The following is a 144,179-nucleotide window of genomic DNA, read 5'->3' on the forward strand; positions in this document are numbered from 1 at the left end:
TATCTGTATTCAGATAGATGACTGGAAGTGGGCATGGTTTATTCAATAAGTCACATTAAATTGGGAAAATGTCATATTTCAAATCTAATATTTATTAGCAATGCAATTTCTGTGACCAGAAAGCACCAAAGCCCCAAACTGATAGAGACAAATAATTAATTATGAAATATATTTCCACATCCTCATACTGTCCTGACAATCATGACTTGTTTTCCCTGAATAATAACGAGCAATTTCAGGTCAAAGAAATATCTGTTTCCATCACATTGTTTGTACTGCTCTGAATAACATATGTGGATTTGGGTACCTCTAAAACGCAGCATCAGGAGTGAACTTCATTTGAACTTAATTAGCATTAACGCTTGTAATCAGACAAGGTGCTGCCACCACTGAGCAAACTAATTTACAGGCAAGTACACATCTAAACAAGCACCAGCAGTAATTTGCATTCAAACATGGCTCGAGACAAGTATTGACCACCCGCCAAGTGTGAGTGAGTCAGTCGGTGCAACACCATGGAGAAAAAAAATACCAGAGGTACTCCAGGTGAGCTTCAAGTTTTTAACTTGACTTTTCTTGTTCAAATTAACTGCAGAGGTCTTAAGTCATCTACATTCCTTTGGTCACTTTTGCACATTTAATCATCATTTATATGCAGTTTGAGTCCCCATCCTTCACACAGGTGGGATCTAATTAGCACTCAACCAGGTGTAATTTACTCCGTCGAGGACACATACCGCGCGCCTTTTACCGCCTGGAAAACGTGCAACGTGTTGGTCCGGTGCTGGGAGCACTGCTACTCTTGTGCTGACTTTCAAGGGCGTGAAGGCAGATTGTGCCTGACATTGTTAAATGACCATAACCAACTAGCTGCAAAAAACACACACTTGTAGACAACATAAAATACCTACTTTCCAGAAATCTTAAATTCGGAGGTTATGTTTTTCCAGAAGTGTTTTTCCAGAAGTGTTTTTGAAGTGCGTATAAAGCTAGAATGATGCTCAAAGAGCTCAGACCTTGGCTTAAGCAAATGGTGTATTTCAGTGGTGGGCCGTTAGGGCCAGCAAGGCCTTCTCTGCTGGCCTAACATAACCAGAAATCATGATCATAATTATGATAAAGGTTAATTTAATTTTTACTTTTCTTTCCCTAAATATCTAAAAGTATTCATATTCTCTTCATGTCATATTATGCTCCTTCCAGTGCTGTTGTTTTTAGGTTAGAGTTTTTATCCAATCAGAATTCAGCTATCTCATGTTGCCAGGCTGTATGAAATCTGCCCGGGCCTTCAGAATCAACAATGCGGGCGTCTGTGCACTGTAAGTGAACGGGCAAATACAGTTGATAGATAGTTGCGATAGCCAATCAGATCACGAGTTGTGTCAGTAAGGCCCTCTAGCTGGCCTCACGTTGAATGTGACATTTACGCGTCCTGTGATTGGATATGGATACAACTAGTTTGAGCCACGGCAGTGCTATGCAGATCAACAGAGTCACACCCGGCCGGGTATGTAAATAATCTGGCGCATTGGCGCAGCTGTGTGGTTGTACTCAAAGCAACAGGTCACAGAAAGTCGTGATACGTCACGTTTTGACATGAAAAAGTTTTTTCACAAAGAGGCTTGTTTATTGTGTCGCTGTCGCCAAAGTATGGCCGTCTTGTTAGTGTCTTTCTGATATTAAACTGCGATTTTGCAATGTATTGTACAATCTTGTTAAAGCTTGCATATTCTTTGTGGACTCATTTAATAAAACTTTTTGGAAAGATAATTTTAAAGACCCTTTTATTTTTAATTTTTGACAGTAGCATACCAGATATGTTTTAATTGCTTGTACACAACTGAGGTGATGCAATGCCTAGTAGTGCTTAAGTGTGTTTCTAACTACTCTCCAGTCCTGGTGTTATAAATGCTGGCATAATGAAAGGTATTTATTGACTAAGTTGGACATCACTGAAGGCCTAAGTGTGAAATGCACCGCCCGCCACTGGTGTATTTACATGCTCCATGGATGGCCGTATTTTTCCAACTTTAGTGTGTTAATTTAATTTTTTAATGTTGGAACATGAGCGCTACAAAAAGGTGTGTTGTATTTTCTCTGTTTAAACAACACACTGATAGCTATTTCCAGTACTTGCATGACACAGAAGAGCAGAGGAATCAGGTGAGCCATAAAATATGAATGGTATACAAATTTTTCAGATTATTCAGACACCAAGTAAATGCAGCACAAAGGCCCTATCTCGCACTGTTAACAAAAGTGAAAACGAATCAGTGAGCTAGCAATTCAAATCCACTCAAAAATGTAATGGGTTCTTTTTTGGCCAATGCTACATCCCTCCACCAATTGGTATGAAAATCAGGCCTCCAGTTTGTCAGAACAGGAGTCAGAATACTGTTATGTTATATTATTTTTCATCAAAATTGTTAATATGCTATAAGATTTGAGATCTGACTTACATATCTTTTGCATGATTTTTGACAATGTAATGCTTTTATTTAGTACGTTTTTTCACTAGTCTCTGATAGATAGATGAACTTAAATACACATATTTAATAAATAAATATACTAGCAATACACTATACACCAGTAAAAACATACAGCAACAAGCAAATGGACTGGAACCAGCAGCAGCAGGTGAACACATTTAAATACTAAGGTGTTCATCCTACACTGAGATTTTTGGACCTGTAATTATTATTTCAATCATCTATATAAATTCTACAACAAAATACAAATTCAGTGCTTTTACTTTAAATAGCAGTTTTTCATGTAGTGCATTACTTAGTGATTGTTTGTCATTATGTGTCCTCAGTTTTGTATGTAAATTGAATCATTCGTTCCAAGTAATATTCACTAAACCAGTTCATTGGCTTAATTAGTTGATATTTCCAAGTAAAATGTAATTGAGGGACACCAGTGAATCTGCAATTTACTTGTGTATTTTCATAAAAAATAAGTGGTTCTATTAAATAAATATTACTTAGAAACATCCTAAGTAAAGATTACAAAAACTTTCTGTGTGGAAAAACTTTCCTAGCTTTTTTTTTAGTAAATGTCACTCCAATTTTTTCAGTGTAAAATGTCATCAAGGTGTCTTTGTGGCTTACCAACCACCTTCCCTGCAGTCTTAACAATTGTGGAAAGCTTGTTCTTGTCCATCACACACAAATTACCAAACCAAGCAGTTATATCACTGTAGAATACTTTCAACCAGTCCCTTGTAAGCCATCTCAAGAATTTGTTGGCTTACACCAAAGCCTCTCAGCTTCCCGATTAAAAACAGTCGCTGGTTGGCTCTCTTAAAAATACTCAGAATTTTCATGAAAACTTAGAGTTTGATCTAAAATCTTGCCCAGGCACTTAAAATGCTCCACTACTTCAACAGGCTGGTTGTTAAGTACAACCGGGGCCATGTTACTGACACCCCTTGGTTTAGTTTTTACCTTATTCACACAAGACATTTTGGTTTGTCACAGTAAGAAACAAAAGTCCATGTAGAGTTTATATCACATTGTTCCCTACCTGAGCTGTCATTATTAATTTGTTGCCATCAACAGCGTTTAAACACTGTCAAGGTCAGTTGACCATATCTAAATCGAGGATAAATCAATTTAGTGAAGTGTGCTGAAGAGGTAAACTGCATTTTTTTGTCAGTCCTTACACAAAAATAAGTTGAGAATTCCTTCATGCCACTTGCCTTGAATGTTTGTTATGCTATTGTCAGTCACTGTAGCTTCTAGAAACCCAGATGTTGATTATGTACTATCTTATTTCAGGCTTCCAGACATTTCTTCTTTTTCTTTTATTCTTTCTTTGTTATTCTTTCTTCTGCTTTTGAGAATAAGCAAGGAACTCTACAAAAGGTTGGATGTCATATTTTGGCAGACAATTGTGTTGCAAATGTTAATGGCTGTTACTCATCAAACTACTTAGGGAGGAAGACAAATCCACAGACTTAATAATACGTTGAATAACTTACTTAGAACTTGTAGGAAATAACCTGTGACTGTCCTTGTCCTTGTTTTTTTGTTTTTTTTTGTTTTTATGATTAAGATACAAAGAGTTCATAATCAATTTTGCCTTTATTTCCTTTGGCTGATCCATCTTAGCCTCAATAAGGTTATTAACTCTTACAGTTCCGGGTGTTTTGAATGTTGGTTCAAGTATAGACAATCCCAGTCTCAGTAAACATATTTACCATGTGTTCCTCCATGTTCACTAACCAGCAGCTATTTGGCCGGAGCTAATTAAATACATTTCATATCAACCAAAAAGGATTTTGCAGTGTTGCCCCATATGTATTCTGCGACGGTGCGAAAAAAAAAAAAAAGTGATTTGTAACAAGAGGTAAACTGCATTTTTTTTGTCAGTCCTTACACAAAAATAAATTGAGAATTCCTTTATGCCACTTGCCTTCAATATTTGTTATGCTATTGTCAGGAACTGTAGCTTCTAGAAACCTTTCAGATGTTGAGTATGTATTTACTTAGTTCAGGCTTCCAGACATTTATTGTTCTTCTTTTTTTCTTCTGTCTTTGTTACTCCGCCATATTTTTGTCAGACAATTGTGTTGCAAATGTTAATCGCTGTTACTCATCAAACTACTTAGGGAGGAAGACAAATCTACAGACTTATTAATACGTCGAAGAACTTACTTAGAACTTGTAGGAAATAACCTGTGACTGTCCTTGTCTTTCAATATGATTTGACACTTGTGTTCATTGGCTCATTTATCAAGTTAGAATTAAACAATTCAATAGATAAAGCAGACATTTTATCTAACTCTTTACTTGTGTATGACAGTATTTGAACAATACGAATTGTTATTTGGTTTTGTAATTTCCGTTTTTCCATCTTTCATAATGCTGTACCAGGACTTCATAACTATGTGGAACATCTGCAATGATTCATTTCCTTCCGATTGTCAGTAGTAAATACATTTTTGCACGTATTTCTGTCACACTGCCTATTGTTACTTCAAGTGACGACAAGTGTTCAGCAGCATCTGATCCATGATTCATGAAACACCTCCTGATATAAATGACTGTAATGTTTCCTGTAACTAAGCCACATTTTGGAACTAAGCTATAGGCCTGATTGCGCTTTTAGCCGGCGAAGAAATAATTTAACTGGACGGAAAAATGCTTCTTGCTTAAGGCCCCAAAAAGTTGAACGCCAGCTCTGTCCGTGGGCATTTATCATTATGAAAAACCCCTCTCTGGGCTATGTTCTGTCACTTCAGGATTTGTGAGTCAAATCCTTCAATACATATTACCTTTTCCCGAATGAAATATGACATGCATCTATTGGACAGGAAGAAAGTGCGGTGTGATTGGGCACAGCGTGTCTCTCCTCGTCCGCCGTGAAGCTATTCAAAGTTGTTATAATGACAGCTCAAACAGGGAGCCTTTTCTGGGAATAAAGATAAGTCAGAGCAAGTGTATGTGTGTGTTGGGATACAACGAGGGGTAACAGGAGAACGGGCAGTAAAGCGAGGAGGAAAGACAGATGGACAGAGAGGAGAGAAAGAGACAGATGGAGAGAGGAGGAGGAGAGACAGAGAGAGATTGCATAATAGCACAGAAATGGCCATGATTGCTCACTGCAGCATAATTTAAAGCATGGCACCCATCACAATTTTTCTATTGCCCCTTCTCTCTTTCATTAAACTTTCCTCTCATTTCCTGTCTGTTCTTCCTGTTTTTGTAACGAAGAAAATCACATTTATTTTCAGGAGGATTTAGAGAAAAGTGTCACAATGTGTTCTCTGCAGAACATAATGCAAATTGTAAAAGGTGGCAACCAAAAAGGTCAAACCATTGCTCACCATTAAATGGAACAAATAGACATAATAAAAAGCATCATGCAGAACAGCTGTTTCACCAAACAGGCAGCCACATTTGCAGCAGCATCTGACTCAACACATGCGGTGAAGACGTGTGGTGAGGTGAGAGAGAACACTGTGAGCTTGAAGATGTTGCATTTGCAAATAGTCTATAATTGATCAAAGCACACATTATGCACCAGGTTACCGTCTTTGAGTTGTGGGAACAAATTGTGGTGTGCGGTGTGCTTGAAGAACATTACAGTGGAAGCTATCGGTTTGATTGGACAGATATAAACCACATCAAAAAGGTAAATATCAGAACATGGGTGGAGCAGAGGCAGAGCAGGTCGGGTACAACACATGGGATGAAAAATCAATGCTAAAGATTTACCACATGCAACATTTTCTAGCTCCTTTTGTTGGTTATGTAAAAGTAAACTTTCCGTTTAAGCAACTGATTTATTAAGAGCTTGCATTCAAATTAAAGGAATAGTTAGATATTTTTGGATATACTGGATTGTCATGAAAATTACAATATCGACTTGTCGTATATTGTATATGCCAAGGTTATAATAGTTTTAGATTTTTCATTAGTTTTAGTTTTAATTTCGTTGTGAATTTTTTTTTCAAATTCAGTTAGTTTTAATTAGTTTTAAGAGTGAGTTTGCTAGTTTTTGTTTAGTTTTTATTAGTTTTAGTGTTAGTTTTTTTGTAATGGGCTATGTTTTGGGTGCGAGATTCAAAGAGGTCATAAGAAATTTAGCCTTTATTTCCTTTGGCTGATCCATCTTAGCCCCAATAAGGTTATTAACTCCTACAGTTCCGGGTGTTTTGAATTTTGGTTTATGCAGTGTTGCCCCTATATGTATTCTGTGGCGGTGCGCAAAAAAAAAGAGAAGTGATTTGTAACATGGCCAAATTCAAGACTTTCACTTACACACAGTGACAGCCAGGCGGCAACCTCCGGGTCTGAAGAGGGAGGCAAACCAGGAAGTGCCTTAACCCTTCATTCTACCAAAAATTCCAGCAGGGGGCGCTAAGTGTGGCTGCAAAAAACATTTCTGTCCATTAATTTCGATGCAAAATGAGAAAACTTCTCACTTGATTTATTACCTCAGATTTTTTTTTACACTACGGTCTCAATTGCTAGTGAAAAAATCTTCAAGACAATTTGATGTTAATAGTTCAAATAATGGCCCCATTTAGAAGAAAATAGAAGGTAAAGAATCGTATGATTTGGGGCGTGGCTAACTTTGATTGACAGGTCACTAAAAAGGCGAGCCGTCATCAGGAGAGAAGCAGAACAATGCAAATCTATGGCAACGTGTCAATAAAGTTATATATAACGTAATATAGATATAAAAAAGGACGTTCACCGGTTTGGTCTCATAACTTTGACCCTTTCACTGTATTTTCACTTAATGACAGTTTATTTGGACGTTTTGTTCATTAAAAATGTCTTGTTCAGCGTTTGGTTGGACTAACAGACACTCCAAGGAGTTGCTGTTCAGTTTTCTGTGGTAAGTAACATAAGTTTTGTTTTTATTCTTTGCTAGCCAAAACTAACATCCCAGTTAATGCTCACATGAATTAGCAGCGGCTTCTCTCAGTCAGGTTGAGATGTAGAGAGGCGTGTAGTCAGTGTTGTCAAATCCCGACACAAGATGGCGACGAGGGTAACGCTAAACTTGATGCTTCCAACAGGCCACAAACCAATGGTTGACGTCACAGTCACTACGTCCATTATTTATATTCAGTCTATGTTGACAGCACAACATCTATGTTTGCGCAAGCGCACTTCGGATTACCATAATAAGTGAACGGTTTACGCTATCGGAAAAAATCGAATGTTTTCCGAAAGCTGAGAAGTTTATCTGCCAATATGATGTCTTTACGCTAATTTCCTCTCCCGGAAGCCCACAAAGCAGGAATACACACACTCAGCGTGGGAGAAATGGAAACATTGGATTATGTATGAAAAAAGTTGACAAAGACGAAAACGAAAGACATTTTCACTAGAATTTTAGTCAGTTTGTAACCACACAATACAGTTGCAGTTTGTTATCGGAAAAACTAAATTCAGGTCATTTCATTTAACAAAAATGTTTTTTTAATTCTCGTTTTCGTTACATGGTGGAAGCAACACAGTCTTTTGACCGTGCGTCAGACTTGTAATTTACTTTGTTGTTTTGAAGTAAATATTTTAAAAGACAAAGAAGTTGTCATGTCTCGTCGCTCGCGTGGAAAAAGAGTGTTTTTGTCGACTGACTCTAGAAGTGGTGCAGTAAAAAAGGAAGACCAAACGGAGTGCCGCTACAACCTCCATGGCGGAGGTAATTAACTTTATTCATGAAACTGCAACAAGGAGTCTTATTGTTTAATATTGTATTATGGCAGTGATAATAATGTTTGCCTAAAACACTGCAAAACCAAACACACATCACTTTGTCAACCAAGTGTTAAAGATCTGTTAAAGATCTCTCGACCTCTGAGTAGAATTACAGCAGCAGAAATACAACTAAATAGTCTAAATGAAGTCTAGATGAGACGGTGGACTCGCTCTGTGAAAATACATAGAGAATTTACCACCAGCTCTTCCATGATCCTCCTCCTCGCTTTGTATTCTTGAACCAAGTGTCTTGACTGGCCAGTACTTCATCCTTTAGTGGGAAGAATTATTCTGTAGTGAAAAGCTCCAGCTGGTCTCAGGCGGGGAGAGGCTTATGCGAGGCCTGGTGCTGTTTGGTTGGGGCAGGGGCTGGGGCTGGACCTATACGTGGATATTATAATTCATGCAGCTTTGCACACTGGCCAGGGATAAGCTCACCTCAAGGTCAGGGAGCTGTGAGTGGAATACTCATTGGGAAGTCTGGGCTTATTTTCACATCTCTGCACATCCTTCTCCATCTCCTCGCAAATGAGGAGAGATTCTGCGATGTGTGGCAGGGCCAGTGTGTTAGAGCACTTGCCAAGAATGAAAACTCTGGCAATAGAAACCCTATTGCTGTTTTAGCGGTGCTGTTTATCTTTCCCTCTAACTGAAGGTGTGGTAAATTGCCACAATAAACCACAGTATCTTTTCCTACTGACTTCAATCTCTTCAGTTTAACTGCAATCGAAAACATCTTGCGGTTTTACATCTAATGTATACAAAGATATTGTTATTATCCTTTAGCCATGTAGATTTTAATGCAAATTTTTGTGATTTCAAGGATATGCTTTCTGCACAAGTGCACAATTCCAAACAGAAAAAAAGTGCAAGTGTGGGAGTCTCACATTCACTTTTCATTCTACATGTATATTCAAAAGATATCACCATGCATATGTAATGTGCACACTGTAAACCCATCACCCCCATGCTTACCCAAATGCACAGAAAGTAAAAAGAAAATAAATCCTACACCACTGCACACACACGCAAACACACAAATGAAAGGATATCCCAGGGAACACTGACAAGTGTGCTTACCATAGCCCGAGGTAAAACAGAAACAAAACAGAAACAGTCTGCTCTCCAGCAGATCCATGACAATAACAAATTGAGGGAGTTTACTTCTCATATATTATTTATATTATTTGATAGGGTTGTAGGCGATCTACATGGGAGAGAAATTCTGGAGAGAATACAGAACATCTTGGAAGTTTGGATGAAAGCAGCTGCTTCCTCCAAGGCTTGTTGGATGTATGTTTTCATCTGTCACATTTAAATGCGAATAAGAGATACTTGTTCCTATCCTCTCCAGCGCTGCGGCGCTCATCGAGACACACAGGCATTATGACGCACTAAATCACTGATGTCAGTCAAAGGAAGAGGAAGTTGTAGCACACAAATATGTACAGTGTTGTCTAGTAAACAACTGTAGCTGGAGTATTTGAATCCCACATGTTTTAATTATAGGAAACAAAGAACATGTGTGTGTTGTGTACCAGAAGTAGACTAGATTATTATTTGAATGCGAACACGATCATAACCTAAACGGCAGAATACTAATTTGTCAATACCACCCATAACAACATATATGAATGTTTCGCGGTACAGCGGAGCGTTCTAAAAATAATGCACACATCATTGTACATACACGTATGATTTGTGGTTGTAATAAAAAGGCTGCTGTTTTGTTGAATTTAGGCTACAAAACCACTGATCTAGGTTTAGGTAAAAAAAAAAAAACTCACGGCAGTTTAAATAAAGTGTAAGTAAATGTTGGAAGCTAAGTAAGTACTAGGGCAACGTGACCAGCGGAAGTGACATAAATACGTAAAAACGTGATGCACTACATGTGAAGTTTAAATCACACAGTTTACTTTTGTTTTCACATGGGACACAAACTCTGTTCTCCCTGGTGAAAGTCAGACATCTGTTCGACCCATACACCCGCCCCAAGCGCGAATTCAGTCATTAAGACTCTGCATCGTCGTCAATCATAATTACTACCGCCGCTGGAGGGCTGTGGAGGACAGTCTAAAACGTGAATATGGATAATATTTTGGTCGGTTTTTCAGACCAGTATCGATATGCAACCACAATTCCAAAACTGTTGGGATTCTGTGTTAAAACAGAATGCATCAAATTCGGGATTCAGTCTTTATTATTATTATTATTATTATATATTATTATTGTTATTTATTATTATCAGTCTTTATTATTATTATTATTTTTTTTTTTTTTTTTTTATTTTTTTTTATATATACATATATATTTTAAACAATATTTTATACAATATATATATATATATATATATATTATAAACAATATTTTTTATTAGTTTTCAAGTTTTACAATAAAATTCGAACAAACAAAATTACATGATAACTTACATAATAGATAGATAGACAGACAGACAGACAGACAGACAGACTTTATTTATCCCAAGCTGGGAAATTACAGTGCAGCAGCAGCATTACACACAGAGACAATGACAACACAATTAAATAAAAAGAAAAACCAACAATTAAACAAAACTTACAAGACACTACGGGAGCTGCGGCTACAGGCTGCCACCTGGAGCGGCGCCAGAGACGAATGTAGAATGTAGAATGCAGAGCAGAACCCAAACCTTCATACACACACCCATTCACACCAGGTAGATTTGCACAAAATGACATAATGTATACATACACGCACACATACATATATTCTTATAAACACACCCACATACAAACTTATACATATATACATGTAGACATATACACATGATAATAATAAAGATAATTTAAATTTCATGACCCTATTTTCCAGATGGTATAATGTTTACATATGGTTCCCACAATTGTACAAATTCCTTCAGCTTTCCTTTGGTAATGTAAGTCAGTCTTTCCAATCCGAAAACTCTGATAGCTCTTTTTTCCATTGTTTTATAGAGGGAGCCACCATGCTCTTCCAATTCAAGGCAATAGGTCTCCTGGCATGCAAAAGTCAGAATTCAGAAGAAAAGGGGAACATAAAGAAGTTTGCATGTTGCCATTACTGAAATTACAAGCTACTTTAGAGGAATATTGAAATACATTTTGAATGTTAAGGATGAGCAAACATGCTACTATCTGTATCTGCACTTGGAGTTTAAACCCAAAGTTGATATTTTAAGCCTGGAATTATTATTGCTTGATCAAGCTGCTATATTATGTATTAGAAAACTATTTACAGACAGATTTGAATTGAACAGAATTGAGTTTGAGATCAACATTTTTGATCACGAGAAGAAGTGAACTATTTACAGAACACCCAATGAGTATTTTCCTTCACCACAAGTGCGTATATTGACACATTTCATCTGTACTAAACTAATTTCATCCAAGTATTTAGCTCAACCTTTTTGAAAACATTGCATTTCATCAAGAAAATATGAAACAAAAACTGAAATAAAGAAGTTAAAGAAGAGTCTTTCCACATTCATCTGAGTGTTTCTCTTATTGACCGTGCCTTTCTACAGTATAACCCACAGTAACTTCTTTGGGCTTGAAAGCTTCATCCTATTTCTGGTTCCTAAAGTAATGCTATAGCTTATGGTTGCTTTGCCGCAGGCAGTCATGTACATCTGTGTGTGGGTTACAAAGATAGTGGCGAGAGCTTCACACCCTCAAGTAAGTGAGTTGTGTTTGTGTTGTGGTGTAAAGAAGTGCAGATCACGTTGCCTTTACTTTTTAAGCCTTGAAATACACCTGACTGCATGAATATACTAACATAATTAGTAAGTAAATTTAAATTATGTCAGATGAATCACCATGTTAGCTTTCCATATTCTGTGCTGTGCTGTCCCAACACCTTCACATGTAATGCGTAGTCTGTGACACGTGAATAAAGACACTTTCTGTCTGTACACGAGCGTGATACGTAAAACGTGTTGGTCCACCGCATGTCTGATTCTTCCTTGTGTAATTATTCACAGCAGGAAAAGCGTTTTAGGGATTCTTTGTGTTCAGGGAATCAAATCTTGATTACTTGCTGCTATATCATGTACGCATGCGATTTTCTGTGAGTGTGTTTGAGTGAGCGGGAGACCACCTGCTGTTGTTATAGCTACCTATTTTGTTTAAGGAAGTCATTTGGCCTTAATCCACTGCCTTAATATCTTACCCCACTGATTGGTTGTAATTCCCCTCCTACAGTTTTACTCTGGAGAGGTGGCTGATGTGTATATAAAGCCTGAGCTGGAAGACTTTAATTCCTCTTCTTTTTTTTATTATTTGAGTTGGAGGGTTTGCATGGAAAGTGTGAAAATAGTGTGGCTCACAGTTTCCCCTTTGCAATTATTATTTTTTTTTTTAGTATTTATTTATGAAATTAAACTTAGGGAACAGATGGGCTTCAATGAAGTATTTCAGAATAAATTAGATACATTTCATGACATGACATCAGTACAAGTAAGCAGAAGGAAAAAGAGAAAATGTGAACGTTATTTAATTCTGTAGATTGAAATAACTCACATATTTTCTACAGAAAAGATCTGTCAAATCTGAAGATTTTGTGAAGAATATGTATGTGATTGCTGGTAGCTGAGAGAGCATGGATGCTGGGATAAGTGGAACGTGCCAAAAAAGGCAGTAAAAAGGGGGGAAAGCTGGGAAGAGAAGTTTGATAGTAAGAATAAAGAAGCAGTAAGTTTTCTTTAAATGCTGTTAATGTATGCATGTGGCTTTATAGGCTGTAAATGCTGCTGTAAAATTCTCTCTTAGCATTTGTTGTCTCGGTTTGGATGTTTGTACCATTTTTAAACATGGAGAAAAACAGCCATTTTAAAGATCTGCATGCATTGAAAGATTCCAGCCTTCAATTACAATGGTGGTGAGTAGGAAAATGAGAGTGGTCAGAGCTGCTAAAGTGCAACTCCTGTGGTTTATAATTTTTTACTATTTTAGAGCGAGTGATGCTTATGTGAACATTTTATACTTGTATCGACTATGGGACTAAGAGCAATTTCAGATGTTTTCTTCTTGCTTTGAAAACACGGCTCCTCGTTCTCTTCATTACACCATCCACTAACAGACCAGATACACAAACATTATAAGTTCTGAAAACGTCTGAAAACATCTGAAATCTTTGAAAATCTGCGAGAGAATTCAAAGAGCCTATTTGGAGTTAGAAAGAGGTTTTATAGCTGAAAGTATGATGTGGATGAGTAAAAACTGGGTGAGTTGTTCAAAGATAAATTACTTGAAGTATTCACTTTACTAAAGCCGTAATATCTGCTTTTGGGACAATGTGGCATTAAAATAAAGTTCTGATATTTAAAACGGGAAATTGACATCTGAAAAGATTTTGGATAATTTCTATGCCTTCTGACTCCATACGTCATGAGTCACTTTATTATTTGCACATGAACGACTGTCCAGATGGCCAGCATGCAGCAGTACTGTGGCTTAGTAGAGTCTCCAGTGCACTTGGAGAGAAATTATTATGCCATCAAAGTCTTATTTTAGGACAGTATCTGTAATTGCTGTAAAGGTGGTTTCCAATTAGCTTTGCTTAGAGAAATATTTAGTGGAAACAACTTGACCTCCGTAGATTGATGACATTGTTATGAGAGCTGAGAGAGAGAGATTAAACAGAATTAGTAGTCAACTGAGCTGCGTCAGCTCTCACACGGAGAATAATTAGATGTAGGGTTCAGATGAGCTGGATCAAAATATTCATCAGAATCATTATAATAAACATGAAATCAGACTCTCTAAATTATCACTCATCTACACTACAGAGTATATCTCACTAATTCTCCTTGAATGCAGCAACATACTACTATTATACAATATACAGTACTGAAAAAGCAGCTCACACACTGTAACAAAACATATTTGGATACATTTCTGCCAGACATGCAGTATTTATAAGCAAATGGAGGAAAAACCTAAAAGAAATGCAGAAAAAGATCCATCTTAAGATTTACTGTGGCCAGAGCTTTCATCAACTATCTGCTGTCCATACATTGACTTTGTTAATTTAAACAAATGGACTGCCTAAATCTCACCCTATACACTGTAAATCAATACGTATTTCTGTTAAAGTCTCACGTAGAAGGTGTTGTGCAGCAACTGGTGGAATGACAATTAAGATTGCTGTCAGGCAAAGCAGCAATAAATAAATAATGAATAGAAACAAATTGCGGCATTAGTGTACAGTTCTCACTTAGACGGAGTTTCCCAAGTGGTTTAGTTCATTAACATAAGATTTGGTCTAATGGATAGTATTTTAAGGCTCACCAATGGTGGTGTTATTTGGCAACATACCACCTAGGAACCTCAGGAGTCATTGACTATTAGAGAGCAAGTGAGGCGACTTCCATCATACTCTTTCTGCTAATTAAATATTCCATAAGCAAGCCTTAACGACCTCAGGTGTTTTTTTCTCAAATAATGATTTGCTTATGTCCCGATCTATAGCGCATGGTCTAAAGTGCATGGTGCAAATACATTTAGGGCATGTCCGACACCACTTTTGCTAGAACACACAAAATCTGGATGCAAAGTAAGACCCAAGAACCAAACAATCAGACTTTCTCCCTTTCCCTTTTTAATAAACAAACCTTTTGCAGCAGCAAAATTGCTGCAAAGCAACTGCTGTTTGCAATAACAATTTCCTCTCAACATAGTTTTTAGTGACACAGAGCTGCGGTGATGGTTGGTGAGGACAGTTAACTTGTTCCCCACAAAACACAGAAGACATGTGTCCCTGGATACCCAGTGGATGTGGCTATGTTGCATTCTGATTGGCTGTGTCATGTCTCCATCATGGTTCCAAACTCCACTGGAGGTGTTTCCGAAATGGAGCCATTTTACGGCACGGTCACACCTTCCAAATTGGCGAATATTCCCTTTCATTTCCATTCTGTGCGAGACAATGGGGTGAATAAAGCATTCACTAGTGGTGGCAAAGCAACATCGCGTCTACAAATCTTCTTCAACCTTGGTGGACTATACAGGTGAAATTGCAGCCTCAACAAATTGCAGGGTGTTGTTGACCCCACTTGGCTGTCAAACACACTTCAAACCAGCAAACTGATTTCTTTGTGTGTTGCACCGTGCACTGCACACATTCAGCACGAATGTTGCCTTGGGAGGCGATGGCCTCTCGTCTGCATTCATGTGAATGTCATTAAGCTGGCAACCTTTTAAGTAGTCAACTATTCTTCTAATGTTGCTTTGATTGTGTTTTTGTTCTCATGTGAGCTGGTTCTGCGAAAATAGAGGAGGAGAATAAAGATGGAGAGAAAACAGTGTTGTGTGAGTGGTCAGTGAGATGCTTGGATAACGTCTCCAGTGGAGCTGGAAAGCGACACAGCTGCATCTAACAGACAACTTGCAACAACCTGTACTGCTGCGTTGATCTCATCCACACGTTGCCATTTTTTTTTTTAGATTGATTCTCGCTCTGGCACAGGATGAAATCTCCATTCTAAATCCTGCCTACAAGGCTGTGATGACTTTTTTTTCTAGCCACCAGTGAGAACAACAGCAGATGTATCTGATACTATTGCTGAAAATAAAATCAGACATGAGTGACAATTCAGAAGCCTCCAGATCCGTATCAGTGACATGAGAAAGAATGTTAATCCGACATTCAAAACAAGATGTTTTACCCTGATCAACAGATTTAAGTAATTTCTGTGCTATGAAACACTTCATTAACACCATTTTCTTCAGTTTGTTGCTATACATTGCCATTGAATGAGCAAAAATTAGATCCAAACAAGAACCTTTTTGAAATGTTTTGCTTTTTGTAAGCAACACTGCAATGTCATTCCCTCCTACATACCTCTATGGTCTGATTACATACTATGTCAACTCTCCTCAACCTCTAAATTCACTGACGTTATTATGCCTGGCCCTTTTATTCTTTCATCATTCAGTAGTGATTTATACAGTGTAGGATTTTCCATAAACACATGTCAAGTACTGAATGGATGACAAATCCCACTGCAAAGTAAATTGTTAGATTGTACAGACATATAACACATGGATGTGAATGTGCGCGGGCTGCAGTAAATTATGTGTCTTTATCTAGTGCGTGCACAGAGAATGTGCAGAGATGATTTGGCTCACACCTGCTCTTCAACGTCCCACTGACTGGAGGAGAAAATGACCCGTGATGTCCACTAGGGGACACTAGGTTTGCTCTGTTGAACTGAAGCTCATCAAGTCTCTGTCTCTCCCTCAAGGTCTCTCTCTTGCGACCCTCTCACAGTAAGGACATTCCCAGAAGCCCAAAAGGACTGGCTGTTTGGAAAATTCATATTGCAATTGCATTACAAATTTATGCAGGCTGAGATTGCAAAAAACAAAACCAATTTAATTGTAGCATTGTATTGCTTTACATCTGCAGGGATTCCCATTGTCTGAATTCAGAGAAACAAAAGACCAAGACACTTATTATTATTCCGTTCTGACACTAATTTATACTTTTGTTGTACTTGCTACATGTACTCCTCACAATAGAAATCACAACAAGTTTGAGGAGAAATTCAACATTTTTGTCCTCCTTTTTGCCTCTAATGATGACTTCATGTTGAGCACAAACACAGAGAAAGACTTCATCTCATGTGTAGGCTCTGGGCTGACTGACTGCATAGTAGAGTTTTTTAAATAGGGAACTCTCCCCTCATTATGGGGCTAAAGGTATGGCTGCAGGAAAATACAGGACACTGTGTATTTTATGGGCAAAGAATACAAATGTTTTGTATATTAATAAGACACACTACTTTTTCCTCTTATTTTGACTCATTTCTATACACATGTTGCATACTGTTCCCTCTTGATATTATCCCTATATATGAAACTTTTGTATGCTCAATTGAATCATTTAAAAAGTGCACAATTTAAAGTATGAGAAACCAGAGAAACAAGAAGTAATCTTTGGCGTTAAAGTTGGATGTTTTGCTGACCCCTCCATACACCACCTCCTCCACTATGTAAACTTTGTTGCTCTTATATTGAACAAATTCAAGTTTGTTTGTTTTTTAGTTATCTTTTTGACCTTTTTTGACTTTTAGTGGCTTATAGTGGCAGAGATGCGGAGTGAAAGGGGGAGACAGAGGGGAAAGCATGCAGGAAAGAGCTCTGAGCCGGATTCGAACCTGGCCCGCTGTGTTGCGAGGTCTCAGCTGTAATGGTATGCGCTCTACCATCTCATCCACCAGGTCGCCCACTAACCTACACCTTTGCTCCTGACGGACAATACTCTACTTGACAGCTTTGTCACTTGAACCTAAAGCATTTCTTTCTGGCCATTTGCTGAAATGACTGGCGCTGTTGTTTTTTCTTGGGAGGATAGTCTCCCTATGCTTAAGTTTGTCCTGTGTATGATAATTGTATCAACAGCGTTTGAGACTTTAACACCAGAGACAGCTGTACCAATCGACACTTTGAGATTTGGGGATTAGCAAAAAAGAAAACAGTGTACTGACTTAGTGTGTTCTGCAGAGACCTTGCCCTTTATATTTAGACTGACACACACACACACACACACACACACACACACACACACACACACACAGTCGCAGGTAATCACCAAATGAAGCTCTGCATTCACACAACATTTGTCCAGACATGATCTTTCTGCACATTGTGTTTATTTGTGCTTTCAGAATAGGGTTGCAAAATTCCAGGAATTTTCAAAGTTGGAAACTTTCCATGGGAATTAACAGGAATTAATGAGAATAAACAGCGATAAACAGGGCATTTTCAAAATTAAAGGATGGCCCTTAATGGATGGGAACTTAAACATAGTTGAGGAAAATGTATATTTTAGCATGCTATTGACTAAACCAACAAGATTTCATGCAAGTACACTTGAATATCTATGCTATTTCTCAGTCACATGCACACAGCACACCGCTTACTGCAGAGCTACTGAGCCCCCCCCCCCCTACATGCATTGTTCATTCCTCCATCACATGTTCAATTCAGTCTTTACATGTTGAATGTGATGTTGAATCATAATTATACCTTTAACAACACCTGCGGCGCAGTAAAAATGGAGAAATATATATACATACTCAAAATCAGCGTGTTCCTCTACTTTGCACTCTTGTTGCTTATTTCTTTCATCAGGCCTTGTGTTATCCTGCTTCACCTGTTTCCTGTCTCATTATCGTGTGTATATTCAAACCCCCGTCTTGTCTGTCACCGTTGTTCTCTTCTGCTGCTTTGAGCTCGTGACACTAATTTTCCGTAAAGCATTTCGCCCTGTACACTTCACCCTCATTCTTTTTGCCAGGTGTCTACATTTGGGTCTTACTATCCAGCTGTGACATGAATTCACTTCATTGTGCTAATTTATTTCATTAATTAGGGCGATGTTTTTGACTAACAATATATTTGATTCAATGAGTCTCCTGACAAGGAGTAATAGATTTATTAATTAAGTTATACTGAAGGTAACATAATGAGATGCATTATCAATGGATTACCTGTTGCTGTTGAATGCTTTATTACTCAGAAACAACAGACGGGGATAGAGAATAATTGCATTTTTATTTAGTATATTGAAATCTGTTTAAATTGTCAAACACTACTTTATATTGCATTTGTAGCAATCTGGACATGTGATGACTAAACTATGTGTGAAACATGGTGACAGCATATTTATTTATACTTGCCATCCTGGAAACAAATGTACAGGTGTGAAACTACTAGATTTTTTTTATTGATTATGTCTCCATGCAAAAACATAATTTAAAGAACAGATTACTAACATTTGCCAGATTGAGGGTCACATTTGGAAAATTAATGTGCAATTAAGTCATTATGCAGGCCTGAGGTTGCCTGACCAATGTGGAATAGAAAATGATCACATCATTAATGGGCTTTTCAATTCTCTTTACACTCTTTCTAAAAGACTACAGGCATTAAGTAATTAAAGTGAATGATAAATCATACTCTGTTTTAAAGCAGAGGCATTTAAATATTGGTGGCCACCAGCACAGTAATGCAAACACATAAGCCCCCCTTGCTGCAAAACCTTATTGGGCCTATGGGCCTGCAGCACAGAGCAGGCAACGTTTTAACATCTTTCATAGTGAGGATGGCTATTTTTTCACCATCCCGTATAGACCAGGATACTTTTTCGACTCCTCCTTATTACTCATTGTCGCAAAGTTATTGTGGAAAAGTCCACCATCCCACTCAAATCAGATGGATACACTGTGAAAATAGATAGAGCAAACTTTTCGCATCCGTAATATCTACAGGGAAATCCGCCCTGTCACAGTTTCAAGGGCTGATTCAAAGCTAATTTAGGTTCAAAATCTGAGGCTTCTTCCTGCTGCTGTCTGAAAGTTTGGCTGGCTGATTGGTTTCATCGTCTTCTCTCTCTCTCATCTGATACCAACACTACTGAGCTGTCTCCCTCATCTGTAGGCTAATGTATTCTTCCTGTCGATAATATGCTCCCATGTAGGCCTAATTTTTGTCTAAATAAAAAAAAATGTTTTTCATTGTAATGACAGCAGTTGTTGACAGGCGGGGGTAGGGCACATGATGATGAGCAATCCAGAAACTACAAATGACATATGATTATTATTTGTAGTTTGTCGATGGCTCACAGTCGCAGGTATATGCAGCTTTGATTTACAATTCAGTCGATTCATTTGTTGTGTGAGATGGACACATTTACAAGCTTCTCTTTCTGTCTCCCTCTTCGCACATCACACTATCTCTCTGTATCTCTCTCTCTCTCTCTCTCTCTCTCTCTGTAAATTGTGCAGAGCTTGTCAAGGGGAAGCTGGGATTAGGGAGGCTTTAGCATCAGATCTGACAAAGGAAATACCAGTAATTAGTATTCACTAGAAGAGTATGAAAAGATGTACATGATCAAAGACTGTGCCAAAGAATTTTACGCAGGTGAATACACTTGTGAGTCAACAAAGGGAATTTCTCTGTAGTTTAAAATAGTTTAAAATGGCCCGTGTGTTCAGTTAGACAGATGATTTACAGACCCACAAAGCTGTCATGTAAAGTGCCCAAACGACGTGAGGAAAATAAATGTACAACCTTTTTGGTAACTTCTGACGTTTTTCTTCACATTGTGAAACAATTTGAGAAGTGTTATAATTCATACTTAACCTAATTTATGCAACAAAGGTGTGGACTTTGACTGATATTTTCATTATTAGGAACATTACAGGCGATGGCTAATTTAGAGACATTATAAAATCTTTGCAAAGCAGGAGAGTAATCAAAATGAATTTCATATTTAACCGAATGTGGTAAGCCATTAGTCTTCATTATTGTCTCATTTTGTTACATTAACTGAAAACAATTGCAGGAATGGATTGGACTCGATTTTAGCAGGCTCGTCTGGCACCACATGCATTCTCATACTGGCCAAACCAACCCATGTTAGTTATATAGAGACAGTCTTTTGAGCTTTAAAATAGAGGATCGTTTGAAATGTACAATAATAAAAAACATGAAAAAGCTAAAGGGAATGAATTAGCAAGGCGAATTATAGAATAACAGAATGAGAGCTGCATCCCAATTTATTTTTTGCATCAAATGAGATCAAGTGTGTGTTTCAAAGCATTAGTGGCAGAATTTTATTGAGTCGAATATACGGCCAAAACCCTCATTTGTTAATCCTGTGTTTAGAGGTGTGATTCAACAACGCCACTTTGATTTTCAAGGCCACATTTCCAGGGCCATTTATGTTGATTTGTCGCACAAGTGCTGCAATTAAGGGACGCCCTTCATTGGCAGGTTGACTTACATCCACTTAACTGCAGTATCTGCTCTTCTGTCGCCCCTCTGTTGCTTTACATTTGTCAAAGCAGGGCCATCAGTGCCAGGGAGAAGGAGAAGGATAAGGGAACAAGACCTGGGAATTTAGAGTGTAATCATCAATATCCAGGAGCAGTGCCTCACCCTGAGCTGCACAGCTATAGTGCCTTCCCTCTATTGAATTTTATTTGAACAACAAGCCATTGTTCCCCGGGTGGGCAGCCTCATGTCTTTCTGACCAAGAATGACATAAAACAGCACCTATCTGGTTGTAGTACACCGGCAAACACACTGCTTGCTTGTGTAGAGTGGGCAAGAACAATCCTTTTTCATTCAAAGATTTGTGAGATGTAAGCCGCCTTAAAACCTACCGAACTTATTCTGTTATCACCTGGTTGTGTTGTGTTTGAGCGCAAATACATCAGAGAGCATCTTGTTATAAAGTACATATACTTGCTTATCAAATGTGTTGAAATAAAACCAACTTAGATGCCAAAATACTTGTTGGCATCATACTGCATTATAGTGTGCAAAGCACTGATATGTTAAATCTTGCCATTTCTGAGCCTCTACAACCCAATTTTATTCCTTACTCATGACCCACTGGATCACCATTTTAGGGTGGCAACCTTTCGGTCTGAGCAGGGAGGCAAACCAGGAAGTGCCCTAAGCTGCATTCTACCGAAAAATCCAACAAGGGGCGCTGATTAAGGTTGCAAAAGCATTTGAGTCCATCCATTTCAATACAAAATGAGGAAACTTCTCAATTGATTTATTACCTCAGAAATCTTTTTTAGGACAACACTATAGTCTCAATCGCTAGTAAAAAATCTTCTTCAAGACAAAATGATGTTAATAGTGTAAATAAAGATCCCATTTAGAAGAAAATAGAAGATAAAGAATCATATGATTTGTGGCTACCTTTGATTGACAGGTCAGTAATAAGGCGAGCTGTCATCAGGAGAGAAGCAGAACAATGCGTATCTTTGGCAACGTGTCAATATAGTTAAAAATTTCTTGTTTAGCGTTTGGTTGGACTAATAGACAGTCCAAGGAGTCGCCGTTCCTTTTTCTTAGGTAAGTAACGTACATTTTGTTTTTGTTTTTTTTCTAGCCAAAATTAACATCCCAGTTAATGCTCCAGTTAATTCTAACATGAATTAGCAGCGGCTTCGCTCAGTCAGGTTGCCGGCGTGTACTGCAGTGTCGTCATATCCCTCTCGCTCCTCCACAGTCCAAATATGGTTCTCTCCGAAAACATGATGGTGACGAGTGTAACACTGAACTCGATGCCTCAAATTGGTGTCGTCACGATGACTACGTCTATTATTTATACAGTCTATGGGCTAACGCTGCAAATTAAAATGTAAAATAGTGTGGGTTAAAAAAAACACACAACTACCATTGACTGACGAAATAAACAGCTAATTTAAATGTAACTGGGGGAACTTAACAGCCATGCTGCATTTCAGACAACTCAAAACCTGAACATTTCAGACCTCTTACTTGGCAACATGTATCTGGAACGTTTGGAGGTCAGAAGTTGGAGATTTCAACCGGGAATTTCCGACCTCCGACTTTGACTGGAACACAGCAGTGGGTCAAGTTGATGCACTAGATGCCAGTAAGACTTGGCATGTAGCAAGACGCCTTTTTCAACATTGATAAATACAAGTGCATTGGAGTAAATACATTTCTAAGATCTCCAACTGTACAGGCAGCCAACTGAACAAGTACAAAAGACACAAGAATGAAAAAGGGAAACAAAAACAATAATTTAAAATGAGCTCAACACTGGACCTGACAGGACATGTGAGGTTATTCTCTTGCAATTAACCAAAGACTATGATTAGACTAACTGTACAAAAAATTGTACGGTTTACAGGGATAAAAATGTGGCTCATTAGATAATAAAATGACATTCTTTTTTTTAAATTTCCTGGCAAAATACAAATGACTTATCACTCGAAAGTAATTAAAAACTTAAAATTAAATTAAGACGTTTACTAGAAATATTCCATGTCTGGTTAAATGGAATGAAATGATACATGCATACAGAAGAAAATAATGAAAATTAGACACTATTTAATATCAGCTTTTATAATGTTAACAATGTTGAATAAATGAACTCAAGATCACAGTGGAAGTCCTCATGACGAGGTGGTGTCTATGTTAATACCTCTGTCGTGCTGTTTAACATTTCCCTTACTAATGCAACACTGCGAGCCTCGTCAGCCCCTGTTGGGCAGCCTGCTGAGGTCAGCATCCACAACACGACAGGTGCTGCTGCCCATCTCCTTTTGGGGCACGACATTACCATATAAACTTTGTTAATGACCTTGTCATTTACACAACTTAATTACAGGAGTTGTGTCCCCTGAACATCTTCTCGTATGAATTATACATCAGGAAGGCAGCTTCAGATGAAAAGCTGGAGGGAGGTTTGGTATAGATATGTTATAGATATGCCAGCTCAAGTCTCCTATGTCTACCATGTAAGCAAAATAAATGAACAACCAATTGGGAACAAATGTTTTAAGAGAGTTTGGGGTAGCTATTTATTTAAAATAAAAAAAACTACCTAATATATACATGGTTCCATAAAGTTGGAATATTTTTTACCTCTTTCCATGAATTGATTGTGGCAATGTGATCTTATTCTTGACAGATAAAGTGTATATCTTCTCAAAACTTTATAAATCAATCTCTTCCAAACATATTACAATGAAAATGAAACCACAAATAACAGAGGATTGTGTCTGAAAACAAAATTATTGAAACTTTTTCGGCGAGCGTGTATTTAATGAGGAAAACATCCAGAAGTCATTTTTTTGTAGGAGTTGGCAAAAAGTGGAAGATCTCAATTACTCTCAGAAAACAAATGTTAAACTCACCATTATGTGGAGTAGGTGGTGTGTTCATTTCATTTATCATCATTTAGGTAGGAATATAGCCAGACCTTTCTCTAGAGCGCTGAGTCAGCACTGGAGATAATGCAGTGCTACTGTAGTAGCATTATTGTCTTGTCAGATTGGTTTGCCTAATTTAGATTATTAAAGGGACAGTTCACCTCAAACTCAAAAATACACATTTTCCTCCTACTAGTTTGTTTGGTTGTGTGTTAGAGATCTCAGCTGTAGAGATGTCTACGCTCTCTTGAATATAATGGAACTGTATCACATCTAAAATTGTGTTGGGAAAAAAATCATTACTTTGTTCTGAGTAGATTTGTGTTTTCGTTTATTTCTAGTATAGTTTTCTATTTGGAGTCAAGTGTCACTAAAGTATTTGCTGCTACTCTGGTGAAGTATAGGCATGAATGTAGCAAGAGAGGCTGTTTTTGTTCCCTTTTCATTGGTCAAAAAAGTCAACATTACTATTTTGAGGAAACTAACCATCTATATTGTGACCTTTTATGTCAACAACACAACCTACACAACCGCCTCCAATAGTTATGTATGAAAGTTGTAGTTATTAGTAGTAATTGTGACTCTACAACCATTTCACAGAATTACATAGAATGGTCATAATTATGACAGTACGTTGAAGAAATCTGGTCAGTATGCTTCAAATAAAGTGTGATGTTGGAATCTGGTGGGCTGCATCAGGCAATTATTGTAACCTTCCAGCACTCACTTCTTTCTCACATTTGCCAGATTTGCAAATGTGAGAAAGAACAAAGCGCTTCAACTTTTTCTTCACAGACCAACTACCATCACTTTTGTGTTTACAACAAAGTACAATACTATGAATGCTTTTAAGATACTATCATTGTAGGTTTGCTGCAATTGACTGATGGCAGATTTGAATGAGACCATTAAAAGAATGACATTTTTTGGCAAAACTTTGGATGAATGGCTCCTTTTAGGCATGCAGAAACTTTCATGCTTGCTAGTCTTGGTGGATGTTACTGGAGTAGGGAGACATGAATAGACATTGATGTGCAGTTTGGCTGCACATCATGAAAGAATGCACGAAATAACAAGACTTTAACTTTGTAGCGGAGTAATTTAAACTGGGTTCATCAGTCTGTGTACAGTGACTACTGGAAGTGAGATAGTCACAAAGAAACGTGATGCACGGAAGTTAAGTGATGTTTTAATTACATTGTTTACTTTTGTTTTCACATGAGACACGAACGCTGTTCCAGCCTAAGTGCAACTTCTGTGCTTTATACGCCAACTCAGCATCATTCATAATTGCTATGGCTGCAAGATGACGCCACTAACTCCAATGTAAACTTGGGGGAAGGATTGGAGTATCATATGCACGCAATATTGGATTTTGGCATATCCATTGCACGTAAAGTAATTTGAAGGTGTAAAGTTGTGTTATTTGTACGCAGATTGAAGAGGCAGGACTGGTAATTAGATTACTTTTATCTTTTCATCACTTTCATGAAAAGTGTTTTTTTTCTTTTAGCAGCTTCTCTGCAACATGACAAAAACATTGCGGCACAGCAGAGACAATCTGAGCATACGTTGTTGTGTGTCTCAAAGAGTGAGAATGTGAGATAAAAAGAACAGGAAAAAAAAAATAACATCACTTGAGAAATTGTTTGTTGTCTTAGTAGAAAATAAAAGTTTTAAAAGCTGATGGGTATTGTGGCTCCTAAAATATTTTATACAAATTTCTACCTCCACATGATAATACTCATGGTTGAGAGGATGTTGGTGTCTGGTCAGTAGATATGTACATTATATGGTAGCATCTCTGTTCCTCCGAGTGTAAATATCTGTCATATGGTTTAGATTTATGGCTTTAAACAGTCTAATAATTGTCAGATATCAATTAAACAGTTGAGCAGAGTGAACAATGCATTTGACATCCATGAGTGCTGTCACTGTCTTAAGCCCAAGGTCTCATGTTTTTGTTTGAATAATGAAATGACCTGATTTAATGGTTTCAAGTAATGAGGGGAAAAAGCTGGAGCCAATATGTTTTTTTAATGAGCTATAACTAAACAGTAATCCCTGGGAAGAATTAAAAGGTTTTGTGTTTTATTCAGCAATCACAAGGGCTGCTAATGTGCTGCAGAGAGGTTCACTGTCACATACACACACACACACACACACACACACACACACACACACACACAAATGTCAAATGTCTGCGAACCAGCTTTGTTTGTTATCAAGTTAAACGAAAAGATGAACTAACTGACTATTACCAGTTTGTATAACATTACATATATTCTGTCTAATCAAAGGGATATTGTTGCCTGCAGATTACCAAAATTCTACATAAAAAAACCATCAGATAGGTTTATTTGCAGAAGTTTTTTAGGTCTCCACTGATGAAACTTGACCTGCTGTTCCAGTACATCGACAATGAATGACATTTTCATTCCAATGTCAAAAGCTTCAATGGAAAAACGGCAAAAGCAGAGGCCAGATTCAACTATTATTAGGGGTGTTTTTCAAACTGTATCTGGACAAATTTACATGAATCCTTCAACACCTGAATGTTAGTTTTGATATTCATCACCTGTTTAATTCAGTTTGCGCTAACTGACTGCACACAGAAGATTTCTTGCACAGACACACACAGAGACAAAAAAGCTGTATTGTTTCTTCTGCTGTGTTAAAAGCATCAGTGGAGACACTACAATCACAGAGGCAAGATTCAACTATTATTAGGGGGATTTTGAACATTCTATCTGGGTGAATTTACATGAATCCTGTAACACCCGTATGTTGCTTTTAATCTTGGTCACCTGTTTAATTCAGTTTGCTCTGACCGACTGCACACAGAAGATTTCTTGCACAGTCACACACAGGGAGAAAAAGCCGGATTGTTTTTTTTTTTTCCCTTTGTTGTGCAATTAGTGCGGCCCACCTTCTGCTCGCTGGCTCTGTGTTCTCACATTATATGACTGGCTGATTGAAGCTGTTGACTGAGACCCTCATGCCCTCCCTGGTTTTCTTGAAAGAGCAAGTATAAGTACAAATTGAGATGTTATTACTGCTAAATTGAACACAATATAAGAGCTGTGGTCATTCATTTGTTAGTTGATTTATTTGTTGGTTCAATTCCTTGTGATATTTTTGAAGGTCTCTCAGTTAGTGAATAAATCACTCCACAGCAGCAGATTTGAATTGCACTTATTTCTGATTTGTTTTTTGTGTTGCTGTTTTATTAACACTTGGAGAGGTACATTGTATGATTATGTGTATCGTATTATGGTGCATAGAGAATCTCCCACACAAGTGTAGGTTAACTTTAAACCCACTATTAATCATGATTCTATTTACACGCACACTTAAAAAAACAGGCCTTAATATTGTAAAAATGTTCTCATATTGCATTCATCCACACCTGCAGGGATTCTGGACATTTTTCACCCACCAGTTTTGTTATTCATACAGTTAACCACTCAAAAACTCCTACTCAACACCTCACAACATGGACATTGTCTATTTTTCTGCCCCCTGTCTATATCTGCATCCCAAATGGCATTACTGACATGAGAGCTGGCTGCATTTTCTGTCTGGTCACCTCTACCACGTTTGTGCTTTTCCCCCTCACATGAACTGGTATTCATAAAGGAAGCATGTGTCATGGGAATTTGTCTGCACCTCAGGCATACTGTACTTCAGACCAGGTATGAGATCGCTGCAGGTGATTTGAGGGGAAGATTGAATATTAGTTTAGAGATGGGTAAGATTGCTTAAGGTTCTTTGGCAGAATGAGTAATTGTGTTATTATTTTTGCAGTCAGCATAGCGTGGTTAAGGTTCATTTATATACTTAATTTTAATTATTAATTAGTGATACATTTCATTTTCCTTTTTATTTCCATATGAGCCTTGACCTTTTGATATTATCCTGAATTGCTAAACACTCACGCTCATTTTCAACATGAGCGCTATGAATGCATCATTGATCATCCTTTTGATGTTTAATAATTATGGTGGTTGGCTACACTGATGGTTTATAGGTACATGTGATGAATTAGTGGATCGTAAGCTACAAATAGCGAGAGCCTTGCTTAGTGGCAGCTGTTCTGGCACCGCTGGAGAACCTTGATGATGCGACAGTCGATGAAATTGCACTTTCTTTGCCGTATTTCTCCTTGACAGGTCTAATGAGTGGTGGAGCGGGCACAAGTTATCAAACAAATTTTCAAGGGCGTTTCTGCGTCCATTTATGGGTAACCGTAGGTGTGGAAATGAGGTGTGTGCGTGTGTTCCCAGGTCCACAATGATGGAGATTTATACAAAATAGAATCAGGTGTACATGTAGCTTTATAAACATGATGAAAAGAATGTCTAGCCCTATGCGTATATCTGTCTTTCTGCGAAAGTTTTAGTCGTGATTCTAGACAGGCTTTTATGCATGTGGCTCCTGGAATTTACTACTCTCTCGTGATCCACTGCAAAAATAGACTTCTTTCATATGTTGGTCAGTCATTTGGCAGCACTAACCACATGGGAAGTGTCAGAGCTTTGAAGCCTGTGAATTTACAGTTGCAAAGATGTTACTCTGCAGACAGCACATCATTATAACACAGTGTGGTCACTACAGTATAACTATATTATGAGCTCAGGGATAGGGTAAATGAAGAGACTAGACTGTCCTCAGCAACTCTTACTTCTTTTAACCGTTATTGTGGCTCTAAGAATTGGGGTTTAAAGAGGGCAGGAGAGGTGTTGGTCCTGTGACACCGTTGTAGAGAGACAAAGTCCGTGTAAGCAGGAAGTCAAGGAGAATGCAGGGGTCAACAAGAGACTGAACTTTAAAAAGTGAAGGCTGCTGTTTGTTTCTCATTTCAAACCAAAAGCATTCTTATTTTTTTTTTGTTTTGGGATTCAATTTTTTTCCACAACAGTAACCCTCTGGAGTTTTGGGCTATTACCCGTTTTTTAATACTTTTCATTCTACCTGTATATATCACTTGGTATCATTGTTTTTTACAGCAAAACCCACCTATATGACCTGATCCCTTTTTTTCCAGCTTTGACTTACTGAAACAACATTTTGAACCCCCCTTAAAAAACAAAAAATTGGATTTTGAAAATGATGGGGGATTTTTTACTTTCAAAACACGATCATGCTAAATGAAGAATTTTAAATGTGGCAAATGTAAACACAGTTTGCAAATATGACACAGAAGAGGTAAAATGAAGATACATCTAATTTTATATGTTTATACTAAATTTATATTACCTTATCTCTGGTTTTACTTGGCCTATCATCATCAAACAAATACTGGCATGGAGTTTTAAGCCAGTACTTTTGATGCAAGTTAATGGCAGGGCTCGACCCTGTTTTCCTCTGATCTGATCACAATACTGTGATTGGCGACTCCAGAGGGTTAATGACTCACAACAATGAAGGTCCCTGAATCTTAACAAAGGATTTATTGTAACCCAAACCATTGACTTGTTTTGGCTAAACCTAACAAACCTAACCATAGTGTTATATCGTCGTACAACAGATTTATTTTGACGATGGGGGCAGCAGTTCAGAAATAGGCTTTTTGTCGCTCTAGAGGGGATGGACAAACAGCATATTTTTTGGATTAACTTGTTGGAAGATGGTAAGAAGAGGTAAAATGAAGTTAGTCTGCCATTCTTTTAATGAAGGCTCACATTTAAACAAATGCATGTAAGAATAAAAAACAGACCAAGAGACAAACAGACAACCTTAGGTGGAAACAGTTTGGCTACAGTATCATTTTGCATATCAGTGTTATCTGCAGTAAACTCATCGTAATTCCATGAATGTAAATCCCTTGAAACATGTCTGAGAGAATCTGTCAGTGCTCCCGAGGGTTTGAATGAAAGGTTGACTATTCACCAGACACATAGACCTTAATGGTGAAAAGGTCATTCCACTCTAAATAGTCAATGTTGCTGGAGCTATTCCCATGATAGAACCGCTGATAACTCTGTAAAATGAAATCTATCAGTGCCTGTGATGCATTGCTGTTTCACCGCCATTGGCGTTAATTCATTACAGAAGAACCAGGCAGAGATTACAGCTTTGTATTCCTTGACAATGTCACGCAGGCCTGCGCCATCCAGATAATTATGAGTCGAGAGCTGCGGCCTCAGAATGAGAAAGCTCTCTTAGCTCATCTCATTCTTCTGAATGGGCCTCTGCCAGATACTGACAATGAGTGACCTTGTGCTTGGAAAATCGCACTGAATTAACCATGGAGCAGATATCACTTATACACCCTGGCTGCATTCCTCTTGAGGGGCCCGGAGTCATCTTTCAAAAACGAATCAACTCAACTGCCTAAATTATGTTCCCCCGTCCTGCCACACAACAGAGACATGCAAATTTTTTCAACATGATATCCTTTGGTTCTATCTCTTAGACGCTATAACGAATGTGATTGTCATCATTGTGGATAATTGATTCTTAAACTGTGTCACTTATTAGTTAGACATTAGACAAAAGCGCTCGATAACTGAGATTGTATATGGCTTTACAAAAAGGGCCTCATTCCTGCTGTCAACTCCTGATTAATTTAATATACAACATATTTCTAATGCTTTGGGGTTTTTTGCACTTTAAGTGCTGTCAACTGTAAATCGGGGAAAAACAACAATACGAAAAAAACAACAGTTCTCTTGATGAATTTCAATATGTAGGAGAGATAAAACCCTGCCAGCGGAGTTCTCATAACTCCGACCTTCCTGTCAAACATCAGCGTGGGTGTAATCAGCACTTGTGTTCTGACATTTAGTTACTCTCCGAAATTATTTCACATGTCGACGAACCAGCTCTGTAACCAAATTAAACAAAAGGATGAACTAACTGGCTATTACCAGTTTGTATAATAATACATAAAACAAAAAACACCAGATAGCTTTATGCACTGAGGTTTTTAGATCTACCACTGAAACTTGGACCAGTACAGCGACAGGGAAGCTGTTAAAAGCATCAGTGGAGACACTGCAATAACAGAGGCCAGATTCAACTATTATTAGGGGGATTTTGCACATTCTATCTGGGTGAATTTACATGAATCCTGCAACACCCGTATGTTGCTTTTAATCTCGGTCACCTGTTTAATTCAGTTTGCTCACAGAAGATTTCTTGCACAGACACACACAGAGACAAAAAGCCTTATTGTTTCTTCCGCTCCTTGTTGTGCAATTAGTGCAGCCCACCTTCTGCTTGCTGGCTCTGTGTTCTCACATTATATGACTGGCTGATTGAAGCTGTTGACTGAGACCCTCATGCCCTCCCTGGTTTTCTTGAAAGAGCAAGTATAAGTACAAATTGAGATGTTATTACTGCTAAATTGAACGCTCAATAAGAGCTGTGGCCATTCATTTGTTAGTTCATTTATTTGTTTGTTCACTTCTGTGTGATATTTTTGAAGGTCTCTCAGTTAGTGAATAAATCACTGCACAGCAGCAGATTTGAATAGCAAAACAAATTTCTGATTTGTTTTCCGGTAGGGGTACATTTTGTATCATTATGCGTATCATATTATAGTGTGTACAGAATCTCCCACACACGTGTAGGTTAAGCTTAAACCTGTATTGACATAAACATAAAGTGCCAAGTATGGAATAGGAAAATCGAATGGCTTTATAAACATAGACACACGACAACCATGTATGCTGTAGAATTTTGAAATGTTATATAAAAGTTTTACATATCTTTCACACTGTATTATTATTTTCAGATCCTAATGAAGGATTTAAGGGCTGTAGTAGAGCTCGATTGCAACAGATGTACCCAATAAACTAATAAACTCTGAAACTTTAGACACTCTCTCAAAAGAAGACAGGAATTTTCAGTCTTCACTAACTAAACAGTCGCCAGAGCAAAGAGTTAAAAGCAAATGAACCACATCTGCATCTCGTCTCAGCTCCCTCTCGTTTTGGAGTGCTGTTTCTTCTTCAAAAGGCAATGCAGATGTTCATTCAAGTTTTGGCTCAGTGGCAGTCTCTTTGTAGCAGGATTGCCGTCCTCTCAGCAATTAAAGTTTCTCTTTACCCTCAGTTTTTCTCTTGAAGTTTGTTTTTGGTACTGTTAATCTTCCAGCTGTGCTGGCTGTTATTTATAAAAAAATCTGGTCTTGCTGAGGTGAAATGGATAAACAATAATCTGCCCAGCTGCCACTGTGAATGTCAGGCCTGTGGTTGCCATTGGTTTCCAGTGGTATCAAGTCCAGCCAAGCTATTATTTTCCCATCCCTTATGGTCAACATCTCCAGCATCTTGGCTTTACTGCTGCTAGATGTTAAAGCTTCCAAGAAGGTAATTTCATGTCACTCCATTTTTTTTTCTTTTTTACTGAATAAAAACAATTTAATTGCCTTCATCAATTATAAACCAAATGCAGTTGTTCATCATCATTCCCTGAGACTGTTTAAAGTGGACATAGCCACTGTGATGTCCCTCATTGGGTTTTGGACTGACTGTACACAGTTTTGAAGCCTCCAGATTGGCTGTCACTATCTTGTTGTTTTGGAACCGGTGCATGCGTAAGCGCCCTAGTGTTGTTTGCAAGGTGTATTCATAATTCAAACTGAACAATGGAACAACTCCTCAGCATGGGTGCAAACTTGGAATAAAAACCTGCCGTCACATGGCCCTGTCATAGATCAGTTTGACAGGTTTTTTTTTAATACAACGGAATGCTGAACAAGACATTTTTGAGTGACATAAATGTTGCAAATAACTTTGAACTGAAAACACACCTTGAAAGTAGGGCTTGGTGATATGGACCAAAAGTCATATCCTGATATATTTTGGCTGACTATCGATACGATACATATATCCTGATATTTTTATTGCAAAGTGAGAGCAAATGTTCAGTCAAAGTCAAAGCCAAATATGACCTGTCACAAGTAGTTTAATTTAAACTGTTTATTTAAGTGAACATAAATACTGTATAACAACAGGAGTGCCTTTATTTTTAAATCAAAGCTCCATAAAGTGCACATTTAAATAAATAAAATATATGAAATAAAAATAAAATAGGCCAGTCTATTTCTGAAATGATTATATTTATATGAGAAAAGAATAACGAACATTACAAAAGAACTATATATGACAAACCCTAGTAAGGGCAACATTTGTATATAATGAAGGAAAAAATTATTTTAACTATATCGATATATGCGATATGGTCAAATTCCATATCACATTATAAATATATATCGATATATCTTTTTTATTACGATATATCGCCCAGCCCATCAAATTTCTAAGACAAAAACACAAGTGTGCTGTGGGTTCTACTTGTTAACTACTCTACTTGCTAAAGCATACTCTGCTTTAATTTTACAGGGACCATCATGCTTAACTTAAAACAAACGCTTCAGACCATTTAACGCATTAGGTAAATGTTCAATAAGGTAATAAATAAAGTGAAAAGTCGAGTAATTTTCATACACACTTTTGTACAATTGGACTTCTTTTTGCAACCAGTGGAGTCGCCCCCCGCTGGCCGTTAGAAAGAATGCAGGTTTAAGGCAATTCCATAATCGGCTTTGCTTTCAGACCCGGGGGTTGCTGCTTGATCATGCTTGTAAGCATGCTAATTTTTAAATGCTGCTGAAAGTGACAAGTCCGGCTTAGACTTAGGTAATTTGAGCTAAAGTCTGACAGCTATAGAGCTGAGCCTGTACGAATATAAACCTGAATACTTTCAATGACCTTACCCACTGTTTGCAGTTTTTTCTGCACTCGTAGGAAGGATCGTATAACAGCAGAGCCATCTCTCAATTTCTTTCCATATAGACAAAAAAATCAGCATTGCAGCCTTACTGGGCTGTCACTCTACACATTTAATGTTATTTCTTTTATACACTTTAAACGCAGGCTTAACAGGTATGTGACCTTCCCTGTTAGATGCACTTCGCCTAGTGAATTACATAATTGTCAAGCTACGCCTGCTCTGTTAGATTCGAGGTAATGATGCAAGTGTCTTTTCTAAAAGCTGAAAGGCAGGTTGCAGCTGCGTGCCCACTTGAGACCAAATCATCTCATCAGGTATTATGCATTGAGAATGAACAGGTAAGCAGCAGCCTCACATGGCTCACTTCCTGTCATCGCTGCATCTCTGGCCCATCCACCCCCAGCCCTGCTGTCTAGCATGGTAATACATATCACTGCCTGGAGCACACTCCTACACTTGAGATGAAAACATCTCATCAGATATCACGTATGGTAATCCCGATTCAATAGTTAAGCATCCTCGCACACATTCAGCAGACAACACAGGATTTAGACAAAAGCATCACTCGCACGCTTTGTGCTCTGTGATTTGATTTTACCTGCTTTCAACAGGCAATATTCATCCGATTCTGTCACTGCACCAACACCGCCCCCACACCCCTCCACTCACTGCCTGTTTCTGAGAGACAGAAGTCAGGTAACGAGTCGGCATTAGCTGCATTACAGCCTTTTTAATTCAAATCGGATTTACAGAATTGTTAAAATTGACAAAATGTAATGAAGCCTGAGTTTATGACATGGTCCAGTGTTTCGCAGCCCTTTCATTCCTGTTTCATTACATTTTACACACACTCTCACACTTATTTAGGTCACTTTAGGGGACACACTGACATTCATCTCCTGAAGGGCTACCCAACAAGTCTTCTTATGTTGTTTATGGAGCATTTCCAAAATTATTGCTGTTACTAGTTGCAGGAAATTACCATGTCCTCATCCAGAAAATGTAACAGTCGCTATTTAAACCTGTTCACATTTTGAAACGTCGCAAGATCGTTTTGTTCGGGATGCAAGAAAGTTCATGGTTGGGTGTAAAAAAATATAGTTAATACAGTAAAGTAAATGTAATTAGGTGGTGACGTTAGTTACATTATTTAAAAAAACATTATTCTTTTGTATTCACATGGGACATGATCACCCTTCTTTGTGATAAAGTGTTTGTTTAACCCATTCACCAGGACCTTAAACATGAGCTTTATACTTCTTCGATTCCACCTTTGCACTCACACTCGTCACTTCAGCCTTGGTGTCATTCTTTATTACATTGGTCACTACACTAACTTAAAAAAACATAAATATTGCTCATAATAACCTACAAACAACAAATGGGATTGTATATTGTCGGAGGATTGTAACCCTGATCCTGACCTTAACCACTGATTCAAAAATCAGCTTTTGTGTACACAGCGTTTGTCCCCAGTTGTCCCCGTCGTCCCCAATTAACTGGTCTTTAGTCTGAAATGTGTCCCTGAAGGTGGAATATGTTACACACACACACACACACACACACACACACTTAACATTCTGCTGATTCTTGCTTTTGTAGCTTTAGAACTGAACTGAACATTCAATACAGGGGATACTTGAGATACATGTCACATTACAATACAGAACATACAGAGTTTTTGTGTGTTTCTTAGATCCTCTAATGTAAAACTGCCTTTTAACACAGAGGAGCCAGATTGATGTTATTAAATCTTTCATTTCACTCTTATTTCTCCCCACCGAACACTCATCAAAAATTAGTTTTAGCAATGCAACTATTCCACAGGCCCAGGCTGATAAACAATAAACAAACAAATTAATTAACAGATAAATGAATGAACAGTTTGCATTCCCCTCTGGAAACAGGAGAAAACTTTGGTAATCTGTCTGCGAGTTCATTAAAAAAACAAGTCAGGATTGTACCCTCAGTATAATTGTGACATGTCTTATACAAATAGCATGTCTGGTCTTCTTCTCAGTATGTGATTTTAGAGCACAAATCCTGAAATAGACTGCACGTGTATGCTTTTATTATATGCAATGAATTAACCAAATGTGAATATGTTTTATATGATCGTGCACACCTGTGCCACGGTGCACAGGTGTTAGCATCTGCTCTGTAAAGTCAAAATAAATGATTACACTCTCTGGAACATGTCAAGACGGGGCTGCAATCTTCTAGTCATCCCCCTTCGCTTCCGTACTTTCTGCTTTGTTGACTGCTTAACCAAACAGCTGATGTGAAATCAAGTGGTGTGTTCTTGTCAAAGCACTGCTGCTAAATTGCCACGCTGCACCTGGGAAACTTAAAGTGACAGACATGCTTACATTAACGGCTGAACACACCCATTATAAAAAATAATATCGATTTTTTTTATGGTGAAATTGGTTGAGCCTCATAAAATAAAGTGAAAGCAGCGATCATGGCCAAACAGCATCAATCTGGGAAGGAGCTGACTTTTTTCACCCTAGTCTGTATTTTTTACAGGCAGGTTGGTGCCTGTCAGAGTGCAGCATATATCTCTAGCGCATTAATATTCAACATCAATAAGTGAACACACAAGTCTTCTAGCTTGTTATCAAAGTCAATTATTAGGTTCAGAGTGTCAGCCTGCTTTCTGTAAACTAAGACGTTCAATGAAACGGAGCACTGAGGGGATTTCATAAAGCCAGAGACAAGGCCAAGCAAGGAGTTCTTGTCTGAATGAAAAATGGGATTGCTTTGTGTTTGTCCCTAGGCTTGTGTACCAATAACTTCAAAACATGAGAGATACGGTAAATATAGCTGCTCCCCAAACTGCCTTTTTTTGACTAACCAAAGAGGGAAAACCACAATAAAACACAGGAGCAAACAAGCCGTGACATGTTTTATTCATTCATTAAAGCCATCAGCAGCTTAGTACTGAGACAACATCAAAGATGGATACAAACACACAATATATGAAACAGAATTTCAACAAGTTGTGTTTGGTGGTGGCCTGCTAGATTGCACAAACCTTGTATCTGCCCATCAAGTTATTTCAGTGGAGTCTGTGCTGTGAATGACATATTTTTCTTTCTATCTTTCCCTTAAACCCGCCAGTCACCCCTGGCAAAACTGCAGGCGTGAGCCTCAGTAGCCGTGAACAGAGCGTAGCTGGAATCGCACCCTACTGTGGCTGCAAACATTACACCAAGTTTCACACCCCCGGTTTGCAGCTGCATGCAGCTCCTGCTTTGATGTTTTACATTAACAGCACTTGTTTCCTGAATAAGAAACACTTCATGCTTGCCTATGAGTAACAATAACATACTGTACATCCTTTCAGTTTAATAGTCAATGTGCTGTTAAAGCAAAGGGTGATTAAAATTAAAACCTTCAAATTGGCAGCCTTGCTGTTGAGGCGAATCTAATAAAAAACCCTAAAAAAATAATAATTTTGAAAGTGTTTCTACCATTTTCATTGTTTAACATCTCTTTTTTTAAAAACGGGGCCTTGGCTGATCCAGTTCAGTGATTAATATTTTATACATAAAAGCAGCTTTGTAGATGAGCTTGATTAACACATTCTCATCCCAACTTGTCAGATACAGATGGCCCTCGGCGTGGGCACATCGCTGCTGCTTGTTTTGCGTTCTTCCAGTGATTGACTGCTGTAGAAGTTAATGTTGCAGCACTGGCAAGTTTCAAGGTTCAAGGTTTCTTAATTAGTACCCGAAGGTAAATTTGTTTTGCAGAATAACTCATGATGGGCCTTGGTCCCTTGGTCTCAGGGCTAACTTTTGATGTTCTGCACTTTTTCTCTGTCTTGGCCCTGAATAGGTGCAATTTAAAAAAAATACCTCAATACAGGTCAAGAACAACTGTAAATGGAAAACTTTATCACCAGATTTTCTGTTCGTTGGCTGGTTTTAACGTTAATGGCCGTTTGAGGCGGCTGTGGCTCAGGTGGTCACTATTCACTGATCGAAATGTCGGTGATTCGATCCCTGGCCCCGCCAGCCTACATGTCAAAGTATCCTTGGGCAACATACTGAATTGCTCTCAAGTAAGTGAGTGTGTGCGTGTGCATGTATTCTTCTCTGATGAGCAGATGGCGCCTTGCACAGCAGCCTTGGCCACCACTGTATGAATGGGTGAATGCTGTCTTGCAGTGTTGCTGAGACTAGGAAAGCACTATGAAAATGCGGTCCACTTATCATTACGGTATTTGATGCAGATGTCCTGAGTTAAATGCAACCAACACAATGAGTCATTTCTGATTTCAATTTTTTTTTTGTTACTGTTGATGTCTGTCTTCCCTCCCCGCCCCCTTCACAAGCACTCCAAGAACATGAACGTGGGAGACAGGAGCAGAAGCTTTGGCTCTCTAGGAAGCGATGTCAGCCAAATCTTTCAGTAGAACACAAAGGAAAATTTCCCATACATAAAATGCACTGCTGCAATGCCTTTTGATTATTTTATCAAGACATTTCTCATGGTACGATTATACATACACAGGAGGAAGAGGAATTATCATTTGTGTTTCTGTGGGTGTTTTTATGGGATCTTGTGGATCTTTATGATCAATTTGAGGAGTGCTTAAGCTTTGCATGTTCCACATTTTTTCACAGACTAAAACTGGTCTGGTGTTGGTCTAAACTACAACACTAGTAGCAACGTACAAAGTGTTTTTCATAAGGCGTTCAGCATGTCTGTCAGGGCTCATGGACACACGTATTGTGAGACAAACACAAAAACTTTGTTCGTTAACAAGAAAACTCCACAGGGTAGCTTTAATTGGATTCATGGCAATTGACAGAAGGCTATACATCAAAGCTGACAGAGCAGATTACATAAACGTGAGCTTGGTAGATATACTGTGAACAGCCCATCTTTGACTTTATGCTCAAGGATCAGCAAATAATTCATTATTCAAGCCTGATGAGCAGCACTGTGGTACTTTACTTTCTGAAGAGCACGCCACTCCATGCAATTTTTAAAATCAGTGTGAACAATTGCACAGTATAAAATGGCTTAATGTTGCATCCATATAGAAGTAAGAGATAAATTGCATGACAATGATAATGTATTATGGAGGCTCAGTCCTTTGTGATAGCATCAATTAAAGGAAATCCAAAAAGGAAAGTGCTGCCGTAATGCACATCTACATACACTATAGAGCCAAGTGGACCCTGAAATAAATTGAGTTATATGGTATTACTCTTAGAAGTGATTACTATATAATGTACAGCACATTGATTATGCAAACTGTATGCATACAGTTATATTCTACAGCCTCACGTAAAAGAGCAGTTGGTGTGTTTGTGTGTGGTTTCAAAGTGCCTCTGCGATCTGCCTGTATAATCAACATTAACATTATGCTTTATGCACTTTTTGGCTTTTAGTGTGAGGTAGAAGAAGAGAGCTGTAGGGTACGTAGGTTAATTTAGTTTCCTTACAAAATGTGAGCGCCTTAGTCTTTAACATTTAATCCAAAGGGAGGTATTTTTCAAGAAGCCAAAAGGGTGTGTGAAGGGTAATAAATCCCCGGCTCGACTCTCCAGAGCCTTTCAGAGGTTTCAACACATGCTAAAAACCCCGGGCCCTGGGCTATATTGTGGGAGAAATAGTGGGTATACTGCTCACCTGAATAATGCACAAGGTTAAAAGGTCATGATGGAATTTCCATTTCTATAAAATTTAAGAGAGAGCCAAGGTGGGAAAAAGGTCCCATGCAATTACTTTCATTCATAACACTACAGAACCATGCTAATTACTTGATGTATTAATAACTGCCCTTGCTGCTGTAACTCAAGGCCTCCGCTGCTTTTCCATCTTTAAAAATCTACCTATTAAAAAAAGTGATGAATTACTCAAGTTGTTTTTCCACCTGGTCAGACCATCTCAGTGGTAATCACAACGTTTCAGACTTGACAGTTAATTTGATAACACGTCTTTATAGCCAGTAGCAGTGAAGGCGTTTCCTCCACTGGACATAATGATTCATGATTTGACAAACACAACACATCTCCAGCAATGGGAGCGTGCCCCGGGTTGCTCCAGTAGAGCAACAGAGGTCATGGACAAAAGATTTAGCCTTATTTAACCTTTTTTTGTTCTTTTAAGATTTCTGAATTAGTCATTTATAAAAAAAAATGTTCACCCAAACACGCATTTATAAGCTGTTTTGCAGAGCTGTGTGAAAATGCAGTGCAGGATGCAGAAATTCAGCAGGAAAATTTTCCACACAACAACTTCACACACCAGGTCCGATCCATTTTCTGCTCCACACACTACAGTCACCTGGCAGCTGGGATAAGGTGATGATATTGTAGCTGATATGTACTAACTTACATTAAGTTGTATATGTGTAAATATGTGAGTTAGTCACAGAACTGACTAGCCACAGCGAGCATTCGCATCGGATTTGGGGTTCGATTAGTTTCTATGTTGTGTGGTTATCATCAGCTATATTACCATCTTCATCATATCCCAGCTGCTGGGAGATCTCAAGCCATGTATTGTCATTTATTAGGGGTCGCAGTATGTCCTACAATATTGGATGTTAAGAAACCCAATTAATAAGACGTTCCCCCATTTTAGCAGCAAGCTAGCTATGACCCATAACCTTGAGGAATGATATCAGTTGGAACAAAGGATTTAATTGGTCAAACATACATTTCTGCTCCTGGAAATCAGCTGAAATTGAGGTGAATGTTCTGCAGGGGTGTGCAAGCATGTATAAGACCTTACAAAATCATTCTTTATATATTTGCATGTGTAGCAGACGGCTTTCTGCTCTCACACTGTAGAAATAAGTGACGTAGTTGAGTATCTGTGGGGTTTATTCTTCACAGAAAAAAACAGGCGTTATGCACAGGAGCCACTCTTCACCCTCCGCTTTGAGCACACACAGCTCTTTTCTTTTAATATCACACAGTAAATGGTATAGCCTATACTACCATGACAATAAATAAACTCTCTTACACACATCTCCCACAGTCTAAAAATAAATCATTTCACCCACATCTTATTTTTATAGTGAAAAAAATAAAATAAAAATTCACATGAACCACAATCAAACTACACATGACAAATGAGGTAACACAATTTCAAATCAGCATAAAAGACAGAGAAACAACAACAAAAAACCACTTCAACTAGCATTAGGCTGAGTTAGCTAACTCTGAATGCATAAGTCGATTTTATGTTCAATTTATAAGTTGTACTAAGTAAAATGTAGGCTTGACCAACAGGTTCATAAGCTTGTTAAATAACAGTATGTATCAGCATATTGTGGTTTTGAATGGAAAAAAGTGAAGATAAATAGAAAGGAGAGAACGCTTCATGACTCATCGCTTTGAGCACACACAGCTCTTTGACGCTGGGTGGTGCAACGCCAAAACAATTCCCCAGGGGAACAAAAGGCATACATTGAAATCACCATAGGAACTTTTTTTACAGGCGGAAAATAATTAAAAAGTTAACAACACAAAAAAAGTTTTGTTTAGGGAAACAAATAAACAAAATTAAATTAAAAAAATTGACTCGGCTACACATGCACATTTTTCAGAGGAAAATCTGCACTTGATGCTAAATTACTTAAAATGTGTTTCTATGACTGAACAAGCTTTCCATTATGAATCACTCATCACAAAGAGTTCTAGTCAGATCATGTGCATAACGATCCATGCAACCCCGATATAAAGTGCAGATCGCCCTAACCACATAAACAGCCATTATGCATCGTGTTAAACCGCATTATGAAGACAGTGCTTCAGGTGAGTAATATCCCTTTTATATAGTATAACTGTGCTTCAGGTGCACATTAACTTAAATAATCTAAATGAATACTCTCATCTGCCTCCGTACCTGAGTCCCTGTAGGCCGTTCAAAGAGTGGGGCAGCCAAGGACGCAGGAAAACATGGCACAAGGGAGACGTTCACATGTTCTTTCAAGCTTTGAATGATAGCAGGTTGTGTGACAAGAGCAATATGAATATCTGGGAGGGAGACATTTCCACAAGACTTCCAACTCTCTTGAGAGTCTTCTTTGTTGTTATTATGTAAGATGGCCTGCCAGGAGAGGTGTTGTGTGGATAGGACCAGTAATTTTAATGACTTTGCTGTTTATTTATTGCATTGACTGACTGTATAATCTGGTGCACATATGAACAAAGGTGCTCCATTTACTGAATGCAGGGATAAAAAGTTCAAGGAGATGCTGCTGATAAAAGATATTAATTATTCAAATGATGTTATTTCTCTCCGATATGTTTTCAAACTAATCCTCCGTTGCTGCTTCAAGTGGTTTTCAGCTCACGTAGACGCAAATCAGACATTTTCTGAAGTTTATTATATTATCAGGGCACACTGTCTGACCTTGATGTTTCCTTGGAACATTTAACCAACCCCAAGGTGGCTATTATTGTGATGAATATTCTGCACTGCTGACAGCACCATGGCTTATTTATTTACGCAGCGAGAGGTAGCTCGCTACCTCGCCATGACCTCACGCTGTGTCTTCCTCCCTCATTTGTCAACTCGCACCTCCTCTGGTGGCCAACAAAGTGAGAGGCGTGAACACATCATGCAACTGAGCAAGGTAGCTCAAATTTAAACAAACAAACAAACAAAAGGTGAAAGCTGATACAGCAAATTACCCTCGCTTGTCTTAATCTTGTTCAGTTTTTTACCTGCCAGCCTGTGGCGAAGAAGGATTTAGGTCTCTGTGTTTGGATTTCCCTACATTAAAAACAAATTGAAAATTTCCGACTGCTAAGCTTACAAATATGGTATTACTGTATAAACATTAATGGGTGTAGTCTGCTGATGGCACTTAAAAATGTAGATATGAAGCATATGAATTAAGTACTTTACTGATTATTATATAATCAATGCTGAAACTAATCAAACCTCATAATAGTAAAGTGTCAATACTGGACCATCCAAATACACCACGATCCTGTTTCTGTCAGTCAATGTAAAACAATATTACGGCAACTTGACAACTGAATTTCAAGCAACAGAAAATGTGTAATATTTAACTCCTCCAAATTTGAATGTCTAAACTATCTATCTATGTGAGTTGTGTATTATTATCTCAACTGTTTATGATCATTTTCAAACCTAGAGAAATCCACAATTTTAATCAAGGTAACAGCCCATTTCATTTGGTCACCTGTCAGTAAAGCTATCATAAAATTACTTTTCATCCAGTTTTAAGACACTTTTTATGATGTAGATTTTGGGTGTTTTTATCTCTATATTTAGTTGGATGAAGGATTTTAGTAATTGGACGTCTGGTTTTTGAGTTATCGGAGCAAACATTAGCGACATCTCGGCTCACAGCCCCTCCAGGACATCTTAGTCTGGTTCAGTTTTTATTAATCACCTGCTCCCTTTGTTTCGGAGAAAAGGAGACCTTTGCCGGTAATTCCAATAAACATAAATAAGCAGCTGTACAAATGACCCATGGCGTTGTATAATGGGGTGAACAGTGTCGATAAGTCACAACATGCTTAGTGACAACATATTTAACTGGTTATGTTTGGGCACTCAAAGCACGTGTTTTAGAGGAAAAGATCATGGTCTTTGTTAAATATTGAAAAAGTCAAAAGTGACTTGAAGTGCAGGGCAGGAAGTGTTTACTTTATTAATATTTTACTGAAACCACAATAACTCCCCTGAACTTAACCAAAGAGCTTTTGCTGTCTAAACCTAAACCCAGGTGGGATTCAGGATCTTTCAAATCCTACTGTTCATCCTATATACCATTAAACACATTCTACATGCACCTCCTTCACTGGAAAAGATTGCTGCCACTGAACATTGGCAACACAGGTGATTTTGTATGTAACCATAAGGTTTTTGAGACTGATTGATAATACCCAGCCTGTTCTCCCGTCAAAAACATCAATAATGGTTGTGTGTACAGGCAGCGAAAAACAAGCTATATTTATGAATTTCATAAATTTCATAATGCGGCCTAGGCCATCTTGCTGACAATCGAGTGAAGGTTAGAAGGGCGGATTCCCACATTCAGTTGGAGGCTGAGGTGGTGGATGGGTCGAACAAACAGCAGACTTTCAAAAGTAAACCATTTTTAACTTAAGTTACATGAATCATGTTTTTGAACGTAACTTAAATTTTTTTAAGTAACTTGCGGCAGTCATGTGACCCTTGTAAGTACACTGTAATAAATTATTCTGTAGTCATTTCATTTCACTTAATATATTTGATAAAATGTATTAAATATAAATGCGTCCTTGATTTTGAGGCAGTTGTTTAAGTAATTTTAATATAAAAATGTTTGAGAAAGAATCTACTTATTTTGACCACATTAAATGTAATCTTTATGTGTATTTAATTCTAAATCAAGAGAATTTTGAATGAATCCAACACAAGAGAATTAGTCCATTTTAATTGACAGGCACTTCCTGTTAAGTTATTATTAACTCAACCTGTAACGTAGTTAGATTAAATAAATGATATTGCGTGCAATCTGTTGCCTCAATTTTATTGAGTAGCTATTGTTTATCTTTTTTTTACAGAGTACTTTTAGCATTTATGTACATTTATTTACTGTTTAAACTGACTTTTATAACGCCTTACCAGGAAGTTTTTTGCCCTAAACCTAAGGTTAGTGATTTTACAACATAAATCCACAGAAACTGCTTCCTTTTTTAAAACCGCGGACCGTACATGTGTGCTATTCTTAGAACACGCCGTTGTACTGTGAGCCGCGATGCGTACCTACGTGCCCGAACTTGCCGGAACATATGACCTCTTCTGCCAACTTGTTGCAATCCCTGATGTTATTACAGAATGTGCTGTTGTTGGCTTAAAACCTCTCCAGTTTAACCCGACCACCAGAACTCCTCTTGCCGTCCTATCCTCCTATCACATACATTACCACCAGCATCACACTCAACTTTCAATGAGCAACATTTGTGCAATTGCACTAAAGAAAAATGACAAAAGGTGTAGTCGATGCTCTTAAAGGGTTTGAAGTTGAAACATGACTAAGTGCTGCAATACAGGGATATACAAAAGACCAAACTGCAGATACTCAAAACAGAAGTGGTTGGCTAAGTAAAATAAAATAAATATATAGCTGAAAGCATTTGTACAAAATATTGAGTACCTATTGATGCTGTATTTCTGAAGACATCTATCTTTTTGTGATTAGACAAAAAACATATTGGCCCTCATTTATCAAACGAGCGTAGAAACGGGCGCAGATCTGAGCGTATATTTCATGTTACGACAGGGTTCACGTGTGATTTATCAAACGATCGTATCTCACCAATCACAACGTAAGAATGATCGGCTGTTGATAAATGTGGCGGCTCGAAAGAAGCGTAATTTAAATACCACGCCCTAAAATATACCCGATTCAGATGGCTCGGCTCCAGAGTTTACGACACCGAAGGGCGCAATACGGCCAAAAAGAGGATTTTTCCCCCCTAAAGTCAACTTTATTAGCAAAGTATTAAAAATAACACCAGGAGCGATATAGACATATTACAGAAATACGCATCGACGGAGGTTTATGAAATAAAAGTAGGCTACTTATAGTTATATACTCAAACGAGTTTGGTGAATATTTTACATTTGGAGCACAGACTTAAAAGTTTTTACAGCTTTTTCGTTGAAGGAGGTGAATAATGTTTTAAAGTAAGTTTTAATCCCAAAAGAAGACGAATTTCTCAGAGACAGAAAGTGAAACGCTGACGTTCAACAGCTGCAACAGAAGAAACTAGTTTTGTTTGGCAGCATAAAAAGTGAAAAGGAAGGAAATCAGTGGGGCTGTCAGCAGAGTAGCGGACCAATTAAACTCCTGGTGAGGTTGGAATATTTCATTTATACATCGTGATATTTAAAGCCTAATAGCCTATATAATATCCAAATATTGTTATTATTATGATGGAGAGATATTATTCACCTCTTTACATTTAGTAAGAATTCTGTCCCAGAACCGCTGGTGAAGGAGACACTGGCGCTCCGGTGTCCGAGCCGGATAACGGTAAATAACAGAAGACAACAACATTTAATAGCCTCGGCTAATATTCTGAAGAATTTCAGAATTTCACGGTCACAGGGTGTATTTATTATTGGATTATGTTTTATTGATAAATTATGTAGCCTTAACATGTTTTGCTTTGTCACCATTAAAAAAACAAAACACCACAGAGTTTTATCAGATCCAGGCATCGATACAATAGTCTAAGATCAATTTTCCGTCTCAGACATGAGATCTGATCGTACCCTCTGCTCAAGTCCAAATCGATAAATGCAGATGCCTTGCGTAGAAATGATCGTGCGCCCACTTCACGCTCACTTTCTGCCGTGCGCTCGTTTGATAAATGAGGGCCACTATATATATTCTTGACAAGCTTGAGAGACATTTGATAGCTTTTCCGCTTTACCATTTTTTCTTTATACTGTATCTTTCAGAGAAAAGGACATGTTGCATCTACTTCCTGAGAACATAAAGTGCTACACAACATGAGTTCAGAGATGCACTTCATCTCAGATACATTATTCTTAAACTGAACTCCTTAGCTCCTTCATATACAGTTTATTATGGCCACTGACCTCTTCATTACACACAAAAGAAACATCAGCCCTATTCTGCACGTCAAAGAAAACCCTAAATCTTAATGCTGGTCGGAAATGTTGAAGTCAGAGTGTGCATTCACATGAAAGAGAGAAAAGATCTGAAGGATGCCATAAGCTGGGCTCTAGGGCCTGAACAGAGAGACCCTGAAGACATGCTGGGAATATTAGAGAATGATTGATACTCACAGCTGGGGAATAGAAGAGAGCAAAGGAATGTTGAGGAGTTTTTATCTTGCTCACTTCCTTTGAAATATGGTTTACAATCCCCGGCTCATCCCCCTTTCCTCTAAGAACCTATAGATTATAACACAAGACGGCCAAACGTCTCTCCTTATTCTCATGAAAAGACACATGATATGCACACATGCCTGTCTATTCCGAACCCTGCAAGCCAGCTCAGCAGACATGCTGTCTCTTGCATAAACTTTCATTGTGTGTGTGTGTATCTCCATTATTAAATCATCTCTAAAATAAAGTTGATTTAGATTTTGAGAAACTAGATTTTACGATACTATATGGTATCTGTATGGAAATTAAATAAATGGAACTGAGAGGGACAGAGCTGGCGAGGATTCACAAGAGTTCCTTCAGTGACTAACAGTGTCAGTTTGATTGTGTTGTTCTCCCGACTGTCTGACAGCAACGCTCGACGCATCATACTGCCCGTCGGACGCCCTGTTTCAGTGCTGTCAGAAAAAGGGCTGATTCATGAAGTTGAAACGAGAAGTTATCTGGACAATAACTCTTAATTTCATACTAAATAAATAAGGTGGCAGCCATCTGGAGGGAGATCACCAGGGAGCTCAAGGTTTGTGGAGTAGCCTTACAAAGGTAAAATTACCATAACAACCTAGTTGCTGTTGACTGTTGCCGATACAGTAAATATGCTGATAGGTATGTGATTTGTTTTACATGACATAACAGGAGTCCATATTTCAAAGATTCAGTGTGGACCGAGAGCGTCCGATTTAATGTGATGTGATGATGTTAGGACCAGGGTTGGTCATGTTACATGTAATGCATTACAGTAATATTATTACATACCCCAGTAAGGGATTACTAATGCAATTTCAGTAATATTATGCCAGCTATGCCAAAACACATGACGTGTTACAACCTCACTTTTACTACATTCTCAGACTGCTTCCACATAAAAAAAATTGCATTTCTTAAGCTTCCACCAACTACCTCCCTGCAAATGTAGGTGCATCTCAATAAATTAGAATATCATAGAAAGTTTATTTATGTCAGTAATTTAATTCAAAAAGTGGAAAAACACATTTTATAGATCCATTACACACTTTCATGCCTTCATTTATTGAATTTCTTCTAATTATGATGATGATGGCTTACATTTAATGAAAAATCTGCAAGAAATAGTCATAAGTTGCAAATTTCCTAGATTTAAAGTGGCAAATCTACAAGAAAAAGAGTCACAGATTTATGAGAAGAAAGTGGGAAAAAAGCAAGTTTTTCCTCGCAGATTCACCACTTTAAATCTCATAAACTTTTTTCTCAAAATATTACCCCCCTCCCCCGGGTCTGTATGTTTTTTTACACATTCTGGCAGTATGTAATATCCTCCAGTGTTCTCTAGGGTTGAAATTTGGAATTTGCAAGTATTTCAATGAGTGCCCTATTAAGGGTTAAGGGCTTTATTGTTATAAAGAGCTGCCTGCTGCATCCAAAAACAGCGTTTAGGGCAACAAATCTAAATCAGTAATGTTGCACGAAATAAAACCAAAAGGTGAGCTGAAAGATGCTAAAGGCTCTGTAGAGCTGAGAGGAAATGCAGATACGTCTGTGTGAGTTCATGACCCCTTTGACATATCCATTTGATCCAATAGTGTGGCTATAAAACCGCAATAATAATATTTGAATTAGAAAATGGATGAAATAAAAAAAAAGTTTTTACAATGACTCAATAACGCATCCGTTTGCGATGAACCTTGTAAATGTTTGTTCCAGGCCTGGCAGGCTGTTTGACTGACCTTTGTCACCTTGAGCTGATCTGCTCTCACTGAGGGACTCATTCATGATCAATAAGCAATCAGGGAACTTGTCTCTGCATGCTTTGGCCATCGAAAGCGTTTACGAAGCAAGCAATCACTTTTGCAAATCACTGTTTTATTTGCTGTCATATAACCTTACCTTCACCCATATCAAGCTATCGGCCTGCTGGAGTAATATCCATTCGAGGGAGGTTCATTGTGTTCATTATTTTGCTTTTACACATGCTGCACCTGTAATTCAGCAGAGAGAGGTGTTGTTAGTAGACCGACAGGAGGTTCAGAGCACTGTAACAGCGCTGCACTTAAAACAGGTCTTTTATGAACATATTTTCGGCGTGTCAGCAGCAGAATCTCAGAGGACACAGTGCCACAAAGACCTGTCAGGCAGTCTTATAATGATGAACCCCATTGTAGGTATTTTAATATTTGGCATTCACATAAGAATTCAGCCGCAGATGACATTCTGCTTTAATCTTGCTGCCGCATAGTCGGATTCGTGGTTTGCTAAATCAAAAAGTGTCTGAGCTGAAACCAGGCTCAAAATGTCATGTTCCTGCAATGGAGACCTAATAAAGGGATTCACTGTTCTTGGAGGCTTTAGATAGTTTTACAAGTACCCAGAACTTCTCTGTATTATGGTATTCCCCTGTATTCTTGTTATGTGTGGTTTAAAACCTCAATAGCAAATGAAAAGCGTCCAGTGATTTTGCCTTTGGAGGTTAAAGTCTCTCTTTCTGTTGGGAAAACAGTAAAAATACAGTAGATACATACATTTATGCATGCTGTGTACTATATGCAGCATTAGAATGAACAACCACAAAATCCATCATTATAGGAACCTTATTACATAATTCAATGGCTGGTTTTTTAAAATATATTAATACATAAACAATGCTTTTTAAAAAAAATATATATTTTACTGGACTTTCAATGTATTTTGAGAAGATATCTGACCAGCACAGAGTGAAAGCAAAAGCACTTTCGCATCGACATGAAAGGGCGTGCAGAAGTAGTCCAATAGCACCCCAGCCAACTCACAGACCAAACGTATTTAAATATTAACTACACAAAGCAGTGACGGCCCTTTATTGAGTCTGCCAATTGATTCTTCTTTATAAGTTTAAACTTAAAGCCCACAGGGAGCAGACTTTCTGTTTTGAACCATTTGAAAGCTGGAAATCAGCGTTGACCTGCATCATGTAAAGCACGTTTTATGAATTCCGTCAATTCCTTTGGAATATGGCACAGAATAATAATTAGGAAGTAAACACAGAGTATATAAACAAACATCAGTAAATTCTTTTTGTAGTGTTTTCTTTTCCTGAAACTAAATTGCAGACACAATATGTTGGCAAGATGCTGAAAATGTGCAAAGGTGTCATTTCCACTGGATGCTAGAGACATTTTAAAATGGAAATTTTAAATCAAACATGTTGAAAAACAAACAAACAGAGAACATAGATCTGTAGGATGTGTTTTAAATGTGCAGAAATTGAAGTATAATATATTTTACTAATTTATTTGTGTCTCATTGATGTGAATCTGTGGTCAGGAGGTCAGGAGAGAAAGATGGAAGAGTAAATCATGTCTACATGTGCAACAAGATCTCCAACCTAAATGACAGAATAGACCATTTGTCAATACCACCCATAAGGAGACTTATGAGTGTTTGCCAAAATGACCTTTATGAGCGCTTTGTGGCTCACGGTACAGAGCGGAGTGTTAAAAATAGCACACACGTCGTTATCCATACATATTTATAAAAGGCTGCCGTTTCAGTTAATTTTTGGCCACAAAATCACTGAAACCATCTAAGTTTAGGGCAAAACATGGAACAACTTCCTGGTTAGGCAGGAGACAGTTTAAAAAGTAAATAAATGTACAAACATGTCGGATGTGAAGATGTTATGAGGGGGACGTGACTACTGTAGGTTATGTTTAAATTCAGGGAAGTAATGGAAAAGTGTAAGTTACGTAAACGTCATTTACTTTTGTTTTCACAAGGGACACAGACCCGTTCTCCTGGGTGAAAGTCCACTGACCCATCCACCTCTCTCCCCGAGTGTGACAACCACCATTTAAACTCTGCATCTCCATCAATAATTACTTCTAATGCAGCAAGATGGCGGCTGAGCAGAGCCGGCCCAAGCCTCCATGGGGCCCTAAGCAAAATTCAATTTTGGGGCCTTATATTTCTATCAACAATATTGATTGTTGATCATTCACACACCCACTATAAACTCATTGCAGCTCTGGCAGAGTTGTTTACATCATCCTATTGTCAGCCTGATGTCTTCACACATTTATGTGGATGGCCCATTTAATTACATAAATAGTACCAATGCAATAAAATACAAATAATACCAATGAATGAATGAATGATGTCCAGGGTGTCACATATTTTTAATCTAAAATGTATCACATTCAACTACAAGAGTGGCTTGGGGTAGATTTACACAACAATCCAAATGGTAAAGCATTGTATTTACTGTAAAAGTGTCTTCTGGTTTATTATTTTTGACTTTAAAAAACGTGCAAACACTATAGGCCTACATCAGCAGCAGCACTCTGTTGACATAAAAATTGTGTTTTTGTACAATAATATATCTTTGATCATATAGAAAGCATCACTCATACATGCAAAATGGTAAACAAAATATATACATTTTTTTTGTTAATTGCTCTTGGGGGCCCCCTAGTGGCCATGGGGCCCTAAGCAGTTGCTTAGTTCGCTTATGCCTTGTACAAAGGTCCTATATTGTCGTTTTTGAGGGGAGACAAGTCTAACATGTGCGTGGACTTTATATTCCATTATTTTTTGTACATTTGGAATTGTCACTTGTGTCTGAATTTTGTTTTCCTCTACATACATTAAAACATTTCTGCCATAAATTGGTGGACAAAATTCACGAGAACTCCAAAAATGAATGCTTTAACCTCAAAATTTCCTGGGGGAGGACCAGCAGACCCTCCTCATAATATTTGCCTCCCCCAATGTTGAAATCAAGTCTGCGCCCTTATATGGATGACTGTTATGCTCATCATTGTTGCTCAGCAGGCCCATTATCAGATTATACTCCGTAGGCCCCTGATATCCTTTAATGGGCCGTTATGCATTTTTCCCCGCAAAGTGCTATAATCGTCTGCTCTGACCTGATACCGATCCCCACATTATGCAAAAAAAAACATATATTTTGAGAAATGCTTCTTCATCCGAGCCCTTATGTCCCCTCTACTTTCGCTCACAAAGTGACGCCCAGAAATATGACATGAAAAAAATGCACTTTATTACTAAGGTTTAGAAATCTTAAATCTCAATATTCTACCATCTGTGACGAAAACAGATGGCAGACTCTTTGTTTTCCAAGTTTGTAAACATCATACTTTTTCATTGTTTAGGCATTAAAAATAAGTTTCAGTTGATGTAAGGTTGTTTGTAGAACATTCAAAGACGTTTTGAGGTTCTCAACTGAACTTATTCTGTTTAATGTTTTTGAAGTTGAAGTTTCCTTTCAATCACGATGACCTAAATATTCTGTTTATTCATGTGTATACAGCAACACATGTGAATAGGGCTTGCTCCTCCTGCATAACTTAAACCAGTCTGGGTTACTTGTCTTTACATTGAATGAGCCAATTTGAATTAATTGAAGTTTTTTCTTTTTTTTTTCAACCGTAACTGTTTCAAAGAACGATTTGAAGAGTTGTCCCACCCTGTCAAAATCTGTCACCGCAACATAATAAACTGAAAGATGTAGTTCAGGTTCAGCCCAATGATTGACAGGTGATCTGTCCAGGGTGCACCCCGCCGCTCACCCAATGTCAGCTGGGATTGGCTCCAGCCCCCCCATGACTCTCAAGGATGAATGGCAATAGCTAATGGATGGATGGATGGATGAATAGTTTAGATTTTTGCTATATATTTTCTCAATTGGTATGACCCCTTTCTCATTTTTTGATAACAGTTCAGTGTGACTTGCTCCGTTTATCAGAAACTCTTTACCAAGCTGCAGAAACTCAATAAATTATTCTGTCAGATTGCAGCATTTGAATTGCAGCTCTTTCTTCTCTCCCCCTCAGATTTCTACTCTCACTGCCGAGCTTTCACTCTCGCCACTCGTTCTCTCACCGCCTCTTACTTACCATCACATTTACTCATTTCCCTGCTTCATACAAACTCCTATTTCTCACGGTAGGTAGCAGGTAATATCCAGGGGTACTTTAACACAGTTTGATAGTTTGTGTGGCCAACAGAAAAGGTAGGAGTGCTCCAAAATAGCATCAAAAAACCTTAGTAATCGTAGGGAGAGGCAGTCACGATGCCTAATGCCATTTTAAATCGAGCCGGTGTGGCAACTTATTGGCAAACACATTACTTTAAGTTTCTCTTTCTCAATCAATTCACTGGAAAGCTAAAAACCAATCTGGAGCACGGCAGCTCCCACGAGGCCTGATTGATGAGTCTGAGTGGGAATGTGCATATCCAAGCAAGGTTTGGTTTATGTGTCCTCAAATTCCATTGGGTGGAAAATGTGGATTGAGTGAGGCCGTCATGGATTTGGCATCACTAACTTTGGGGCAGATTGCGGAGAGTGGATTGATGCTCAGTGGAGGGGATGTGACAGTTCATCTGAAGGAAGAATGGGAGTGAGAAGGGAAAACAAACAGGCAGATCCATATAGAGATTGACAGCGCCATGAGGCCGACAGCGTGCAGGAGCACATAGGAAAGAAGAAATGAAAAAAAAAGTAACCCAGACAGAATAATTGAAAACTGGCACAGTTGCTAAATTAGTAATTAATTTCACCAATAAACATTTCCGGATGTTCTCAATAGCTGTCAGCTAAAATGGATATTTCCTGCTGTGCTTGAACCTGTTCTCCATCATGTTCCACCATTTTGCAGTTGGGTTGCTTGTGGCAGTCGTTTCCGATCAAAACAAGTTCCTGGTGAGGTCAAATCTCACTTACAGTGCTTCATTTGTCTTTGGGTGAAAATGTAAAAGAGATTCATAAGAAAGATTCAGGAATCAATTGTGCTATTCAGCAGCAGTGCAAATATATATTTTTTGCTGCCCTTGCCCAAAGCACAAGTGTAGTGGTGCACGCTGGTGCGCACACATGCAAGGACACACACGACCACATGGAGAAGCACCCTGCAACTGGAAAACTTTGATCAGCAGCACTTAGACAAGCAGTCCACTCATTCTGTGTATCTTTTATCCATCATCTTTTTTCTTTTAAATATTATTTTTTGGCCATTTTATCTTTATTTGATAGGACAGCTGGAGAAAGAGAGGAAAGTGGAGAGAGAAAAAGAGAACATTATACGGATGTCAACACAAGTTATCACATGACAGTTAGGGAGAAAGGTCATTTGACAACATATGCAGCCAGCCTTTCTGTGTTTTAACTGTTGAGAAGAAATTAACCCAATTGTGTAGAAATAATATTTATTTTAATAAAATATGCAGTTTGAGAATATTAAAATAGGATTTAAATAGGCTACGACTAAAAAAATTTACATTTTCTATTCAAGGTAAAACGGTTGTATAAAGCGCGTTTCCATTAGTGAGCTGCTATGGATGTGGCTTGGGAGAGAGGATTCGCCCAAGATCTGCCCAACTTCAACGATGGTGCCTCAGGTAGCGTCTCAGAAAGTACCTGCTTCGGGTAGGTACCATCTGAGCTGCTACTATCTAGTCGACACTGTTTGGATACGCTTGAGGCGGGATATGAATTGAGTAGAACTCGACACAACCACAACATAACAGTACCATTTTTAAAAGAAATAAGCAGAGCAGACTGAGACAAATCGAGAAAACGAAGATGAGAAGACGATGGACAAAGTTTGACTGTTTGGACTTGCCGCGTCCGTCTGTTGTCAGCGTCACGTCACTGACGTCACGGTCAAAATTGTTGCTGAATAATCACGTAAGTGTCGAACTCTGTTTGGTTAGCCGCTACAAAAATACCTGTATGAGAACAGAGGCGAGGGGAACTTACTAGTGGGCGTAGCCAAAACACTCAGCCGCTTTCCAAAATGTAATCAGTGGAAACACGCCTGTAGCCAATAAACATGTAGCTAACATAATTTAACCAAATCTTTGTGACACTGTTGTTGTGAAAGCCTAAATGGAATGACGACTATGTGGGAAGGCCCATCTACAATATTATAGAGGCAAAATGCCGATTTTTCCGCCATTGCAGCAGTTAAACAACAGGGTGTAAAAAAAGTTTATTTTTATTGCTTAAGTTTGCCAACACTAAGGCCTCAATAAACAGGGTGAAAAATATATATGGCAAAAGTAAGGTTACAAATAACATGAATGCATCAGGGAATCCTTCGAACATAAACAGTTGTTATTGCACAAAACACTAAGGCTTGAATTGGTTCTTACAGCAGAAAAGAAAATCCCAGGATTGTAGTAATTGTTTATTGAGTATATTTTAGGTAGGTGCAGTATATCTCTTCTCCTGGATGGGAGCCAGGTTTGTGTTGGAACCTCGCTGCTCTAGAAACCTTGCAGATTACCCGTGTTAACTGGGACCAGCGCCTGTGTTTGTACATCAGTATCTGGGCTTACAGCTGGCCCATGTCTTAGCATTGTGCCGGCGGTGCCAGTGGTGCTGCTACAGCGCTCACTGGAGCCAGTGAAAGCCTGCCAAGTATCACGGGTGGCTGGCAGACTGGCAGATGTGGTCACAGAGAAAAAGAAACATGTCTGCTAGTGCTAACTACTGTATCTATCCAAGCGGTGAAGGTATAATAGAGGAGCAGAGTAAGGTTTGCTGAGCCACTTATAGAAGACAAATGGAGCTGGACAGGAACATGATTTTATGTGCTGACAGTTTAGAAGCTGTAGAAAAGAGGGAAAAAAGACTTTCAGGCCCAGTGGAACTTAGACAGGTAGCTTAATTAAAATGTTAAATATTTTAAACTCACATTGAATTTCTCCACATCTAATTCATGGAGGACGTATGCAAACACAGCCATTAAAATTGAAGTGAACTTTGTTCAAAAGCTCAATTAATAGAATTATATTTTTTAAGAGATTGTTTATGGATTAAGGTGAATTTTAAAGCAAATTTTACTTGATCTTTTATGTGGATTTTAAGTTTCTTTTTTTGGTTCTGTTTCGGTTTTAAGGTGTTTTTTAATGTAATGGTATATGTTTTATGTCGGTCTTATAATGTTGGGTGTCCATGTTGGGAATAAATGCTACCAATTTAGAATATTTTCATATTTTCTATTTTTGACAGCTGTCAGATTTTTCTGTTGTTGCGAAGAAATATTGAAAGAAGCTTTCTGAACAATTCTTAGTCCTGTTTTCTTATTCTCTTATGCTGTGTATTCCTTAGTTTAAATAATATTATTGTGTGTTTCAATCATACAAAATATGTATTCATTTTTATTAATGGTGATTCAGGTTCAAAAGCACCAAAATAAATACCAAAAAACATATCTCCATGTTAAATATGAGGACTCAACCTGAGGAGCAGTAGAATACCACAGTGAAACTGTCTTTTTTTAAAACATGTTTTTTGTCATTTTAAAAGAATGGTTTGACATTTTAGGGAAATATGCTTACTCACTTATTTGGAATTTGCTGTATTGTGTGTATGTTCTAACAAAAACAACAACAACAACAACAACAACAACAACAACAACTACAAAATGAAGTGTAAAACATGTTTTGTGGCCAAGTCCCGTCATCATTGTCAGGTTGCCAGGCAACCACCAAGGACTTGAGGAAAATACTGCTCCTTTCCAAGTCTGGCAGCTAAACCTCAAAACAAACAATGTGTCTTTTTTTCCCACTTTGTTTTTTTTTTATATTTAACAGATTAAACAAAAAAGATTCTGATTCCAAAAATTGAGAATGAAATCAGAATGTGATATTTTGTTTATTCTTTGTGACATTTATTTAGTTAAAAACTGTACAAAGACGATATATCTAACCTCTGCAAATCCACCTGCCCACCAGTGCGTAGAGGTAGTGGATTAAGCTTTTTTTTTTTTAACTGATATAGTTTTGATTGTGCTTTAGTCACATGCTAAACAAGCACAATTGCAGAAACTACAATATGTAATTTATCAAATTCAAACACATACATTTAGGCCTTATAGTTATAAGCTTTGGCTCAATTTTTTGTTTGGTCTAATCCTAACTCTTCATCTACCCCAACACCTGTGATTTATAGCCATTAAACATCAATATCTCTTTTCTCAATAGCCTTAAAAATGAGTCCGCTGCAGCCTCTGGAAGAAAAAAAATCATCAAAAAAACACCAAGGTTAAGAGTGTTATACAGACAATATTACAATAACTCAAAGCAGTAAACTGTTAGATTCGGAGTAGAGTTTAATCACCCAACTCAGCTCCTGGATCGGTGGTTTCTCATAGCGTTGTTTTTTCTTGGAAGGATGTGTTATCAGTCTGTCATGTCTGAGATGGGCAATGTCCTCTCTCTCGCCAATGTCCTCATGGCTGGCATGAGATCCCTTCTCTTTTGGCAGACAGCCTCAGTAAAGTCCTTTATTGATGAATATCTTTGTTCCTTTTAGGTGTCTAGCATTCTGAAGAGCAGCCACTTTGTCCTTGTGCCGGAGAAACTTCATGACCATTGGCAAGACTGGTCTCCTCTCAGAAAACGACCTTATAGGTCTTTTGTACAGGCAGCAAACACGACCCATAGCAAATTATGTGATTTAAACAATTTCTGAACTTATGTGCCTCAAGTTTTGTGCATCACCTTTTTATGTAACTGTCAATTCTGTTAGTCACGTCGCCCTCGTACACTGCACAAAAGCACACTTATATTTTTTGGCCTGAAACAGTGATTTAAGTTGGTAAAACTTGGAAATATAAATTATTGATATTTAAGGCAATAATGTAAGTTAGCACAACAAAGCAAGCCAGTTGTATGCTCAAAAACAAGTTGGTGAGTTGTTGTTACTTATATCTTTACGTTGGGGTTCAGAACAAGAGGCAATAATTCCACACACGTCATTTTTGTGTGGAGTCCACACAAAAATGACAAAATCAGAATTCAGAGTTGAGCAAACTCAAAAGCAAAACTTAAAATATTTAGTTTAGTTGTCCAACTTAAAATTTTATCGAAGTTTGTTGCCTTGAAATTTTGAGTTCACCCAACATTTCTTTTTTTGCAGTGTAACGACTTCACTTCCTGCATTTTTATACATTTATTATGACTCCCCTCGAGATGTAAAGATGAGCTCAATGTGGATTCTGTTTACGGGTGTTTATTGAGCCCTGAAAACTACATTAAAACACATATAGCACAAATGAATACAAACATTCTCATAACAATTACAATAATATGTACATGATATATAAATTAAATGCTTCTAGCTTAAGTGAGTCAAATATGTGCTACAATGGCAAGCATGCGCCTATCACGTGAACATAATTAAAACAATGATAACGACATTATACAACAAAGAAAATAAAACACTTAACCTCATTGGCTGCATCGAGGGGATCAAAATAAACCTTCATGGAAGCAAGCAAGGACACAAACAACAAAAATAACTTGTAAGACATAGAAAAACTCCCTTTTCATGTGTATACGTCAACAAAAACAACCCTCTTAGAATCTGCAAACAATAGTTCTGCTATTACCATAACTTTTAATATTAATTCTACAAATATTTATTTATTTCCTTAAATTAATTAAGTTATTCATTACTGACTCATTTGTAATTATGAATTTATGAAATTAACTGAAATTATTTAATGTTTATTAAAACGACTTCTGCTGACAGTTACATTTATTTACTGTTTAAACTTTGTTTTATAACGCCTTAGCAGGATTTGTTTTGCCCTAAACCTAGATCAGTGGTTTTGTTGCCTTAATTCAATGAAATTACAGCCTTTTTGTCAACTCTGTAAGGTTAACCATGAAACGTACCATCAACCATGGGTGGTGTTGACAAGCGACCTATTCTGTTTGTTTCTGTCTGCTCCCAATAACCCTGTTTGGTGCATGTGCTCCCCCTCTAACTCACAATTTCTCCAAAGCTTGGTTTTTCCAGACAGTTATCACTGTCCTTCAACTCTCCCCATCCTTCATTTTCGGTTTCCACCGTTGCATCAATAACCAGGATTTTTCTCCTGGAGTGGCCCTCAAAATAACCAATTTTTTATTGATGGATGTTTTTATCCTAATATTCTAGGCAACCAGCTGTTTTTCACTGGCTGATTTCACGTCATGCACTTCCCTTTGGGTGAATTGAACACATGATTTGAACTCTTGTGTGTCCTTTAATAATACACCCATTCTTTTGCTTGTAGAATCCAATATGATTTGCACAAAACGTTTAGAGCTTTTCTCTTGTTGTTGAATGGTCTCAGTAAATGCCTCCTTTTGGTGACTTAAAGTAACCACGTTCATCCACTGAAGTTGATTGTAAAGTCTTCTTATCTTGTAAACTTTGAGAAAAAACAGCATCTCTTGCACCAAAAAAAACCCTGCAGCATATTCATCTGCATGCTGGAGATGGACTAGTGTTGTGGTGGACTCTGGTAGTGACGCCAAGGGCTCTTGGTAAGCGTCAGCATGAAGAGTAGGGAATGAAAATGTGCTGCAGCTGCACAGAAATATCAAGATTCAACATACTGTATCTGTGGTTTGCAGAAATATACAATGCCAATTTTTTATTTGGCAATGGGGTATTGTCTAATTTAACTCTCTTCAAGACAGTGAATATGTTTATTTCCCAAAAGCAATTTATTTCAGTGAAAAACAAAGAATTTGGAGGAAAGTAGCAATACACCTAGCAAACTGATGGGAGTCACTTTGCTACATTTTTTTTCATCACTATTGTATTTCAGAATTTCAAAGGGTATCAACTATGATATTTTCTGAGATTTCAGTGTTCCTGTTTTGTGGTATTGTGTGTAGTGTCATTGCATAGACCTACACAGGTGCTATCTTTCTCATTTTCTTTTATAGAACAGTACATACTGTGACAATAACCTCAGTGCAATAAATAATTTAAATAAAAAAAAATGTGGGCAGGTGAGCTGGAGGTGGAGAGGGAGCGAGGGGGGGAGGGGGATGACTGCACTAATCAGTAGGCTGCCCTCAGGGATCAGTCTGCAGAGGCAAGGACTTCTGAATGAGAGAAAGCCAGAGAAAAAGAGGGCAGACTGGAGGGGGAAGGAGAAAGAGAGAAGAAAGAACTAATGCAATACAATAAAAAAAGAACAAAAAAAAAGGCCTGCATGGAAACCTAAATAATGAAATGATAGTGCAAGCGAGGGACAGGGACAGGTACAGAGACAGAGGGAGATAGCAGAAATAGAAAGACAAAGAAGAAGTGTGGAGGCACAATTCATGGATTGCATCTTAAGTGAGAAGTGAGAGCATGAGGACTGAATAATGAAACAAAGATTAGGTATTAGGTATGCCGGGTAAGTCTTTGTTGGAGAGCTCTTGGAAATATTTAAAAAGGTTAGTGTATGAATAAACATAGCTTATCAAGGTCCTTTTACGCTGGGAAAGGAAAGGGATCCTAATGAATAATAAAGAGCTGATGTGACAGGAGAGGCAGCCTTGTGCTCCACAGCCCCCCCTCGTGCACCCCACCCCCCTGTAATGCAGTAATGGAATGTTTCCTACAGGACTTTTTACCACAAAGGACAAAGGCATAATCATTAAAATGGGGGAGCAGGGAGGAGTCAATATTGCAAAGAGCTGTTGTTATTCATTGTGCGAGCTACAGATGGACTGTATATTAGGAGCATGGTGTTCCCATTAGAGATTCCACTGACACATGTTCACACAGCCCTATTCAACTGCTCCCAAGGTCTCTGTTACAGTTCTGTCACACACATGTAGGACACTGGAACAGCGAGAGGAACAGAGATAGGGGTATAAAAGAAGTCTCTGCTGACGCTGGGTAGTGGCTCTTGCATAATTTTTTATGAGCCATAGTTCGTTTAATGAAATAGATTGTGACATGCATGTTAATTGTTCGCTGTTGCGCTGTACAGTGAAAAAAAAGTAATTTCCTCACTGGCCATCAGGCTGGATTCTGGGGGTATAATGCATGCCTATTAATAAACAGTAACTCAGACTTCACCGTTGTCTATTGTTAGATGACATACAGCCTCACCTTTTAATTACCAGGCTGGCTGGTATTGTTTTCACCTTGACTCTGTGTGCGTCTGTGTCATCATGGTGAAATGTGGACCCGGAGACACCTACTGTAGAGCGGACCACAACAGAAGTGGCTTTAGGACTGTGTCAGGTGTTTGTGTGTCTTTCTGTGTGTATGAGGACACATTTTTGTCAACGTGATAGCATTAAAACCACCGTGCAAGAATTTTTCAGGTGTGTAGTTGAGATCAAAATAAACGGCAAGTTCGAAAACAAGTGCGATTTGAGCAAATGTGTCAGAAGCAGGCTGTTGGTGTGATCCCGTCACAAGATTCTTTAGTAAGTGTTACTTTCAGTATTTAGAGTTTTGGTAGTTGCGATACACTTTTTCTTACTTTTGTGAAGTCTGATGATTTGTCATTGTCTTCTCCTTTTGCCATGTTTCTTATATATTCCCCCCAATATTTTCTTCTTCTGAAATAGATTATTACAAACGTAAAATGTGCCCAAAACTCATTATACAAATAAGAACTGATCCAATTAAAAGGCAGAAGTGTAACTTAACTATCGCAAACACACACTGACAATACAGTATACTTTCGTACATACTTGATACAAGAAGGCAGTGTTTAAAGTTTCTGTTCACTGCCGTATTTTCAGCTTATTTCGACTAGTGTCAGCGTTTTTATTTGTTGTCATAATTAAACCTCTGAAGTCCAGGAGATTTTAGTTCAAATTGATTAACTTCCTATGCATTCATTTCTTTCTCTGTTTAGCATCTTTCAGTCTGTCCTTACATCACATGTATGGCTCCTTTTTCTCAACACAAACTTGGCTACCAGTCAGATTTTTCATTTTATTTTAATTAACAAAGTATAAAGTTGCCAGGAACCCAAAATACAAACAAAAGCCACAGGTGTCTATGGAAATGTCCCTTTTTTAATTATTATTTTTTTTACCATTTATACACACAAAACAGCAGAAAAAATTATAAAACTACAAACAGTCTATTTGCATGTAAATAAAAAATACTAATAGTTTTCATTGTAGAAATGGTCTAGAAACATAAATGGCACACTGTGAAAGCTACTATGATTGCATCTGGCACTCTCAGCTTGTCTACATATCATATATAAATACAGTTATTACTGTAAATAAAACGTGTATTTTCAATAAATAGATGGACTCCAGAGGGTTAATCTTACGCACTATATTACCGTATAGTACACTACAATATAGTGCATATACATAGTACATATTTCTATCTTTTCACCAGATATATTGTGTTGTAACTATAGAGTATCTCTGGTAACACTGAAATAGATTCAGAAGTTGCTAAATTTCTCCCAGCACTCCTCTTCATAGTACTAAAATTTGCAAAGAAATTAAATAACAGTTCTCGACATTGTCAATAAACACAGCTTCCAGCCAGATCTTCATTTCCTGTTTCCTCCTGAAGTCTCTGTAGCTGCATTGCTCTTGCGGCGGTTAAAACTACTCACCTTACTCATCCTGCTGTCTGAAAATTGTGTGAACAGCAAGACTGGAATAACAGAATATGTCTACAGGACTTTCTCTTTTTTATCTGTTATGTTTTTCTTTTTTTCTTTTACCTGGCTACATTTGGATAAAGGATTTTGCCCTTAACACATTCAGAAGAAGTTATATGTACCTGCGAAGCCAGCCAGTTGACATTATGTGGCCTGCCTCTTGAAAGGCGGCAAAGTGCCACGGCTAAAGCCATCTGAAGCGATGGAGGACGCCAGATTTAAAGTCATCTGTTGGTTCTGTGCAGTGTGTGAATCACTCGCGGGCTGGAGGGCGATCCTTCTGTGTGTGTGCTTGTTTATCCATCACAACTCCGAGTGCCAGAGGTGCCCTTGACGTTCTTCAATGCTCGCACAGTATTTCCTCAGCCTCTCACCTGGTCGGAGTGTTAACCTTGCAACACAGAGAGGGACATAGAAGGGTGTAGTGGGTGGAACTGTGATGTTAAATACACAAAAGCAGTGACCTCTGAATTGTGGGTGGATGGATTTCACAAATACGGCTTTTGTCTGAATGTCTGACATATCTCAATAACACTGTCATTAGATACTAATGCAAAATGTGGCTCTAATGAATGAGAAAGTGTTCTGATGGATACATTCAAATTCATATTGTGTGACTTGCAGCGGTACAGTGTGAGGCCGGTGACTGAGCATCCCTCCCTCTCAGTGTTTATGTGTCTCTCTGTCACGGATCTCATTCCCTTCTGCACCCACTTGAATTTCATGCAAATTTTTGTTATTCCACGTCAAGAAAGGTGCGTTCTCTAAGCGACTGGGTCAGGCTGGGGGAATCACATTAACTGACTCAGATCTGCCACAGTAGCTTATATAACTCTCACTGTCACCGTTTATCAATTTGCAATGCTTTTGCAAAATGTTTTTCAGACTCTGTCACTGCTTGTTCTCACTTTTCAGGAGTCCATCTACTTTTTGCATATTTGAGTATTTGAACATTAGGTAACAGGGGTCCATCCAGGTTGTTTTTTTGCATATTTAAGTATTTAAATATTAGGTAACAAATAATAAGCAGGATGGACAGCAGATTAAAGCTTATTTTTAATAATTCAAGACTTCATGAAGCACCACAGGTGAACCTTCCCTGTTGGATATTCAAGTTGTTGAACTATAGATCAACTCATATCGACCATGTTCCCTTTGCTACCTGGCTGCTGAAAGGGTTGCATTACAAGCTCTGCACCATAAAGATAACTGTCGGCTGCATCAAAAAAAAAAAAAATCAAAATCCTGCACAATGATGCAGCAACAGCTTTTTCAAAGAAAGAACAGAGAATTTGACTTATGCATATTCTCCAATCTCTTTGTTGTGCAAAACCTGATAATTAACTTCAGTATTAACGTTTTAATTGTCTGCATATGGTTTTAACATTTGTCCAAAAAAAGCACATCATGCCAAAGGTGGTTCTCAATCCAGAGAAAAACATCAATAAGATGAGCTCTTTGAGTCACAAGGTCAAAGATAGGTTTGGATTTTTGCAAGTTGAACACAATATTTACATGACATTTGTATGGGTAGCTGTAAACATCTGTCTCACAAACTGGCTGTGAAGTGATTTCTTCATAGTCAACTACACCGGGCAGAAGTCCTTGTTCTGTTCAAAAATAAGTGGGTGTCTCCCAAAATTACAGTCTTTTATAGCATGACGTTCAATCTCTGTGTTTCCCCAGACTCTATATTCTTCCCGAGCTGCTGCGGACACGACTGGCAGGAGGAAGACACCCTCTGCTGAAGCCTCATATTAGTGTTGCTGAACTTTAATATCCCATTTTGCACAGAACAAAGATTGAGGATTTTGTTTCCATTTTCTTCCAGTGTAGCTGTTCTACAAAGAAATCACTTGGCAACCAGAATGGAGAGGAGTAATGCTTGCAGCGGCCGCACCGGGTTTCAGGTAAGGCCTGCATCACTTTTCTGTTTGTGGCAACCAAGCAGCATTTAGCATTTACAAGAACCACGTGTGTTGTGCAAAAAAAGACTTGAAGAACATATGAAACAATTCTTGTATGACCTACAGTAGTTAGAGGTCGGCAGGTCCCCAGTTTAGAGAAGCTAGCAGGAGTACCAGCAAGAAGCTAAGCAATGCACCGCTGTGGATGACCACCTAAAAAGAAAACACTCAGGTTGAGTTTATTCTACATTTAGAAATAGTTTAATTGCCTTACTGTTTGAGTTGATGTGGAGCCTCCAGACTCCATTGTCAAAAAAAGCAATTTTCTGTTGCACAACATGGGAGTTGCTGATCTACAAATGCCTCGGTTAGTTGCTTTTGTTTAATTTTGTAATTTTAACGTTTTAAAGGCTTAGTTTGGATTCAACAAAATACAAAAAACTAAAGGAAACACTTGAGGCAGTGGTAGACCAGCAGCTCCTGTGTTCTGCAGGGTAAAATTACTATCTTTGTCAATGGAGTCCGGTGGCTTTGATGAGATCATAGAAAACTGTTCAAATTTCACCTGCATCGACTTAAACAGGCCTTTGTGACGCTGTGAAAACATTGTAAATATAGTTAACACATTTTTATTTGAGGTTGGCCTTTCTTTAGGTAACTAGAGTACATTTTGCTGCAGCATCCATTCACAGTGATACTTGAACTATCATCTTAATTAAATAAGGCAGCTGGTATAATTATTAATACTTTTTGTGCATTTCCAACACACAGTTTTTTGTTTTATTAATACTATTTGAGGTGAAATAATAAATTTAATACATAATAATACATTTGGTCTGGAGCTGATTTAATCACAAATAAAAATCCAGTTGCAGTACATACAGCATGGTATATTCATCAGAATCATTTTATTGTTAGAGCATACTGTATGCTGAGGAGAGTATTTTGCATTGCTCCTCATAAAAAATAAATAAATAAGTAAATAGTGATATGCTGGTAGCTGGTGCGTGACTGTCAAGAAGTCAGTGAAGAGTACAGGAGCTGGGTTTTGGTACAGTAGGGGTGCTGGTAATGGTGTCTTTTTAATTGTGCTCCTGTGTGTGAGCAGGTGAGGGGGAGGCGAGCGAGCGAGTGAGCGAGTGTGTGTGTTCGAGTGTGTGTGAGTACATTATACTTTGATGAAGTGTGGGAGTGTGGGCACATGTTTATGTGTTTTTCGAGTTGTCAATGCAGATTTACAGAAAGTAGTGATGTGATATGTGGAGAGCCCATTTTTATGCTGAGCGCAAAATGAAATGTGTTTGATGTCGCGCACAGTTTATGTCCTATGCCAGGATGAGAACGCTTCTCTGTAGGAAAGGAGAGAATACCATTTCATGGATGACCTTGCTGGGAATTTTTAAAAGATGCTACTGTGGTATGATTTTAAGACATAATAAACATCTTCAAGTGCGTTCAGGGCGTTTTGCTGCCCCAAGTGTTTCCCCACTCTTCTTATTTACAATAGAGGAAATTATTTCAAGACGACTGAGAGTTCAAGCACATCTGCAGCAGAATTTGTAATGGGACAGAAAATGTATTACACACAAAAACAGACCCACTTGACTGTCAGATATATTCATGAGTGTAAACTGTAAATATAATGAGTCCTGCTTTTAGAAAGAGTTGCTGTCCCTCCGTGGAGTTTTTGACTAGAACTCTGGAGCTGGTGGGTACATCTCATCAGTGGTGGAAGAACTGTCAAATTACTCCACTAAGTAAAAGTCCTGTATTCACAACTTATTTAAGTAAAAGTACAAAAGTATCAGCATGAAAATGTACTTTAAGGATCAAAAGTAAAAGTACTCGTTATGCAGAATGGCCCCAACCAGATTGTTATATATTCCAAATATAAAAATATTTATAATCATTGTATTACAAACATTTAACAGTTGTCCAGATGGGGCTCATTTAAACTACTTAACCCTCCTGTTATGTTAATTTCGTAGGAACAGCAATCATGTTCATGGGTCAATTTGGGCATGTTAAATTATCCAAGTGTCAGAAACTTAAAATTTCCAATAAACATTGTTTATATTTAATTAATGACTACATTACTAACCATTTCTTTACCTCTCACAGATCAGGTTCAGTGAGAATAATTCACTTGTTTTTCTTTAAAAAAATGCATGTTAAAACTTTTATTATGTTGTTGTATTGGAAAGACCTACATATAAAATACAATAGTTTTACATCACATTTATTATTTAATTTAAAAAAATATATTTTTATGAAAAAATACTTTTTTTTAGATACTACCCACAACATAACAGGAGGGTTAATGTACTGTTATGGGGTTTAATTAAAAGAATTCTAATCACTTGAAATTGATCATGTTTTTATGTTAAATATCGACATGAAAAGTAACTAAAGCTGTCAGCTAAATGTAGTGGAGTGAAAAGTACAATATTTGCCTCACAATGCAGTGAAGTAGAAGTATAAAGTTACAAAAAAATGGAAATACATTTTAAGTACAAGTACCTCAAAATGACACTTAATTACAGTCCTTGAGTAAATGTACATAGTTACTTTCCACCACTGCATCTCATTGAGGAAACACATCCAAATGCATTAGTATGTGGGAGATGTGATACATGTTCCTGTTACTCCACTGATTGACAAGCAAGGCAACGTGCCAGGAAGCAAAGCAATGGATCAGCTTTTGTTAGCGGAAAAAATCAAAATGTGTTTTGGTGAGAAACGCGTAAAAACACCTTTGTTGATTTACAAGTAAACTCCACAGGGCACCTTTAAGTTCCCGAGGTGTGCACTTTATTATGCTCAACATAGTCCCTGATATCCGATTAAAACAGCAGGCACACTATTACTTTTGTTTTACTTTGGTGTGTCATACAGAGACACAACAGTCCTCCAACAATTTAGTATAAAAAGATATATTTGTCACTGTCTTCTTTTCCTGTTTGACTGAGCAATAATAACAACTTTCATTGAATATGTATCACGAGGATAGTTCCTGGCAGTAGTTGCAGTTAATGATGTTCCTTAGCTTGTAATTGACTTCCGTTCTGAAAGGCAGCTGTACAGAAATCAGCAGGAGTCATGTAACAGCTTTTTTAATGTTAAACACTGCAGGAGAGCAACAGCAACATCACGCTCTGCCCAAATTCTTCTTTTCTGCTTTTTTAATGTATTCATTTATCAACTAGAGCAATAATTATTTCAGACAATATGCCCCACTTTGTATTTTTACCACTTTACACATCCATGGACGATGAATCTTGATCCCAGAGGTCATCTGTGAGTCGTTGGAAGGGAAGTACTTATGTGTATTAAACATGTTGCATGAGTTCCTGGTCTAAAAACACATAACAAAGCCCCAAATAGATAAATATATGTTGTGCTATTCTATAAAACTGCTTTAGCTGAGAATGTTTTTTACTGCTGAGCTCAGAAGAGACGCAGTGAGGATTGCTTGGGTTTCTCAGAGAAATACAGACATAAAAAGGATGAGAGGGAGGAAAAGAGCAATACTTGATCTTATGCTTCTTTTTTTGCTCGGGGAATTCTGCTCACTGCAATAATTCTGCAATCTTATTATTGTGTTTACTAATTTAACATTAGCGAGGTCAATTGTTTCACTTTATTCCCGTCCCAGTAGGTTTACTCCTCTGCTTAGCTGATGCATTGACTTTGCAGAGAGACCATTTGACTTGCAGAGATTTCAGTAGATGCTCACACTTCTAACGGCAGATTTGTAAGTGTCATAGTTCTTATCCAATTATGATCAGAAGTGTCTAGTATTCTCCTGACAAAAAGAAAAATGCAAATACAAAAAGCTGCATTGTTGAACTACCATGGCCATGGAAAATACTTGTTTGTTTCCAGGTGTTCATCAAAGACACAGTACTATAAAAGCAAGAAGTGTGTGTGTGTGTGTGTGTGTGTGTGTGTGTGTGTGTGTGTGTGTCTAGGGCATATCTCGCTGACCGTTAGTCAGACTGACCTCAGATTTCGTATGTGGCTTGTGTATGGCATGATGGTGTGCATCTTCGATTTTTAAGATTTTTGGTAACACTTTCTATGAAGACTACTAATGAAAATGTGTTACACTTAACGCCAACAATGAAACATCATGATTAGCTATACTGCATTATAGATGCGTCTATATGAACCTCACTTTACTTAAAGCATACATTGATCATTTATTTATACTTATGGCATCCTATGAGTCCTTATAACAATTGATTGTTGAGGTGTGTGTATAGAGGGGCATGAGTAGTTGTAATGTATTATAAGCCTCATCAGTCAGCCTGTAGTTTATAACCAGTCAAGAGCACTCATAAGACACTTGGATTTATAAGTCATTATAAGCTATATTTATAACTGTTGATATAGTGCATCATGAAGCTTTATATGTGTTTATGAGTGCAGTCATAATGCATTATGATTGATTATAATGAGCATTATAATTCACTATGAATGCGCTCATAATTCAAAATATCATTATTTATGTAGGACGTGTTGCGGCATTGCACTGTTTCCGATCGGACGCCTTTTAGGGGAGCTCCGCCCCATTGTGTGATAGATACATCTGGTCAGTAACACAATTCACTCTGGATTTCCACCCTGACTCATCTCATCTGGAAGTCTATTTAGCCTACCTAACTTTCCGAGTTTTAAAGTGCACCACAAGGTTAGATTTTCCAATAATATTCTAATAGTTTCCAGCGAATATCAATGTTCAATGTGTATGTGCTGGATGGTGTGCGTGCCTTATGAAAAGTAAGTGTTTTATGAAGTTGCAGTCGTTGTAGTTGTCTGCATGTAATGTGCAAATTCTGTTATTCACATCCATCTGTTTGTGCTGCATGTAAACGTATTCCCTCCAATATCTGTGTCTGTAAATATGTCTAACCATGTTGAATGATTAAGTTTCTTTTTCTTAAAATAACTATTTCTGTGTCTCTTTATATCTCAATGTACATCCATGTATTACCCACTTTGAATATTAACACGACACAAGAGTATTACACCTCATTGTACATCCCACTTTCAAACACAACCTCATTTGGCCATAATTGAAAAATCAACTTAATCTTCCTACGGGCACTGCACTAGTTATATATCAATTAACTCTTGCACTAAAACACAATAAGAACGTAAGTACAGCTTCTAATAGTATTTGTGGTAAGAGGTCATGCTGCTACAGTGCCAGTCATTACCCCAGCTGCAACAATGGACGGTACAGTCACTGAAAACACGGATGTGGAAGACCTGAAAATGCTGAACTCGATAGTACACTGGGCTATTTTAGAGGGTCATTAAAGAGACGGGCGCTACGATGAAGTGTCTCAGGCAGAGGGTGAGCAGTATGAGAAAAAGTGTTATAGCATGTAAACATGTTTTAGTAGAAAGGCAGAATACTTCAGAATCCTGAAGATGAGCATAACAGGTTTTTAAATAAGGAAAGGAAGAGAAATTTACTCTCAATATCAAGGACAGCGCTGAGTTCTGATGATGAAACTTTCCAGCAGAGAACATTATGTGCACTCTCTCCCTCACACAGGCTCCCTCCCCCCTCCCCCTCTCTCTGTCACAGACACATACACAGCCTTCCTCGCTGTCTCTCTTTACATCTCAATCTTATCTATGACATCTTAGTTCTCCACATCTCTCTTTTCTGTTCAGTTTAGGTCACATGTCTTCTCTCATTTCCCGTGCAGCTGTCCCTCAGACCCGCAGGCAGCTCCATCCTGTTATTTCTGATGTCCTCTCTTTCCTCCTCGTACTGTTATTTGATTTGGATGTCCAGATGCACGCAAATATCCAACACGTTTGAAATGAAATTTGTGTGGTTCCGACTGAGAAGTTAATTTGCCTATTTTTTTCCCTCTTAGCTTGAAGCTAGAGTCTCACTGCTGCTCTCCTTCGTTTGATACTGGTGCATTAAAGACTGTCCAGTTATATTGTGTGGTTATACCTTCCAGCCAGTCAGAAGCGAGAGCTCACAGTGGTCACGGCCAAACCCTGATCTAAAAAAGTCTATGATGCATCAAATTATTTTTAGGTACTATATTTAATTTATTATATTTATTGCATTATGTTTTTCACAGTGTCCCAACTTTTTATGGAATCAGGGTTATACAACACATCCTGTTTTTTTTTTTAGGTAATTCTTGGCAACCTTTAACATCACAGCTGACTGATCACATCAGTTTTCCACTTAGCTGGTGAGTAGTTGTGGTTTGCTGCTAATTGGCAGCTAACATTTGGCACTTTAGCAGTTTCTACATTTAGGCAAATCTCAGGCTACAATCTTTTCTGCCACCTAGATTTATATTCTGTTTGATGTTTTTGCTGTGAGAAAACAAGTGTTAATTAGTGTGGTTAAAAGTACCAGGGAGCAGTGGGAGGCTGGTAGCTGTTAAGAAGTCACTGATTTCACAGGGAATGTGAAAACCTGAGTTGGAAATGGGGGTGTTAAAGCAATGTGCACTCTTCAGACCATCTTGTGATTGGATCACAACCTCTATGACGGCAAAATGGGTATGCATGGTGCAATGGTACTCATGACATTAGAGAATTGGGTTCAGCAAAAAAGATGAACTTTTTTAAATGTATTCAATATGTCTAATTTGCTTATAATGCAAAATGCATATAATTGTGTTTTGCTGAAGTATTCTCTTGTTTATGTCTCTAGTACATTGTAACCTTCTAACCAATTAAAGTGGCCAGGTAGGAGCTGCTAGGTGGATTTAGCTCTGAAGAGACGGACAGCATGAGTTTTTACCTCTATGGGACACACACAAAGAGATCCATTGAAGTGAAATTTGATCTAACGTCTTGGAGTGGATGGTCATGATTATAACTGGTGTCCAGTGATCCATGACTTAAAATCAATGTGGCCCAGGGCCTATAGCTCCTTCCCTACTTTCTAGCCCCCTATTTAAAGTGCTCTTGCTGTAAATACACCCCTCATAATTGTATGCCTTTATTTTGATCTCAACTACACACCTGTAAGGTTTCATGGCTGCATATTGCACGGCTGCGATGTCCACAGACAGACAGACAGACAGACAGACAGAGAGACAGAGAGAACTTATAAACACCTGACAAAGTGCTCAACAATTTCTTCTCTCCCTGCTATCGTAGGTGTCTCCAGGCCGACATTTTGCCATGATGAGACAGACACACACACACACACACACACACACACACACACACACACACAAACACACACACATCAGACACGCATATAAATACAATCCCAGCCACACGCTGTCACCATTGGAGTGAAGTGAAAAAAAGTGAAAGTAGATTTAATCAGATAATGAGAGAAATATAGTGCAAAAAACATATTGCATGATGAAAATTATCATTGTATTTAATAACAGGAACAATTAATACCATTAATTTTTTTCTTTTTTTTAAATCAGTCACTTTTTATCTTTACTGCTTCTGTTCTGAAATGTCTACATGTAACAACTGCTACAGTTTGCAAACAGAGAACCTTCTTTTATGTACTGCAACTTTATTCTTGTGTCATATCCCTCATGTATCACACATCTGTTCCATTGTCACATATCATTTTTAATCTTCACTGAATGTGTAACTTCTCTTTTCCCTGTGCGCCTCACCTTATTTTTACAACTTTTTTTTCCTCTATTCGTCTTCTTTGCCTTTTAATGTGAAAAACCTTTGCATTAAATCGTACCATGAAGAAAACGTTTGAAGCATTTGAAGCTGTAAATTGTCCTCAGATTGAGAACAATGGTATAAGATCTGTCAGGTTTCGACAGGTTTAACTTCAAATACACAGAAAGAAGAAAACCTGAGCAAACAAACAGTGATCATTAACAAAAACTGCTGCCCCCTTTGTTACAACGTTGTGTAAAATTACATTTAAAGGGGAATCAGTTGGGGTTCAGACATGTACAGCACAATAAAGCCATAATATACAACATCAACACAGGTTAAATGAGTCTTTTATTGCCAGCAGGTCCATCAGTAGTGACCTGTGGGAACCGTGACCATATGGCGATGATAGGTCACACTAGACAGAGGCTCAGAGAGAGCACCTGAACAAACCCATGCTGGCAGGTAAAATTAAAAACACCCTGTCAAAACGCAAACAAAATGAACTGCCGTCTTTAATCCCAAGGGGTGCTACCTTGCAGGTGCATATCTGTCTGCGTTTTGGCCTCTGGCCCTGGTCTGGCAGAGGAGCAAAGCATAAGGAAAATGAAGTGAAGAACATGGTCAGACCTGGTGGGTGGCAGGCACAGGGCAGAGGGGTGCCAGCCTGCCAGTCCCCTCCTTGGACAGAGAGGGTTAGGGGGCAATGGAGACAGTGTCTGAGCTGGTTGAAACAGTCCCAGACATCAACCAGCGTGAGGTCTTACAAGGCTCATTAGGACTGAGGCTGCAGGTCTTTTAGCCCCCTCTTTATTGTGTTAAACAGACACACAGTTTTGTTCCCATGGTGAACTATACTGCTCATTTTTAGGATGTGATATGCTGGAAAAATAAAATGAGTTGGACACAAAAAGCCCAGTACATTAGCCCCGTAATAAAAGCTACCAAATATTCTAAGTAAGTAAGTAAGTAATATAAGTTCTACCAAATATTTCAACATTTGCAATGATTTCTATGATATCTTACAAAACCTTATTTTACAGTTTATGTGATATCAGGTGGAACATAAATTTAAAGTTGTGTAACTGAATTACTTTGTTAGGGTTTAGAAAAAAGGTCATTGTTTGGGTTAAAATAACTATTTTATATATGTGGCTATATGACACAAATTACATATGTGGCATTGAACATGCTGTAGCTCTCTTAACTTATATGTGAACCTATGTACACAGAACACAAACAGCAGTCTCCTGAAAGTCCTATCTGTTTTGACTCATTCATCCACCCCGACCTCCTTCTGGTGTGGACATTGTCGCTCTTTATACCGCGCCACTTAACGTCATCCTTTGCTCATATAATAATTACTTCAGCCACGAGAGGTTGCCGCCTAATAACAAATAAGGGTTGTATAAGTTGTGTATTCTGGCTCTCGATGACGTGGGTTGTATATGAATTATAGTGCATTACAAAAAAGAGAACAGCTTCAACATTTTGATCTTAATACTTCATTTGCACTCTTGTACATGTATTGTAGAAAAATTACCCAAAAAATAATTTAGATTTGTTTTAGTCTAACACGGTTTCATCTAACAGAGTTCTGCATGGCAAAACAGTAGTAATGTGAGTAGTCTCATAAAGGGAAAACCAAAATAATGAAAACACCTCTGCGACAGAGGTGTGTCATATTAGCTTGGTTGGCAATTAGCAGAGTAACAGTGCCACCAAAACAGGAGAAACTGTCAACAAACTTGCAAAATCATTTAGTATATCAGTGGAACCCAACATTTTGCCACCATATTTTCAAATACAGACAAGCTGCACTTAAAGGAAGAAGTTGAAACTAGCTAACACGGATATGATAGACACATTAAAAGAGTTGACAAATTCTGTTTAGTGGCACCCAGCCTAATATGACCCACATTTGTAGCTGTGGTGATGTAAGTATCTCAAAGTTGAAGTTCTTTTCCATGAATTGTTTATGATATTTTGTTGTTATTCTGTCTTCTCTGTAAGTCAAATGTGTCTGTGATTCTTTAGACGAGAGACATATGGGAATTATGGCACAGTTACACCAAGCAGGAACTCTCCTCTTTTTTCCTTTCTGTTTCAATTTTTTTTCGACAGTTTAGTTCAGCTTGATTTGGCAAATGAAAGCAATGGCAGCCGGTACGCACCGTATAATCACACTGCTGTGTCTTTTTTCACGTTTTTGTTCCAAAAACATATTTCATACTTTTGTACCTGGGATAAAGACCAGTGATGGTAAATTATAGCAAATGTACTAGCTCCATTTTAATTTACTTGCCATCAAATTTTACACACTCAGAGGATGAGAGTCTGTGTTTGTCCTTGTCTGTAAATGAATCCATCTGACTTTTGTTTACAAGCCTTGGTTTGCTTTTAAATGGGCAGTGTGGCTCTAAAGAGGAAGGAAATGTGCCAAAAGGAAAACTTTGCACTATATGGATCAGGCCAAAGATATAAGCTGCAGGTTGAATTAACCCAACAGTTGGGCCACATTAACATCTGCAATCTATGGTGAAAAGAGTGGTTTCATTTGCACAACAGACTTTATTGTATACCAACCTGTGTTTTAGACAGCGTTTCTATTAAAACGTGCCAGCTTGCTGTCTACCTGCAAAACTGAAAGAAGATCCAGCCTTTCTTCACTTCTAAAGGAGATAATGTCTTTGTCAGTGTGAAGACTGGTGTAAAAGGCAAAGTGAATTGCTTTTCTTGTCTTACATGACTTTTGCATAACTATTAAAAAGGCTCCCTGCCCAAACTTCCATTAGCACCATCTTCCCTGTGGAGAGTGTCGTCAGTATGAGAAAATGGCTTCTAATTTTTAGACATATTGGCATTTTCAAACTGCTGATTGCTGATTGCTGTCACACAGAGAGATTGTTTTATAATAACACCCCCTTTTATCACAGTTCTGTGGACTCTACATTTAAGGTGAAGGTACAGTACATTACGCAGTGCCTGTGGCAGATAAGGATGCAGGACAGACTCTATAAAACCCTTACTGTTCACTCCCAAATGGAAAATAATAATTATATTAAGTCATATTTAAAAAAAAATCCCACCCTCCCACTTTTGTAAGCAGAAACAGGCTGGTGCATTTCATATCAGATAGGTTGCTGATCTCTATTAAATCAAGCAATTATCCTGATCAGCTTCACAGACACTTGTCATTGGTTAAAGGCTTAGCTGAATGTGCTGCCACTAGTCAGGAAATCAGACATTAAGCACTTGAAAATAGCTGTGGTCAATATCTAAAGGCACCAGATGCCAATAAATTAGTGTGTCAAAAAGGGAAACTTACAGGTTTACGTCATAGATGTAAATGTCCATGGCGCATAGAGGATGAATCCTAATGCTGTTAGCACTATATTTACGTTTAGAGCTAAATAACAATGCTCACAAGCTAAGCTAAGACACTGGGAATGGCTAGCATGACTGTAAACTTTTAGTCTCCCAATTTGCATTTGAAATATATGACCTTTGGTCTTAATGTCAAACATTGTCCAAACTGAGCCAATCAAAACTTTTAAACCAGTGTATAACTGCTCTGTTATGTACAGTTATTCTTGATAGGCAGCTTTTAATTGTGTTTTCTTTCTGCTTTAAAACAGCACTAAGCTAAAGTATTTGTTACTATTTCCCACTGCTCAAGATGACTCATTATCTGTAAATGTAGTTTTTATTTTTAGTCTTTTACATGGATAATATTCTACATTAAATCCCTCATTAAACAAATTTAAAAATGTATGCATATCTTCAACACAAATGGAATGTAAATAACCCAATCGTCAGTGTTCATATTACTGTAAATGTACTGTTCAATTGGGCCAAATCATTTCATCATTCTTTCATCTTAAAAATAAATCCAGCTTTAGGTCTTCTCATTTACTAATTCTGAAAAGAGGATTTAAGCATTTTGACATAAAGGAAACCCCATGGATCATTGGTACAGCAGCTTATTACGACCTCATGTTTAAAAGTGTGACTGTTACATTTAGGTGTGAGGACGTGTCGATTTCATGCCACCAGTAGGGGTGCTATTTTCGGGAGGAACTGTGATAACTGCAGGCTTTTTTTTGGCTGAACGTCTGCTTTCCTGTTAAACATGGCAAATGAGACATGTTGCGTATCATTTATGTACTACAGTGTGTATATTTATGAGATGTATGACTGGATTTCTATAGTTGTTAACAGTTAATGGCATGTGTTTAATTAGCTTGATGTTTTATCTCTGGATAGAGTTTGTACATGTGCTCTCTTTTAATGTGTTTTATTGTGATGGTCCCAATACAACAAATTCCCCTTCTCCAAGACAGCTTTTCTCCCATAGGAGACAATGAATAAACCTTTATCGTTACTTAGGAAACACTCTGTGGGAGATATTAGAGGGTGGGAAGAAATATGTGGTTGTATGTTCTGGTGCATTTGCTGCTGTAAAGATATGCATGAATTAATTTTTCTTTTTACACAGCTTCCTCCAATTGCCCCGGGCAGAAAAAGATAATATGGATAGATAGATGCACAGACAGACAGATAGATAGATGTGTTAATTTGTTGTTGAGAAAGCCAGAAAGACCTAATGTGTTTTCACATTTAATTATTTTACCAGCACAGTATAATCATATTTGGAGTAATGCCCTGGGGACTTAATAAATTTGGTCCTGGTATACTGGAAAAGAACTAATGCTAGTTAAATTATAAACATTTTGTGGCGTATGAAATTAATTTGCTGTTTAATAGAAAATCAAAAAATACTGGCTGCTTCCTCTTGGGTGTAATTTCCCATTTGTGAAAATAAAATGGAAATTTGAAACAAAGATATAAGATCACTAAAGGTCAAGTGTCTGCTAACAAGCCCTCTCTCCCATGTAAAAAAACAAAACAAAACAAAGACTTGTCTTTTAAAATGCCTCTTTGCTAAACTGGTAAATGAACTGGAGAAAAATTACTAAAACAAAGCAATCATTTTTAATCTTACTATGTGACATGTTGTGGTTGGCTCACATGAAGTATATAAACAAATAAGGATGGCTTTTGAGTTAACAATATTTTAGAGCTTAAATGAACATGCTGCTAACAAGCTTTTGGGCTTCCTTTAACTGGTCATTAACTAACAATCTCCCCTGGCAAAGAGGCAACATACTGACATGAACATCTAATACAGAAAACATTAAAAGTTTACTTCAGTGTGTTTTCAGTGCTTTGCACACACATCCCCTGCTGCTGCACCTTCTGATGGGTGTGACAGTGTGGCAATAAAGTGTCATTTCCCATTTTCCAGTGAAATATTGGTCATTAATTTACATTTCAAATCTACAGTCTAATTAACAGGTTTGAAACTACATCAACAGTGGTGATAACCACTGTTTTATTAATAGAACATGCCTTTCGCAGAGTCTGCACACAAAGCCAAGGCAAAGATGGATGTCTTGGCTTTAATTAACCAGAATTATTTACTGACTAGGGCTGGCTTATGGGAGCATCACTCATGTAATGGATATATTAGCAAAAGACTGAAGGGATTAGCTTCTGTGGAATTAACAGACTGTGGGCAGTTCATCATGTGGAGTGAAGGTAGTATACAATATTTATGCTATATTTATAATCCCATAACTGTATGTCCATATATGCATGTGTCTGTAAATGCACATGTGCTTATATTTTTTTTAGGTTCTAGCTAAATTTCTAACTTTGCATCCTTGACAAGATGGATAACAGAATGATGCCATCTGTCGTTCATTATGAAGCCTATGCCAAGTGCGTCTTCCTAAATCCTAAATCAATTTTATATACTACGCTGTTCACTGGAGTTGCACATCCAATGGGACTAAACTGCTGTTGCATTAATGTGGCTTTCAAAACTTTCCCAGCAATTTGTGTCTTCTTTTTTATTATTCATACATCACAAAGTTTATGATCATGGAGCAGGAACATGAGCCCACAGTTCAGGCCTTGCCCTTTCAGCTGCCAAGCAGTCAACAGCTATATAATAAGTTCCAGTGATGTCCTCTGATCTGCAGATCCTCCAGGGCTTCTTCCCTTCTGAGTGTGCCTCTCTGTATCTCAGCTCTTTGGCCTTCAATCCCGTGATGCACACTTCCTGCTGTGCAAAGTATAAGTTGCTTCATATACTATGTGTTCCCAGCACAGTAGTATCTAGAACTGTATGTATTTGACAAAATCTATGAATATTTTCAATGCTTTGTTCTAAATATGGAATATATTTACCTGGCCTAACAGTGACTGTGGAAAATTGCTTTTTATTTTTCAACTCTATGGTTAAGATGCTTTTCAGTTTGGGATCACATCTTTTGAAAATCCTTTCATAAAAGCTTGCACCCTTTGTGTGAAAGTATCATTATGTACTGAGGCAATGTTATTGATTACTCTGGTTCAGAGAGCAGGCAGCAACCTTTACCTTTACTTTCAAATGCTCTGTGACAGTGAAAAAAATATGCTTTACCATATATATAACCACTGTGTGCTGGCTGTTGGCATGGTACGGCTTGACACATTTTTTTTCTTTCTTTTTTAATCATTTTCATCTGTGAGGGGACTGGCTGGTCCTTCTAATGTGTTCCTATGAGCTGTATTCTCCATTATCAGCTACTGCCTGTTTTGCTTTACACAACCGATCATGGACAAAACGTTAGGCTGTAAATATGTATGCTGGTCCAGCCCTCCAGGCTACCTAAAGCACATGGATACAGACAAAATCTTTACTTAAAGTGGAGGTAATTTTGAGGGACATTAGCCTCAGTTAACTCAATCTCCCTCTAGTTTTATTTGTTGTGAGAAAAAACTCAATAACCCCTGAAGAGCTGCATGAACCCAGTGCTACATACAGATTTCCCTGCGTTATTGTATGCATTTACACACACAGGTCTGCACACACATGCACCCCTTTACATGCTCGATGTGACTTCTTCTGTTTACCTCTTGAATGTCATGATAAATAGAGTCACATTTAAATTCAGGATTGAATTCCAGTCAATTGTTTTGTTCATCTGAAACAAAAGCAATCTATAATGTCTATAATACGTGTGAATGAAATCAATGGTCTGGCATTCAGCACCGAAAGCTGTGGAGCAGTCGTCCTCAATTTATGCTTACTTAGATCAACCTCTGCCTCCAGTGCTGCTGGCCCTCAGTTATGTGGTCTGGTGTGGTCATATTTTAACTTGTGGTAAATGTCAGATGTTGTTGCTATGATTCATGTGAAATGCGAACGGCTAAGAATGGTAAACAGAAAATGGCAAAATCAGCAGGAGATTGTTTTGTGTTTGCCGTTGTGCCGCTGGTCACCACTGGGTCCTGCTTGGCGTTTATTTAACATGACACATTTCAACAGCACCTGGGGAGCAAGGTCATGGCTGCGCGCTAACACAAACACACACATGCATGTATGCACAAACACACACAAAACTACGTTCTCTGAGTCATTCATTTCATATTGGACATCCCTGCTGCTTTCTGAAAGAAAGCCAATTCTTTTCAAATCCTGAAGGGCGACAGGTTTTTAATTATTGACATTCAGGTGAGGATTAGCATTTTATGCTGTCTGACCCTGCAGACATGAGTGGCAGTGGGCTGGGTAAGGAGGAGGACAGGAGGCTGGGGGCTGGCGATTTTCAGGGACAAAGAGCCTACTGAGGAGGCAGAGGAATGGGCTGGGGAGGTGGAGGTGCAGTGATTCACATGCAGCGCAGGAGGCCCTTTCAGTATCACCCCCCAACCCTCCCCCAAATCTCAGGAGGCCAGGGGGGAATTGATGAAACGAGCAGGAAGGCCTAATTAAAGGCTCTCAGCTCAAACGCATTGATGTATTACATCTATTATGCCACAGTTCGATAGGTCTGCCAGGCCAGGGCTGCCGCGGCTACTGAGTCCCGCCAAACAAACTGAATAAATAATAGCAGCTGAGAGGGAGAGAGAGAGAGAGGAGGAGATGAGTTTAACAAGCGTGGTTGTGATGAAGCCTGCTTTAGCCATAGGCATGTCAAACAAGCTCTGAGATTTATATTAAGTATGTAATGCTCCATTTACAATCTATGCAGCAGGAGTTGCGAGCAGAGAAATCAAAGGAATATAGAAAAGTATCGGGAGCCAAAGTCAATGAGTGTTGATATTCAGATTTCTTTTATTGATTTATAAAAAAATCTGTTTTTTTATTTGATTAAGGATGGCTGTTGTTTAAAGTAAAGCTAAAATGCCATTCTAAATGTAATTAATGGCTAAAACATTAAAACATTCTGCAAAAATGTCTATAATTAAATACAGTAAAATAAAAAAAATATAAAGAAAATTAAGACCTCCAACCCTTGCTTGGAAATAATATCAAATTCATTACACTACTCTTCATGCCTTGTTGATTAATGAGTAGCCTTGACTGTTTCGCTGGCTTATACTAATTCTCAAACACATGGATGCCTTTGAGATCAAAGGTCAAATTCTCCAACAACTCAACTGCTTATGGATATTAGTTAGTTTGTCACTTACGGGACATGGGGGGAGTGGAGGAGGTAATGGGGTTGAATTATGCATTTGTGTTCATTAGGGAGGAGGGAATGTGCACTGATGTGGTCTGTGGAGGGGTTGTGCAGGAGAAGAATGTGCATATAGAGAGGTTGGGAGGTGGAGTTATGAGGAGACTGGAAAACAGTGCATGAAATTATGTACACATTTAATGTAGTTGTATAGGGAGGGATGGAAATAAAATTGGTGGAGGTACATTCTTTTTTTTAAAGGAGCTCTAAAGATATTCAACTTTAAGCAGTAGCATCATGCTTTTACATTTCACTCTTCACCAAGCACAGTGTTATTATTGGTTAATTTACATTGTTAATGAACACAGTTCTTGATGCAATCAGTGTTGTTTACAATATAAAATCTTAACACACACGAACCACACACATTTATATATTTATAACCTGACAGAGAGCACAATTTATATTTATCCTTTGCCAAGTGAGGTCAAATTAATGCCTTAAACCTGCATTCTTTCTTATGGCCAGCTGGGGGCGACTCCACTGGTTGCAAAAATTAACTACATCAGTATGTAAGTCAATAGGAAAACTAGCCTACTTCTCACTTGATTTATTACCTAAGTAAACATTTTCCTAATGCATTTATTGGTCTTAGTCGCTAGTTTCAAGTCTTCTTCATTACAGCATGACGTTCATTTTGTTTATTTTGGTCCCGTTTACAGGAAAATAGATGATAAGCAGGGTATGATTTATGGTATGGCTAATGTATGATTGACCATTTGCTACCATGTTCACTGTGTGTTTTCTTTTTAGAACTTGTGTTTTCCCTTCATCAATGCTCATTTTAACATTTTGGTCACTAAAAATATCTTGCTTAGTGTTCAGTTGGTCTTAAAGACAGGTGTGTACTGTTCATTTTGAAAAACGATTGCTCCTTCCTAACCAACCTAGTTAGCTAGCGTTAGCTGATGACGCAGTGCTATCCCAATTTTCCAAATCCGTTCTGTGCATGTGCTGGTTGCAAAATACCAATACAGCAATGGCTATAAAGTAAGATGGCAACAGGTGAAAAGTCTGAGTCCACTAACCACATCAAACTTTCATACAGTCTATGATCCAGCCATAACAATTCAACTCAATCTTCATAGAGTAACTTTTCTTTTTTACTGTATTCACCATCAACAATTTCCTCATTAAAGTGACAAGAATGTCATCACAGACTTGTAATTGCCCATGAGCACAGACAGCTACAGTAGAATATTGTGATTTCTCTGTGAGTGATGAAAGCTGAAAACTGGGAGCAATTATTTTTGAGAAATCACAGAGAAGAAACAATTAATTACTGGCTTTATATCGTTATCAGACCAAAATCTCTCAAATGCTCAATGGATAAGTTTCCATCTAGAAGAGTACATGAGAATATGTGGCGTGGTGAGCTCTTAATGCTCAGATGAAGACAGTAAGCCCAGGAAACATGGTGGACATGAGGTGGATTCTGTCAGTGTAAATCCAGCAGCCAACTACATAGTGAGAGGGATATAAAAAGCAGGACAGCGACAAATTCAGTAGGAGTGCTTTTTGGTTCTGGCAAAGTGATGAAAGAATTCTGTGTGCGTTTGTCTCTTTGTGTGTGTGTGTGTGTGTGTGTGTGTGTGTGTGTGTGTGTGCGTGTGTGTGTGTGTTGTTGTGAGGGTGGGTAAATATATGTCTTTGCTTGCAGAGCACACGGAGGAGCAGATTTGTGAGACAAGCTCGAGCAGTTGCCTTCACAGCAGTGGTGAGATTGGAAGCGAGTGGTTTCTGAGCCAGTGTGACTGATGGCGTCTGTTAGCAGCGACGGCCGCAGAGAGGACGTCTTGTACTGGCGGCAGGGGGAAGCTGAAGCTTCCGGAAACAATGCTGTCCTCGGAGAGTCTGCTGAAATGACAGGACAAGCAGGGCCAGTGTTTCCATTCACAGTCCTTTCAACCTTCTGACACTTTTCTCGCTTCCAACTCTCACTTATTATGATGCCCCTTAACACTTGCCTTCCATGCCTTCCATTCTTCTATTTCTAACATACTGTATCCCTACCACCCAGCTGAGCTGCCTCTGTCACAAACAAGCGGCTGTCATCCCAGTCCAGTCCTGTCTACATGCTTCTGTTTTCCTCCCAGATAAGGTTCAAAATTCTTTTCCTTGGTTCACATAGGTACACCGAGAGCAGCCACCTTCTTTTAATGTACCAGCTGCCAGCTAAGAAACAAAAGTTTTATTTTTACAATTTCTTCCTGGGATTTTTCTTGATCAAATATTCTGCATTCGGTTAGATTTTTAAACCACTTTGCCAAGCACGTACTAATGTTTTGACTTTTCTAAAACATCCCTGATTACATATTAAAGCTGGGGCAGGTAGTTTTTTTTTGGTGTCATTGGGCAAAAAAATCCATGATAATATTTCAGTATATTGTATTTCAAGCGTTCTGAGAAAGGTAGACCTCCTCTGGGCTCTGTTCTCAGCTTTTCAGAAACTGAAAGGAGACTTTGGCCAATTACAGGTAACTTCAGAGAGTGAGAGAGTCCTTTTTATCGTCTAGGAAGTGGACTGTTGCTGTGAAACAGTCAGGAGAGCTGGTATACTGTAGTTAGCCTTTAACATAGCGTGAATACAGGCTTGTTTGTCCATGAGATCGGCTTCAAGATCGCGTGGAAGCTGGTTCATGAATCCCAGCAGCGCTCATAGACGAATCAACATTTTCATCAACATTTGCCACTGTGTTTGTCTGACCTGAAGTGGCTTCTACATCCATGCACATCACTCTGTAGGCTCTTTGGCTCCAGTGAGGCCCACGTTGTCTGGGAAGGGTTCAGGACAGAGAGAGGAGAGGCAGGGCTGCAGTAGAAGGGCTCACTCTACTTCAAATTCTGGCTTTTAATTTCCAGTTGTTGTTGTTTGTTCTGACTACTTCAGCTTTAAACTATCTGTAGCTATACCAGCATTAATAATAATAATAATAATAATAATTAATATTACATATACAGATACAGGTTAAGACAGATGACTTTGACATCGAAGTAGCAACCCTTTAGTCGTATAAGTAGATTTTCGGTAAAACATTATTGATAACTGAGAACATATCTTTGAAAGCATGACGTGCCATGTTTAAGTTGGATTGTGCATACAAAGGACTTAGATTACTGTTTCATATCCAAGTATTAAAACTAAGATTTAAAAGTTTGTCTTGAAAGTGTCCACTATGCTTTTATAAATAAAAAGTGGGAATGAAACTTTTGAAAATCAGATTTGAATGTCTGACAAAGGCTAATTGTCTCGCTTACACTGTCTGCAGTGTCAAGATTTTCATTTTGCAAATCTTCTTTGGAACTGGCTTTGCAGACATTGCACATAGTCAGTATTGAGCTTAATAATCACGGCTTGATCATAGAACTCAGCAAGATTGAAGTTCAAGCTAAAATCGCAGGATCAATTGTCTCAAAAGAGAGTGTATATATCTGAACAACGTGTGTTTAACCTGCTGTACTGTCGGCATAGCAAGTTTCAAGACATCAAATTATATTTTTGAGTTTTAAAAGCATCAACCTTTTTGTTTTAATGTTTTGATAAGTAATGGTGAACTTAGTTATTACTTTGTCACCAGTGATAGGCTTTAACATCTTGAGTTTGGCAAGGTTTAGGCTTCAAATGTGGAGGTGATTTAAAGCTGTATGAGCCTGTCCACCCATATTTTTGAGCTTCAGGACTCATTTTAGGACTTTTTTTTTTTTTTTTGGCACATCGTTTGATGTCCAGTGTACACGCTGAAGCGAGGACCTATCATGGCCCTAGTAACTGCTCCTGAACAGCTGTCAGAAGTTCTGATGAATTTCCGGCATGTCTAAAAATTTTGGTCAGTCGTGGTCAGGCAGAGCCTTGAATCGATTTGTAACAAGTGTTGTCAGGAAATCCTTCACTGCCTGGAAATATTTTTGTTCTGAATTTGTGGGATAGCTTACCAGTGGATTGGTGCAGCTGACTAGTATATGTGTGTGTGTGTGAGAGGGAGAAAAGAGAAAGAGAAAGAGCAAGAACAAAAAGAAATTACAACATGGACGGACACATTTTTGAGGGCATGAGTGTGTGAGAAGGAAAAGAGAAATCATATGGGCCAGACAAATGGGTCCTCTAACAGCAAACAACTTCTACATGTCCTGGAGCTTTCAAGCAAATCTTTATTGACAATTGCCAATAGCCAGAATGGTCTGCAGGGGCCGACGGTCCATTTTACTTTCTATTCTACACAAAGAGTGTAAGAACTCAGCTTGAGGCTTGATGATAGGACTGTACAGTCATCACAGACTCGTACAGTAAGAGTTCAAATAAAACAACCTAATAAAATGGCGTGTGTACACAGCTTAAAATAAGTTAACACATCACGTCTTGTGCTTCAAGCCACTTTTGACTTTAAATATTTAACCAAGATAATATTTCCCTAAGGTCGACCAAGCGCTTAGTGTCTGAAAAAATATTTATCATGCTTCAGTTGCTATGAATGGATATTACATTGCAAGAGCAGAAATTGTCAGAAAACAAAGGAAAATCATTGTAAAACAATCTTACCGTTATTGTTCAGTGTCAACAGCTTGTGACATTGCAGATCCATTATAAATGTTTTGATTTAAAATGTCACTGGGGCATCATTATGCTCCTCAAAAACAGTTTTGCTGTTGAAAGTTAACAGTTTTTAAACGTTATATTATAGCGTTGCATTTTCAGAAATGCTACAGTTATGTACTGTATAAGCTTACAGTTCCTTCTTCTTGCCTGTCACATCCCTTTCTGTTTATTATGCAGTTGCCTGTTTACATAGTGCGAAATAAACTTAAGCTGACACCAAACTAAACTTGTATCCAAAGGAAGTGTAGTCAGTTCCCACCAGTGCAGGAATGTTGAATTACAGTGAAAACTAATGTAAATTTCCCCCTTTTTTCCTTCTTGCCGCGAGCAATACAGGCAACTCTGTCAGTCTTTCTTCAACTTGTGTAATGTCCCTCACTTGAGGTGTGCATCACCACATGTTTACCTGTCAAAACATTTTTGAGGGATCCTGATGAAGCGGAAGAGTGGCAGTTATGGAAAACATCAAAACTATTTCCCATTGGGAAGCCAGTGCAGCTGGTGTCATAATACAACACATGGCACATCCCCGCCTGTTAAAGATTTGCTTCAGTGGAGTATCTGACATCTCCACGACTATTTCCTTAATTGACGTAGTTAAGTATGCATCCTCCATCTCTGAATTGTAAATACCTGCCGTAATGTAGTGTAAAATTATTATTCCGGCATCAAGAAACAGTCATAATTTGCAGCTGTCAGCTCTGCTGCATATTAATTTCACAACTTACTGTTGTTTAGGAGCACTTAAATGGAAAGTATGGCACTGTTTTGCCATTATAAACTGGTTATTACCTCACAGGTAAGTTGTCTGAAACGAGTGTCACTTCCTAACTTTTAATTGTTAAATTACCCTTCAGTGTTATTTATTGTTATTATATTCAAACTGCAGTTATCTTAGACGTGTCATAAATCTTCTCACAAAGCAAAAAAAACACACATCATAAATGCAAGCTCCCAGATACACTCACTGCACATTTAAAGTGCAACAGTGTCAAGTCTTAAAATAATATGTGGACTTTATCCAATGTCAGTTTATTGATAGCATGTTAACCTTCAAAACAGCAGCCTTCTGTTACAGAGGACAGGTCTAGGAAGGGAATGATGGAGAGGGAGGGACTATTAAAAATAGGTTAAGCTTGTCTCTGCACTATTTCTAACAGGCTCAGTTTGTTCCCTCTGGGGTCTCAGTGATTTGGAGTGTGACCCTGACCCTTCTACACAAAGACGGACACACACATGCACACACACAGTTCTTCGCCCCGAAGATTGCTGTGCACGTCACTGGAACTAAATCACAGTGAATGTACTTGTCGGCTCCACTGGCCCTTAACAAGATCTGTGTAGCTGCTCTCGTCGCAGTGCAAAGCACCAGGCTGAACATGATTTAGTCTCTCAGAAGCATTAAGGAAGGAAGGACAGGTGTCACCTCACTGATGAGGATGTGACTTCCCGCTGCAGGCACACCTCACACATATGATCAAATAAAGTACAATATTTGTTTGAAAAACAGACATCTAATTAAGGATCATTATCTACTCTATAGTCATAAGGTGTAGTATTTGCCTGAATGAATAACAAATGGACCAGCTAAATTATATTTTCTCTCCTTCCCTCAGGCCATCATAAAACACACAAAAGTTTGAAATCTGTGACATTTATTTGACCCGCTTGACAACTACCTCTATACAATCTAATAAGAATAACATATTAGGTATTAATTCAACCATACTTTCATCAGTAAAGTCAACAAGAGAGGCATTAAGGATGAAAAGTAGTGTACTTCTCTGAAGAACACAGACATGCACCATTACCAATCACGTCTAAGTGAAACTTGGCAGAGAAAACTCCTTACTGCCATCAGACTCAATTCACCAAAGGCACTGTATCAGCTTCATTTAATGTAAAAAAGGAACATTTTGAGAAAATGATCCTCGTTAAAGATGGTCGACTGCACTTCCAGCTATAAGATCTAAGTACTGGACAGCTGTGTTTGGAAGTAACTTCCTTCTTCGCATAATGTATGTAGAGGTCATGACACTAATCATACATGCTTTAAAGAAACTAACCTTGCCCTAAAAATAACCCCTTAGGTCATTTGTACAAGAAGTTTATTATGACCCTTATTTATTGTGGCTGCACCCCTAGTGGCTGTAGTAATTATGACAGGAGCGAAGGAGAAAGTCAGGTGACGTAGTACAAAGGTGTTATTATGGATCCTACTGTAGTTCTGAACAAGACCAGCCCTTCAATGCTATGATTGGTGTGAGGGACCGAGTCAGTCGGCAATCAGGACAACATCAAATCAAATCATCAAACTTTATTTGTATGGCACTTTTCATACACATAAATGCAACACAAAGTGCTTTACAACAGGTAATATTTTCAAAAAGGGGTCTTAATTTACCCAAAGTATGAAGCGAGAAAATTTCCAAATAAAAGTAATAAAGAATTGGGCCCATAAAAGAGGTCAAACTAACAAAATTGTACAACTGTCAACTGAACAAAGACACAAGAGGGAACTTATATACTGGGTGATCAGCCCATACCAAACACAAGAGGGGTCGACAAACACTGAACACAACAGCTAATTTACCAACAAAGCAAATCAGGAAAATTAACTCATTAAAATAAACATACTTAACCAAACAAAATGAATAATTGAAACTACGAATTGTCTAAAAAAAAAGTAGATAGTAAAGTACTAAATCCCCCCCATGGTGTGCCGGCCTTTTGGGTTGGCCCAATCAGCACTCTCTTCTATAAAATGACTGAGCTTGTGGGGGCGTATCCTTTTGCCTGGCATTCCCAGCTACCAGCAGCAGCACTGGTAACTCAAAAAGAACAGAATTATGAAACTATACCAAACAAAGACTGTACAAAAGCTGACTAAATGTACACGCTTCAAATAGAAAACCAATGTGCTGTCAAAATAATAAAGTGTGTTGTATGAAACAGAAAATCCCTGTGTGATTTATTTGAATACTAAATGTTAAAACAATGTAGACTAATAACTTAATTAAATGTATAATGTGTATGAAAAAAATACAACAAAATGTAACTATAGAAGCAAATGTATGAGTGCAGAGGGTTACGGACATTTATGGTTTTTGTGGCCACGGCTGTGGCCATCACAATTGGTCAGGGCTGTGTCTTACATCCTTCTGGCTTAACGTTAACAATAAAAAGCGTATGGAAGGATTTTTTTCTCAACTGGCTGGTTAGCTCAGGTTGGAATCAAACCTTGGACTGTGGGTTTGACACCCTGCCATGCAGTGGACAACCATATGTTTTGCTCAATTTAGTGTGGATTGGTGGGAAAATGGTAAAGGTTGTTTATTGGTTGGTTAGTCTGCAAAACTAACGTCTAATGCAGGTATGTCCAAACTATTCTATAAAGGGCCATGCTGCTGCAGGTTTTCCTTCCAACCATGCAAAAGCACAGCAGGCATGAGTCTTTAATCAACTCATCTCAGTGTTCAAACAGCTGATCGGTCGAATCAGGTATGTTCTTGATTGGTTGGACCAAATCTGCAGCAACATGGCCCTTTATGTAATAGTTTGGATATGCCTGGTCTAACGGGTGTCGGTAACTTTTGGGGTTAGGGGTAACTTATAATTACGGGAGTTCTCATGGAGGTTTAATTGCGGTCGGTAAACAACTTCTTAAGAACGATACGGTTGCGTTTTGCTAGCGTCTTCCAAAGGTGACGAGAACAACTGATGCAGTGACACGACACTGTGTGAAGGCGTGACTTGTTTGGAACTGCAGTGGGATCCATAATAATGCAGTATAAAGAGCGACGTGGTGAATGGATGGTCAAACAAACAGGACTTTGTCAGAGAAGACCAAAAGTCAGAATTGGTTGATTTGAACTTATTTATATACATTAATGTGTAAGTTAAACTACTTACCTAGCTAACAGTGTTCACAGTAAACTGCAACCGTTTCACTTTGCCACATGTTTAAAACTGTGGCCATTATGGTTAGGTATGGGGAAACACGCATCACAGATTAGTGACTGCTTAAAAACATGATTTGCTGTGCCTACCCTGCCATAATTAATGAACAGTTCCTTAGGAAACCACCTGTGGGTCGTACAGGAACAAATAACCAGTGTGGTCGTAGAGATTGGAGGACTCGCTGGCTTTACAACACCACAAGATCATTTCTGACACTAAAAGATAGCTTTTTGGCATCATGAGACAGAGCTAACACCTTTAATTTTCTTATTCTTTGGTGTCTGGAGAGAAACTGGCTATTTCAGTGATTTAAACATTGTGTATTTTCCTCTTCTTCTTTTAAACAAGAGGCTATTCATAATCTAACACACAATTTCAAGTGGAAAATAACTCTCAATTCGTGGGTGCCTCGGGAGTTAAAAGAAGACTGCTAAAACAATATTTTAAAAAACCCCACATTTAACAAAATGTCTGTTAAAAGAGGTTGCCGTTTAAAACTAGCAATTACTTTAACAACATCATTTGTGTGTGAATTGCCAGACGGCAGACTCATGTTTCTTCTGAACCAACAGAACAAACCTGCAATACCAATGTTTATTTTTATTTTTAGAAACTTTGATGGGTAGGCATGCCCAGCTTAAGATGCATCTTGCTTTTAGGTCTCTAATTGTCTACCTGAAATTTATTCTACCGTTACAGTATACGTATATGTTAAAAATAGATTGCTTGAAGGGGAAAAACATAATTCTTTTGAACAGAAACAGCATGCAATATCTCTTTTAAGGTGAAAATAAGGCATTTGAAATAATGAACCGACTGACTGTTATACTGTATACTTTATACTGTATGTCCCTACATGCTTAATACCAATGAAAACCCCTTGGGAGGGAATTGAGGCCTTTTTATTTTTGTTTTGACATATTTAATCCTGATACACTGAGAACAAAACATTTTATATTCCATGGAAACATTTCTACTAGCTGCACAAATGTGACTTTTGGTTTGCAGTATATAGGACAAACCGATATTTTCTTCCAATGTGAATCTAGGGGAAAAAAAATTCACTTCAAAATTCACAATCTAATTAATTTCACTGCAATGACACTGCATGCTGTGGTATTAATCACAACTATGGACTTGAAACAATATCTCAGTAACACAGTTTTAACAAAAAAGAAACAATATCAGCTTCAGACCCGTGGGTAATTCAACCCCGATCCAAAATGCGGTCGACTTGAACAGTTCCCGGCAGGGAGGGAACAACAACACTGAAAGCAGCATGATGCACCACAAATTAATAGTTTCCGTGGTTGAAAAGAGCAGCAATGTATGCCATTTTTCCTGCATTTTACCATAACATCTCAATTAAAAAATACATTTGATGATCATGACACACCACATGATCAGAATGGATCTATTATTGATACAGACCCAATACTTTACTCCAACCAAGACTGACTTGGTCCTAGATTGGGTCTCGATTACAAGTAACCGAGAGTGTTCACCTCCTGTAGCTAATAATAGCATCACTCATTAGGTGTGTCGTAATCTTTCTTCACCACAGTGGTCTAATAAATCATCAAGCTATCTTCTGTGTCTGCCTTGTTTTATAGTGACATATTAACCACATCAACTACCAGCCTTACACAGACATGTACGATTCTCACACTGACATTCATAGTGAATGTAAAAGTGCAAATTCTGAATTATGGCCTTAATAGTCCTTCACATGCAACCCTTTGATTTAGTGAGCATATTAGTGCTGCTATAACATTATCAGTGAGGTTGGAGTATTTATTTCATCTATCAAACCACAATGAACCTCCGATGAGACTAAAAATTAGTACTGTAAATTAGTTGCACACCAGTAAATTAGTTGCATGCTGACCTTTCCATGGGCTGGTGCACACAAACCCCCCCGATGCAGCTGAAATACAACCTGCCTCCGACAGCGGCCTGTAACATGGATCTGTGCATGTGGAGGATTTCCAGAATCACTTTTAATTTGCTCTGACTGGGATATCAGTCTGGTGACTAATGTGCAGTTGATGGCACATACAGCATTGCTGGCACACAAAAGAATCCAGAGGTTGTTTAAATCACCATCACTGTTCATCAAAAACAAGGAAATAAACAAGAAAGACAGAAAGATGCTGTTTCACATGTTTGTCACGTCCCTCTCCCAAATGCTAAACAGAAGATGGAAATTACATTTGTGAGTTGGACAATGAACATCAGTCATGATCAATAACAATCAATTCATGCAATAGAAGTGGGGCCTAAAAGGGAAAGCTTGACATTTTAAATTTAAATGTTATTCCCCTATACGCAGGATTTGTAACACAAAAAAAGTTTCCACTCTTCTCCTTCTGCTAGTTGCATGGTTTGAATTGGTAATATGTGCCACACTGCTTGCAAAAAGACATGCAAGCTTGTGACTTTTGGTGTCTATTTGTTTTAATGAGAAATTCTCATGGTAACGAACTGAAGAATCTCCCTTTTATTGTTCCTGCAGTTTCATTTTAACAACTTGGTTTAAGGATCTTTTACAGAAAAACATGCTGCTAAGACTGCAATGAAGAGAAGCATATGGTATGCAAGCCTGAAATCGCCAGCAAATTAAAATGAGAGTCAATCAATCAAGTTTGATCAAAAGATACGATTTATCTCTGACACTAACATCGTGGTAAAACATGGTGCTGTCAGATTCAAAGATTTTGTTTATTGCAAGAGCTTCCAACTGTTTTATTGCGGACTCCAAAAAGAAAAAAAAGTACTGTTGAATCAACACATATTTGTGTTTTCGTGCCAGGGTGATCAAAATGGCAAAGGCACAGTTACAAATCAATTAAGAAATGAAATTCCACCAGCAGAAAAGACAGAGAACAGCTCAGTAGACTGAGAGGAAGAGACAGATGGGAAACAAACAGGCTCTCCGTCAGTGTTGCTCTGTAGAGTGTAACATGCTCTCTCTCTATGCGTGTGTGTGTGTGTCTGCTTCGGTATGTGTGTCCAGCACATGGGCACAGTCCTTGCATCATAATGTAATTTGTATCCAAATCTTCTACACCCACTGATAGTCTGTTGAATATCTGAATATAACAGAGGTGGTTGCTCATAACAAATATGTGGACTACTAGTACACAGGTTTGAATCTAGTTTTGGGATTTTCCCCTTTAGGTGAATGCAATCATCATATATGGACTAAAGAAGCCCATGTAAGGCCTGTTCTGGGTACCTGAATAGGTAGGTAGGTAAAAGAAGGCTGTGGCCTGTAAACGTCTGTAGATCACAGACATTCATCAAAGACTCATTTTTCATTTGAGTCATGTAGCCAAAACACAGCCATTAATGAGTGGTAGCTCTAATTGGTTCGCAGGGACACCCACATGAAACCTCCAGTGAATGGGCCCTTGCCAAATCTGCTTTACTCATATATATATATATGCTTATGGGCTTAGTGGTGTCTGATGCCAGCTACCTCTTGGCTAGTATAGTATAGCCTCCTGTTCGCCTCTTCAGCCTGGCTGACTAAAAAACCTTCATAACATAACATTATAACTTGGGTTTAAAGCCCTTTACATCTTTTCTGGTCCTTTCTTTTCTGGCATCATAATTCATGTGCAGGTGCTAATATAGCAGCAAAATTCACTCCAACATTAGCTAATGGTGAGTTTAGATCAGTAATTAGTTTCCAATTTTTACTCCCTTATTGGCGGCCCTGTGGTGCAGCTGTAGGTCAAGAGGTTGTACTGGTTGCTTTTTAATCACAAGGTTGGTGGTTCTATCCCCGGCTCCCGGACCAAGACACTGAACCCCAAGTTGGTCCCTCCCAAGTCACCCTTCATGAATGTGCATCTGAATGGGTAAAGTGCTTAGTTGAGTAGAAAGGTGCTACAGTATATAAGTGCATAAATGCATTTACCATTTATGATGATAAATGATGTATGTACGCTAAATGTTGATATATGCCCGTAATGAGGAGGATAAATTCATGATCACTTATTTCCCCATCTTCCTTTACTGGTAATAAGATCCAGGCAGAAATTAATAAAAGAAGAGTCGTCCTCAGTTACTACAATTACAAAAAAAAAAAGGCTTATGGTGATTTATGTAAACTCCAGCTCAGCACTTGGCCATACACAGTACACATTATCTACTTGATTTGTTCTAGTGAGTGCAGAACTGTCATTGCAGTTTCTATTTGTTTCTATTTCATTTCTTACCTACCTCCTTAAGTAGCCGTTGTAACACCACAGTTTCCCACTGGTACTTACAGACTCTTTTTTTTCATATTTATCACTGTTGCACAGTTGAATATAACATAAAAGTATGTACACAAGGATATTAAAACCCAGGCTTCTTCACTCTTTGTTCAAAGTCACATAGGAGAGGTATGTGATAAGATCAAAAACAAGATATCACCTATAAATAGGATAAAATTGAGATGCAATTCATGTAAGCAGTGTCAGTTTCCATACCATACCCTTGCAAGTTCTACTGTAGGTTTTCCTTATATACCTACCAGTAATGTTCAGCTCCTATTGTTTCAGAAAATCTATTAAAAACTGTTAGATGTACTGCAGCATTTGCATTTTTCCACAGGTATTGGTGATTGGTGAAAAAACAATGACCACTTACAGCCCCACTTGCAAAGCAATTTTCAAATAAAGGACGTAGACCACTATTGTAAGAGAAAGGGACTGGAGGGTGTAAGGAAAGGAACCGCAAATTAAATACAGAACAATATGGATATTTGACAGTAAAGAATGCTCAGTGTTAAAATTGGATTACACAAGATTCAACCCTAATTCCAAAAAATCAAGTGTATAGAGCAAGAAGATTTCGCCTCACAGCAAGAGGTTTGCAGGTTCAAATCTGACATCCTACTGCAGCATAAACTAGAGTTACATGTTCTCCCCGTGTCAGCGCAGGTTTTCTCTGGGTCCTCCCACATTCCAAAGACTTGCAATGGTTGTCTGTCTCTATGACCCTGTTTCCATTTAGTAGTAACATCTGATCTGAGTGATCCAAACACAAGTGGACAGCTCTCAGTCTGTGTGTTCCCACCTGTCAGCAGCATGTGTCTCCACATTCGTCTTCAGTGACCACTTGTGATCTGATTCCTCTTCCCCACTCTGTATGTGAATTTACACATACATCATTTCTGTTTCCAAAACACCAAATGCGTTGCTGTTTTTAACCGACGGAGGGCAGCAATGCCCCTCCCGTGCCTATTCTGACGGAAATATAATAATAATAAGAAGAAAATTTTTTGTCTTGGGGCTTTTGGAAATGTCCAGCCGAGTTGAACGAATAAGTACGTACTTCTGCTCGGGCAGGGGGCGCAGTTGAGTAGGCGGTCCCTAATGTGGACAAGAGTCACATACCCATTCTCACTTCCATCTGAATGTGGACACATGCGGCCTGAACCACCTCCCAATGTGTTTTTTGACATCCGATCTCAATGCATCTTGATAGTGTTTTCACCTGTATTTAGAGCTGTCCACTTGTGTTTGGATCAGTCAGACCACATGTTACTGCTAAATGGAAACAGGGTCTCAGACCACATGTTACTGCAAAGTGGAAACAGGGTCCTGTGATAGCCTGGCGACCTGTCCAAAGTGTACCCCGCCTCTCCCCACATGACGGCGGGAGGGAAATAAAGGAGGGAAATAAAGACACAGCCTAGATTTTAATGGTGGCTTGTTTGGTGTCTTAAGAGTGGCATTAATACTTAGCTCAACAGGAATTTGATGTCTTATGAACACTGGGATGGATTGTAGCTGAATGTGATGTGGTTTTGGATGGCTATAAGCAGTAAGTGGTGTCTGATAAATGGAAAAAGGTAAGTTGAGATCATAAGATGCACCTGATAGGGATGTCTCATAGACACTTCCTTGTGGAGGTCCAACTCATTCTCATTACCAACTTGTTAGATACAGATGCTTGGCCAAGTTAGCCCTACACATCAAACTGTGATGCTCCACTTTGGTTGCAACTTTAAATGAGTTACAACACGCCTTTTGTGTTGATATCAGACAGGGCTGTGACAAACCATTGGTATTTGATAACCTGTGGATAAGAATGGTCTGGGTGGTCTTCTAGGTCTCACAAAATGTGATCAGAAAAAACTCTCTTGAAATATCGCAGTTTTAGTTCCAGTCTCCATGGTTTAAAGTCAGAAATTACAGGTTTGAAATGGCTGTACTTAGGCTCTATACTTAGATGACACTGGAAACAATCATTAGTAGTGGTATGCATAGCTGAGGCTAACAGCAGCCATTCAAAGTCAATTGGCTTGCATCTTTTTTTTGTCTGAAAGATCATTACTATAGCTGGGGGCTGAATAATAAGTGACCTGACAGACAAAAATGAGTATTGCCTTGTTTCTGAAAGTCACCGTAGCTTAAAAAGTTTCTGTTATCATGACCCGTGTGTTGTTTTCCATTTTTTCCAGGTCTCTAGCATGCATTCATGAATACCATTATTGGACTGGTTGATAAGTCATACCAGCAAATGCCAAAACCCTGAAATGTCCTTTAAAGTAATGCATGGTAAATTGATAACCCAGAACTTATAGTCAACAAAACGCAGACTGACTTTTCATGCTTCCTGTCATCATATATAAACTTTCATTCGTGAATAGATGGGAACTTTTTACTCCTCCTGGTGCACACAACAAATCAAAATAGACAAATAAAAATGGCATGAGGCACAATGCCACAAAAAGGCTCATTGTTCACGGTTGCCTTCACAACATGATTTGTTTCTTTTGAATGCAATATTTACTTGCTTAAACGTGAACCAAGCTGCTTCAAACAATTGTGTGTGCTACGGGAAAAACAAAGAGGAAATGGGAGGCAAATGGTTTGGCATTCATTTCCTGAGCTTAACAAGATTCCTTGAAACAACCTTCATGCAAAAGTTATGCTCACTCAACTTCAGTTATGGCTGGCTGGTTGCTGACTTCCATAAAACACATTTGTATATTTGATCCGGGATATATTGTCATGTATCTGGCCGGCAGTATTTATAGCTGGCATTGTCTGCTGTCAGGAAAAGGTTGCTGAGATAGACAATGCGTTGGAGGGTTCAGACAAGCCTTCTGTGGGTGAAGAGTCAAGATATTGACCCCTATTATAAAGCTCCTCTGAAGTACTGTATGTGCAGTACACACACACTAACAGCCACAGTCTGTGGTATATCTGCTCCTTAATCCAAATTTAGGTGTTCTATTTAGTCTTTGCTGAGCCTTGTCTATCGACGGACACTCTAAGTTTATCCTTAATCGTAAATTTTCTAAGCAAGTATCCAAGTTCTCATTAAACCGTTTTAACTGTCTCCTCAATACGACATCCTCACAACCTCTTTCCAATAATGGCTGTTCTGGGATGTACATTACAGCTACAGTCTGCCTATCTGTTGTGTAAGGGCTCTCTGAGGTATTGAAATGTGTGTCTGAGCCTTGTCCAGGGGCTGCTGATGAAAATGCATGAGGGTGGTTTTGCCCTTCACTTATCAAACTTAGTACATTAGACTGTGTGCTGAATCACAGGGGTGCTAACTCAAGTGTTTATCAACTTTGGATTTAGTGCACCCATGGGAAGACATACTTTGGCATTGTCCTCACTGAAACCACATACTTTGGTTAAGGGAGTGCAATGACAATTTTCATTCGGCTAGGAACAAAGGCTCTATTGCAATGCAAATAGTACTAAAGCAACAACGGAAGTTCGGTAGTCCTGGTATATTTAATTTGCAGAAATAACTGTATGCTCTTAATATTCATTGTTTTACCTCCAGAACTCTGGAAGAAGTGAAGTAAAATACACTTTATTTACATGTCAGCAGCTGTTAAGTCTTTTCCCCTTTTCTCCTAATTCCTCTATACGTCTTTAAGAGGAACGGCTTCATTCTAATACATCATACCATCATGATAATGATCTCCAATTAGCTCGAATCCATTCAGGGAATTAAATGGTGAAAGGGGACAAAGATCAGCCTGTCCTTACGAGTGTGGAGCTGTCAAACCACGGTGCTAAGCACTCTGATGTCTTTGAAGTGAGTTCAAAAGGCAAGGACTGTGATTCAAAACTCTTTCCAGTCGACTCCTAATGACTCCTAAAATTATGATGCCCCCTCTTATGTGAGTTTGACCTTTGGAGGGAAAAATGTCCTTTCATTTTGCATGTCCATTAATGCTACCAGTCGGGACAAGCTGTTCTTCTCGTGTAATCAAATGCCTCTTACACAGTTTTGTGTCTGGAATCTCAATTTTTTTTATATGCTGGGGGAAAAAAGGCTAACGAAAGGCTGCACTTGCTGAAAGTAAATATTTTATCATTAAAACACTGAATAATTAAATTAAGAACCAATTTAATCAAACTCCTTTCAGGTTTATAATCATGTAAGTGTTATTAATTGTAAGATAATGATGTGAAGCTAATCTTTAGTTGCATCAACTTCTGAGGACAAACTGGGAATAGAAACAATTTAATTTCAATTCAGACGAGATAAACCTGGTGTTTACTATAGCAATGTACTGTACTAGAGTTGAATAGGTTGTTATTTATGCAGTCTCTCGGGGAAATAACAACAGCAGCAAGAGAAACAAAGTGATGGAGAGCTTTACGGAAATGTCAGTTGACTGGAATTAATTTCCCCAGCTGCAGGAATTCTAAGAGTGGGATTACAAACACACTGATTATCATCAATGATTTAAATTTAGACACAACAGTGATGAAGTTAAGTGGCTAATACTTTCCAGAGGTTGGAGATGTATTGTAGGAGGAGAGCAAATATGGATTTTAAGAGAGAAAACAAGGCAACTATTTATGATTATATGACTGTGATCAAGATATGTGTGCTGATGTGAACTAACACAGAAAAACTTGTTCTGCTATTTAAAGTGGTTATAATCAATACTTGTAATAACAATTAATATTAGTATACACAACGTATGTATAATGCAAACAAATTAGCGCAAAACTGCAACAAAATGCAACTTACTATTGAACTTATTGTTTTGGTCTTCTGGCCTGTAACTTGACTCTCCTGCTAGTGATATTGAACTTTTAGGCCCAGTACAAGTTCTTATTTAACATTATAGGGTGACATTAGCAGCTTTAAGCCTGGGTCAAAATCTCTGTGTATCATAATACGTGTTACAATACATTGTACCAACATAAAACTATGGTTATTATGATTTTCAAATCTTTTGAGCAAAGAAAATTCCCACAAATGTTGTCGAAAACAGAAATAAAAACAAAATAGGTTTATCTGCTAATACTTTTTGACATTCAATGTCAATTGAAAACTATCCAAAGACAAGATATTTTATGTTCAAAGCGTAATTTGTGGGTTATATTTGGTTAAAAAAAATACACTGAATTCTAACTGTTTCCTACCACTTTACCCAAGAATGAGGACATCCTACCCCTACGTGTAAATTTTCACAAAAAAAGAAGGGTAGGGCTAAGTCGTATGCACAAGGGGTTTATTGGGATTGGCCCTTAAAAACTAATTATAAGTCACTCACCCAGCACCAGACACCAGACAGACACAGATATCGACTAGTTGATGAAAACAGGGGAATACTGGACTGTTAAAAAACAGATATTTCCTTCAGGAGTGGATGGAGACGAAAATCAGAGCTAAAACAATAGTGAGTTTTGGACTTAAATTTGTCCTTGCAACACACAATTACACACAACACAAAATTACTAAAAAAAGACACAAAATGACAGAAAAAAACCTAAATTACTTAAAAAAGACACAAAATGACCAAAAAAAGACACAAAATGACTGAAAAAAGACACAAAATTACCAAAAAAAGGCACAAAATTACTAAAAAAGACACAAAATGACCAAAAAAAGACACAAAATGACCAAAAAAAAGACACAAAATTACTAAAAAAGACACAATTATTTAAAAAAGACACAAAATTACCAAAAAAAGGCTGCTACCGGGCTGTCCATTAGCCGCCGTTCTGTTGTTGTTGTTAACATCGTCATAGAAACAAGTGAAACAAAGCTCCAGCTTGCACAATATAGGGACCTTCTACACACAACGAAGTAAAGTGCCATTCATATGAAACTAACATTAAACTTTCATATCAAGGTGGGGGCCACAAAATGTCGTCACGAGGGCCGCAAGATTGTGACCCATTCTCTAAGTGATGCATAAGATGATAAAGTGACAGTTTTCCTCGCGATCCTCGTGATTAAATAGCTGTATTTGTGGTACAGCTTGCCTCACTTACAAATTCACATAAACACGAAGAGATGCTGTTATTAGTTAATAGGGAAGGATATTAACTAATAACAGTAACAACTGTTCTTGTATACCCCTACCCACTCACACAAAAAAGGCATTCCTCCAGCGTGACTGAATGAAAAGAAGCTATAAAACTGTGTTTATCTAATCAGTGCCGTGCTGTATATAACTAGAAGAGATGAGAAGGGACAAAGGGATTGCCAAAGACTGGGGAAAACCCATCCAGAACATCACAACCACTTAATGAAGTCCTTGGCTGCTAAACAATTAATATGAGCCTACACTTTATTAAATATGCAATAAAGACTATTATGGCTAAGTGTGGAAATAACAGCCATTCTAGCAAGCATTAAAATGTCTAGCTCCATTTGAGGCTCATTTATGGAACCTCTCCCATTAAGGATACATTAATACTGCAGGCACAGTTGAAGGGCATTGGAAAGTACTCTTCTAAATATTAAAGATGGCTGTCACTGGAAAAATATGTTGTCAGCAGGCTGAAGAATTAGGGCTATGTAAATTTCATCACATCCCCTCACTTAATGACAAAGCAGAGATCAAAATGTCATGAAGGACAAAAAAGCTCTCCATATCTGATTTAAACAAAGTCAGACACAAGATGATTATTTAATGACCGCCTGCGCTTCGAGAAACACACGGACACACACAGAGGACTCGCCTCGCATGCTTTTTACACCAAGGTGGGAGCTTATGGGTGTAACTAAACCTGATGTTTTGCTTGATATCTATCTAGTTTTAGAGAACAGTTGGTAACAATACGGTACATGAAATGTGAGACTTCATACTCAGTAGTTACTACAAAGTAAAGCATCATTGTACAAAACTAACAAGTACATTGAACCTTTTTACAGAGGAATTCACTTCAATTAGGTGCTTAAACAAATCAGAGATGACATATTTCTCAAATTCAGAGCACATTCATGTTCACATCCATAAATCATATAGTATGCAGTGAGACAAGATATATTATAATACATACATTGTATTATTTATTCATGATCTTCTTAGAAAAATCACTGAAGCTCACTCTGCATGAGTGATGGCACATCAGGAGCTGCAGGTCCTTCCATCAGTCCTTCTTTCTTGATTTTCCCTTCTTCTTTCTTACCAAGTCTTTCACACTGTTGAAACAGCATCTCACAGCTGTAAGTTAACCCTACGCTAAGCTAAAGATTGTAGACGGTATAAAAGAAGTAAATGTAGTCCATTGGTTTGTGGACTGCCGTTTTAAGGCCTAGAGTTTGGCATTTTGGCCATTGTTATCTTGCCTTTTTGGAACCAGAAGTGACCATATTTGGGTGAGATGGTGGATCTGGGGAGGTAGATGCTAATTATCAGGTAGCGCTAACAGGCTAGCTTAATAAGCATGGTGCATCTGGAATTCAAACTGAAAAGCTGACTTCTTAGATTGTCTTTTAGTATAAGAGTACACTGAGAAAGCATTTTTAGAATTTACTTTCATAAACTAAAAACTCTCAAAGGGTCAAAGTTCTCGGACAAAACACAAAGTGCATCACGGTAATGACCTGTCAATCACAAGATGGCCACACCCTAAAGGTTATCTTAAAATGTTTAATAAGGTGATAACAGTTGTACTTCTTTTTACAACCAGTGGTGTCAGCACCTGCTGGCCATTACAAAGAATGCAAGTTTAAGGCAATTCACCTTCAGACACTAATGTTACTTTTTTTCTGTTGAGTTTGATTAGTAGTGTTTGTTTTCTTCATCAGGTTGAATTTTCACATCAATCAACTTCAGGTGAACAATGTTTAACATCAACTTTTTATTAATGTACTTGGCTGTAATTATGAAATGTGATAGATGTTAATGAACTTAGTAAGTTGTAATTAAAAGCTACAACCATTTTAATTAATCTTCAACATTTTACTTATTTACAGTCAACATGTACAGTCACTGATGCTGAGATATTTAAACAAGTGAGAGCAAGCCCCGTGCTGGTTACAGGCCTGCCATGTGGGAGTGTAAAGAATGAATAATGCATTGTTATTGTCATTAGGTTATGGTGAGGTCAGATACAAAAAAAGATCAAATGTAAAACATTTTTGCAATCTTTATCCAAACTAAATAAACATTGTATTGCAATATGCAATGAGAAGTAATTGTGTGTTTCTATACAAATTCCACTCCTATTCTTTCTTCATCCACCCACCCACACTACCTCCTGCTTTAATGCTAAACATAAATATACTGTGGGTTGTTTTTAAGCTGTTTCACAAACACCTAATTCTGTCTAAAGTCTTTCTCCAGAGAACATTCTGAGTGAGCGATGAGTGGAATTAAAAGCCCATCGAAATGACTTTACACATACTGCATACCTTTATAACAACAGTGTGAGGAGGTGCAATGAGTGATATGTCTGTGGATGAATGAAAATAATTCATTTCTGTGGTTATAAATTCTTATATAATCAAGTAATGGCCATGGTTACATTTTCCCTCTGTATATTCTAATGCTTAATGAATAACATTATAAATGCTGTTTTTGGGGCATCCTATAAATTAAAAAGTTAAGTTCCAAATTAGGTTAGTTTTGCTGTGGGTGTGGACATCAAAAGGATGTGGACATCAAAGTTGTTGTTTTTTTTAATTTGTGGGTGCCAACTCTTTTCAAGTTCACCAATGCTCTATTCCTTTGGTCTGACATTATCGTTAAAATGTATCATGGACAGTAATCATCATTATCAGAACTCCATGTTCACCACAGCCCTACTCGTGGAAATATATCACAGGGACTGCCGCAAGTAATGACTCCAAAGTGTAATTGAATTTGATCATATTCATCTTCATCAGATTAGACTTCGCCCAGAGAAAAAAGGAAATGTGGAGCCCATCGTTCAATGTCCAACTAAAAATTCTCAAAAAGGGGAGGTGCATTTTCACCTCACTGACATTTAGCAAGTTTAGATGGACTTAAAGGCGCCAATGAAAATCCCTGGCCTGGAATTATAGTGTTTAAAAAAGGGCATCACACTTGGAAGCATTTAATTTTTTAACCTGAAAATCAGAAGATTAAATTAATAATGGATAACAGTGATTTGATTTTACTGGTTTATAACAAAGGTCAGAACACTCGATGCATTAGTTATGGTTTGTTGGGGTGTCTTCTTAGATTAGTGCATATAAGTTTAAGGTTAATTCCTTTTAACGGCGTGCAAAATGCAGTCACAATGTTTTTGAATCCATGCTTTGACCTTCTGTGGCTTGCCCTGTCTCTGTGCTATCTGCTGCTCACTTTGTAAGAATAAAGAAAGGTATGTCAGTTAAGAAGTCAGTCTTAAAAATTACTTTATGGATTAATATGAAACATAAGTTCCAGCTACACCATTGGACTGCCTGAAAATAAAGCACATCCAGCACAAAAATCAGGAGACTTATGCAGTCTATTGAACAGTTTAAATTATATAATTGGATTATTATAGTGTTTTAGTCAACTTAAAATGCAAAACATATAATTGTACAATTTCAAAGCCCTACCTAATTTAATAACAAGTTGTAAAGTATGATAAAAAGGAAAATTGTTACAAGACTGTGCTAATCTGTAGCATATGTTAACATTGATATGATGAATCAGGAATCTAGGATCTGTTTTGAAGTGAATGAAAGTCACAGTTGGAGAGAGAAGGGCAGCAGATAGGGACCCACAAGAGCCTGAAAATATCCTCGGTCAAGGAAGAACAAAGAAATGATGTTAACACTTAACAACTTTTAAGTGTATGCAAATAAAATCAGCAGGAGATGAAGTTGATTATTTATTTAGAAGTATGCGCCTCTCAGATCATAAAACGTATCATGAGAGATTTGCAGCGTTAGAATTCGAGAGTCTTCAATCATTTCTGTGTGTGCCAAAACATTTCTTTTTGTGTAAATAAGTGTGGACTTTCCTTAAGGTCATTAAACTCTTCTTCTTTTGAAGTTTTCTATTATATTCCCTGAATGTCTTGAGAAAGGAATCCATTATGTTGGTAGTTGGTAGTATTGAAAGAAAAAAGTTGAGGTTGAAGCACTTCTTGAGATTTTTAATTTTACATTGATCAACCTCTGCATCTTTATCATACATGAGGACACAGTGAGCAACATAACATTTTATTTACATATCTGGAAACACCTTTGCTGAATAAATTCAGGCGTGACGAATATTTAGCTTACATGACTGGTCAGCTATTTCCAGATGTTATATTAATATGTCTTTATTATTTGGAACAAACATTGACAATAGCTGACATGAAGAACAATTAAAACAACTTAACCAAAATAATGAGAGTCGCTTTTCAGTTTCCTCTAGTTTAGGTTAGACGGCCAGGGCGACATGTTTTGTTTCCAGTGTGCAACGTCTGCTTCTTATACTCTGTTTACTGGCAGAATAACTGGCATTTCCTTTGTGCGAAATTTCAAACGTTCAGTTAAAATTGAATTGGACTAAATAACTAATTGGCTTATGTTAGAAATTTGGGGGATGATTGCTGCAAGATTGATGAATCAGCCCTCAGAAAGAGCCTTGATTTGAAGATTTTGAATAGAAGAAGTTTTTGCTTCTTTCTTTTGTCTACTGTAGATTGGCTATGCACATGCAGAGCTCTCTCAGAAGGCTGTGGGAGTTTGAACTTTCACCAAGGCAAGCAAGTCTCTGTGATTTTGATGAGCTTGGAAAAAAACAAATTTTATTTAATGTCTTGGCTTTTTAATGTAACATCTTCATCATGATGACGCTCTTGGGTTCTGATAAGATGCTTCTGAAGTCAATGTTAGCTTATTTTGGTGGTGCATGTTTTCAAGAGTGCTGCTGCCGTGGATGGTGCGGTCAAGCCTTTTCACCTTAGTGGACTGACTTCTTCTGAGGTTAATTTGACCCTGTCAAATATATGTTAATGTAACAAGAGCTTATTCCAATACTAGCTGCTTAATTCAAATGAGATGGTAAAATACCCATTGGCACTACTTTATAGCAAGAAACCGTTCACAAGCTGGCCTCGTGTAACCTTCAGAAACTAAATGTAACCAAATTAGATACTTGTTCAAGAATAAGGTTTAAGTAGATGATGATTTAGCCTGGATTTAATGTTTTGTACGGTGACACACGGCATGCCCCATGTTGCAGGTTTATGAAAGATACAAAAATACAAAGTCACACTAGCACTCAGCATGGCTCATTAGCAATAACACATGAAGACCATGATTTCCATGGTTAGAAGGCTCAAGGCATGTTTGAATTGACCAAACTCATTACCCCAGGCCACACTTCAGCCAGGCAATAATAATTAGCCAAACTCTTTCTCTCTCTCTCTCTCTCCACACACACACACACACACACACACTCACACACACACCCTTGTTCTTCTATCTTTGAGAGGACCCTCCATTGACATTATATTTCCCTAGCCCCTAACCCTAACCTTAACCATCACAGGTGAGTGCCTAGCCCCAACACTAAACAAAACCTAATTGTAACCTTAACCTTAAAACCAAGTTGTAAAAAAAAAGTTGAAATGTCCTCACTCTATTGGTTAAAAACGTGTTTTGGTCCTCATTTTGTATGAAGTACAAGTACACACACACACACACACACACACACACACACACACACACACACACACACACACACACACACACAAATGCACACATTTTTTCTAGTTCGTTCATGCTTTGTGTGCCCCGGGGAAGAATGAATGAATCAAGTTTCTATCCAAAGTTTTACTTGCTTCGAATGAAAAAAAAATTATCATTTCAGTATTTCACAAACAAAATGATCTCATCTCATAAGGTCTCATATATTTGAATCCACCCTTACCCTTTTGCACCAACATGGGATGGATTCTGTTCTGGTTTGTACACCTAATTTTTTTTTACCATTTTGAGAGTTTCGACCTAAGAAAAATTGTCTGAATGTAAAAACAACAGTGAATCAAAGTGTGAATTGTGGAGTGCTGGTTCTGCATTCAAACTCGGTTAGAAAAGTAATTTATAGAAAATGTGATTTTGTAGGTTTAGAAATTCTGGACAAACTTCAGGACGGACTGCCTCAATTAGTAATGAGACCACATTCAAAGTCCTAGTACAAACTTCTGTAGAATTCTCCTATGAATAAAAACTCTGATCACATGAAACTATGACATTATTTTACTTATAGTGGAAAACAGGCAGAATCTTGAGAGCATGTCAACTTGAAAAAAATATATCCAATCTCTATATCCCACCTGAAAAGCCAGCCTGCGGAACAACTATAACAAGGACAGATGAGGTGGGGAGAGGACTGCAATGCCAAATGATCGGCTCCTTTCTCCAGGGACGGGGGGTTTGAGATCGAAAGAGAAATGACATCCCTGAGAAGGATGCTAAATACCTGCCTGTAAAAAAATGAAATGTTCCTGGTGGTGGCTGCATTTGAGCAAAGACTAGATGGAGCATAAAAGGCAGAGACAGTTTAAAGATATGTTTAGGTTAGTTTTTTATTTTTAAATGAATGATCTGCTAACCATAATTTCTAAGGATACTCTTTAACGTTTAGAATGATTAGGTTACAGAAAATGAGCAGGGTAAAGTGGTGATGGTGTGGGTATGATGGTCACCAATGGCAAAGACACACATAAAAATGGCTTTCCCTTTGACCATCTTGACACATTGAGTTGGATGGGAATGTGCATTCTACTTGCATTTTAAGCAGCATAGATTTAACTACAACTTTTTGCTGGTTCACGTCCTGTGTGTGTGGCTACAGGCCCAGATGCTCTGCATCTACTTGATTACTTTGCAGCTGCTGCTCATTGCTCCTGAGTATTCAAGGAAATGACTTCAGCCACCTCTTTCTCAGTTTGCCAATTTGTCTTGTTGCTCTGGGAGAGATAGGTTGAACTTCTAACTTGGATGCAAGTTATTTTTGCTGCTTGTCTCTGTGTGGTTTACCTCATCTCCAGTTGCTGTGGTATTGTTAAGCTCCTATCATAGTCCACCAGTCTCCTGCCTGCTCTCCTCAGTCGCCCACCAGCCATCTCATGCGGCTTACCCCCAACTGATGATCACTAGACTCGAGCTTGAACTCCTCGGTTGCCTCCAGTCTTTCCCAGCAGTGTGCCCACTCCTTGTAGTGTTCACCCTGTCCCCCCTGCTGCCTGCCGACCTTCTCCTGTTTAGCTCCAGTTACTCATTTCCTGTAAAGTAACTCCTGCGCCTGCAACTGAGACCAGAGAGATGCCATTTCAAAGCTGTATGAGAACACAACAATGTTACAAAAAGAAAATCCTTCCATCAAGGATTTAAATCTAACTGAATATACAACATACAGTATATCTTATATGCTTTAGATGTTTAACTGAAAGGACTCCTCCCATGGAGTAAATATCCCCTTCTCTCTGCAGGGAGGCTTCAGGAAATCTGCCAATTTATATGCTATTACTAACGCTTTATTTATTATACCCACCCTCATCTAACTATAAAGCAAGGAATCTTTCTGTGTGAGTATATGTGTGTGTCCATGCTTGCTTTTTGGGAAGGGGGGAGCCTGATTGTCTTCTTCCCATATCTCAAAAACCATGTATCCGATCTACTTTAATTGGCAGAGGTATTTTGAGGACCCAAGGAAGTGCAGTGGGAATAGTTGGCCTGATGGTGGCGCCATAACAACGAACTTTACATTTTGCCCTGTAACTTTTGAACCGGATGTCTCAAAAACCAAATGCTTTGTTCCTCAATTCTGTGTGGCCATCTATACATAAAAGCCATGATCATTTGCATCTAGATAGATGTTTAATTACTTCAAGATCTGTTTTTTTTGTCTCCCCTACTCCTCCTACAAATGTTGAGTAATTTTCAACAAATTTGGTACAGAACATCTCTGGACCAAGCTGGAAAAGTTACTTGTTTGGGATTTTATGGAATTGTATATGCTAAAGCTGCCCTCAAAGTTTGCTCAATCCTGGGGACAGGGTCTACATTACAAAAAATGTCATGAATATACAGTATAATATATTTCATGAACTCTTTGTGCTATTGCGACCACATTTAGGGGGTATGTGTCTGAGTGATCATGACATATTGAGTGCCATTGGGCCAATAGGTGACACTGTAGCAGCATCCTCTATCTATAAAGTAAGGAATCTCTATCCGTCTGTCTGTGAATGTCCTTCACATGTCTCAACAACAGTTAATGGACTGATCGACTTCAGATACACAATACACCATTCTATACACCTCCCAAGTGTGAAGTCGATCAGATGAGCATTTCTCACGAACCTTTGAATGGCTACTAATGGCTAATTTAAACAAAAACTGAATTAGTCTTTCAGACCTAAATGAAGGTTGTGAGCTGCTGTATGAGAGTCAATTAATTTAACCAAGGTGTACCCAATAAACTGGCAATGAAGTGCATATTAATCTTAACTTTAGTCATAATGGTTTATTGTAATACATGCAAACCGACATCAAGGTCAAATGTTAGTAACTCCTTTTTTTATTGATGTTAAGTGGCCTGATTGAAGCCTTCCCCCAGAATGATGAAGTCAAACATCCTTGTGATTAACAGAAAAGTTTTAAAATGAACTCAACAAACATACTTTTTCATATCAACCTGAGAACCCCAAAAACCTAATTTTCACATTTTATCACATTATTAACAATTTTGTAACATGTGGGGGAAAAAATCACGCAGTACCTTTCAAAATCCTTCAAAGTACAGTATATTCCTTGTAAACTTGAGAAATTTTTCATGAAGTCACAAAGTGCCAAACCCAAGGTGTGAGTAATTTCTTTCTCTCTGCGTTTGTCTGCTCTCAGCTTTGAACATGAAAAAAAGTCTGTGTTAAAAAATGAATTGATGCCTTTAGTTGAATTACTTGTGATTTGTTCAGAGTGCTGATAGAAGCCAGTTTACCAACATAGGGAACATACCATCACCACAGTTTCACCTTTGCAACTGTCACATAATAGTGTAATCTGTCCGGAGGTGGAGAAAGTAATATGGCCACATATCTCCAGAGGTTTCAAAATACTGTTCCTCTGAAATCCCAGAATTGGACTGATTTCATGGCGCGTCACCCCAGATATGCCAATGGAGCGTGAAATTGAGTCACTCGATGTGAAAAACGAAGAGAAAAAAAAAATCTTTTCTCTTCCCATTTCTCTGCAGAGAAGAGCAGCGCCTTTTGCCAGTATGCTGGCACTGCTTTGGTCTTTAATTTCCAAAGCAACCAAGTGAAACAAACCTGTACGTTCTAGACAAAAACAGCCATTTCACACATAAGAAAGTGGATGACATTTTGCAGCTAATCAGCGAGTACATGGGAGTAAGTAATGTCATTATTCGTGAAGCATGGGGAAAACATGTCTCAGGTGATGGATACATTTGATAATGTGAGTAAGTATTGCTGCAACAGGTGTGATCAAAACGGCATTTTCTTACGGAATAATATGTTTTAATGAACCGGATGTCAAAACACTACTTGGCTGCTGAAAAATATGTTCTAATTAACCAGATGTCATAATTTCCCTGCAAAACTATCACAGCAGGTGTAACAGAGCGTAGTGGATTTTAGTCTGTGCGATTCAGGTACCTCCCACTGTTACACCCCCTTCTTCTTTTTTGCCCAGTACATTTCACAGTCGGTCCCATTTGTGTGTGTGTCAGTCCCAGTAGTGGGTAGAAACAGTTTTGCAGCACCACCACACCTTTGATTTTCACCTAATTTACTGACGCAGTGTTGCTAGATATTCTGTGAATATTGCTTGTCACTTTCTCCGGCGACACAATTAAGGAACAAGTGACTAATTTGATTTTAATATGCAGGGAAATGTATGCGTATGTGAAATTGGATGGAAAAAAAACGTCTTTTTTTAATTTGATGTATATATTACAACAACTCAGTGTCTGGAGTCACTGCTTCTGAGAAGTGAACTGCCTTTAACACCTGTGGGTGGGCTTAAAGCTGGCAATCAGGACCTCCGCCAGCCAACAACACTTCCTTTACCTTCATCTGTCAAGCTGCAGGCGCTTGTCCAAAGTATCAAGTCGATGAGTCATGAGAATAAAAAAACATTTACATTCATAGCCTATAAGGAAAATCATAATTCAGCTTCCTTGCACCTTCCTTTTACCACAGTGTTTTTTATTGATGTACAAGGTAAATGTGTGTTTAAAAAACGTACATGTATTGTAATGTCCCTGGAAAATTACACGTCTGCTAAGTGTTTCTAAAATAAGCGGTAAATTGAAAGTTGTTTGTATCTAATTAAAGGGAAGAATGTCAGAGTTTACAGAACACGGTTCAAGCAGACTATGGAGGAGGGAAAAAAAGCTGGCTCTAAGGACCATCTCATCTAACCATCCATTGTCCCTCAGCCTCAGAGAAAACAGATGGCGTTTGCTTCTTTTGAAGATGATAAAAAAGATGGCAAAAAGCAGAAGGAGAAATGCTTTAGTGGACTTATAAAGCAATGGAGCACTAATAATTGTTTTTCGTGTGCGTATCCCGGTACACTTAAAGGAAGATGTTACAAATTCTGATCTTTTATCTTTCAGGGCATGAGACAGTGACTTAATTAAGAAAATAAACAAGGCAAAGTTACAGATCAGGCACACAGTAAATGACTCAACAAAGACAAAGAGGCAAAAGCAAACAAGGAATGCTTTCTCTGGTGCTGCTATAGTCTGGGGAGCACCATGTCCTGGGTTGAACTCTGGCTCTAAATTGTCACATTAATTTGCTTTGCACAGCAGACTTTGAGCCCTCCTTTAATGGTACTATATATATATTTTTTTTTTCTTTTACCAAAGATGCTTCTGAGATGTGGCACAAACACTGTGTAAAAATGACACATACTAAATGCGTTAATGGATTAATGAATAAGCCTACCTGGCACAGGCCCAGGGGCAGCCCTGACACTTTGGGCCCCTGCAAAATGTCACTGAAAGAGACACGTACAAAGCACAGAGAGACTCAAAATGAGAGACATAAAAAGGCTACAGAGACATAAACAACTACAAAGAGATGCAAAACTGCTGCAAGAGACACAGAGACTCACAGACTACGAAAAAGAGGCAAATTAACCATAAAAAGACAAAACTTCAAAAAGACTCAAAATGACTACAAAGAGACAGAACATGACTACAAAAGACCAAAACAAGTATGAATGTGAAATATTACAAGAGATAAAAACACTGTAACTGTCTCTGAGACAGTTTATTTGTGCTTGTTTTTGTTTCATACAAATTCATAATCATTCAAGTTCATAAAGTCATTAAAAGGTGATATAATTGCAATAAATAAGATGTTTAAACGGTTTATAAATATGTCTTGTAAATAAAATGTTTGGTTAAAATGTATTTCTTTTTAAAGGACTTTTATTGTGAAGTATAAGAGTCTGATTTGAGGGCATTGTGGGAAATGTGAGGTCGAAATGTGAGTCGGGGTCAGTTTATTATGGTTCAGTTGCATTATGGGTCAGAGCAGTAGAGAAGGCTGTAGAGAAGAGCATGCAACTCCAGAGAAACAATTCTACATGTGGTCCAAGTGGCGCACACAGTAACTTTCCTTTTGTTTTTGTTTCATGTTTATGTAAAATGCTCTTAATGTGCCCTATTAAGGATATTTTGTGATATATTTGAAGTTCATTTATTCCAGCCTTTTCTGTTGTGCCTGTGTGCGTCGGACATTAAAATTATACTTAAAAGTGAGTGGGAGTTGCATGTGTTTTTCAAATTTGTATGTCTTTATGTGTTGTAGTTTTCACAGTGTCTGCTGAAGTACAGAGAGAAAGAGAAAATAAACCTTGGAGACATCTGTATGAATCGTGGCCATTAATTCCGTGGACCGGTGTAGTTACAAACACCGAGGACTTGCTATATACCATTATGAATGTAAAACCCCAGTTCTTCTGCAATTCTAGTCCAAGACAGTGCCACACATATTAATGCAGTTTCTCAATTTATCATCCACACTGTCATGATCAATCATGTCAAGGGCTGCACTTAGGTCAAGCTGAAATGATGCAAAGCACCCAAAATAATCTGCATTCATCAAGCCCAACCTTGACCTGGTCATTTCTGTTCTCTCCCTGTTAAATGAAAGTGAAATCTTCTGTACCGCTTTTCTGAGAGAACACATTAGCTACAATATTAGAAATTTAACACTGCAAGAGGCATAAACTGAACAATTAATCAGAGTTATGAAGAGTTTTTCTAAGGAAAATACATCACAGAATAAATTTCAAAATGGAAAGGAAAGTTTAGGTGGTCAGTATAAGACTTGCTGGAAAGCTATTCAGTATGGTAGTCCAAGGGCACGTTTACAGCCTTAATGAAAAATGGAGTACCTGCAGCACACTGAAAGGAAGTCTAATAGCAAATACTTTAATATGTAGCAAAAACAGAGGGTGCAATCTTACACTTAAAAAAAGGTAAAACTTACTTGTTGAAATGGCATTTGCATGCTTATCAACAGTCCATAAATAATAAGTGAATATCTTGCACATTCATCTTGCAACATTTTCAAAGGACTCTGAATTATACCGGACAGGTGCTTAACTGTTGTGTTTACACATCTTACTAATTACTTGCAAACCTTTCCTAGCAGTGAAAAGAACGACTTAAATTGATTTGTTGACCTGTGAGTTAATTGGTAAGTGGTAGCAGGCTCTATTTGCTTTGAATTCTGACTGTGTTTTTGCCCATTTTTTACATTTGGATCTCAGACTGTGCCTTGAAGACTCTTGATGTAAGATGCTACAGCACAAAACACTGATCCTCCCCTCTGTGACAGCAACAGAAAGTCGGGCTTCGCTGATGAGAAAGGCTGAACAGTGAAAGCACGGCTCTGGAGAAGGACAATAGGGTGTCTTTTGGTTCTTTTGAGCAGCATCGAGTCGTCTTTGTCATCAGGAAGTACCACTGAAAGTACATTCATCGCCGCTTCCATCTCTCACCTGACAAAGCACAGCGGTCTGCACAATACAATTGTGTGTGCAATCCCAGCAGTGTTCTTGGCACATACAGAAGAGCCAGTGAGGATTAACTGTGATGACCAAGCAGGGGCAGAACAGGCAGCACTTGATCAGTGTGACATCAGATAAAAGTGATCCTTGACTGTCATTTTACCAGCTGAAGAAGAGTGTATGAGGAGCACAGTTGCTGCTGCCCTTTAACGCTGATAGCCCCCATCAGGTTGAATATGCTCCTGGTTGACTGAGCGCATACAAGCAGATTTCAGTCGGTAGAGACACTGGAATGCTGTAAATGTACTTAAAGCTCTGAATTACATGACATTTAAAAAAAAATAATTTAACATATGGTAATAACAAAAACAGTAAAAATGCAGTTACAAATAAAAACAAACAATTAAAATCAACAGTATAAGCACTGGTCATACGTTAAAAGCAGTTGTGAACAGGGGGGTTTGACAAGTTTTTTGAAGGTTGGTGGATCTGAGCACTCTCCAGCGGGAGGGGGCGGCTATTGAGGAAGCTCTGTCACCCCAGGTTTGGTGCTTGGTCCTGAAAGGAAGGGGATAGGAGATTGGCTTCAGAGGAACAGAGGCTACGGGAAGGGGTGTGGAGATGGAGGAGATCAGTGAGGTAGGAGGGGGCCTGGTGATGGAGGGCTTTGTGGGTGAGAAGAAGGATTTAGAAGTGGATGCATTGTTGGAGCGGTAACCAGTGGAGGTTCTGCAGGACAGGGGTTATTTGGTGACGGGAGGTGCGAGTGAGTACACGTGCAGCAGAGTTCTGAATGTATGGAGTTTGTTGAGTAGTTTGGAGGGAATGCAGTACAGGATGCTGTTGCAGTAATCAATGTTCCTTTTGTAAATTATGATCACATGTAGAGTAAAATAGATGATAAAGCAGGGTTTGCTTTGAGGCGTGCTGCCTTGTGATTGACAAGTTCGGACCCTGGCAGTTAGGGTTGGGCGATATATCGATATAAAAAATATATTGATATATTTTTAAATGTGATGGAATTAGACCATATAACATATATCTATATAGTTCATTTTTTTCTTTCTTTATATATAAATGTTGCCCTTACTAGGATTTGTCATATTTAGTTATTTTGTAATGTTTGTTATTCTTTTCTCATATAAATATATTTATTTCCGAAAAAGATTGGCCTATTATATTTCATAGGCTATTTTTATTTACGATATTTTTTTTATTTAAATGTGCACTTTATGGGGCTTTGATTTGAAAAAAAGCTACTCCTGTTATACAGTATTTATGTTCACCTAAATAAACGGTTTCAATAAAACTACTTGTGACATGTCATATTTGACTTTGACTGAACATTTGCTCTCACTTTGCGATAAAAATATGAGGATATATATCATATATTGATATTCAGCATATATATATATATATATATATATATATATATATATAATATCTACATATTTGCCCTACTGGCAGTTTCCTCCAGTTCTCAGTCGGCTCCAACTTTTTATTCAAATATGGTCAGCTCTGGCTTCCCCCCAAAAAACATGGTGACTGCATAAATGTGAAAGTTGAGGCCTCAAAACTGTAGCCAACTGGTGACATAATGGTGGTTGTGTCCACTTCTTTAATACAGTCTATGGTCCAATCCTGAAGCTTTGTTTTCAAAATGTCACAATAAAAATCCCAACGTTCATGACTCATAGAATTTGACAGCAGGTTTGACTTTGTCAGCGCTTTTTAATACCAACCTGTCACAGCCTCAACTTTAATTTTGGCAATAGGGTTGAGTGATATGTGGATATATGCGTCATCAAAATTATATAGAACTGTCTATTGTATGTATTTTTATTACCTCCACCAAGGAAGTTATGTTTTTTGTCAGCAGTATTATGTAAAAAACAATGTCTGGCCCAATTTTTCATGAAAGTTGGTGTTAGGATGTAACATATGCTAAGAAAAACCCCATTTTATTTTGAAGGGGGTCTAAATCACGGAGCAGTTTAATGGATTATTTTTCACTTTTGTGCTGCATTCATGTGGTGTTGTAATAATCTGACTAATGACTTCCCAGCTCTGGAAGTTCACGTGAACAACCCCTCAAATCTAACTTGACCAGATGGTTTGATACACATCGCTCTCTGAGAGCTCTATAATTCTATAATATTTTTATCGTGATTGTGAAAAACCAGCAACCCTTTTTTTTATTTATTTTTGTCTCTATAATATCACTTGAAACTACTCAATTGGCTGTACCATGTGGTTATTTTATATAGACTATTTATTAATTGAAATGGTGAAAAAAAACACTATATACACTGTTGCCCATAAAGTTTGAATAACTTTTCTGACACAATCCTCTGTGTATTCCTATTTAAATTCATCAGTAATCACTCTGGAAGAAATTGATTAAAAAGGATTTGAGAAGACTTTATCCGTCAAGAATATATCACATTGTCACAGTCATTTCATGGAAAGAGGTAAATAATATTTTATTCCAACAGTGTATATCGTTGGAGTGTATAACTGGATATTTTTGCCAAACCGCCCAGCCCTATCTGCCAATGTTGTTGGACGAGGTTGTCATCAGTGTCTAGTCAATATCAACATTTTTGGGTATAAAAATGTCCAAATCACAAATGGGTCTTGCCTCCTCACCATCCTGTGTGATTGCCTGTGAGCAGCGAAGCTCCTTAACATCGTAGGAGTATGGTAACACCACATTAAGTCTGCCACTGCCAACCTCCCTGTAACACGTCCCATCTCTCAGCTCACTGTGGTGACCCTCAGAAAAGACACACACAGATGGTCACACAGACAACTTGGCGCACCTTCTGGCTGGGAAGGAAAAAATAAAAATGGAAAAATATGAACATTTCATTACTGTGTCATTTGGCAAAGGGATGATGATTAAAAAGATAAATGTCCCTGTGACGGTTTTATGTTTTATGGGGCATGGATAGTTTAGTTCAGGGGTGTTGATTATTGGCAAAACAACATACACATTTCTTTATTAGCATCTGCTAGGGCTAAGACGATTACCTATGACTCATTGAACAATGGCAAATGTGATTCATTAATAAGTGCAATACCTTAGTGTTTTCAGTGTGTTTGATGAGAGTCAATCCATATTTTCTGAAAAAATCTGCCCTTCCGCTAAAGTCATTTCCGTGCTGACAAGAACACATTTTTACAACACATGTATACACGTTGTGCACCTTAACAACACTAACAGTTTAGTTTCTCTGACAGGCAGATGGTGTAAATGGAACATTTAGGCTTACATAAGTGGAGCGACGAAAAGCACTTGACCATGAACCTTCATCTTTTGCCAGTTTATTAACTTGACTTTAAACATTATACACAGTCTGTCACTGTTTCGTAATAACTATACTGTATAGGAGCTGAGATCCAGTGACAAGGTTGAACATAATGAGATTCGCCTTCTGGATTTATTATAGCTGACATGAGTTTCTTCTCTGGGTTTGGTGACCTCCACTTATAAATCCACTTTAAACCAATTTAAACCTCCGAAAGTACTGCACATACATTTTCAACAGGACCGTTCTGCCTTATTCTTAGACATTCACAAATAATTGGGCACCGAAAAAAACACAAAACATCCCCTGGACACGGAAAACAGTTTGGGCTTTTCTTGCCTCTGTTATGAATCTACTTGACCTGAAAACTTGAAGAATTTTGACCACATGTTTGTGGTCGTGACTTCTTTTAACCCTGGAGGAAACACATTAATTATGCATTGATTACTGTAATTTGTAGTAATGAAGTAGTTTCTCTGCATCCCTTTAAAAGAATGTATTGATTTTCATAAAAAATGGATGAGAGTCTTGTTTACGTTAAGATGGCATCTCCTCTTGTTTGGTGTGTTTATTGATTTACGGGCTCGCAATTGTGCAGCTATTGAAATGACATGTATTTGTTTTGAACAACGGGGGACTAAATAAAGGCACCAGAGAGTAAAGAAAGTAGTGTTCCATCACCGTGGTCTCTTGGGAAAAGGCTTGTAATGAAGTCATGTCGAAATGAAACAGCACTGTAGTTGTAGTAGACTGAGAGACTTTTCGACATGTTATCAAAGGTTCTTCATCATCTCCACTTTCTGGAAGGGACTCCAAGGCATTTAATGAAGCAAACAACTGATTCGCATGGCACATACATTTGTCAATACATAATTGAAAGTTGCTTGTTAAAACAGGCCTGACAATAGCAATTCGGGTTATTGTGATTCTCGTGTACTTTCTTGTTCCCTTGTGGAATCACGTTGTAAACAGACCTTATTACAAACAGCCATGATGTTAAATGTGTATGTGGTCAACAAGTCTAGTTTCAGCAGCTACAACTTCAAAGATAGATGGATAAATATAGTGTCCTAACCACGGCTTGATCCGTGTTTCTGGCAAAATAATTAAAGGACCAGTTCACCTAAATATTAAGGATGTCACAAGTTTCAATTCTGAATTAAAAATGTATAAAAATTTGCTTCAATCTTTGAAATCAAATGCAGGTTCAACAAAATAAAAATGTGACTACAGGTGCATCACAATAAATTAGAATATCATAGAAAAGTTTATTTATGTCAGTAATTAAATTCAAAAAGTGGAAATAACACATTATATAGATCCATTACACACAGATTGAAACATTTCATGTCTTAATTTATTTCATTTCTTCTAATTATAATGATTATGGCTGACATTTAACAAAGACCTAAAATCCAGTGTCTCAAAGACCAAAAAAAAAAAAAGTTTAATATGGAAATGTTGGCCTCTGAAAAGTATGTAATATTTATATGCATTCAATATTTGGTTTTGCTTTTTGACTTGAACTACTGGAAATTGACTTTTCTGTGGTATTCTAATGTATTGAGATGCACCTGTATATGTCCCTTGTGTGGTTCATTCTAGAAAAAAACATCAAGACATTATGCTCTGACAAAGGTTAAACTAAATCATAAACTAGAGGAATTGTAACACCCCTACTTGATACCAAAAGAGGATAAAAGGGATTTTGTTGCCCTGCTGTCTTTTGAGTAAAATGAGGAAATGTTTTTTTCTTCTGCAGTTTTTTTAACTGACCCTCTAATACCTGGTTCAAACACTGTGACGTGTATTTAAAGAACAGAAATCCCACCGAATCACTTGAGAAAGATGTTAAGTAGATAACCTGCAACACATTGTCATATTTGACAGTTTCTTCTTTTATTTTTGTAGAAGGTATTAGCCAGAAACCTTTCAACACAGCTGTCCTGGATGTGAATTCAAAATTAAATGCTGTGTCTTTTCTTTTCAGCTGTCAGGATGCTAGTTGTAATTTTTCCACTGATGATAATAATATCATACTTTTTGTGTTAGCAAGTCCTTGGCTTTAAAAAAGTCTCGAATTTTGAGTACTCTCAATTGGTAATTCAGGGTAAATGATTGATAGCAGATTTCTATAATACCAAGGACGGCATTTTTATCATGCCTACAAGTCTTTTATTCCTTAATTACAGCTTTACTGTCGAGGAAAAAAGAAACATCAATGCATACACAATACTAAGACAGCACAATCAAAGAATGGCCTGGCAGCCCCATATTATTTCCAATGTATCTAAAATTTCTCTGAGAGTGGCTCTAATCCGTGATTAGCCTTTAGGTAAAAAGCCCTGATTTTTCAAGAGCCTTATCAGATGAGGAGAGCCCTTATCTGTGTGACTCTATTGATTGCTCTGCGCTCTAACAGAGGTGTATATGGAATGGCACTTAGGAGCAGGAAGGAGGTGCTTGTAGCTACAGTGCCCATACCAATGTGTCATCTGTGAAGCACTGATGGTTATCAGTTTTCTATCTCATACTTTTGTTATACTTCTTCCTCTCTTTGTGCTGCCTTCAGGTACCCACTGACTTAAAGAGAAAAAACCTTCAACGTGTAAAAGTGAAAGTAAGAAATGCAGCAATATAAGTTTGTGCATGCGAGAATGCTTTTCAGAATGGCTCAACTTTTGTGACTTATATCGTCATGCTTAATAAAGAAAATGTCCATCTCTTTCTGAATTGCAGATGACACATTCATTCTGCGAGTCTTAATCTTATAAGCGTATTACAGAGTATATGCCCGAAGCAATTATGCGTGATGAGAAAAGGATGTCTGTGTTGTGTCTTGTTACATTACAAATCTAATTCTTCACACAAATCATTTACATGCGACCTTACCGCGACCTATATATCTCTTTAGTGTTGCTATCCAAGATTTACTGTCACATTCGCTGTCTCATGCCGCAACATGTCGCTAAACTTATTACATATTTCACTTTACAGATGGAAGTTTAGAAAAGTTAATTTGAGGATCAGGTGTTTGCTCGGAGAGAGACAACCATGAAGAGTAAAGCATTGGAATGCTGCTGCTGCTGGAGACATATATAGAAAGAAATTCAAAATTATGATTGAAACTTTTGGGAATGACATTTCTGGTAATCACACTTTATAATGTATTAAAAATATAATACATAATTTTTCCTGTGGCCACTGCTGGAGTCAAACCAACGATCTATCAATCTTTACAAAAAAACTCCATAGTCTAAAGATCATTTACAGTGTAAACCTTCATGTACATTTTCAGTGAAATCTGAAAAGCTGTCTACTGTATTGACGTCATACAGTGTCATACTGTTTATTTAACGAGATCTCCAACCTAAACAACAGAATAGACCGTTTTTCAGTACCACCCATACCAACACATATGATCATTTTGCAGCTCACGGTACAAAGCGTAGCGTTCTAAAAGTAGCACACACATCTTTATGCATACAAGTACGGTTTGCGGTTGTAAAAAAAAACAGTAAATAAATGTACGTAATAAATTTAGTAATTTACTGATAAAACTCAACAGTATTGTGTTGTACACAGTAACATATAGTAACAGAATGCAAATGTATTCATATTATTACACAGTATTATAAAATGCAGTAAGAAAAAAAATGCCAGTTAATTACTTTAAATTTACACTGAAAAGTTTTACAGTGCAGCCTTCACTGCTAAAAAAAAAAAGAAGAAAAAGGGCTTTAAACATTTAAACCAAAAGTCTAATCAAATTGTGGATTTGGAGAATCGTGACACCCCTAAAATATGAGAACTAGTTTTAATGATCAGTCTTCGGATCTGAATCAAAATGAATTTATTCATATGTGTAAAGAAATATTTTTTTCCTATTCTTAAAATGAGCCCACTTCACACGAACTAGTCAAATATGGTTGCTTAGTAAATCCTTTTGTGACCTACTTTCACTTATCAAGAAGTAAATTTATTAAACTTGACGCGAGCACAGTCTCAGTGTTCACAAAGGCTTCTGCACCTCTTCTCGTGCTAAATATTGTAGAAGTACCCGATATTGACCAAGTGCTATCTTCCAGATCCCCCAATCCAGCAGAGGTTCACTCACACTCTTATGGGATTCAGTGTGGATCAGCCGCTGTCACAGCTGTATAATATAGGCCAGGATTAGGGAGTTCAAATAATGAGCAGAAAAAGCAGATGGGGGTGGGAAGGAAACTTTTCCGCTCAATTTAAGAGAGACACTTTTGAGGGAAAACTTATAGAAGATAATTATAGCATGACGTTTCTGAATTGTTTATAAGGATGACTTGAGATTTTGAACGCAGCCAAGCAGATCAAAACAATTATTTTCTCAGTCATGCCACACTTGACATGACAATGCAGAAAGCCATAATCATTTCAGTCCTTAGCCACCATAATTAATAATAGTCCCTCTAAAACACACGCTTAGGAGTACTCTTCCCCACAGGGGACAGGCATATGTAATTATTCTTCTTAATTAGCGGTCTGAAAGTGTATCTGATTAAGTTGTAAGACGGATCTTTGACTAATTCAATTTGGACTGCAGTCTGCAGCCGTTTGAGCGCATCAGGCCATTGACTGAACATAACAATTCCTGCAGTGCACCAAAGAATAACACACTCAGGCCATTATGTTTCACCTGTGAGGAACAAACTTGGTGATCAAACTGACGGCCATGTTTGTCACACCGCAGTTGGTCAGCTAAATTGCATTTTACTGTTTCTCAGATACAGCATCAGACATTAGCCTGTTTAGTGAGTGTCACCACTCTGAGCCTGAGTCAGACCTCCAGTGGACACCTACAGGGCACTTAATCAACATGAAGCTTTGACAATAATTAGATTCAGCTATACACTACTCTGTGATTAGAATGTTGAGGTGTCGATATGATGAAAGGAGGTATGGTACAGGTCCTTTTTATAAGTTGTTTTTTTTTATTAAATCCTAAATGTAATGTAATGTTTCCAATCTGGCGCACATATCTGCAGGCATAGGTTGTCTGTACCTCCCAACCAAAAAAATAAAAAAGGCTTTTATGATTTCCCAACACTTCTGTTAACAAAAACATGACTGTGTCAGTGATTTAAATTAACCACTGTTGACTAGTGGTTGATATTGGGAAATAAACAGCTGTCTCCAATGTTTAAGACCCATCCATCAATCCTGACCTCTTTCCTTAGTGGACTTTGTTTCTTTTAACTGCAGCCCATTGCCTACAAAATGTATCAGTACCAAGGTGCTTCCTCTCATTATAATACACTTGCATTTGCCATTGTTGGACCATTTTACTAATCATGCAAACCAAACTATACAAAGCCAGCTTTGTATCTAAGCACAGACCGCTGCTAAAGCCAATGGTGCATTCATTCGCTCATATGCCGATGGTTCCATTTCTTGAGTTGGGAAGTCATATTTTATTTATATCTTTTCATATTTGTGTGACAACGAAGAGTAAAGGAAATGGTCAAGGCGGGCCATGAAATATGATCGGAACTTTTTTTTGTCCAATTTTTCTGACATTACATGAATGCAGTCCAAATGCCCCGTCTCACAAGGTTAACAAAAGTGAAAAATATTTTTTCTTTTGGCCCTTTGATTTGGTGAAAATCAAAGGGCCCAAAAATGAATGGGTTCTCCCTTGACCTGTGCTACACCCTTCCACCAAGGTTATTGAAATTCGGGCCAGTAGATAGCTAGAGAAAGAGACAAAGCAGACCAAAAGCCTAACCTCCTTGGCAAAGCAAATTACTTAATATTGTTGGATATTGAAGGCAGGTATACCTGGGCACAGCAAGTACTAAGCTTTCCTCTATGCTGTTTTGGTGCTTCTGTCCAAATTTGTCAAGCAAAAAGCTCCACTGTGCAGGTCCAGACATGTGGTGACTGTTCGGACAAAAGCCCTCCGCCAAACATAGTGGTGCAAATTGTGTATGTGGCATTACTAAAAAATCTTTCTACACAGTCCATTTCATTGGTATGAGATGATTTATTAATGTGAGCCATCATATAAAAACTTTTTTCATTTTTCCTGATGCCACAAAATATGACAGCATGGCAGGATGACAGCCCACCCTGTCAGAACTGTCCAACTGATCAGACACCTGTCAATATATGTGACTCATCTTTGCCTGTCTTGGTTAAGGCACTGTGAACCCTAAATGGGCTTTATGCAAAACTGAATCAAAAGACAATTAAAACAAGAAGTGACATGAACCATGGATCCATTGAAGTAGCACAGGTCCAATGACAAATCTCCATGAGGCTGCACTCTGTCGCCCGGATCCACGTTCACAGGCAGGGCAGCATCATAAAACAGCTTGGCTCAGGAGATCCTTCGAGACCACAGACAGGAAACTGACACTGGCGGTGGTGGGGGGCAGGGTCGAGCATCAACCAAAGGGCAATGGTTGCTACAACATGTCAAGCAGAGTGTTAAATACACGAGGCAGTGAGGAGGAAGGTCCACCCCACAGAGACTCATAATCAAAGCACAGGCATAAGTAGGTAGAGTCATGTGGGCTGGCCACTGATACAAAGCTGTGTATGCAAAAGGCAGATGCTATCTAGCACAGGTTTTTCCTCTAATCTACTCATTGTGTACACTATCAGTGCACAATTCCTAATGTAAACCAGTCATCATGAAATCGTGCTCACATAAAAGAGCTTAATGTCTATATCCACCCCCACAGTTAGCCACAGATTGAAATATACAGTCCAATAAATAAACCACAGAGGGCAAATGATGGAGAATTGGAGTGGGAGAGGATTACGCATACAGGTCAGCGTTTTGCCGTTGTTCTGGGAGACCCGGTGTCCAGTTTGACACAAAAGTTAAATGATATCAGGTGGAAGGCTAAACACTACAGAGACCAGTTAAATATAGGACGATAGTTCCTCCAGATCAATTCTGACATTTAACAGTATGGAAATATTAACCATATCCTCTTTGAGCATGTCATGAAACAATGTTGTTGAATAAATGCACCAGGGCCTATTATGAATAGGTTTTATTTCATTCTTGAGTTACATATATTCTAGTAAATTGACATCAACATAAGAGATGAATAGGCGTCATCAGAGCTTATGTGTGCACCAACAATGAGGGGAGCCGTTTTTTTGGTTTGTACTATATTTTTTTGCAGCTCAACTCCTGTTTTTTTTTTCAATTCTTATGCAACTTCACTGAAATGTCAGTTATGTTTCGTCTTGATGTATAAAAAAAATATCCCCAATCAAAGGTCAGTTGTTGTCCATGCAGGGAGGGGGAGGTCAGGCTGGGAGGATGTGCCAAACAATCACAGGACTTTTACCCAGGAGACCCCTGTTCATGTCCATGTGAAACCAAATGTCAATGCTGAATTTTTATTTTACAAAGAAAATCATTTACCAGAACCATGATCTTTTACTAAACCTAACCAAGCAGTTTTGGTGTGTAAACCTTACTGAACTACATTCGTTACACAAGGTTAACCACATGTTTTGAACAGTAGTTTTTCTTTTAAAACTGTTTGTTAAAAACAGCAACTGTCATCCACAAGAAAACATGTTTTTCACAGATTTATCTCCCCTCAAAAACAACCCCATAGGTCGTTTGTACAAGCAGCAGAAAACAACCCATATTTACATTACACTGCCCTTCCCCGGCCTCTAAAGGCAGTTATAATTGTGAATGACAGTGAGGCAGAATATAAAACCTGGAAGTTGCAGTCTGGGAGGGTGGAAGGGGTGGTGGATGGGTTGAACAGACCCTGGATTTTAACCCAGGAGAATGGCGTTCATATCCCATGCGAAAACAAAAGTAAATGATGGGATTAAAACATCACTGAAGTTACGCTTTGTGCAGCATATTTTTATGGAACGATGTCACGTCCGGTAGTCACATTGTCCTTGTAACTACTTACATACATTTATTTACTGTTTAAACTGTCCTTTATAACTCCTTACCAGATTTTTTTTGCCTTAAACTTAGGTCAGTGGTTTTGCAGCCTATATTAAACAAAACTGCAAACTGCTTTTCTTTTCTTTTTTGCAACCGCAACTGTACAAGTAATGACGTGTGTGCTTTTTACACTTTGCTCTGTACAGCGAAACGCTCATATGTGTCGTTAAGGGTGGCATTGACAAATTACCTATTCTGTCCTTTAGGTTGGAGATCTAATACGTTTTTTGAGCAGTTTTGTTGGATAGGAAGATCATTTTTGGGAGACAGGGTTGGTCTTTGACCTGGTCCGACCTTGTTTTAAGCCATTCCCTGAGACACCACTTTTTCTGCCTCTTTGACACAGTGACAATTATGCATAACAAGTGTAGGTTAGAGTAAAAAGTCTCTGCAGCAATTGCAAATCCCACATCCCTACAATCTTAGTATAAGGGAGCATTAGACTTATACTAGTTCAAACACTGCTGTTATCCAGGGTTTACAAGGTATTATCAAATGCATTAGATTAATGGTATATAGTTATATGCTAAGTGTGTGTGTGTGTGTGTGTGTGTGTGTGTGTGTGTGTGTGTGTGCGTGTGTGTGTGTTATGGGACAAGCCAAACCTCCTGAGTCAAACTCAATTTCACAACTCAAAGTAAGATACCTGCCAATACTTTATCTGTTCAGGCGTGAAAAATGCAGCTTCATTCAAGCAGATACAATAGCTTAAGGAGCTTACACTTGACATTATATCAATATGCTCATAATATCCTCCTGTTCCTTATGGTCAACAGTGTTTATTTGATGAGTGAGGCTCTCTGGTAATCAGCATAAATCACTGGCTTCTCTTATCATCCTCATATTTCCTAAAGCATTGTTCATTTCGGCTCACATAATCAGCCACACCAGATCAGTGCATATTATGCGTATTATTTGGAATCTGTTCAAACGTACAGGCCTTTTTTTGTGCTTTTATTTACCTTTGAGAATATCTGTGACCACTGGAGTGTTGGGGCCTCTATTAACAATGAATAAACAAAAATGAAAAGAGACAATGAGGAAAGGCTCTTTCATGAAAGGTGATATCAACAGAGGCAGGGTTCATGAGAGTGCTTGACTGTAATGGAGATAGACTGCAGATAGCTTCAGGGGGATGCGATTTTATTGAAGCCATTGTGACACTCCAATATCACCTCTTCTTAGATATGAATTATTGCTCCTTTGAGAGACACTGGATGAGAAACATTTAAAATCTAGATGACAGCTTCAGCAACCGTAAACAGTGGATACATCTACATGTTGTCTAAGAGGAGACTCTGACTTGATTTGGATTCTCTATTTCTGGTGCTTCTCCACCCGTAACAAATCGCTGGAACATGTGGCAGTGTCTTTGGGTGTATGTTGGGCGTTTTTTCCCTGTCATTGTTAATTAATTAGATGGCTGGCAAGAGGCCAGTCATACTCATTTGCCCTGTGATCTCCCAGATATACACCATTTACAGCTGAACGCCCTTCTACCCTCTATTCATTTATGTGCTGAAATTCAACCATACCTCAGCTGCTCGACGTGGTCACAGAGGTCAAAGGTTACAGACTCAATGATGGGTTAAGCTTGCCGTCTTTCAGCGAGGCATGTTTGGAAAGGACAGGCATAAAGGCAGCTGTGTGGAGTGAATGCTGGAATAGACCATGTGACAGTGTGGAGAGCATCGCAAGGTCAAGTGTTGACTTGTCCTTGTCAACACCTTTAAAAAAGAAATACAGCTGTTTTTCATGCTGTCATGTTTGTTTTTATTGATCGTATTTCTGCTCAGTAAGCTGAGTGATAAATATATAATTTAACACTTAGCATGTGTGTTGACAAGTGATAGATACAAGTGTCAGTCAAGCAGGGACCAATAGCATAATAACTAAGGTCAACGACTGGGCACTACTAATAAGCAGCAGTGGTGTAGTGAGTCAGAGCAACATGCTGCAGGGTATTTGATTTTTTTATTTAGCTGGAGTCTCCAGTTTTATTATGTATTTGAATAAAAATATGATGGTCAATTTGCAGTTGAGGAAAGCATCTAAATTGTCTCTTTGCTGTCTAAAGTTACCATGAACTTTGGCATGTTGGGGTCAGAGGCCATGAAGATGTTATGCTGAAGGCATTTGTCAGAAATATTGAACTTTCTGTAGGCTTTTTTGAATCATTTCCAAAGCCATGTCAATTAATCTTAACTCCACTTCTTAAGGGCACAACATTTTCCACAAGACACAACATTATTTTTCTGTTGTTTAATATTTCAGACCATGAACTGCTCAATGTTGTGCTCTATAAAGAATAGAGTAGAACAGGAGTTTAAAATACTGAGTTTCAGTGTTGTAAAGTTATTCTTTTAAATAGCCTTAGGGATTATGCTGATATTTTGACAATCAATCTCATTAAATATCATGACTTTAGTTATCTAAATCTGCTCCAGAAAGTTCAATGCATTGTGTTAGTGCTTGTGGAAAAAGCAGGTTTCATGCTGAAACTAAGAAAGTGCATTTAGAGTGCAGATCTCTGCCAGGTGCGTCTCCGAAACAAAGAAGTGAAGTGAATATGTTAAATTGACTGCATTTGTACAGCGCTTTTCTAGTCTGTGCCTGGTGGCTGAGGCTAAGACACCTGGGTGGAATTAAAATAAAGCTTCAACACAAATTCACGCTGGATTACGTGCCAAATTACAGGAGATGCTTGGACAGATACAGGAAAGATAGTGAATCTAATTTCAATAGTTAAGGAGTGATGTTAAAGCAGTATATAAAGTAGGTTTTTAATAAAAATGATGGCTCATTTGACCGATGAGTGGTCCTTTAGCCTACAGTCATAAATGTGCACAAAAAATATAAGGCTGATTGGTTCTTTTGTATGGGAGATTAGCTCCAGACAGACACACACACACACACATTCACACACATGATCGAATGCATGATCTCCACCAGGCGTAATTAATTCAACAAACTCTATTTTTAGCTTTTATGTCACTACTTTATAGTTCAATCTACCCTGTGATATAATGACCACAAAATATGTGATATTCTTTACATCCTCCTGACCTAATTAATAGTAATGGGCCAGGAGGATTGCTTGCCATATCCATAAAAGAGCACTGGGATTTTACCATTCTGGCTTTCAAGGTTTAATGTTTGTAATGCTCACTGAGTGTGACCTTGGATTTTACTTGCTGTTTCATGGCCGGTGCGGACAGAGGAAATGCAACTGGTTTGCTGGTGTGGATAGATTCTCTGCTTCAGCGTCGCACTCTTTATCTTTCATTCATCTGTCACTGGCTGTTTCTCCTCCACCTCCCTGGCAAGGCAAAACACACCCTGTGGTTCTCCGTTCCCCCGACAGGGGCCCTCGCTGACCCCCCAGCAGTAATTTTAGACTTCATGTCGGCTGCGCCAGAGAGCCAGCCCCAGCTAATTCAAGGTCATAGTTTTTATTATTCTATTTTGGAGAACAGAAGCCAACCTGTTCTCGGGCACTGTGCCATGTTAGAGACAGCTGAACCATTGCATTATATTTCTGTAATAATTTTGCCAGTGTCTGTAGGAGTCTGCTATCCATATGTCCATTTTTCTGTTGTGGTTTAATAGAATATTTGAGTGTTAATTTCACAAGGTGTGCTTGTTTTCCAACTGAATTAATGATGCCAAAAGTCCCCTTTGTATTTGTGTAAATAAAATCCTGTAATGAGCAGAAAGTGGGAGGACTAAAGCTCCTCGTGGCAAAGGCTGCCTCAGAGAGATGAGACAGACATGCATGACACATGAGAATAGCAGCAGTTGGACAGCTCTTGCTCCCATGCTGATGAGCGGAATTCTGGTCGCTGTTATTGGACTGAATAATAAAGTAACAGCAGATCCGAGTGCCAGCAGGGAGTTGGGTTTGCAACAGCAGTGCCAGTCACAGTCTTGTACAGTACATGCGGTCATGTTCGACATTTACAGTAAATGTTGAAGAGACGTCAGATGCCTCTTCTTTGTCGTGCTATGTCAAAAAAGTTGAAGCGCGACCGTGAAATGCGTTTGGACAGCTTTGGTGTCGCTAACTCTTCCAGGGGACATCATCCTGCTACAGACAGTGCGGTCACAGGGGTCCTTTGTAAGGACTGACATCTACATAGAAACACATTAGTGGTTTAGAGCGACAGGTCACTTTTTTACACTAACACTTGCCACTGGCCACTATGAGGCTCCTGGTCTTGAGCCAACGGAGCAAAATAGCGAGCCCTTTCCAAATGGCTCTGCAGACTGCAATGAAAGCTCCTATAATACACCAGAATTGAACAATAAAACCAAAAAATACAATGTTTCTTTTTTCCCCTACTTGTATTAATGCAATTTTTCTATCATATATAGTTTATATGTAACATTTATAAAAGATTAATCCTGCTCGACAGCTCGTGGTGTATACTTTGCTTACACTGCAAGCAGAACATTTTATTAAGTTATTCTCTTGTGGGTGTACAGCAGACTGTTTTTATTTATTCAAAATAAACATGTTATTTCTGAATGACTGATGCTTGCTCTTGCAAAGCGGAGTGCCGTTAAACTTCACTCACAACTTTTCAAGATCGATTTCCTCCTCCTCACCACCACAGGATCACATCATTAGATTTGCCTGGTTAGGTGACACCTACACGTCTGATGGGTGATGGATGTTTTATATATAGAGACCAAATGAAACCCTCCCTCCCCCTTCTTCCACACACGTCGCTGTCATGCACACACACAGCTCTGATGTTCCTCCTATCATCTTCTATCAGAGAGGCGAGATAACCTCAGAGCCAATGACAAACTTTGACAAATGGCTTGTCTCCAAGCACCTGCGAGAAGATGGAACTGACAGACTCCTTCACCTTTCCTCTTCCTCCAAGCCTTGGGCTGTGCCAAGCAGGCATAAGTGATATACTGTAGGACATGGCTGGGTGTAAGTCATGCTCCTTCCGTTTCCTCCAGATTGTGAGGGTCTCCATCTATCATTGTCAGTCACCTCTCTCTCTTTGCCTCTGTCCGTCTCACCCGTGCTGTCTGTCCTATGAGCCTTGTCTCTTTACTCATTCACCCAAAGGTCACTCTTCCATTCTTCCATCCCTGACGTTTCCTCCCTCCGCCACTGGAGCAGTCTGCAGATATCTATAGCACTGTACAGATGGCTGGTAATCTGGCCTGGGGTCATTATGAATCCCGGCCAGGGCCCTGACCGACGGCCACTCTCCCCTTCTGTCAGTCCATCTCCATAAACCTGGCCTAAAATGAGCCATTCATCTACATTTCCAGACATTTGGCTTTTCTTGGCAAATATAGCTCAGCTATTTTGCCTGGAGAATCCAAATCCATACGCTTTATCTAAGCAGACAAAGATGGATATGCGCTTGAGTTGTGAATAAACTGCATGCACGCACACCCACTCTCTCTCTCTCACACACACACACACACACACACACACACTGGTGATTACCCCACCAGTTCTGTTTTGTGAGCTAGTTTATCAGAATGTTCTAACTGAGCAATATAGTGCAGAACTAAAACACAGAGCATTAAAGATTTTACATGCCACCTGGAAAAACTGTTATGCATTTCCTGTATTTTTAATATTATTCCTGATTTATGGGGTAATAAGAAGAAGTACCACCACCCTGAAGTAACATTCAAAGTCATGTGAATATTTCTAATTTTAATTCCATGTGCCAGGAGTCCTCACCCCTGGTCCCTGTCTCCCCTTCTCTGTCCTTACACTGTATCTGTTTTTCATATTCTGTGCACCCTCCATGCATCATTCACGCTGTTGCCTCCTGTTTTCCCTCTTCCCCTCATTATCCTGCCATGTGCCGAGTCCATTCGCCAAACCCCGGTCTCAGTTTAATGTAGTCACCTGACAGCCTCCAGTAGCCTCCACCCTCCTTCCTCTTAGTGTTCATCACCATGTGACATCACTGACCTTCATCGGACATTGTTTCCATTAGTTTGACAAATCCAGTGCGTCAAAGCAGCTTTGTTGACATGCAGGTGTAGAATCACCACTGAATGGAATTCTCATAATGAAAATGCCAGAGGAAGTGATGGTGTCTGTCAGGGGTCGGCAATTAGGTGCAGTCAAGGGCCACGGTTTTCAGCACTATTTCGAGGGACCCACAATTTTTTCAATATGAGCAAATTTGCATAGGAAAGAACATTCCTGGGGGAAACACAATGTCCCCATATTTACTGTATATGCAATAGCAGTTTTTATTCTGATGCAGGAACTTATGACATTGTTGAAGAGCAGAAACAACATTTTACTTCTAGTCAAAAATGCCTTACTGCGAGTTCTGTTAAAGGAGAATTTCAGTATTATATTTTACTATGCTTTTATGTCCAAGTGACTAATGGAAATTTTGAAATGGGTTCGTAATTGTGAGAGAGTGTTTCAGCCGGAAACCTCAAAATGAAATTCAATGTAACCAGCATGCATCCACTAAAGGTGCTTGTTTTTGTTCGAAAAATCTCTCAAGAGAGGACTTCATGCCAGAAAACACCGTGAAAGTCAGTGTTAGAGGTGGAAAGAGGAGTACTGGGATGGGTTTGTTCCAGAAGATGATTGTTATCTAAAAGATTTTTAATAAAAACAGTGTTTGGAGTTTGCATATATCTGCTCAGAGCCAACAATATGTCCAACATTACTTTTCCCAGCTTTCATAAACTACCTTTAATGAATATGGACAGGCTGAAGTTGTGGCTTGTTGGGCTACAAACGGGTGCACCTCCACCCCAAAAAACATAAAAGATTATAATAAAAGCATTGGGATTTTATGTTGGAAGTAAACTTTTTTTCAGATATAATAGGTTTATAAGAAACACAATCAAGCTGGGATTACATTTCCTTTGAGGTGTATGCACTTAGTTGTGTCTTAATGTATTTCAGAGGAGTAGCGATTTTTGTTCTGGTGTATGTGTGTTTGTACAGAGAGAAGCATTGGTGTGATCTGTGGAGGCAGCAGTAGCTGTGTCATTCCCACTGTAGATGAGGGAGAATCTATGACTGCCCAAGGAAATGGTATAGCCCTATGAACAGATAACCCAGTGATAAGATACTTTAATTTGTATTTCGTGTGTGTGTGTGTGTGTGTGTGTGTGTGTGTGTGTGTGTGTGTGTGTTCATGCAGCTGCATGTTTTAATGGGAGGATGAGATTAAATCTTTTTTTAGTGTTTCACAAATCGCACCTTTAATCCTGCCTCTGCACCGATTTTGCCTCTATTTGTATTCTATCAGTGCGGTATCAAGGCCTTAATGTGCTGCAGCTATGAGCACAATGTTTAAGTAAAATACAGGTTATTAAGTTCTGTCCTTCTGTCCTTGATCTTTCTCAAACTGTACACCCATCCCTACACAGACTTAGCTGAAATAAAAGAAAAGCTCTGAGCCTTTCATAAAATGCTGTATGTGTTTGGGTGTGTGTCAAAGAGAGTGTGAAAGAGTGAGTGAAACTGATTTTTACAGGTTTTTTTTTCTTTTAGTCTCCAGGGCACTGTGATTTCAAGGTTCATATCTTCCAAGTGTCTCACAATATGTCCTTCTTTTTTAAGTTACTGAAGAAGCCTTTCTCATGATCAGTCCACAAACCGCAAAGGGCAAGGTTACGACTTCTGTATCCCATTGCCTATCCTTCCTCCAAGCGTGCACTTGATCTTAACGCAGAAAGACAGTGCAAACAGCTTCCCTCAGATTTGAGCCAGGATATGCAAGCAAGCCTGTCCTTCCTCTGCTGTTAGGAAGCACAGAACTTGATTTTTTTCCTTCTTTTTTTGTGAAGTGTGCAATCAGACCATAGCCTCTATAGCACATTCCAAATCTACTCTCTGGTTTCTTGAAGGACAAGGCACATTTGCTCTTTGACAATAGATATGCTTCTCAAAACAGCAGTCAGTGGAACAACAGTGAAGTATGCCCTTTCCATGACAGAACCCTCATCCATCATGAGGACAAGCATCCCAAGTTTATTTCCACTCCACTTCTTGGATTTACGTGAGAAGATTGCACCTTGAAGTGAATGTATACCCTCATATAAACCATTAAAAACCACATAGATTTTATACTCTTCCAAATTTACAGACACTAGCTATCCACCAGTGATCATTCAAACTTTACAGCTTTATTGACAGATTTGGCCATAACAATGTCTTAACATTTTATTTTGAAAGGCCTAATTGGTTGCTCGTGTAGTGAAATGCCTGCCCTAAAAGTGAACATTTTTGTTAAACCTTTATGAATAATATTCATGAAGGCCATGCCGCTTTGAACTATAACGATTAGACTATAATCAGGTTATTGATCAGGACAAAACAGCTACACATATCACGTCAATGTTAATAACAAACCACAGCCTATTTTGTACTGGAGACTGCCTTTTGTAGCTTTAATCGATAAAAGAAATAATAACTGGCTTGTTTCACTCACTGAAACAAAACTTTCATTAAAAGTTAAAGATAATTTTGTTTCATTTTTCAGTCTGGCTGGTTGAGTGTGTGGGTGTGTGCGAGTCTTGGTTGCGTGTGTCTATATTCTCCCCTCTAACACTGCCCTGTGATAGCAGTAAAATACAGCATGCTGTTATTCCACATAGGTCCGATCTTCAGGCTGAACCAGGGAAATTGCGCGGCATCCATAGGTGCATACACGCACACCATTATCATCACCATCACACCTGATTTTCGTATGCTTTATAGCCTTGCAGCCACAGTGTTTACCTATTCAGAGTGTGTGTTGCTGATAGATGACAACAGCCGGGCTGAGAATGGTGATGAGGTTTTGTTCATGGCATAATGCAGAGCCAGGTATCAGCAAATACAAGGGACCTGTCATTATCTAAAACACCACATTTCCCCTGAGATACCAGGAAAGATACAGCACACTTGCAGACATGGTTTTCTCTCTCTCTCTCTCTCTCTCTCTCTCTCTCTCTCTCTCTCTCTCTCTCTCTCTCTCTCTCTTACTCTCTCTTTCCTCTTACTCAAATGCTCCAACATTACACACAATAATTCATTTTGCAGAAACAGTGAAGCATTATTTGTTAAGCTATGCTATGTTTTGAACAGAATGAACAGTGCATTCTCCCGGGAGCGTGTTTGTTATCTGTGTACGGTGTTAGAGGTATGCTGCTATTATAAACTGAAAGGTTGTGTGTGTGTGAGTGTGTGTTTGTGCGTGCATGTGCATCTAGATATACGTGTCTGCTATAAGGGGCATTTTTCACTCAGTCATTTCAACAGTAAGGTAAGCAAACCATTCAATAATGATTAACAGTGTGGAGTTTTGGCTAAAATATGGACTCCAGTCTTGACATGACAACTGAAAAATAGCTCCCTCGTGGAATGTTTAAAAACACAATCTGACATGTCACATTTGGGCGATTGTTAGGTTCACAGACCAGCTATTTTCTGTGCTGGCTGTAATATGGTTCTATTTAGGATGCTGTTTTTCTTTCCCCCCCATATCCCCTTCCCCTCTCTCCCCCTGTGATCCATATCATTGTTCCCCGGAGAGGGAAGAAAGGTGACAAACAAACCTATTCATCATCAGCAGGTTCTCCTGGCTAAACTGTTATTCGAGCTGAACTCTCTAAACTTTTCCCAGTGGCCTATTGTTTACGGCTGCATCCTCTAAATTTACACCCACCGTTCTGTTTTATGAAGTGTCCATGGAGGGTAAGAAAGGTAGATAGAGGCCTGATGTCAGCAGATTTCCCTGTCCTGCATCTATACTGTGATGTATGGTTGAACAGGGCCTCTGTTTGGGCCCTCCTTCTCCAATTTTTTTTTACATGGTGCTATTGTTTTATACCACCTAGTTTTAGAAATACAGCATCATCATATTACTAAGCTCTCTGAGGAGGGCTTATTGTAAATGATTGGAGGTTATTCACAGGACCAAAAGGGAGGGAGCTGAGTTGGATGATTTGGAGTAGGGAGCAGAGGGGAGAGAAGAAATGCAGGGGACTTGGATTATATTGGCTTGAGAGGTAAACAGTGGCATTATATGAGTATTGCCTATTTTCAAACTTCTGCAGTCAATGTAATGAACTCAAGCTGCTTTTTAAGAGCTTCAATCTAGGGCAAGTTCATTATCTGTAATTGTTCCTTTTATTTGTCGGGCTTTTGTTCCTTAGACACGCTAAAAGCAAATGCAGATCATTTTGAATAGTTTGTATTCTGCTAACATTCGAGTCACAGCGCGACATCAGCATTAGCGGCCCTAGTTGTTTACTGAAAAGTCATGCACAGACATCGCAGGCTAAATTTTTAGTCAATAAACTCAGGCGCACTGACAACCAGGCAGACATGTCTGTTTTTAACTTACACTCAAACAATACACATTAGCACCAAAGCCATTGTCTGCAAGTCCTTTTTAATCAAAGTCCGAATTGTCACTGTGACAAATTGAATTAATTCCAATTTTGCTCCGTCTGAGTGACAAGATTCCATTATGCTCACAGGCAGGCTGTCTGCAAATTGTATTATGACCTGATGTCTCCATGTGCAATTCCAAAGCACCCTTTGAAACACTGGCAATGGTATGACTGCATGATTCATTGCAGTGAAAGAAAAATGTATTATTAATATTATCTCCAATATTCCAAAACCCTCTTAAATAAGGGGTTAATTATTCAGCATTTTCTATATCATCATGTATTGTTCTGTTGAGCAATATACTGACAGACTGTTACGTGTCAGGCAGCAATGTGTGTGTTTTTGTGTTTCTCCTCCCTCCTTTTCCTGTGTTTTCAGGTGATTCCTGCACAGACTGTCAGTGATTGGGATGACAACCTGCAGGTGATTACTGATGAGCTGCTACCTGTGTAGCCAGGCTGTGCTGCCTATTGGCTCCCTGCATCCCCAGCTGGCCAATCATAATGGAAGAGACCCTTTTAAATGGAGGACTCATACAAGCATTATCAGAAATATTTGTGCATTGGTTTTCAATGAATCCTCACACTTTAATTACTTAATGTCAAGTAACTACAGACTTAAATATTAACGCATGTGTGCACTATTTAATAGACAATGATTACAACTGGAAAATGCATTTCCTGCAGAAAATGCATGGCAATGCATGTGTCTTTCCTTAAAAGATTGATATTATGCAGATTATTTAAAGATTATAATGTGTTATTATATGTTGATTATTTGCAAATTATGTCTATGAAGGGCACATATGGTGCTTAACAAACGAGCAAAAATGTCGGCGCCTCTGGCGAGGTGCAATGGCTGATTAGTAATCTTGCTTGTCATCTTCCAGCGAACTGATAAACTGTTGTTCAGTTCTTCCTACACAGTTCACAGTTCTCTTTGAACTGAGCATTTTTAGCTCCCTATGATCTAGAATCTTAGGTTTTATCGTTGAGGAAACAAACAGAAAGAAACAAGCTTTAAATTGTGTACAAGGAGTGAAAGTTTTTGGAATCTGTGAAGGTTTGAAAGAGAACATTTTGAAAAAGGCAGAAGAGTTTGTAACATTACAGGTCATATGCTTACTCTGACTCACCAGATGTAGACTGTAGCTAGAAGCCTACCATTGATCACACCTCTCAGTTGTTTTCAGGGCTTAGTGCCACCCAAGACGATTGTGATTGGTTTAAAGAAATACAAACAAGCTGGAGTGTTTTCTCCCCTATAGCAGAATGATAATAGGAGCAGCCAGACATTCTCCAACGCTGACACAGCGCTGTGAGGTCTGGCTATGCAAGACTATGTGTCTAAGCAGCATGATACACCCATTTAGAAAAAGGGCTGAAAAGAGCATTGCATAGCCTTTTATTGAGAATATGTTTAAGAGGATTTGAAGACTCTCTCCACTGACATTCATTGAAAAATATGTTTAAAAATAAAAGTTAATATTTTTAAAAAAGGAAAATCTGACTACAAGGATGAATGTTCTTAAAGAGCTGAACATTTTGAAATGTGAATGGGTTGGGTAACCGAAGGTTTGCATAAGCTGAATAAAGACTTGGATATGTGAATACCGAATTAGAGTTCACACAATTAAATGAATTTCAAGGATTTCCTGGCAGATAGAAAACATAAATCCACTCCATTACCGGTACCTGAGTTGGGTTGTGAAGTTGGATAAAGGCTGGTGGAAATGTATCGTAGATCTGTGTAACACTTGCCAAAGATTTGTATTAACTTTTTCATCTTCATACTTTTCTTTTCACTCTTACACAGCTGCCTCTTTAATACATGCAGTGCTGGATCAATGAATGACCTTATCCAGCAGAAAATTGCTGGGCAAAGATATCTAAAGACTGTTGAGGAATTAAATAATTATTTCTTTGAGTCTGTCTTTCTTTCCATCTGTCGTTTATTTTTTCTTTCTTTCCTTCAAAGCACTGATGCACTTCATACCTCTGGAGTATCGGGCCAGACGAGCTAGACTATCTAAAATGATCCATCATTGTAAATCTGCCAGCTGCTGTTACAATAAGTGCTCTTGGTACCTGTTTATGATGCCTCTCCAGATGTCTGTCAGACACAGCGAGCATGCAGCGCATTCACAAATCTTCTACATCTTAGTTACAATGAATTAAATAAGTATTTAAGTCTGTACCTTTCCATTTATTTAAATCCTGAAAAAAAACAGTATTCAAAGCTTACCCTAAATCTCTTTCCCTAAATTGTTTTTCTTTTGCTTTATTTTTCAAACTCTAAAACATGTTTGCATAGGTAACGTGCTGGGTTATCATCCACCCCCACCCCCTCATTCACTGCTGTGAGGCTGTTAACTGTAGTGATGCAGTGCCTGTCTTTGAAAGGGCCGTTCTGCATACACAATTGCTTTGCTGGACATATACCTTGTGGCAAGCTTTCTGCTGATAAAGTAGTATTGCAGACAGATGCAGGGGTTACTCTACTCAAACAGGGTCAACATCTCCCCTGCGGTGCTTCAGTGTCCAGCCTCCAACTGGGAACAGAGACAGAAAAAGAATACAATGGTGTGCATGTGTGTGTGTGTGTGTGTCTGTGTGTACATGAGTGTGAGTGTGTGTGTGTGTGTGTGTATGTGTGTGCTAGAGATCAGGGGAAGCCTTGTTGGCATGGCTTTGATGCACTTCGGGTTTACCACACATACAGTATTTGCAGCTCTTAAGTGTAAATATATATGTAAAATTTTATATACAGTGGTTGGTAATTGTGTGCACGTCCCTCGTCTGTGAGTGTCAGTTGGTGTTGTGGGACCCTGACCTTCTGCTGACAGGGTAGGAGAAAAAACATGTGTAGTCCCCAGCTGCTACGACACAGTGATGTCCAAAGGTCTATGTGAGGGCTATTCAGCCTGTGGGAACCAGCAGGGGGCAGGGCGAGGGGGTCCAGATGTGTTAACACCCCAGAGCGATGCGTCAACCATGGCCCTGGATGACATGACCTCCCCTTGGGGCAGGACACTAGTCTGGTACAGTATAGTGCTGTGCACTGGTGGCTTGGGATGTATGTGTTTCTGTGTGTCGCAGAGCAGTTGCCTATGAGAGAAGTCTAAAAGCAAAAAGGATTGCTCAAGTGCAGCTCGTCTGCGAACCCCGAGCTTGATTCTCACTGCAAGCAATCTTGAAACCCACTGGCTATTGGTCTGATGATTTATCCTTTAAAGGCTTATTTCTGAGGTTCTGGTGTAGCCACCAGATAAAACAATCCAGGCCATGACTTCCTCCTCTGTGCACCAGTCATTGTTTACAGTCTAATTAGCAACTTGACATGTGAGAATAGAGTTTTAGGTGAGAGACATCTACAACTTGATTGTTTCAATGCAGATACATTTAAAAAAAGATGTCAGCTACAGATGAGTTCTGATATTGCAACCAAACACTTAACAAGACATTTTCAGGTGCCCAATATGTTTAGATTTACTTTCAAGAACTGAAAACACACAGTGACAGGGTCAAATTTCTAAGAGGAAAACACACTTGGTAGCAACCTCGAGGTAGCCCCGCCCTAAAGCACACCATGCTTGTGTTTTACTCTGAATGGGACCATAATTTACAAAATGAACATTATGCTGCATTGATGAAGACTTGAAACTAGCGATTCAGACCAGAAATTGATGAGGAAACTTTACTTTAATTACTGAGATGATAAATCAAGTGACATCTTGACTAACTTAGACTTTCAAACATTTAGACTTTTTTTTGGCAAACAGTGCAGTCACTGACTATTCAAAAGATTGCAGTTTAAAGGCACTTCCACACTGGCTTCAGCTTTCAGACCTGGTGGCTGCCACTTGACTATGGACAATGCACTTTAAGCAAGCTTAAATGTGTTTGATCAAAACTATCGGACTACAAAACAGAGAAACCAGAACATTTCCGACACCAGAATCCTGTTCTGCTACCTTCAGATTCTGCATTCATATACAGGTATGAAGACATTACACTGCCTGTGTCTGGTTGAGACAAAATATCCCATAGTGTGATTTTGACAAAAGTTCATCAGCATGAAATACTGTGAAGTGAGTACCCATTTGACTATTTTGAGTCTACTGTACCTTATGAACTACAGCACACAAGATGCCATTAGAGAAGGAGATTGCTTTTTAAGTGCTATCAGTACAGAGTACACTGTTTAATCTGAGGAGATTTATGGAAGGCAATCACCCAAGTAAAAACTGTAGATGCCATTTATCAGACAGAATGGAAATTACAGCCATAATTTTCACAACCGGACACAGATGAGACCTTATAACCACATAAACCCCCCTTGAGGTCCCTGGGCTCGTTTTTAATGCTCCTTCTCTGTGTTAGTGTGACCTGGAGGACTGACTGGCTGACTAGCTATGCACATCCCCCCCGTAGGCCTGCTCATTACCCAGCCCTCCCCTCAGAATGTCACAACGTGAGAGGGACTAGTTTATGAACAAGAAGAAAAGGCTGTCTGGGCTGCTGTGATTGAATCAGGAGAGGGATGGCATGGCTGATCATTTTTCCTCTCCCTGTGTTTTTTTTAAACAATTGACAAATGCTGAATACTTGTTTGTCAATCTCATATTGCCTTCCTGGTGTGCAATCGGCAAGGTTAAAAACGGAAGATGTTAGATTGCCTCGGCTGGAGTCAAGTACAGTATACTGCTGTTACTACCTGCGTATTTTAAGTGTTTTTAGGAGGGCACGATGAGAGAGAGTGGGGAAGATAGGTTTGGGGTGCGGTGGGGTTCATGTCTCTCTCTCCCCCACCTTCCTGAAAGCTTTGGTGCATTTTGAGCCTCCTGCCTGATGAATAACCATGTCACACAAAAATGGATGTTTCAAGTAAAAGCACCCTGAAAATACAGTTTAGAACAGCACAGCAGATGAAATAGGCTGTAAAATGGACCATCCATCATATTGTCTAACAAAAAGTGACACATGGGGAAGGGGTTTAAGGCACTTTTCATTAGGCTTCTGCAGCACTGGCTATCCAGATCACAAGACTAAATAATGACCTCTGCACCAAAAGTGTTTTCCAACGAATAGGAGACAGAAGACATACTGTACTCCATGCTCTTTCTCTTTCTCTTTCTCTCTCTCTCTCTCTCTCTCTCTCTCTCTCTCTCTCTCTCTCCTTGCAGGAAATAAAATGCCATCTATTTTCTCCTGCCTGTCTGCCTGTTCTTTATATAAATCCCTGCTCTCTGGCCGAAGACAGTGAATGATATAGATTGTTCTTGGAAATGTACAACAGCACAGCCCTGGAAGAGAATTTCCACAATAAGTGTCCTTGACTTGAAATCTATTGAGACCGGTTGGTTCAAAAGATAAAATTATTTTAGGGGTCTGGCAAAGTTCCGATGAGAAAAATATATTTGATAGAACATCTTGCGGCACTCTGCAGGTACCTAAGTTGATGAATGCATTGATTTGAACGTGTGCTGCTGATATATAATTATGATGAAGTGACAGAAGAGCAACCACCATATGCAGAATCATTTCAAAACGCTGGGTGTGGATGACTTGCAGTTTTTAGTTCATTGAATCGTTTAGCCATCTGTCTTGTTTACATACCTTAGGTGAATATGTGCAGGTAACACACCATTTGTGGATAAACCTCATTTGACAGCTTTAATAGCTCCTCTTTTTTCAACTTGTAAGACGTTCAGTTAATAATTAAAGATAACCTCTTACCTCTCTTGCATGAATTATAACAAAAGCCCTAATTAGTTTGAAGCATTTACATTTCTCTAAGCTCTGCCTTTGTTATTTAGGTTCACTCATTCTGAATTACCCATTGAAATTATAAAGGCAACAACTTAAGAAATATAACTGTGAGCAACAAATGGACAGAATGGAGGTAATTTTTCTGGCCTTTTGTAAAAGCTCTCAACATAGACCAAACATGTGCTTCACTGCCAACAAGATCGCCAACCTAACCGACAGAATACACTAATTATATAGTAGTATAATAGTTTGCCAATACCACCAATAACAACACATATGAGCATTTGTGTGGCTCACGGTACCTCTCATCATTCTAAAAATAGCACACACATCATTATACATACAGTCATGGAAAAAAATTATTAGACCACCCTTGTTTTCTCCTTGCTTTCACGTTCATTTTAATGCCTGGTACAACTAAATGCACATTTGTTTGGACAAATATGATCATAACAACAAAAATAGCTCATAAGAGTTAAATTTAAGAGCTGATATTAAACCATTTTCCCAGGTTTTCTTGTTAATGATATTGATTATTATCAAGAAAACCATGGAAAATGGCTAAATATCAGCTCTCAAACTCTTTTTGTTGTTATCATTATATTTGTCCAAACAAATGTACATTTAGCTGTACCAGCCATTAAAATGAACAAGAAATTGAAGAAAGCATTAGTATAATATTTTTCCCATGGCTTTATATGTACAGTTTGCGGTTCTAAAGAGTGCTGCAGTTTTGGTAAATTTATGCTACAAAACCACTGATCCAGGTAAATAAATGTAAGTTAGTGCTTGAAGTGAAATTTTTTACGAGGGTGACATGAGCCATGGACGTTACCTAAAAACTTGATTTACAAACCGTGAGCCGTAAATTACATAAACAACAGAAGTTACCTAAACAACGGAAGTTACCTAAACAACGGAAGTTACGTAAACAACGGAAGTTACGTAAACAACGGAAGTTACGTAAACAACAGAAATTACGTAAACAACGGAAGTTACGTAAACAACGGAAATTACGTAAACAACTGAAGTTACGTAAACAACGGAGGTTACGTAAACAATGGAAGTTACGTAAACAACGGAAGTTACGTAAACAACGGAAATTGCGTAAACAACGGAAATTACGTAAACAACAGAAGTTACGTAAACAACGGAAGTTACAAGTTACGTAAACAACGCAACTCACGTAAACAACGCAAGTAAACAACGTAAGTTACGTAAAAGGCAATAAGTAAAAAAGTCCACGGAAGGAGGAGGTCAGGGTTGTTTCACGGTTGACCGAGGTTTTGGTCTTAAAGTTGATTTGTTAAGCATTAATTTGAAAAGTTAACGTATGCAAATGGGTCCAGTAGTTTTTAAAAAAATGTTTATTAAACTGCGTCCATTAGTAGTTCTTTTTTAACATATTTTTTCCCCTAACCATAACCAGGTAGTTTATTACCTGGACATAACCACATAATTTTGGTTTAAATTTATAACATTAACCATGTGTTTAAAACGAACAAAAAAAAAAAACAGAGAACAGTTTGCAGCAGTTCAGAATACTGAGAATAAAAAACATCAAGATTTGGAGAAGCTCACAATGCGTTCATTTATTCTGGCGACTGAGTTATTGTTACATGCTATGCAAAATGAAACACGTACTGTGTTTTATCTTACACCCAACAGAGAATGTTCGACACAGTTAAAACCAAAGGAATAGCAAAATTGTTAAAATCAATGAAGCTGTATCTGTCTAGAAAAATAGATTTTCATGGGAGCCGGGACTAAGATGTCAATGTGGTAGCCTTTGTCCTTTACTTACTTTAAAGGCTTTCAGCTACTTCCATTACCTGAGAAATATCATCCAGTACAGTCAGCAAAATTATAATTACTAGACTGAATATGTATATTCTCATATTGACCCTGGTTACATTTAAAATGTATCATTTTTTTTCCTAGTGCAAGGTCATAAAACCTTCATTTCTGTGAAACAAGAACTTGTGGTTGTCAAAGACCAGTGGAAGATTCCCCAGTCATTGATTTATGAAATAGAATAGACTAATTACATACCGGATAAATGAACCATGGAAGAAGCGGAACATTTGCATTTAGCTATGAAAAGAGAAAAGAGACGGTCTGTGAGTGTGTGAGTGTGTGTGTGTGTGTGTGTGTGTGTGCGTGTGTGTGGGTGTACGAGGGAAATGTGCATGCTTCTTCTTGCATCCTCTTTGTCTTACCCTGATCCATTTCAGGTCCATTGTATTGTCAGTTTGATTTATGTGGCGCCACACTTGCATCTCCTTACAATGTCAACCCTATGAAAAATATATGCAGCTGTTCATATAATGTGTGATGATATCAACGCTCTGATGAATGCCTTCACTTCGATCTCTCTAAATAAGATGACTCCCATCCAACCCATAGCGCCAGCCATTAGCAAGCCACCCGGCATGCCTGGAATGCTAATAGGATTAGCATTAGCATTTCATTCAGGTCTCCTACCTGTCTAGCATTAATGCTTTGATCTGCTCACACAGAGAATAGATACCAGGCCTATAACAAGGGCTAACACGTGTCTTTGCTCCTTTTGGTACTAAGTAGAACAAGACAGGAGGACAGGTGGAAATGTGTACAGTTTGGATTAATTCATGTGTATTAGAACATAATCGTGATGTGGGTGAATAAAAGCTGGATAAGGGTTCAGTGACTGAAGGACTATTCTTTGGCTACAAAGAGGAGTCACACACACACAATCACACACACACACACACACACACACATTAGCTTTTTCCCTTCAAAGCAGTTAGCAGCTTAACATGGCAATGAGAATTGGCTTTGAAGTTAGGAGAACATTCACATGGTCGCTCTCACAGATGAACATCAGCCACTAAAAAGCCCAACATCCATTTCATGTATAAATATATTTAATGTAAAGTAGAGAATAAAAGGCGTTTTCAGGTCTGAGGCTTCTCGCTTTGAATAGCAGATGAATGCTTTCATCTGTGTGCGGACCATTGATGCTGCTGTGACCAGTGGCTGAAGAGATACATCAGTCATGAGATTAACTGCTGCCCTCCACCAATCTACTTAGCTGAAGAGAACTTGAATTTATCGAAGTGCTTCCCAGGGGTTGCTAAGACAAACAGCTCGAGGCTGTTGAAACTTGTGACTCTTGTCAGGCATTTTGCAAGCATCGGGTGGCCTCCCTGGCACTTGTCTAAACAGGGCGATGTGAGCAGTTCCAAGGTGAGTTTTTAGGTCACTTGTCAGTTGGAATGACAGTGGAGAAGGAGACGAGGCCACACTAGAGGAGGCTAGTTGACTGTGTGTACAGAGGGCAACTTATGTTAAATGACAGCTAGTCGCCCTCGCAGCCCCAACACTTTGCCTCATCTGATTCATGCTTTACTACATAACAGACTCAATGAGTTAGATAAATATAAAAGTAATAATTGAGAAACTCCACAGGTTAATGCTGACCATGGAATGCAATTACGTTAGACCTAAAATTGTATTACATTGTGTAAAATCCAAAATAAGTGGAAGAGCTGTTTCAGTGATAAAGTGTGGTGACAATGAATTCCTGCTACTAGAAATAATTGCCTGCGGAGTTAAAGTCTGATATATCTTATTCGTCCGTGCCATAGAACCCCATTATTGTCCAAAAACTATTAAAAACACATCAATGAGCCACGCTGTTGTAGTGTCTGACATCTCGCTTCATTACGATAAAAGTCTGCATCATAGTTCATTTTGAAGCGTTCCCGCATACACCCTCCTGCTGCCATAAAAACTCAGTAGACAACAAAATCCACAGCTGAAATTAGTCCTCAACAATCACACTATTTGTTCCTGTTCGAGTAGTTTGCTAGAAACCACTGTGCCCAGTTGTTTTGGGAGGTTATTTTAAAAAATGAAAAAATATATATTGTGATTCTTTTTAAAGATTCATGTCTTAAGTGGTCCTAAGAGACAGAATAATGATCTTTTTGTAAGATTTGTTGACAATATAAAAACATCAATAACCTTTTACTTTAATCATTTCATTCATGGCGTCCACTTCAGGGGACAGATTTTGAAGCGATTTTGAACCATTTAAGTTGCAGTTCAATGTCCCAACTGCCAGTGGAGGACCCCGAAAGCATTGTCAACAGTTCCATTTAATTGCTATCTTTTTTTGGATCTTTGTCATTTTGAGAAATTGAATCAAAAATTTAAAATGGTGGATGGAAGAAGAGATGCTCTGAGCTTCCTAGGAATAACTGGTAAATCCTAATATTCTCAGACAGTAGTAGACAGGTAAAATCCAAGATACACATAGATATTAGAAATAATTTTAATAATATTAATATATTATATTTAGATCCATCTGTCCACGAGTGGATGCGCAAAAGGTTGTTTGTTTGATTTAAAATTAAGATAACATACCTTAATTGTTTATTATGAATAATTATTTATTAGCAATATTGAATAGTCTTCAGATTTAATGATTTCAGAAATTGATTTTTTTCTTCCAAATATGAATTATTACTTTTCATACTGTTTATTCATGGTGTCCACTGCAGTGGACAAATAAAAAAATATAATATATATGATTTTTTTTTTTTTTAAAAAGGACATTTTCATGATTTTTTTTTCACTCGTTTTAAAGTAAAACCAAACATTTAATTGATAACTTTGAGATTTCATAACTAATATATTGAAGGGTTGAGTTGAATATTAAATATATTGTGCTCAAAACTGACAAAACTGAAAAAATAACTGTCAAAAGCCTGGTTGACTTTACATGCCACATATCATTTTTTGTTTGTGATATACTATAACTAGTAGT

This window comes from Centropristis striata, chromosome 2, assembly GCF_030273125.1.
Source record: "Centropristis striata isolate RG_2023a ecotype Rhode Island chromosome 2, C.striata_1.0, whole genome shotgun sequence".
NCBI classification, from domain to species: Eukaryota; Metazoa; Chordata; class Actinopteri; order Perciformes; family Serranidae; genus Centropristis; species Centropristis striata.